The sequence below is a fragment of the Pseudophryne corroboree genome, chromosome 1 (genome assembly GCF_028390025.1).
Source record: "Pseudophryne corroboree isolate aPseCor3 chromosome 1, aPseCor3.hap2, whole genome shotgun sequence".
Taxonomy (NCBI): Eukaryota; Metazoa; Chordata; class Amphibia; order Anura; family Myobatrachidae; genus Pseudophryne; species Pseudophryne corroboree.
The window spans coordinates 831,582,460-831,726,638 of NC_086444.1; the positions used below are offsets into that span (position 1 = coordinate 831,582,460).

Below are 144,179 nucleotides of genomic sequence, written 5' to 3' on the forward strand. Positions count from 1 at the left end.
GTCAGAGAGAGTGCAATGTTTTGCACCAACTGGTTCCTTGACCTCGCAGTTATCAGGAGACTGTCCCAGTGCGGGATAATTGTGACTCCTTACTAGCGACGGAGAACCACCATTACCGCCATCACCTTGGTGAAAATCCTTAGAGCCTTGGACAGACCAAACGGCAACATCTGAAATTGGTAATGACAACCCTGAATTGCAAACCTTAGGTAAGCCTAATGATCCATCTTGGATTTGAATTTCTTTAAGTAGAAATTGAGGGATTTCAGATTTAGGATTGGTCTGACCGAGCCATCTGGCTTCAGGACCACGAAGAGGCTTGAATAAAAGCCTTCTCCCTGTTGTGACAGGGGAAACCAGGCCAATGACCTGATCCTGATACAACCCTTGTATTGCGTTGCATTCTACCTCCCCGTCCGGAGAAGAATCGGTAATTTGAAAAATTGGTGAGGAGAAAACGTCTGGAAACTCCAGTATGAACCCCTAGCCCGTAAGGGTATTCCCAATGAAGTCATTCCCACATTTATTCTGGCCAGGAAAGGGGTAACATCCAAGCATTACCATCGTATTTGGAGGAAATATGTATCTTGGTGTGAATCCAAGAAGTCTCCTGTGGTGGAGTTTCAATAAGGACGTTTTCTCCTATTTCTACAGGCGGGTGTGGATGCTGGCTTGAGATTAGGGTCTATCAAAGTCCAAATTTCAGCTTTGTCCATTTTCTTTCAGAAACAGTTGGCTTCCTTTCCTGAGGTCCAGACGTTCGTGAAGGGGGTTCTGCACATCCAACCTCCTTTTGTGCCTCCTGCGGCGCCATGGGATCTTAATGTGGTGTTGCAGTTCCTTAAATCGGACTGGTTTGAACCTCTGCATGAGGTGGAGTTGAAGTTTCTCACTTGGAAAGTGGTCATGCTGTTGGCTTTGGCTTCAGGCAGATGAGTGTCTGAATTAGGGGCTCTGTCACACAAGAGTCCTTATTTGATTTTTCATGTAGAGCTGAACTGCGGACGCGTCAGCATTTTCTTCCAAAGGTTGTGTCTTCTTTCCATATCAACCAACCTGTGGTGTTTGCAAGAAATGGCTCGGAAAAGGAAAACAGAATCTTTGTTTGTCCTCTATGACCCCAACAAGAATGGGGTCCTGCTTATAAGACTATTGCGTGCTGGATCAGATGTACCATTCAGCACGCTTATTCCATGGCAAGATTGCTGTTACAGAGTTCGGTAAAGGCCCACTCTACAAGGAAAGTAGGTTCTTCCTGGGCGGCTGCCCGCAGTGTCTCGGCATTGCAGATTTGCCGAGCAACTACTTGGTCAGGGACAAACACGTTTGCTAAGTTTTAAAAGTTTGACACCCTGGCTGCTGACGACCTTCAGTTTGGTCAGTCAGTTCTGCAGGAACATTAGCACTTTTCCTCCTGTACTGGGAGCTTTGGTACATCCCCATGGTACTAAAATAGACCACAGCATCCTCTAGGACGTAACAGAATGGGCGCCCAGCATCCACTACGGACTACGAGAAATAGAATTATCGGTAAGTAAATTTTTATTTTCTCTAACGTCCTAAGTGGATGCTGGGGACTCCGTAAGGACCATGGGGATTATACCAAAGCTCCCAAACGGGCGGGAGAGTGCGGATGACTCTGCAGCACCAAATGAGAGAACTCCAGGTCCTCCTCAGCCAGGGTATCAAATTTGTAGAATTTTACAAACGTATTTGCTCCTGACCAAGTAGCTGCTCGGCAAAGTTGTAAAGCCGAGACCCCTCGGGCAGCCGCCCAAGATGAGCCCACCTTCCTTGTGGAATGGGCTTTTACAGATTTTGGCTGTGGCAGGCCTGTCACAGAATGTGCAAGCTGAATTGTACTACAAATCCAACGAGCAATAGTCTGCTTAGAAGCAGGAGCACCCAGCTTGTTGGGTGCATACAGAATAAACAACGAGTCAGATTTTCTGACTCCAGCCGTCCTGGAAACCTATATTTCCAAGGCTCTGACAACGTCTAGCAACTTGGAGTCCTCCAAGTCCCTAGTAGCCGCAGGCACCACAATAGGTTGATTCAGGTGAAACGCTGAAAACCACCTTAGGGAGAAACTGAGGACAAGTCCTCAATTCCGCCCTGTCCGAATGGAAAATCAGATGAGGGCTTTTACAGGATAAAGCCGCCAATTCTGACACGCACCTGGCCCAGGCCAGGGCCAACAGCATGACCACTTTCCATGTGAGATATTTTAACTCCACATATTTAAGTGGTTCAAACCAATGTGACTTTTGGAACCCAAAAACTACATTTAGATCCCAAGGTGCCACTGGAGGCACAAAAGGAGGCTGTATATACAGTACCCCTTTCACAAACGTCTGAACTTCAGGGACTGAAGCTAGTTCTTTTTGGAAGAAAATTGACAGGGCCGAAATTTGAACCTTAATGGACCCCCATTTCAGGCCCATAGACACTCCTGTTTGCAGGAAATGTAGGAATCGACCTAGTTGAAAATTCCTCCGTCGGGGCCTTACTGGCCTCGCACCACGCAACATATTTTCGCCAAATGCGGTGATAATGTTTTGCGGTTATATCTTTCCTGGCTTTGATCAGGATAGGGATGACTTCATCCGGAATGCCTTTTTCCTTCAGGATCCGGCGTTCAACCGCCCTGCCGTTAAACGCAGCCGCGGTAAGTCTTGGAACAAACAGGGTCCTTGCTGGAGCAGGTCCCTTCTTAGAGGTAGAGGCCACGGATCCTCCGTGAGCATCTCTTGAAGTTCCGGTTACCAAGTCCTTCTTGGCCAATCCGGAGCCACGAATATAGTGCTTACTCCTCTCCATCTTATAATTCTCAGTACCTTGGTTATGAGAGGCAGAGGAGGGAACACATACACTGACTGGTACACCCACTGTGTTACCAGAGCGTCTATAGCTATTGCCTGAGGGTCCCTTGACCTGGCGCAATACTTGTCGAGTTTTATAAACATGTGGAAGACTTCTGGGTGAAGTCCCCACTCTCCCGGGTGGAGGTCGTGTCTGCTGAGGAAGTCTGCTTCCCAGTTGTCCACTCCCGGAATGAATACTGCTGACAGTGCTATCACATGATTTTCCGCCCAGCGAAGAATCCTTGCAGCTTCTGCCATTGCCCTTTTGCTTCTTGTGTCACCCTGTCTGTTTACGTGGGTGACTGCCGTGATGTTGTCCGAATGGATCAACTCCGGGTGACCTTGAAGCAGAGGTCTTGCTGAGCTTAGAGCATTGTAAATGGCCCTTAGCTTCAGGATATTTATGTGAAGTGATGTCTCCAGGCTTGACCATAAGCTCTGGAAATTCCTTCCCTGTGTGACTGCTCCCCAGCCTCGCAGGCTGGCATCCGTGGTCACCAGGACCCAGTCCTGAATGTGCGGTCCTCTAGAAGATGAGCACTCTGCAACCACCACAGGAGAGACACCCTTGTGCTTGGTGACAGGGTTATCCGCTGATGCATCTGAAGATGCGACCCAGACCATTTGTCCAGCAGGTCCCACTGGAAAGTTCTTGCGTGGAATCTGCCGCATGGGATTGCTTCATAGGAAGCCACCATTTTTCCGAGAACCATCTCATTGATGTACTGAGACTTGGCTCGGTTATAGGAGGTTCCCGACTAGCTCGGATAACTCCCTGACTTTCTCCTCCGGGAGAAACACCTTTTTCTGAACTGTGTCCAGGATCATCCCTAAGAACAGAAGACGAGTCGTCGGAATCAGCTGCGATTTTGGAATATTGAGAATCCAATCGTGCTGCCGCAACACTACCTGAGATAGTGCTACACCGACCTCCAACTGTTCCCTGGATCTTACCCTTATCAGGGAATCGTCCAAGTAAGGGATAACTAAAATTCCCTTCCTTCGAAGGAGTATCATCATTTCGGCCATTACCTTGGTAAAGACCCGGGGTGCCGTTGACCATCCATACGGCAGCGTCTGAAACTGATAGTGACAGTTCTGTACCATAAACCTGAGGTACCCTTGGTGAGAAGGGTAAATTGGGACATGAAGGTAAGCATCCTTGATGTCCCGAGACATCATGTAGTCCTCTTCTTCCAGGTTCGCAATCACTGCTCTGAGTGACTCAATCTTGAATTTGAACCTCTGTATGTAAGTGTTCAAAGATTTTAGATTTAGAATCGGTCTCACCGAGCCGTCCGGCTTCGGTACCACAACAGTGTGGAATAATACCCCGTTCCCTGTTGCAGGAGGGGTACCTTGATTATCACCTGCTGGGAATACAGCTTGTGAATGGCTTCCAAAACGGTCTCCCTGTCAGAAGGAGACATCGGTAAAGCCGACTTTAGGAAACGGCGAGGGGGAGACGTCTCGAATTCCAATTTGTACCCCTGAGATATCACCTGAAGGATCCAGGGGTCTACTTGCGAGTGAGCCCACTGCGCGCTGAAATTCATTGAGACGGGCCCCCACCGTGCCTGATTCTGCTTGTAAAGCCCCAGCGTCATACTGAGGGCTTGGCAGAGGCGGGAGAGGGTTTCTGTTCCTGGGAACTGGCTGATTTCTGCAGCCTTTTTCCTCTCCCTCTGTCACGGGGCAGAAATGAGGAACCTTTTGCCCGCTTGCCCACGAAAAGACTGCGCCTGATAATACGGCGTCTTCTCATGTTGAGAGGCGACCTGGGGTACAAACGTGGATTTCCCAGCTGTTGCCGTGGCCACCAGGTCTGAAAGACCGACCCCAAATAACTCCTCCCCTTAATAAGGCAATACTTCCAAATGCCGTTTGGAATCCGCATCACCTGACCACTGTCGTGTCCATAACCCTCTACTGGTAGAAATGGACAACGCACTTAGACTTGATGCCAGTTGGCAAATATTCCGCTGTGCATCACGCATATATAGAAATGCATCTTTTAAATGCTCTATAGGCAATAATATACTGTCCCTATCTAGGGTATCAATATTTTCAGTCAGGGAATCCGACCACGCCAACCCAGCACTGCACATCCAGGCTGAGGCGATTGCTGGTCGCAGTATAACACCAGTATGTGTGTAAATACCTTTTAGGATGCCCTCCTGCTTTCTATCAGCAGGATCCTTAAGGGCGGCCATCTCAGGAGAGGGTAGAGCCCTTGTTCTTACAAGCGTGTGAGCGCTTTATCCACCCTAGGGGGTGTTTCCCAACGCACCCTAACCTCTGGCGGGAAAGGATATAATGCCAATAACATTTTTGAAATTATCAGTTGTTATCGGGGGAAAACCACGCATCATCACACACCTCATTTAATTTCTCAGATTCAGGAAAACTACAGGTAGTTTTTCCTCACCGAACATAATACCCCTTTTTGGTGGTACTCGTATTATCAGAAATGTGTAAAACATTTTTCATTGCCTCAATCATGTAACGTGTGGCCCTACTGGAAGTCACATTTGTCTCTTCACCGTCGACACTGGAGTCAGTATCCGTGTCGGCGTCTATATCTGCCATCTGAGGTAACGGCGCTTTAGAGCCCCTGACGGCCTATGAGACGTCTGGACAGGCACAAGCTGAGTAGCCGGCTGTCTCATGTCAACCACTGTCTTTTATACAGAGCTGACACTGTTACGTAATTCCTTCCAACAGTTCATCCACTCAGGTGTCGACCCCCTAGGGGGTGACATCACTATTACAGGCAATCTACTCCGTCTCCACATCATTTTTCTCCTCATACATGTCGACACAAACGTACCGACATACAGCACACACACAGGGAATGCTCTGATAGAGGACAGGACCCCACTAGCCCTTTGGGGAGACAGAGGGAGAGTTTGCCAGCACACACCAGAGCGCTATATATATACAGGGATAACCTTATATAAGTGTTTTTCCGCTTATAGCTGCTGTATCTTTAATACTGCGCGTAATTAGTGCCCCCCCTCTCTTTTTTAACCCTTTCTGTAGTGTAGTGACTGCAGGGGAGAGCCAGGGAGCTTCCCTCCAACGGAGCTGTGAGGGAAAATGGCGCCAGTGTGCTGAGGAGATAGGCTCCGCCCCCTTATCGGCGGCCTTATCTCCCGTTTTTCTATGTATTCTGGCAGGGGTTAAATTCATCCATATAGCCCAGGAGCTATATGTGATGCATTTTTTGCCATCCAAGGTGTTTTTATTGCGTCTCAGGGCGCCCCCCCCCCAGCGCCCTGCACCCTCAGTGACCGGAGTGTGAAGTGTGCTGAGAGCAATGGCGCACAGCTGCAGTGCTGTGCGCTACCTTGTTGAAGACAGGACATCTTCTGCCGCCGATTTTCCGGACCTCTTCTGTCTTCTGGCTCTGTAAGGGGGCCGGCGGCGCGGCTCTGGGACCCATCCATGGCTGGGCCTGTGATCGTCCCTCTGGAGCTAATGTCCAGTAGCCTAAGAAGCCCAATCCACTCTGCACGCAGGTGAGTTCGCTTCTTCTCCCCTTAGTCCCTCGATGCAGTGAGCCTGTTGCCAGCAGGTCTCACTGAAAATAAAAAACCTAAAACTAAACTTTTCACTAAGCAGCTCAGGAGAGCCACCTAGTGTGCACCCTTCTCGTTCGGGCACAAAAATCTGAGGCTTGGAGGAGGGTCATAGGGGGAGGAGCCAGTGCACACCAGGTAGTTCTAAAGCTTTACTTTTGTGCCCAGTCTCCTGCGGAGCCGCTATTCCCCATGGTCCTTACGGAGTCCCCAGCATCCACTTAGGACGTTAGAGAAAATAGGATTTTAATAACCTACCGTAAATCCTTTTCTCGTAGTCTGTAGAGGATGCTGGGCGCCCGCCAAATGCTCATTTTTCCTGCAAATTACGTTTTATCTTTTTACACAGGTTCTCATGTGTTAAGATGTTTTACAGCAGTTGTTACGATTATGCATGCACGTTAGCATGGGTTATGTTAAAGGCCATGTTAGGCGACATGTTTTTTGGTATGGTGTGAATCTCGCCACTAGTTACTGTTAATTCTTCTCTCAAAGTTGTCCGTCTCCTCGGGCACAGCTCCTATACTGAGGTCTGGAGGAGGGGCATAGAGGGAGGAGCCAGTTCACACTGTTGAAAACTCTTAAAGTGCCGAAGGCTCCTGCGGAACCTTTTATACCCCATGGTACTAAAATGGACCCAAGCATACTCTACGGACTACGAGAAAAGGATTTACCGGTAGGTTATTAAAATCCTTTTTTAATCAATCATTCTCTCACATACAGTAGATCTAGAACACTTTCCATTAAGAAATAAAACACTTAATTGATTTACAGTAGGGCCCAGCAAATCTCAGTTCTGGTGTACCAAGTTTGTAAGAGGCTTCTTCTCTACTACTACCAGTGTCTTTACTAGAAGTTAGATTTAACCAAAGAACAAAAAGGTAAAACAGGTCACCAGGCTCTGTGAAAATATAAAAAAGAAACCTATTTCGTTAATATATTCATCTAGTTCAGCTGCGTCACCTGGGAGGTTCTGTGACTCACTAATCAATGGGATTAAAATAGAAATGGTGTTGCGCTCCACTGGATAAATTATTATTCATAGGAAATATTATATACAATAGAACACAAATCATTTATTGATAACATCACAAGGTATTATCCAAATTACACACATTAAAACATAAATGGTATTTTACGCAAAATAAAAAAAGTCAGTGTTGAATAAAAATGCTCCTGTTATTCCTGCACTTAAACAGTTGACCCTTCTGTGATTTCCAAGTGTATTTACCACGTCAGTGGTTTGCCCAGAAATCTTCCGGGAATACTACCGACTGATTTCCCGGGAATCAGCATACTCCATTATAAAGTTTAGCCGGCCCCCCGGACTCCTATGGGCCAGGGCACAGGCTTAGCTGTAAATGGCTTATGCCGATTCCCGGGCGCTGCAAGGCGGCCGGGACGGGAATCAGCACTGGGGCGGGCGATCGCCTCGCCCTGCCCCATCATCCGCCTCCACCTGCACCTTCTTCCCACTATAATTTAACCCCCCCCCCCCAGGTGTGTTTTTAAATTGAAAACCCGCCACTGAAGGGGTTAAACAGATTTGTTTGGAAGAATAATTATGTTCGGGTTGAATGAGAGGCAGTCCTCTTTGTGCAAAGTTCTTAATGGATGCTAGTCAAAGGACTTAAAGGTTAGCATTGATAAAGACCCTAAGTACAGGGTTGAAACGCGTTGGCTCTTGTTGGAACAGTGCCCCTGGAGTTCTATCTGAGAGATGTGGAGGAATTGACGATTGCCAGGAAGCTATCCCAGACTGCCTACCCGGGAGGATCGTACTGGTGATATATTAAAGAACTTATATTGAGAACTGTTTTCCACCGGTTCTCAAAGCTTTCTGGTAATTTCATAGCCCGTCCATATTTTCTCCGGCACTCGGGACGCTTCTGTTTGAAGTTTTATTGCTATTTGCACAAAGTGTATGTTTCACATGTGATATGCCATCACTTGAGACGTTTTTGCTGTAAAGTCCTATTGCTTTTTGCACAAATTGTATGTTATTATGTGTAATTAAAAATACTGTACCACACATGCTATACCATCTGTTTTCTCCCCATAAGTTGAATACACGGGAGTAGAAGAAACTTTTGGAAGGACCCATTTCACACATATGAGAGGGACGTGATAATAAGTATTCTTTGTATCTTTCCCTTCCTTTGGTTGTTGACCTATGTGGCGCTCTGTGTGACTTATACCATTTATCAAAATTTCTTAGCATTGAGAAGTGTAATAGTCTTACCCGACGTGCAGATAATTCACAGTCATGATATGACCAAGAGGATCAGGGAAGCTGGCTGGTGTCCTAGAGTGTGAGCACTAGGAGTGGATCGTTAACCCTCACTGCGGAGGACTTGAGGTGGAAATGTCCAATGTTTAGCGGCTCACTGGTTCCCTATAGTGCCTCTCTCTTCCCCGCTGTCTCCGGTGTTTGTGGAGAGATCTCAACCGGATGTGATACGGGAGATATCTGTCATCCACGCTGATGTTAAAACTGGTTACTATGTGGGTTGGCGGGCTATATAATTAACGCTGCTCCGGCGCTGTATCTAGAAATAGGTTGTCTCACATCCACCCTCCTATCACATGTAAGGCTGCTGTATAAAATGCATAGTGTCGCTGATCCGGCACTATGTATATCAGCGGGCTGTTTGATTACCACTGGTCCGGCAGGGACTGCAGGAGTATGCAGGTTAGCAGCGGAGCAATACAGAGTTGTCCTAATGCGTTTCAATACCGGCTGGTATTTTCGTCAGAGGATGTTTACTAGAAGCTCTGGTATCTTACATGCACCCTTAAAATCCAAAGCAGAGAAATTCTTAGCATAGGCAACACAATACTACATAATAAAAAGACAAATATGGCTCAGCAACAAACGACAACACACGTGTCCGTATGAAAAATATTTATTATATATTTCCAATAAGACCTCCATACTATTAAAAATCAGTGTTTATGTAAAGCAGTCTTAACACAGAATTTATCTTTCAATATAAGATCAGTTGGGTGTTATTCTTTCACATTTCATTTTCACCATTAAATCAATGTGCTAATGGAAGAAGCTCTAATGAAGCAAATGTACAGTCCTGTTATGAAAGTATTGCTTCACTCTATTGCTGTTACTGTCAGTGCTCATTTGTAAAAAAAAAAAAGATGGTTAGAAAAGAGGTTGCCGATGGAATTCTTGATGCATTAATCGGTGTAACATGTAATAGTGGATAAAAGAAAACAATTGTGAAGCAACAATGTTGCAGTTTCTACAGTAACAGTAGCACTTTATTGTTGACTGTGGACCTGAAGATCAAAATCTCGGATCTCGCGGATTCCACATTATACCTGAATATTTTTATTACACTTTCCCAACTAATGTCTCTGAAAGAGAGCTGGTGGCTTCTGATGTCAGCTGAACATTCCCCCACGTATATGAATGCTGTCACTCAGGCCTTGTTCAATCAGTTTGATGTCTTCTAGGTCATCCTTGATTATACTGATCAAATGGCTCAGGCCCTCTTGCTGTTGCTTGAAGTGCTACAATAGAGAAAAACATAAGGATTCAAGTATATACCCACAAATGACTAATATACGCTACTATACTTAATTCATGAGACCTAAAAAAATTTTTACAAAAATAAAAAAATCTTCATGTCCTGCAGTAACACTCTGAATTCACAAAAGAAAAAAAAAACATAGTTAAGTAAAATAAAAGATTGTTTAAAAAATCCTATTCTTGTGGAGTCAACCATTGCATAGAATACTGAATTCAGTTAACATATATAGAGGTCTATTTAGTAACATTATTTTAGTATCACCTGAATGTATTAAAGGGCATTTGGAGCAGTTTTCATGAAAAACTGCTCCAAACCCTTTAATTCACTTTTTTTTAGTAACCCACATCGCATTCCTCATACTTATAATGGGAAATGTGATGTGGCCAAATAAAAAAAAAAAAGAAAAGTGATCACAGTGTAAAAACAAAACAAAAAAACACCACACTCGCCTGTCCAAGGAGCCATGGTCCACTGCTCCGTTGAACGCTGCTGGGCGCCGGGCCCCCCATATGCTGCGCTGTGACCCTGGTGCAGTAAAGTGACGCTGCAAAACGGCAGTGCACTTTACAGCACTGGAGGTCACAGCGCAGGAGAAGGACCCGGCAGCCTCCTGAAGCAGCGCAGACCGGCTCCCTGGACAGGCGAGTATATTGAACTTCTGGGGGAGGGTCCGCTGTGCGCGGGGGGTAGTCGTGACGTGGGGGGAGGGTCAACCAGGCTGCAGCGGTAGCGGTGAAATTGGCGGGGGCAGTCCATGCGCAGCAGGGCATCAGGGTATTTTTTACGAAAAATACCCGATGATGCTGCGAAGAGGCATCGCAGGAACAGAGCTTGACCGCAAGCTCTGTTCCGCATGCGATAATTGATACATCCCTGCGATGTAAATCAATTATCACAGTGCGAGTTGGGGCGATTTTATCACCTGTCATCCGCATCCAGGATGCGGATGGTGATAAATAGGCCCCATAGTGATTACACACAGAGCTATAGTTTGATACTGAAACAGATCATGCAAGTTATTGCTCTGTCATGCTGGACAACCAATCGCAGGCAACTTTGGATGACACAACTGTGCATGCTGCAGAGTCTAGAGCAGGCAACTACGTCCAATGCAACTGTGCATGCTGCATCGCCAAAAAAAGGCAACTATGGGTAACACTGTACATACTTCAGAGCCAGCAAATGCAGGCGATCCAAATGCATGCTGCCCAGCCAAAAAAAGGCACCTACGGGCGACGTAACTGGATATGTTGCAGAGCAAAGAGTAATATCTATGGGCCTAATTCAGACCTTATCGTTGCAGCAAGTTTGTTAGCAGATGGGCAAAACCATGCACACTGCAGGGGGGGCAGATATAACGTGCAGAGAGTTAGATTTGGGTAGGGCGTGTTAAAACTGAAATCTAAATTGCAGTGTAAAAATAAAGCAGCTAGTATTTACCCTGCACAGAAACAATATAACCCACCCAAATCTAACTCTCTCTGCTATCTGCCCCCCCCCTGCAGTGCACATGATTTTGCCTATCCGCTAACAAATTTGCTGCTACGATCAGGTCTGAATTACCCCCTATGTGCAATGCAACTGTGCATGCTGCAGAACTAGCAACTAAGGGCGACGCAACTGCATGCTACAAAGAAGTCAACTAAGGGCAATGCAACTGCATGCTGCAGATCAGGCAACTTTGGGTGACAACTGTGCATGCTGCAGAGCCAGCGACTCAGCTATGTATACTGCAGAGCTAGCAACTGTGGGCGACGCAACTGTACATGCTGCATATCCAAAAACAGGCAACTATGTGCAATGCAACTGTGCATGCTGTAGAGTCGAGAGCAGGCAAAGAGTTGTATGGAACTTTGTTGTAACCCCACTTGTGGTTGAGGGGGCATAATGGGGCATTTGCATGTTCAAAATTTTTCAGCGATGGAGTGACAACAGAACTGCAATTTATAAGGGCTGTGTGTAGAGAAAGGTTAATCTATTTTTAGATGCAGCTCTTTCACCATGGTGTAAGTGCACACAGGTGATGGAGGCTGTGAAACTATTGTAAACACATGGATAGGGAGTGGTGTAGTCACACAGTTGCACACAACTCAACATATGGGCAACTATCCTTTTTCCTCTGTGCAATGCGAATAAGAATACAGTCAACTTGCGTTAAACTCTGCAGCTACCACTAAATGTGCAGTTGTTAAATGCTATAATTTCATTCAAGATTAGACCGTCAATAATCCAACATTAAAAAAAAAGTTACAGCTCTACACAATGCTCACAGATCGTTACCTGCTTGATTTCTCTCAAGAGATCTCCGTCTACATAATACTTTTCTTCTGATCTCACTGCTCCAAAGTGATTTTGCATTCTGATCTGTGACATCAGCTCATTAAGTCTACCCTGTAAAACAAAATATAACAGGAGGTCCAAGTTCAGTACATTACATTACACACAAATAGATAAACACACGCTTTGGTAGAAAATGCCTGTGTATTTTTATAAGTCAATGGCAATAACCCTATTTTAAAATCTAATTTCCTTTTGCTTTTTATACAGTTTCAGTAAATTAAATTGCTACACAAGGAGACCAGATTTGTGTGACCGTATTAAGGAGCAGGTCTTGAGTCTGGCAAGGTAAAGTGATTTCACATCTATAGAACTCCAGTAGCCCCTACAGAAGAATACTAACCTCAGTGACTACATTAAATGGAATAATGGTTTTGTTGATGTGTAAGTAGCATGCAGATCTAAGATCCACCACTGTTAAGTATTACTGACACATACTGGCAATACACATTGAGCACAATAAGAATACATTTCGTGATGGTACGCCAGCCACGCAATGACTAGAATCACCTTGAACTGGGTGGGTGCATTAAGTTCACACTGGATAGTATCCAGCTGTACACGTAAATGTTCCTCTTCTGCTTGTATAGCAAATCCACTCTTCCGCTGTATTTCTTGCTTTATCAAAACCTGTTTAAAATAATGAACTATTAATGATGTTCCATATCAGTGCTGTTTGCAAACTCCCCAAATCTTATTTCTCAAATTAAAAATGTGCCCCTGAATACAATTGGTTACATTTTCTAGCATTACAATTTAAGCTAATACTTTCTATCAGAAGTTAACCTAAAACCCATCACAGGCACAGGATATTTTATCCAGAAACTCATTAACACACACGTTGTGTCAATGTGGTAATATCATCATATATAGACATGATACCAAATGTCACTATGAGGAGAAAACTGCTACCATGATATCTAAAAAGACAGTCTGGGTAAAGTGGTTTCAAAAGTAATATTGTTTATTATACACTTGGAGTTTAAAATTGCGGGGGGGAAAAAAACACCTTTTTTTTTTTAGAATAGTGTTCTAGACAAAAATCTAATACAGGTTGCATATGCAAAATGCTTACGACCAGAAGTATTTCAAATGTTTCCATGTTTTAGAATACCATAATGGAATATCTCATGAATGGGACCAAAGACTACACACAGAATGCATTTCAAATTTTATATATATCTTAAGGTGGGTACACACTGATAGCTATATCTGCAGATCAATGGATCTGCAGATATATCTATAGGCGGATAGGGCAGTGTGGTGTGCATGCACACTTCCGGGCTGTCGTGACTCGCATCACAAACTGAGCGGGCAGTTACATGTGGCTGCCCAGTTGAGCAGTCAATCACCTCCAGATGGTGCAGCTTGTGTACGGAATGGTCGACTCACTGCCGGCCGTACACACAGCCTGATGATCTGTAGATATATTGGTCATCGGCTGTGCTGCAGAGCAGACGCGATATGTATGTGAACGACGGCATTCACAGACAAATCGCCTGTACACACTGGACGATGGACCCGCAATATATCGGCCAGTGTGTAACCAGCATTATACACATTGGAGTCTATTCAATTGATGTCGGATCCTTTCCGAGGGAAAGGATCCAACATTTCAGTATTCAATTTGCAGCCAAATCGACAGATTTTGGCTGTTCCTGACAATGCACATTGTCGAAAAGAAAGCTAAAACGTGTCGGATTTGGCCGCGAATTCAACAAAACATGTTAATCCGCCAATCTACGTGTTTTCCGACAAGTCAGAATTTCTGACTTGTCGGATAAACTGCAATTTGATTAAATAGGTCGAATCTGGATTCAACCTCAAATTGTCGGAAACTGCAGTTTTTCTGCCAAGATAGGAATTCCGACTTGAACTGAATAGACCCCATTGCCTGAAGGTCATTTTATACAATATTTTAAAAAATAGTGCGCATGAAACATGTTGTGTACATACACAAAATTCAATTATGTTTCATATACACCTTATAAACACAGCCTGAAGGCCATTTCATACAATGGGCAGGAGCGTGGTACATTCCGCCACTTATTGCATTGATACTAATCGCTATGTACTAACTTATGCAATTAGTATCGCAAAGGACAGCTCTCCCGATAAGAGCTGTCCTTTGCGATGCGCTACGGCTGCTTGACTTCCGGGTCTATCACTTTAGTACACCCCACCCAATATATTTTAATTATTTTGTGTATGAAACAAAATTTGTGTACAGTGAACCATCAGAAAGCTAAGGTGTCGCTACCTCACTCACACTCAAAAACTTCTGTATTTCAGAATTATGGATATGGGAGATGCAACCTGTATTTAACGTGTAAATGCCTCTCATGTGAATTTCTCAAAACATCAAATACAACCCTTCTATTAACTAATTTACAAAAAAAAATAAGGGAAGTTAACATACTTAATGTAATCCTTTAGTGTTTCCTAATATCCTGCAAAGTTACTAGAAATGTCTTGCTAGGTGAAAAAAAAGTGAAATATTTGCCTAAAATGAAAACTTTGCTGCTACATTTTCAAGACTTAGGGGGATATTCAATTATCCGTAAATTCACGGCAATTTTGCGCCCGAAAATTTTTCGCGACAATCAGCCGAAAATTGCCGCGAAAACGCTCCGTTTTTCAACCTATTCAATTCCGACCGGGTTTCACGTGAAAATTCTTGCAGTGAAAAGTGCAGGTGAAAATGGGGAAATCAGCCTGTACCCCAAAAAATGCTAAACTAACATAGGAAAACAGAAGAGAAGTGTGTTAGAGATCACATTAGAGCGTTTTTGGGGACTTAAATTGTGTGAAATGGCTGTTATATGCATTTTTTTAAAAATGCAAAAAAATTATAGAAAGCAATTTTTTTTTGAGCAAAATAAATGCGCTCATTAAATTTTGGGTACATGAAAATGGGTATAAGTATATATTTGGGTCATTTTAGGGTACTTTAAAAAAAAAAGTGGAAACAGACCGATTACTCCCATCTGCAAGCCTAAAAAACACCTGCCCCACTCATAAAGCACCCCAATATACCTGTCCCATACCTTGAACCCCAATTTCCATGACTTTTTACTTTTTCACCCCAAAAATGACATGTCAATATTGGCCAATTAAAAATAATGAAAAACTTCAACGTGCCTAATTAGTCATTAAGGGGGGTGTCCCAGGAGTTCTGTACCATATCCAAACATTTTTACCTTAAAATAGTGACTTTTCCCAACTTTTCACCTGTTTCAGAGAAGGTGAAGTGAAATTAGTGAAAAAATAGGATTTTGGTACTTACCAGGTAAATCCTTTTCTTTGAATCCATAGGGGGCACTGGAGTACTCTTGGGATATGGACGGCGTAGCAGAAACAAAGGCACTGAATATTTAAATTTAGAACTCTCCACCCCTCCATATCCCAGAGTACCTCAGTGTACGACCTCAGTGTTTTTTCTGTGCTCAAAGCACTAACATCGGCTTGTGGGAGTTCCCACACTTTGTGGAAGATTTTATTAATTTTTCATTTTTACTTTTTATTTTTTAATTATTTTTTTCAATAGCACATCCCTTCCCAGTTTCAAGAAAAACATGGGTCCGGGATAGTGCCGCTGCACGGACAGCGCATGGCGTGTCGGTCCTCACAAAGAGCACCCTCACAGCCACAGGCAGCCCACTGCTCCTGCAACAGCTGGACGGAGCTTATACATAGAAGCCCCGTCGCAGCCATGACTAAGATGACTTGAAAGCTGGACGGAGCTTACACATAGAAGCCCCGTCGCAGCCATGACTGGATAGCTGGACGGAGCTTACACCTAAGAAGCCCCGTCGCAGCCAGGATCGGAAAATACAGAGCAAGGTAGGCTGGGGAACGGGGCGGGCAGCGCAGGCTGCCGCCCCGCTAGGTGGGTCAGTTTTGATGCCGCGTCCGCCGCTCATAGTCCGCCCGCCACAGCGCCCAGCCGCTACGTCTGAGAGTCGCTCCATACGGCAGCGCTACGTCCGCCTGTCCCAGCCGCTCCGTCCGGCCGCCCAGCACCATCCACCCGCAGACGCTCACTCAGTTCCCAGCGCTAACAGGGTGACAACCGGGCCGCCGCTCCGTCCGGCCGCCCAGCACCATCCACCCGCAGAGTTGCCAGCGCTAAGAGGCTACAAGAAGGCCTCCCTGCAAGTCTTCCCGGGCTTCCCGCGGAGACACAGCGTTACAGGGGGGAAGGGGGGCGGTGGAATCTGGCGGATCACAGCGGCAAGGGTATGTAAAATACCTATATGAAGCAGCCACAGTTTATGTATATGCAGCTATATATATAGGACAGGTATTCATTATCACTGTAAATAATGCAGACATGTATTGTAACCTGTCCTGTGATAGGCTATTGAGCCTATATTAATGTTTGTGATTATCACTGTATAATAGGCTATTGAGCCTATATTGTCTGTGATTATCACTGTATAATAGGCTATTGAGCCTATATTAATGCTGTATAATAGGCTATTGAGCCTATATTAATGTCTGTAATTATCATAGGCTATTGAGCCTATATATATATTTATTCATAGAGCATGTGTTGTACCCTGCCTGTGATTATCACTGTATAATAGGCTATATTAACACTGAAACAATTGTAACCTCAGTGTTTTTACTGAGCGAACTACTATAGAGAGGTTGACAATGGAGAATTCCTATAACATAACGGACAACAACAAAGTTGACCCATAACGTTACTGTCAACTAAACAGTTGACACCATAACCGATAGACCTTTATAATTTGAACCAATCGGTGAAAATGTGTTACCATAAGCTCCTCTGAGCTTAATACAAACCAGGTAAAATGTGTTACCCTAAGATCCTCTGAGCTTAAAACAACCCAGGTAAAACTGCTCTGGGTGGGCGTCCAGTGCCCCCTATGGATTCAAAGAAAAGGATTTACCTGGTAAGTACCAAAATCCTATTTTCTTTTTCATCCACTAGGGGTCACTGGAGTACTCTTGGGACGTACCAAAGCTTCCCTCGTGGGCGGGAGAGCTGTTTGACACTTGTAACAGTAGGCAGCCAAAGCTAGATGCTGATGCCGCAACCGTTTAATAACGTGTAAACGCGCACAAACGTGTGCACTGAAGGCTATGTAGCCGCGTCGTAGACGCTCCACGACCAGCTGGTCCTGACATTCCCACAGAACCTGTGGAATGAGCTATTACTGACGAAGGCGACTGTAACTTAGCCTTAAAGTAAGCCTGACTTGTAGTCATTTTTATCCAACTGGATAATGTCTGCTGAGAAACTGGCTAACCCCAGTTGGCCGCATCATAGAGAACAAACAACGTATCCGTATTACGTACTGTAGACGTTCGGGACATATAGACGCGTAATGCGTGTACCACATTGAGAATTCTAGAATCTGCTGTCAACACAGGAACCACTATTGGTTTATTGATGTGAAGAATAAGAAATCGGAATTCGTCCGAAGTTCTGCTTTGTCATGAGAAAACTCAAATACTGTGGCTTGGAATACAAGGCACCCAAATATGAAAACAAAACCCTTGCCGAAGCTAAGGCTAGAAGAAAACGTTTTCCGAGTGAGAAACTTAATCCCCATTTGTTGTAAGGGTTCAAAATATGAAAACTGTAAGAAATCTGAACCCAGCCTCAAGTCGCATGGCGCTGTAGGTGGGATAAATGGAGGCTGCATTTGATGACACCTTGTAGAAAAGGTGTACACCGACGCAATAGAGTCAAACGTCTTTGAAAATAACTTGACCACACAGATACCTGCACCCTCAGTGCAGATAAACGCAGTTCTCCATCCCACCCCGTCTGTAAAATAACAGAATACGGGTAACTTGAAAGATGATGTCGGAAACTTCCGAGCTTCACACCCACCTATATAGGCACACCAAATTTTGTAATAATGAGCTGCCGTAAGCGGCTTCCTAGCTCGTAACATGGTTGGTATAACCGATACTGTAATGCCCTATTTCTTTTCTTAAGAGGGCGGTCTGAACCCCCACCCCGTCAACCGCAGCCGCGGTACATAGGTAAATAGGGGTAAAAGAACGGTCCCTGTTGTAACAGGTTGGACGTATTATGAGCGGGCCAAGATCGTGTGCAAGTATTCCTTGGAGATTCGAGAAGCAAGCTCTCCGAAACCCATGAGATATCACTAGTATGACTGTGACGAACGGTCTTATGATCCGTTTTAGCAACGGAGAGAGCAGCGGAAAATGGTGGAGCCAGATACACGAGGCTGTATGACCACACGAATGTGAGAACCTCCACCGCCACTGCCCTTGTGATCTGTTGTTCTGTACACATACTGAGCGTTTGTAATTGTGGCGAGATGCCCTCATGTATACCTGAGGGTAACCCCACCTGTGGATTCACATATGAAACACCTCTGGATTTAATGCCCAGTTTTCAGGATATAAATCCCGACGGGTGAGATCATCTGTCTAACAGATGTCCACTCGCGGAATGAACCCCGTCGACAACATCACATAATGGTGTTCTGGGCAATTGAGGATTCGAGCTACCTGCCGCATTGCCATGCGGCTTCTTGGTCCTCCCTGGTTGTTGTGTATGCAACTCCCGTTGCGTTGTCTGACTGCACTTGGTCGGACTGAAAGCGAAGCATGTAGTGCATTGTAAATTGCACGGAGTTCCAGGACATTTATCGACAGCAATCTGTCGTGATCCGTTTTAGAACCCCTGTCGCTGATCTTTTTTAACTACAACTCCTGAACCTCTGAGACTCTCGTCCAGAGTATATACACCCTCGCCCCTCTGTGGGAAACGCGAGTGAAGCCCGGCGAACTAAAGCGCTTTGAAAACACATCATTATTCCTAACAGGCGAATACACCAATGTACCGCTAGTGTGCGTGGCTTTTGCACTAATTACTAGATGGTATATTTGTTCTTGCTGGTGTAGTAGGTAAATGTCTTTGATTTACCGTATTTATAATCTTACCTAGGAATTGACGTCGTTCAGACGGAATTAGATGCGATTGTTTTTGAACTTGACCTGCCACCGTAGTATACATTAGTAGCGCAAGTAAGAGGAACTCTGTTGAGACAGAGTTCTTATGAGCAGATCGTCTAAGTATGGAACGATTGTCACTGGCAGGGCTCTGAGATGAGCTATCCTCACCAACATCACTTTGGTAAATACCCGAGGCGTTGACAAGAAGCCAAATGGTAGAACCTGAAATGGTTAATGGTTGTGGCGTTTTGCAAACGCTAGAACCTGTGATGCGGTGACCAAACCGGAATGGGTAAATACGTATTGTGAAGATCAAGTGCAATTATGCAATTTTGTGGCTCCAAATATGCAAATACTAACCGCAGAAAATCCATTTTCAAACTGCAGTAAGTGACTTGCTGATTGAGACTGCGACGGAGCTGTCTGGTTTTGTTACCCCAAACAGAGGGGAATAAGTAACCCTGACTCTGTTGGTGTACTATGCCTGGAAATAAAAACAGCTGAAACCAGCAGAGACTAAATGGCAACCTGCCAAAACGTTCGACAGAGGCAGTCTTGTCCTTTAATCTGTAAATAGCGGAGACATCCATAAATTGATGCCACTGGCTTGTTGACTGTAGCGTCCTGTCGTTACAAGGCGTGACTGTTTTTGTACCACCGCCTTGAAAAGACTGAAGTCTAAAGGGATTAAACGCCGGCACAAGTATTTCCGTTTTGATACTGGATGCGGTAATGGCTGAATATCAAATTTAGGACCAAACAAGCTCTGGCCTTGTCGTGCTGAAACTAGCGACGATGAAAAGTGAGAATCGAAGTAACCGGCGTTAGCAGAAGCTTTACAGATATACTCTGCAGCTTCTCATTAACAGTGATCGTCATTGTTTCCATACATAGAGTCTAGTGACCCAAATGTATCTTGGGTCTTTATAATGTTTGACATAGACGAATTCACCAATGGCGGATCGCGTCATTTAGATGTGGAAACGATTAAATAGTGGTTAGAGTCTACTCAGTCTCTAAAAATGGAGACATTGACTCACTGGGTTTTAGCAATGCATGGTTGTCAAAAACCCCGCACTATCTGAGTGCTGGTCTAATGTACCCTTCTCACTCGTAGTTATCGCTGTGAGATTTGACATAGAATCGTGCATTAAATTATAAGACCAGTTAAATAAACACCCTGGTACCCAAAGGGAAATTGGCCCTTTGGAAAGACTGTCCTTCGTTAGAGCTGGCGGAGTAACTTCCGAGACTCCGATGTTACCGCTCCTGTCGAGCGGAGTTTAATTTGAATTGCCAATGCTTAACATAGGATCTTTAAAATTATTTTTAGTCTGCGCTGGAGCCTTACTCCCTATGCAGACAGACACGCACTTGCACGACTTAGTGAAGTTATTATGTGTCATATATATATATTTATTGCTGAAAAGCATATCTTTATGCTGAAAAGCAGTTCACATGGGCAGCCTATGTGAAACCCGAACCAAATTCCCACTAACACCCCTGCGCCTCTGGTGGCTTAGAGATGTAGGGCAGGAATGTTCCGGAATTACAAACTGTAAAACAACAGGAAGCATGGTTAAAATGGCCCCTTTGCCATGCTGACCCTGATAATCACAGAGCAAGTTACAATTGTTTCAGTGTTAATATAGCCTATTATACAGTGATAATCACAGGCAGGGTACAACACATGCTCTATGAATAAATATATATATAGGCTCAATAGCCTATGATAATTACAGACATTAATATAGGCTCAATAGCCTATTATACAGCATTAATATAGGCTCAATAGCCTATTATACAGTGATAATCACAGACAATATAGGCTCAATAGCCTATTATACAGTGATAATCACAAACATTAATATAGGCTCAATAGCCTATCACAGGACAGGTTACAATACATGTCTGCATTATTTACAGTGATAATGAATACCTGTCCTATATATATAGCTGCATATACATAAACTGTGGCTGCTTCATATAGGTATTTTACATACCCTTGCCGCTGTGATCCGCCAGATTCCACCGCCCCCCTTCCCCCCTGTAACGCTGTGTCTCCGCGGGAAGCCCGGGAAGACTTGCAGGGAGGCCTTCTTGTAGCCTCTTAGCGCTGGCAACTCTGCGGGTGGATGGTGCTGGGCGGCCGGACGGAGCGGCGGCCCGGTTGTCACCCTGTTAGCGCTGGGAACTGAGTGAGCGTCTGCGGGTGGATGGTGCTGGGCGGCCGGACGGAGCGGCTGGGACGGGCGGACGTAGCGCTGCCGTATGGAGCGACTCTCAGACGTAGCGGCTGGGCGCTGTGGCGGGCGGACTATGAGCGGCGGACGCGGCATCAAAACTGACCCACCTAGCGGGGCGGCAGCCTGCGCTGCCCGCCCCGTTCCCCAGCCTACCTTGCTCTGTATTTTCCGATCCTGGCTGCGACGGGGCTTCTTAGGTGTAAGCTCCGTCCAGCTGTCCAGTCATGGCTGCGACGGGGCTTCTATGTGTAAGCTCCGTCCAGCTTTCAAGTCATCTTAGTCATGGCTGCGACGGGGCTTCTATGTATAAGCTCCGTCCAGCTGTTGCAGGAGCAGTGGGCTGCCTGTGGCTGTGAGGGTGCTCTTTGTGAGGACCGACACGCCATGCGCTGTCCGTGCAGCGGCACTATCCCGGACCCATGTTTTTCTTGAAACTGGGAAGGGATGTGCTATTGAAAAAAATAATTAAAAAATAAAAAGTAAAAATGAAAAATTAATAAAATCTTCCACAAAGTGTGGGAACTCCCACAAGCCGATGTTAGTGCTTTGAGCACAGAAAAAACACTGAGGTCGTACACTGAGGTACTCTGGGATATGGAGGGGTGGAGAGTTCTAAATTTAAATATTCAGTGCCTTTGTTTCTGCTACGCCGTCCATATCCCAAGAGTACTCCAGTGACCCCTAGTGGATGAAAAAGAAAATTATCACCGATAAGTTTTCACGGAAAATTGAATAGGCTGTAATTGCGTTTCACGTGAAGTCCGTTTTTTCACGTGAAAAGTCCGTTATCACTGCTAATTGAATATACCCCTAAAGGTGCATACACATGGAGAGATTTTGTCTATGAGATTTTGACTGAGCGTTTTCCCTTGAACTGGCAGTAGGTGATTTTGTCTAACTTTACCAGCGATTTTGGCCAACTCATTTAAGCAAGGTGATGCTTTCCCCCCCCCCCCCCCCCCCAGCGACCTAGCCAAAATTGACTTGCCTGCAGTCTATTTTTAGCAGCGATACCGACCTGGCGGGGACGCGCACCGCTATCGCTGGATGTGTACACACAGAGCGATATGCACTAACTTTCCGAGTGATTTTGACTATATAGTCAAAATCGCTCAGCTATATCACTCCGTGTGTATGGACCTTTACAAATAATAGTGGCTGCACAAAACACACAAATTTCATCTGAATGCACCACAGATTAAAGCATGCTTAAAACATAAAATAAAAAAACCACAAAAAACTTTTACCTGTAGAACTTTGTGGGAAAGCTCCATTAATTTGCGTTTGTACTGCGCAATTTTAGCCATTGTTGTAGCCTGATTTTTTTGCAATTCACTTATGTCATCAGATATAATCTAGAAGAAGAGCACAGCAATGAAATAACATACAGACATTTTCAATTATCCCTCAAGTACTGATGAGAACTGCAAAATTATATCTTACATCTAGTCTGGACTGGTGCTGTTTTGTCATCTGATCCTGAACTTTAAGTCTTCTGAGCAGTTCTTTGAAGCCAACCATTGCAACAGGAATCAATCTGAAAAACAAAATGGCAGGTTAGGTTTAAAATTTCAGTGAATAAAATTTGCACGCATTTTGTTGGCGCGCTTGTTTTCCGCAAACACTGAAAACAAAAGCATTATACACCACTAGAAACTGCTTCCATAAAGATGGGTCACCATTTTACACTGCTCAACAGCTATATACTTATTTACAACCTGTACTCTGTGTGTGCCAGATTAAGGAAGGTAAGTCAAGTTCTCACGGTAAAAAATTCCTGTTTTACCGCAATTTTTCCCCCCGGGGTAATTGTTTTATTCGTGCCCATTTTTGCATAAAAACACACAGGATCCAGGATAAGTTCTCAGGGGATGCAGTCATGTGACCGGCGTTCGGGATCCTGGTGGTCACCATGCCGATGCGGGAATCCAGAGTGCTCAAAAAGCAGGCCGACAGAGTCTATTCCCACTCGTGGGTGTCCACTGCACTCAGAGTGGGAATAGAAACTGTGGAGCATGCTGTCTGGACCACGCTGGAGCGACTAGAAGTAGCATTCCCCCTTCTTGTTTGAACTTCTGTAGGACCTTGGGCAGGAGTGACACCGGAGGGAATACCCCCTATATAAAATATTGATCTCCAATTATGGATACTGATGGGGACATATAAAATCATATATATAAAGGACTATTATGTACAATAATTATACTTTTACTATTTTTCATGAATGAATCTTATTTAGCAGCATATTATTAATACTTCCTATGTGTGTGTTTCCAAATATTCATCAATACGATACTTAATTGTGGTATACAACATTATGCTAGGAGATAGGCGTGTACTATGCCTCTATGACATTTAGACGTTAGAAAGATTTATGTTTGTGTGTGAGGTGTAGTAGGCATTTAAAAATAAGACCATCACAGTGAAATTGATACAAATACTATCCCTCTCATAAGCAGCTACAGTATTGCAATAGCGGTAGCAATATTTGATGCAACCACAGAACTAAGTGATACACACTTTTTTCATTGGAAGAATTAACAACGCACACATCTACAGTGGTTCAGCTTTTTAATATCACATTAAGTCTGCACAATTAAAACATTTTTTATTATTTTTTCATTATCGTTATTATTTTTTCGCTTGCACATATTTCGTAAGCTTTAATATAAACCAATAAAAGTTATATTTTAATCAATTTTTGGTCCTCTCCCCTAAGGGGCGTCGACTTTTAGGATATATTAGTGTATTTGCCTTGAGTGTGCCCTAATACGGAATACTTTTTTCTCTCTAGTTTGTTTATACCGGATGGAATACGTAGGGCAGCCGAAAGGTCCACGGAACTGCCAATGCATCCACTAACGCTGCCTGAGGATCTCTGGTCCGAGATCCAAAGACCGGAACCCTGTAATTATGTCAAGACGCCATGAGGTCTACGTCCAGTATGCCCCACCTGTCCACTAAGTGTTGAAAGACTTCAGGATGAAGACTCCACTCTCCGGCGTGCACGTTCTGGCGACTGAGGAAGTCTGCTTCCTAGTTTAGGACGCCCAGAATGAACACTGCTGATATGGCTGGCAGATGGAAGTGTCAAAAATCCTTTGTTGGGGGGAACGCCATTATTGTAATGCGGCTTCGAGTCCCGCCTCAATGTTTTATGTATGCCACCGTGGTGGCGTTGTCTGACCGTACTTGAACATGCCTGTTCTGAACCAGAGGCAGAGCAAGAGATAGTGCGTTGAACACTGCCCTCAGCTCCATAATGTTTATCGGGAGGAGTGATTCCTCCTTGGTCCAACGACCCTGAAAAGAGAGTGTGTTGCTCTAATACCGCTCCCCATCTCCTCAGACTGGCTTCCGTTTCAGCAGGACCCAGTCGGGGATCCAGAAAGGACGGCCCCTGCTCAACTGCTGGTCCTGGAGCCACCAGGTCAGCGACAGAGGAACCTCCGTAGTCAAAGAGATCATTTGAGATCTGATCCAATGAGTTAGGCCATCCCACTTGGAAAGGATTAACCATTGTAGTGAGCAGGAATGAAATTGAGCATACTCTACCATGTCGAATGCAGACACCATCAGGCCAAGTACTTGCATCACCAAGTGTATCGACACTCTGGGGAGATGAGGGCAGCATCTTAACCTGTCCTGAAGCTTCAGGACTTTGTCTGGAAACAGAAACAGTCTCTGATTGTGTGTGTCCAATAGTGCCCCCAGGTGCACCATGCTCTGAGCTGGGAACAGTGAGGACTTTTTCCAATTGATTGGCCACCCATGGGCTTGCAGGAAGGTCACCGTCAGTTGCAGATGACTGAGGACTTTGGGAATTCCCCAGAATCAGCAGGTCATCTAGGTACGGCAGGAATCTGACTCCCTGGCGACGGAGATGGGGCGTCATCACGGCCATGACCTTGGTGAAGATCCGAGGAGCCGTAGCCAGTCCAAATGGCAGAGCCTGGAATTGGTAGTGAAAGTTGCCAATAGCAAACCGCAGGAACTGCTGATGCGATATGGCAATAGGTATATGCAGATATGCATCCTGTATATCCAGGGATACCATATAGTCTCAGAGTTCCATAGCCAACACAATCGAGAGCAGCGATTGGACATGCCGGAAGGACCCATTGGGTTTCGGGTCCAGAAACAGGGTCAAGTAGTAACCTCTGCCTCTCTGGGACTGAGGTACCGGCACAACCACAACAACTCCTGTACTCAGGAGTTTACTCACAACCGTTTGTAGAGCTTGCGCCTTTAACGGATCCGAAGGGAGAGCCGTAGTGCAGAGCTAGGAGGACTTCTCTTGAAGGAGACAGCGTACCCGTGAGAGACAACTTCCAGTACCCTTGCATCTGAAGTGGTCTTTAACCAGACCTGGGCGTACTGTAGAAGTCAGCCTCCCACCTTGGGGTCCCCCAGGGGTAGGCCTGCCCTGTCATGCAACATGCTTGTCATGTTTTGAAGCAGGCTGACGGCTGCCCAGGATTGTTTCGCCTTGGGCTTTGTGGTTTTGGGAGCATAAGATAATCTCGGGTATGATTGACCTTTTACTTTCCCTTGAGGCCGAAAGGAACGAAAAATGGTACCTTTTGCCGTCTGTGCCGAAGGATTAGCAGTTGGAAGAAAAGCAATCTTAGAGGCTGCTAATTCAGACAATTTTATTTAGGTCTTCCCCAAACAAAATGTCCCCAGTAAAGGGGAGTACCTCCAAGGTCTTTTTGGAGTCCAGGTTAACTTTTCATGACCTTAACCACAGTATGCGGCGAGCCAGGACAGGCGTGGTCGACGCCTTGGCTGCCAATGCTCCTGCCTCAGAGGATGCCTCCTGAATGTAATATGCGGCGGTGGTAATGCGAGACAGGTATTTTCTGGCATTACCAGAAATATCCTCAGACAGCTCTCCCTCTAACGCCTAAACCAATGCCTCAATACCTTTTGCAGCCCAAGAGGCAGCTATAGTGGGGGTCTATGAATAGCTCCTGTAAGGGAGCAAATAGATTTCGGGCGTCCCTCCACACATTTACCTGTTGGTTCTTTCAGTGAAGTGACAGTGGTAATGGGCAGTGTGTGCGACACCACGAAGCAGGTGACGTGAGAATCCTCCGGGGGTGGAGTCCCCCATTTGTTATACAGCTCTGCAGGGAGAGGATAGCGAGCCAAGGCCCGTTTAGGCAGCGGAAATTTCTTCCCTGGATTAGACAAGGGAACCAGTCTGATGTCCGGTAAATGATTAGAATGGGGTAATACGTTTAAACAACAAAAGGTGATTAAACCTGTATCAGTTTTCTTTGCCACAGTAGTGGAATCTTCATAAGTGATTTGTAGGATATACTTAACAGCAACCACTAAAGCAGGGACATCAATTTACAAGGGCGAATCCTCATCAGTAACTCAGGATTCAGCGTCCGACAGGACTGTATGCTCCCCTTCCTCTTCAAATGAAACATCAGAGAGGTTTGTGGAATGTGACTAGGAAGCAGCCCGCTTAGAAGACCCAGGGACACGGAGTGACCTGTGGTAGATTTCTGTCTAACCAGAGACTGATTCAGTTGCTGCAGTTGGTTAGACAAATTTTCTGCCCAAGGCGGATTAACCATAGGGACAATTTGTGGTGGTAGTGGCACCGGTGGTCCCATAGGGGGCACTAGGCGTTCCACCACAGTACCCAGCAGGGTGGTGAACGCAGCCCAGGGTGGCTCCTGAGTAGATGCAGAATACACAGACCATCATACAACACTTCCCTCTCTGGTAAATCCTTGGAGCATGCTTTGTATGATGCAGCAGCTTCCACTGATTTACTGCTCTGTTAGACATTATGAGATAAATGCAACAGTGCTATTATAGAATGATGAAGCCAGACAAAAAACAATACCTGTGGATAGAACTTGGTATTATGTGACTGTAACAGTAGAATATATGTATTTGATAAGAACTGTGCAATACTATATATATATATATATATATATATATATATACATATATACACACACACACATATACACTCAGTTGTGCTCACAAGTTTACATACCCTAGTAGAATTTGTGATTTTCTGGCCATTTGTCAGAGAATATGAATGATAACTCACAAACTTTTCTTTCACTCATGGTTAGTGGTTGGGTGAAGCCATTTATTGTCAAACAACTGTGTTTACTCTTTTTAAATCATAATGACAACAGAAACTACCCAAATACCATGATCAAAAGTTTACATACCCCAGTTCTAAATACCGTGTATTGCCCCCTTTAACATCAATGACAGCTTGAAGTCTTTTGTGGTAGTTGTGGATGAGGCTCTTTATTTTCTCAGATGGTAAAGCTGCCCATTCTTCTTGGCAAAAAGACTCCAGTTCCTGAAAATTCTTGGGCTGTCTTGCATGAACTGCACGTTTGAGATCTCCACAGAGTGGCTCAATGATATTGAGGTCAGGAGACTGAGATGGCCACTCCAGAACCTTCACTTTATTCTGCTGTAGCCAATGACAGGTCGACTTGGCCTTGTGTTTTGGATCATTGTCATGTTGGAACGTCCAAGTACGTCCCATGCGCAGCTTCCGAGCTGATGAGTGCAAATTTACCTCCAGTATTTTCTGATAACATGCTGCATTCATCTTGCAATCAATTTTGACCAAGTTTCCAGTGCCTTTGTAGCTCACACATCCCCAAAACATCAGCGATCCACCTCCGTGTTTCACAGTAGGAATGGTGTACCTTTCAGCATAGGTCTTGTTGACTCCTCTCCAAATGTAATGTTTATGGTTGTGGCCAAAAAGTTCAATTTTGGTCTCATCACTCTAAATGACTTTGTTCTAGAAGTTTTGAGGTTTGTCTCTGTGCTGTTTGGAGTATTGTAAGTGGGATGCTTTGCGGCATTTGCGTAGTAACGGCTTTCTTCTGGCGACTCGACCATGCAGCCCATTTTTCTTCAAATGCCTCCTTATTGTGCATCTTGAAATAACCACACCCCTTTTTTCAGAGAGTCCTGTATTTTAGCTGAAGTTATTTGTAGATTTTTCTTTGCATCCCGAACAATTTTCCTGGCAGTTGTGGTTGAAATTTTTGTTGGTCTACCTGACCGTGATTTGGTTTCAATAGAATCCCTCATTTTCCACTTCTTAATTCGAGTTTGAACACTGCTGATTGGCATTCTCAATTGCTTGGATATCTTTTTATATCCCTTTCCTGTTTTATACAGTTCAATTACATTTTCCCGCAGATCCTTTGACAATTCTATTGCTTTCCCCATGACTCAGAATCCAGACACGTCAGTGCAGCACTGGATGAAAGATGCAAGGGTCTTTCAGGAGTCCAGAAACTCACTGACCTTTTATACACACACGCTGATTACAAGCAAACAGATCACAGGTGAGGATGGTTACCTTTAGTAGCCATTCAAACCCGTTTGTGTCAACTTGTGTGCATGTTATCAGGCCAAAATCTCCAGGGTATGTAAACTTTTGATCAGGGTCATTTGGGTAGTTTCTGTTGTCATTAGGATTTAAAAAGAGTAAACACATTTGTTTGACAATAAATGGCTTCACCCAACCACTAACCATGAGTGAAAGAAAAGTTTGTGAGTTATCATTCATATTCTCTGACAAATGGCCAGAAAGAGAATTTTGGTACTTACCGATAAATCCATTTCTCTGAATCCTCTAGGGGACACTGGAGCATTCTTAGACAATAGGGGTGTGAAGCTTGCAACCGGAGGTGTGGCACAATGTAAAATTAGCATTGTCTGCACAGCCGGCTCCTCCCCCTTCACATCCCTCCTCCCTCAGTTTGAAAAATTTGACTGAGAGAATAGGACATGACAATAGCACAAGGCGAGGAACCAAACCGTACAACCCATCAAACAGCATCCAATAAACTCGTACTCGTGTGTACGAACTGTTTGAACAAGAAATTTGAACACAGCAGGTTGACAGCACAGAGGTGGGCGTCCAGTGTCCCCTAGAGGATTCAGAGAAATGGATTTATCGGTAAGTACCAAAATCCTCTTTTCTCTTTCATCCACTAGGGGACACTGGAGCATTCTTAGACATTAGGGGACGTCCCAAAGTTATCCCCCAGGGTGGGAGTGCTGTCGGTGACCTGCAAAACTAAACGTCCGAACTTAGTCGTCAGACGCGAAGGCGTCAAACTTAGAAAAGTTCGCGAACGTGTGGGCTGAAGACCACGTCGTCGCTGTGCAAAGTTGAGTAGTGGAAACACCTCTGGCAGCCGCCCAGGAGGCACCCACTGATCCGGTGGTATGAGCACCCTTCTGAACCGGAACCTGCTTGCCACAGGAATCATAAGCTTGTCGAATGGTAAGTCTAATCCATCTAGACAAAGAGTGCCTAGATGTTGGCCAACCCTAAAAGGTCCGACTATCCGAAGGACGACGCAATTCATACGTATACCCGTGAAACTCGGACAACAGCCAAGGACACGTCCCCATCTGCGAGACCCTGGAAAGACGGGACCCCAATTGGCTGGGTTACATGAAACCCCAAAACAACCTTAGGAAAGAAATCTGCTCCTGTACGGAGTTCTGCCCTATCCTCATGAAAAATTAAAAAGGGACTCTTACACGATAAGGCTCCCAACTCAGAAGTCCGCCTGGCCGAAGCCAAGGCAAGCAATAATGTGACCGTACAAGAGAGATAGTTCAGGTCTGTTCTTGCGAACGCTCAGAAGTTGGTGATCTCAGAAATTCCAACACCAAATGTAAGTCCCATGGTGCAGTAGGACGGTGAAAAGGGGGTGGTATCCTCAGAACCCCCTGTAAAAAGGAGTGAACCTCTGGCAAGGATGCCAACCGCTGTTGAAAAAGGATGGAGAGAGCAGATATTTGAACCCTCAGAGAGCCCAGCCTCAGTCTTACATCCAGACCGGCCTGAAAGAAGAGTAAAAGACCGTAGTAGTTGAAGTTCGTCGAATTCCACCCACGTTCCTGACACCAGTCTCTGTACCTCTTCCGAAACCTGAAATAGTGCATGACTGTGTCCGGCTCCCTAGCGGTAATCATCGTAGGAATGGACGTTCTTGGTATCCCTCTGTTCCTTAAGAGCCGGGTTTCAATAGCTACGCTGTTAAACTCAGCCTGTTCAGGTCTGGGTAGTGGAACAGTCTCTGAGATAGCAGTTCTTCTCTCTCCGAGGTAACCGCCCATAAACTTCTGCTAGTAACCCTCGCAGGTCTGAGTACCAACTCCTGCAGGTCCAATCTGGTACGATTAGAATCGTCCACACTCGACCTCGTTTCAACCATTTCAGAAACCTGGGTATGAGGGTGAAAAAAAAAAAAAAAAAGGAAAAATGTAAACCCTCCTGTAACACCAAGGAAGTGTCAATGCGTCCACTCCTGCTGCTAGATCTATTGTCCTGGACACATATCTGGGCAGGGGACGGCTTAACAGAGACGCTATTAGGTCGACTTGAGGTAGACCCCATCTCCTCCCCACCATGTCGAAAATCCGCGGATGTAGGCACCAGTCTCCCGGATGCATGTCCTGGCGACTGAGATAATCAGCTTCCCAGTTCTCCACACCTGGAATGAACACTGCCGAGAGGATGATGTTTCGCTTTTCTGCCCACAACAAGATCTTTGAGGCTACCTCTAATGCCATATTTCTCTTTTGAACCCCCTCGACGGTTTATGTAAGCCGTCGTCCTGACATTGTTCGACTGTATCCTTAGTGTTGACCCATGACTAGGTCTTTGGCTATGAAAAGTGCATTGTAAACTGCGCTCAGTTTGAACCTGTTTATGGGTAAGGTCGCTCTCCTGTGACCTCCATCTTCTATGTCCATGGATACCATGAACTCTCCCTGCAATAGCCGACTGGATTTACTCCATCCTGATTCTGCAAACCGTGAGGAATTTGTTCCTCTAGGACAGCACCCCAACCTCTGAGACTGGCGTCCGTGTCAGGTTCCTTTAAACCCAAATGCTGACTCTCCTGCCTGCTTTGAGATGTTTGTGTAACAACCACCAGACCAAGGAGGTTTGCGGTGGAAGTCGGATTCGTATAGTTAGAAACCAGTGCGAACCTGCTCTGAGCAATGATGGCTATCTGGAATTGCCGGGAATGAAGTCTGCCATATTGGAAAGCGTCGAATGACGCCACTATCTTCCCGAGAAGTTACCTATAGAGGTGTAGAGAAACCGTCTGTGCCCTTAGAACCGGAGCCACTAACCTCAGTGGGTCCTGGATCTTGTTCACTGGTAGGAATACTCTCAATTGTACAGTGTCCCAGATGAGACCTAGGGATATAATCCCTTGAGTTGGCATGAGGTTTGCTTGTTTGGAAGGTCAGAAACCTCCCATGTTGAATGAAAGATTGATGAGATCTCTGAGCATCCTGTATGAGCTGTTCCTGAGATGATGGCCTGGATTAGCAAATAGTCCAGATAAGGTATGATCGTGACCCCTGTCTCAATCTTGTCACCATGATTGGAATGATGTTTGTAAAAATTCTCAGGGCTCTAGAGAGATCGAATGGCAGGGCCCTGAACTGGTAATGAACAGTCACCCGTGCAACTCTTAAGTAAGCTTGATGGGAGGACTAAATCGGGATATGAAGGTATTTTGTACTATCAAAAGCTTTGAATAAAGCCCATTCCTCTTTAAGGATCCGGGTCTGGTGACAAAAACCCCTTTGCATGCAGGAGTCCTTGAATTTGCCGTTTGTAATACTCTTGCTCGCAACGGGCACCTAGGACCTCGCGCTGTAAGAAACGTACCGCGCGGACGTCTTTGAAACAGTATCCTGTAACCCTGGGCAATAACTCGTTTACCTAGACGTCTGGTGAGGTCTTTTTATTTTATTTTTATTTTATGGCCCAGGCGTTCCGAAAACCTTCCAACTCTGCGTCCACCAAGGGGAACCTCAGGTGAGCTGGGAGACCGCCATGCCAAGGGTTTGTCAACAGGTTCGTCCTGCGTTCTGTGTCGACTGTGAATGACCTCTACCTCTCGAGTAAGAAGTAGGTAGAAAATTAAATTTCACTGCAGTTGTCTGCGAAATCCACTTGTCTAACTCAGAACCAATTGTAATAGTCTATTCTTGGTATCGGAGTCCACTCGCCCTCTTCTGAGCCATAAAACTCCTCTAGCCGAAATGTCAGAAACCGAGATGCGGGATGCTATCCTTAGAAACCTGGCACATATCAGGCGCTGATTCTCAAATATGCTCCGCTACTGAGAATCTTCCTCCTGGCTACGTTCTTACACCCAAGCCCTGCGACAATGTGCTGCTACAAAAAATAAGATTTTACTCACCGGTAAATCTATTTCTCGTAGTCATGTAGTGAGTGCTGGGATCTCCGTAAGGACCATGGGGAATAGACGGGCTCCGCAGGAGACTGGGCACTCTATAAGAAAGATTTGGTACTATCTGGTGTGCACTGGCTCCTCCCTCTATGCCCCTCCTCCAGACCTCAGTTAGGATACTGTGCCCGGAAGAGCTGACACAATAAGGAAGGATTTTGAATCCCGGGTAAGACTCATACCAGCCACACCAATCACACCGTATAACTCGTGATACTATACCCAGTTAACAGTATGAAATATAACTGAGCCTCTCAACAGATGGCTCAACAAAAACCCTTTAGTTAGGCAATAACTATATACAAGTATTGCAGACAATCCGCACTTGGGATGGGCGCCCAGCATCCACTACGGACTACGAGAAATAGATTTACCGGTGAGTAAAATCTTATTTTCTCTGACGTCCTAGTGGATGCTGGGAACTCCGTAAGGACCATGGGGATTATACCAAAGCTCCCAAACGTGCGGGAGAGTGCGGATGACTCTGCAGCACCGAATGAGAGAACTCAAGGTCCTCCTCAGCCAGGGTATCAAATTTGTAGAATTTTGCAAACGTGTTTGCCCCTGACCAAGTAGCAGCTCGGCAAAGTTGTAAAGCCGAGACCCCTCGGGCAGCCGCCCAAGATGAGCCCACCTTCCTTGTGGAATGGGCTTTTACTGATTTAGGATGCGGCAATCCAGCCGCAGAATGCGCCAGCTGAATTGTGCTACAAATCCAGCGAGCAATAGTCTGCTTAGAAGCAGGAGCACCTATTTTGTTGGGTGCATACAGGATAAAAAGCGAGTCAGTTTTCCTGACTCCCGCCGTCCTGGAAACATAAATTTTCAAGGCCCTGACTACGTCCAGTAACTTGGAATCTTCCAAGTCCCTAGTAGCCGCAGGCACTACAATAGGTTGGTTCAATTGAAAAGCTGATACCACCTTAGGGAGAAACTGGGGCTGAGTCCTCAATTCTGCCCTATCCATATGGAAAATCAGATAAGGGCTTTTACATGACAAAGCCGCCAATTCTGACACCCGCCTGGCCGAAGCCAAGGCCAATAACATGACCACTTTCAACGTGAGATATTTCAAATCCACAGTTTTAAGTGGCTCAAACCAATGTGATTTCAGGAAACTCAACACCACATTGAGATCCCAAGGTGCCACAGGAGGCACAAAAGGGGGCTGAATATGAAGCACTCCCTTTACAAAAGTCTGAACTTCAGGCAGTGAAGCCAGTTCTTTCTGGAAGAAAATCGACAGAGCCGAAATCTGGACCTTAATGGAACCCAATTTTAGGCCCATAGTCACTCCCGACTGTAGGAAGTGCAGAAAACGACCCAGCTGAAATTCCTCTGTAGGGGCCTTCCTGGCCTCACACCACGCAACATATTTCCGCCAAATACGGTGAAAATGGTTTGCGGTCACTTCTTTCCTGGCTTTTATCAGCGTAGGAATGACTTCCTCCGGAATGCCCTTTCCTTTAGGATCCGGAATTCAACCGCCATGCCGTCAAACGCAGCCGCGGTAAGTCTTGGAACAGACAGGGCCCCTGCTGTAGCAGATCCTGTCTGAGCGGTAGAGGCCATGGGTCCTCTGATATAATTTCTTGAAGTTCTGGGTACCAAGCTCTTCTTGGCCAATCCGGAACCACGAGTATCGTTCTTACTCCTCGCCTTCTTATTATTCTCAGTACCTTTGGTATGAGAGGCAGAGGAGGGAACACATAAACCGACTGGTACACCCACGGTGTCACTAGAGCGTCCACAGCTATCGCCTGAGGGTCCCTTGACCTGGCGCAATATCTCTTTAGCTTTTTGTTGAGGCGGGACGCCATCATGTCCACCTGTGGCCTTTCCCAACGGTTTACCAACAGTTGGAAGACTTCTGGATGAAGTCCCCACTCTCCCGGGTGTAGGTCGTGTCTGCTGAGGAAGTCTGCTTCCCAGTTGTCCACTCCCGGAATGAACACTGCTGACAGTGCTAGTACGTGATTTTCCGCCCATCGGAGAATCCTTGTGGCTTCTGCCATCGCCATCCTGCTTCTTGTGCCGCCCTGTCGGTTTACATGGGCGACTGCCGTGATGTTGTCTGATTGGATCAGTACCGGCTGGTTTTGAAGCAGGGGCCTTGCCTGACTTAGGGCATTGTAAATGGCCCTCAGTTCCAGAATATTTATGTGTAGGGACGACTACTGACTTGACCAAAGTCCCTGGAAATTTCTTCCCTGTGTGACTGCCCCCCAGCCTCGAAGGCTGGCATCCGTGGTCACCAGGACCCAGTCCTGTATGCCGAATCTGCGGCCCTCTAGAAGATGAGCACTCTGCAGCCACCACAGTAGAGACACCCTGGTCCTTGGAGACAGGGTTATCAGACGATGCATCTGAAGATGCGATCCCGACCACTTGTCCAAGAGGTCCCACTGGAAGGTCCTTGCATGGAACCTGCCGAATGGAATTGCTTCGTATGAAGCCACCATTTTTCCCAGGACTCGTGTGCAGTGATGCACCGATACCCGTTATGGTTTCAGGAGGTCTCTGACTAGAGATGACAGCTCCTCGGCTTTCTCCTGCGGGAGAAACACTTTTTTCTGTTCCGTGTCCAGAATCATCCCCAGGAACAGTAGGCGTGTGGAAGGAACCAGCTGTGACTTCGGAATGTTTAGAATCCAGCCATGCTGTTGTAGCACTTCCCGAGATAGTGCTACTCCGACCAGCAACTGCTCCTTGGACCTCGCCTTTATTAGGAGATCGTCCAAGTACGGGATAATTAAAACTCCCTTTTTTCGAAGGAGTATCATCATTTCTGCCATTACCTTGGTAAACACCCTCGGTGCCGTGGACAGTCCAAACGGCAGTGTCTGGAATTGGTAATGGCAATCCTGTACCACAAATCTGAGGTACTCCTGGTGAGGAAGGTAAATGGGGACATGCAGGTAAGCATCCTTGATGTCCAGGGATACCATGTAATCCCCCTCGTCCAGGCTTGCAATAACCGCCCTGAGCGATTCCATCTTGAACTTGAATCTTTTTATGTATGTGTTCAAGGATTTCAAATTTAAAATGGGTCTCACCGAACCGTCCGGTTTCGGTACCACAAACAGTGTGGAATAGTAACCCCGTCCTTGTTGAAGTAGGGGTACCTTGACTATCACCTGCTGGGAATACAGCTTGTGAATTGCCTCTAGCACAGCCTCCCTGCCCGAGGGAGTTGTCGGTAAGGCCGATTTGAGGAAACGGCGGGGGGGAGACGCCTCGAATTCCAGCTTGTACCCCTGAGATACTACTTGAAGGATCCAGGGATCCACCCGTGAGCGAACCCACTGATCGCTGAAATTTTTGAGGCGGCCCCCCACCGTACCTGGCTCCGCCTGTGGAGCCCCACCGTCATGCGGCGGATTTGGAAGAAGCGGGGGAGGACTTTTGTTCCTGGGAACCTGCTGTATGTTGCAGCTTTTTTCCCCTTCCTCTGCCTCTAGACAGAAAGGACCCGCCTTTTCCTCGCCTGTTTTTCTGGGGTCGAAAGGACTGTACCTGATAATACGGCGCTTTCTTAGGCTGTGAGGGAACATGGGGCAAAAATGCTGACTTCCCAGCTGTTGCTGTGGAAACAAGGTCTGAGAGACCATCCCCGAATAACTCCTCACCCTTATAAGGCAAAACTTCCATGTGCCTTTTTGAATCTGCATCCCCTGTCCACTGCCGAGTCCATAAGCCTCTCCTAGCAGAAATGGACAATGCACTTATTCTTGATGCCAGCCGGCAGATCTCCCTCTGTGCATCTCTCATGTATAAGACTGAGTCTTTTATATGCTCTACGGTTAGCAATATTGTGTCCCTGTCTAGGGTGTCAATATTTTCCGACAGGGAATCTGACCAAGCAGCAGCAGCACTGCACATCCACGCTGAAGCAATAGCTGGTCTCAGTATAACACCAGTGTGTGTATATATAGACTTCAGGATAGCCTCCTGCTTTCTATCAGCAGGTTCCTTTAGGGCGGCCGTATCCGGAGACGGTAGTGCCACCTTTTTTGACAAACGTGTGAGCGCTTTATCCACCCTAGGGGGAGTTTCCCAACGTGACCTATCCTCTGGCGAGAAAGGGAACGCCATTAGTAATTTTTTTGAAATCACCAATTTTTTATCGGGGAAAGCCCACGCTTCTTCACACACTTCATTTAATTCTTCAGATGGGGGAAAACTATTGGTAGTTTTTTCCTCCCCAAACATAATACCCTTTTTTGAGGTACCTGGGTTTATATCAGAAATGTGTAATACCTCTTTCATTGCCTCAATCATGCAACGAATGGCCCTAGTGGACATTAAATTTGACTCATCGTCGTCGACACTGGTATCAGTATCCGTGTCGACATCTGTGTCTGCCATCTGAGGTAGTGGGCGCTTCAGAGCCCCTGATGGCCTTTGAGTTGTCTGGGCAGGCACGAGCTGAGAAGCCGGCTGTCCCGCGTTTGGCATGTCGTCAAATTTTTTATGTAAGGAGTCGACACTTGCACGTAATTCCTTCCATAAGTCCATCCACTCCGGTGTCTGCCCCGCAGGGGGTGACATCACATTTATAGGCATCTGCTCTGCCTCCACATAAGCCTCCTCATCAAACATGTCGACACAGCCGTACCGACACACCGCACACACAGGGAATGCTCTTAAAGGAGACAGGACCCCACAAAAGCCCTTCGGGGAGACAGAGAGAGAGTATGCCAGCACACACCAGAGCGCTATATAATGCAGGGACTAACTGAATTATGTCCCCTCATAGCTGCTATAAGTTATACTGCGCCTAAATTTAGTGCCCCCCCTCTCTGTTTTACCCTTTCTGTAGTGTAGACTGCAGGGGAGAGCGAGGGAGCTTCCTTCCAGCGGAACTGTGAGGGAGAAATGGCGCCAGTGTGCTGAGGGAGATGGCTCCGCCCCTTTTTCGGCTGACTTTTCTCCCGCTTTTTTTATGGATTCTGGCAGGGGTAATTACCACATATATAGCCTCTGGGGCTATGTATTGTGGTTATTTTGCCAGCCAAGGTGTTTTTATTGCTGCTCAGGGCGCCCCCCCCCCAGCGCCCTGCACCCTCAGTGACCGGAGTGTGAAGTGTGTATGAGGAGCAATGGCGCACAGCTGCAGTGCTGTGCGCTACCTTAGTGAAGACTGAAGTCTTCTGCCGCCGATTTTCCGGACCATCTTCATGCTTCTGGCTCTGTAAGGGGGACGGCGGCGCGGCTCCGGTAACGAACACCAAGGACGGGTCCTGCGGTCGATCCCTCTGGAGCTAATGGTGTCCAGTAGCCTAAGAAGCCCAAGCTAGCTGCAAGCAGGTAGGTTCGCTTCTTCTCCCCTTAGTCCCTCGTTGCAGTGAGCCTGTTGCCAGCAGGTCTCACTGTAAAATAAAAAACCTAACATATACTTTCTTTCTAGGAGCTCAGGAGAGCCCCTAGTGTGCATCCAGCTCGGCCGGGCACAGAAATCTAACTGAGGTCTGGAGGAGGGGCATAGAGGGAGGAGCCAGTGCACACCAGATAGTACCAAATCTTTCTTATAGAGTGCCCAGTCTCCTGCGGAGCCCGTCTATTCCCCATGGTCCTTACAGAGTTCCCAGCATCCACTAGGACGTCAGAGAAATTGATCTTAATGCAGCGTCAACCTTGTGACATGACCTATCCTTTTAGGCGGTCACGCTAGGCATAGGGAACATTGTCTGCTCCAATATGGGTGGCATGAAATCGTTGCTCAGGTTGTCTGAGTCTGGAGAGTTTCAGGAAGAGACATCTTCTGATACGAAAAAATGGAAACCTCACTGGTTCCTTAACTCCATACCTCGTGAAGCTTAGGATCACCATAACCGCTTCTCTAAGGGAATCCAAACTCCTGATCTAAGGCAGATTCAAGTATCTCGCCTTTTTATCTATAAGACGACCCTCTGCCTCCTTCGAGTAAGATGGGAAGGATTCTATTATGCTCACATTACTTAATGCTTGCGCAGGAGGGATTAATTTTAATCAGAAATTCCTCCACGGTCTTTGAGAATCCCTCAGCCCCTCTGACATTTCCCTTGAAATATTTGTCAGGGCTTGCTCCCATGACCCTGGCGGAGCCTTGCTCCCGAGTTGAGCGTCCCTAACAGGAGACGCATAGTCGAGGGTCGTCCAAACTAGCGCTCATCTTATTATGCATACAATAAGTTCTTGGTAAGTGCTTTTTAGTTGAAAACGCACCCCATAGAGCGTCTTACAGTGCTTTCCCCCTTTACAATGGGAACAGAAAGACTAACGGGTGATGGGATTAAAGGTACACTGGATCTATCTAGCTGGATATTTCATTTTATATTACATTTAAAAATTAAATAAAAATAATAAATAAAATATGAACAATAAGAATATCACCAGCTTCGTTGTAACCCTCGCCCACCGAAACTGTATTTCAGTTCCGAGGTCGGGGTTGTGATCCAGTCGTTCCCTTCATTTCGTCGGGATCTTTTGAGTAGAAGTCCCTTGAAAATATATAGCATAAAAATGTCTGTTAGGCTACATTGAAAATCCATTGCAGCAGAGTCCTAATATACAAATGTCCAGTAGAGGGAGCTCTATTATAAAAAACCCTTCCTCTGCTCTGACTGGCCAGGAAGGGGGGGTAATACAGAGTCCTTTTGGAGCCTCTAATAGTTTTAAAAAAGGTCACCATTTACATTGAATATATATATATAAAAATCTCTAAGGACCCTAGCGTTTTAATGCAGTGTCTTACTCCCCTTGTTACTCTGCTCCCTTTATGGCTGCCCCAGCACTGACTTACTTGCAAGAGGTCTCCAGGCTACTTCTGACACTTGCTATACATCCCCCCCTTGCCGTCTCCCCCAGCCCTCCGCTGGCGGCGGGAGGGGACGAGAGACCGTTTGAGCGGGCGGCGGGAGGGGACGAGAGGCGGGAGGGGATGCACTTTCCAAGCGTCACGGTCTGTGTGTAAGTGGCGGTGGTATGTGGATACCGCCGCTGATAGCCGCACTGTGTTCCCTCATCCCTCCGTCTGTAGAGGGGGGGGGGGGGGGCAGGCGGGGGAGCTGGCATGATGTAAGTTTGTGGCCGCTACCATAAGAAGACGTGGAGCGGCGGGGGAGCTGCGCTGTTAGCTGCCAGGGATTAGGTCATAGGAAGCCAGGAGGCAGCAGCGTATGTGAAGCCGATGCCGCTCGTTCCCGCCCGACATATTTTCCAGCCCTCCGCGCCATGCTTGTACTAGTGCCGATGGCGGGAGGAAGCGTGTGTGGGCTATTAGCGCGGACCCCGTGTAGGTGAAGCTGCGGCTACTAGCCTCGCCAGATACTCTGTCAGTGTGCCGGTTCCCCCAGCCCTCTGGAAGGAGGGGGGCGGCGGGGGAAGCTGCGCTGCTAAGTTTAGGGCTTAGAGCCAGAAGTTAGCAGCCTTGTGTGCGGGAGAAAGTTTGTTAAACTGTCTCCTAGATCCCTAAATAAGCTAAGATAATTTTATCTGTAACTAGGGCCCTTTTTACAACCAGTACTCACTGCTGACTCTGTGCTCCGGATTTTCAGAGGAGAGATGCAGATCCCCTTTAGTAGGGATCATTGTCTCTCTAGTCTTAAGACTTTTGTCCCCCTTCACATTAGGTTGACGCAGCCTTAGTAATTTATTTCTTTGTAATGGAGCAGGAGCTCCTTCTGTGCCTGTTACCTCCGTGGCACAATTTTTCAAACTGAGGGAGGAGGGATGTGAAGGGGGAGGAGCCGGCTGTGCAGACAATGCTAATTTTACATTGTGCCACACCTCCGGTTGCAAGCTTCACACCCCTAATGTCTAAGAATGCTCCAGTGTCCCCTAGTGGATGAAAGAGAAATCACAAATTCTGCTAGGGTATGTAAACTTAGGAGCACAACTGTATATGTAATATATATATATATATATATATATATATATATATCTCTCTCTACATAACAGCACGGTCAGTGACCGGTGGATATATCAGAATACTCGTACAATATATTCTGTAAAAGGTACACTCAACTAACGCTGTCTGTATCAAGACATGTAGGATACTTAAGTATTTGTAAAGTCTCAGCGCTGTGTACAGGCACCTTTACAAGGGAGACCTTGCCCTGCAATCCCAGAGACCAGCAGCAGCTATGCTCAGAAGATGGCGATCAGCGTCTCAGTCAGGGAGCGAGGGAGAGTGTGAGGCAGCTACAGGGTGGGAAAAACTGCGAGGAAATGGCGCCCTGAGCTGGGGCTACAGGTCAAGCGCCGCCTCCCCTATGCTGGACTTCCACCCCAGGTACTAGTGAGCCTTATTAAACAGGGCTGTGCTCTACTACCCTGGTGGTCTAGTGGGGTCCCTGCCCAGTGACAGTGTCCACTCCAGTGCCGCAACTCGTCTCCCTAGATCGCAGTCGGAATGCAATTTAATGGCAGTTCCCGCCTGGGGGACCTCTTACCTCTTTCCTGTAGAAGCCACGCAAACCAGGAAAGCAGTCTGCGAATCTGTGCCTAAGCCATGACTTCTCGGCAGCAAGTACCCGGAACCAGGCTGCGGGAGTATGCAACGCTGCTTGGGAGGTGATGGAGCTGCAGTTCTGAATGTCACACTGTAATACAGCGCTGACAGCCCTGCCAGAGACAGGAAATCTTCTGTAGAAAAGCTTTTCAGGGCTGTCCAGTGCAGCCCTCCTGCTAGGTGACCTGCTGCTGCAGGCACCAACTCGAAACTGATCTCTCAGTGCCTGGAGGCAGTGGGTTATAGAGGAGGCCTCTACGCATCCTGGGACAGCTAAAGCTTTAGCCTGTTGGTGCCTCTGGATCAAGATCCACTCTACACCCCAAAGTTTTCCCTGTGGAACCCAAAGTAACCTGCTGCAGAAATGTAGTGGCATAGAACAAGGTTGTAAAATCAATTTTTCCCTTTTTCTATATTGCATTTGTAGATTAAAAAATAAATAAATAAATAAAATAGAAAATCACAGAGAAAGCCTAACAGTCTGCAATATTAAAGCTACTACACTAAGTACAAACCCACCTCTCTGGATCAGGGTTGTCTACTTTTGCTTGCTCCCATATAATTGGATCCACACCTTAAAATAAAAAGATATTATTATTTGTTGTGGAAGGACAACTGCAGTATACTTTTTGTATTTGTTCATTAAAAACACCAGCGTGTCATTCTGTATTTGTTAATTCTGATAATTATGAAAAACAGATGTCGTGGTCAATTAGAACGCACAGTTGAAGCAGCATTTATTCCTTTAATTTGTGGTATTGTAATGGCACATTAACCAATCATTTTCCATATGCACTTGTCTTAGGCAAATAATGGCATGCATTTATAATATTTTTCATCTTTTAGATTTCAGTCAAGCTCAGTGTATACGGTACTGTCAGCAGTCATATATCTTAATTTTTATTTTTATTTTTAAATAAGGATTGTTTATTGAGTATTAGTTAAAGACAAACAATAAAACACTTAGAGAAAAAGAAAAGAACATACAATGCATGAGAAACAACAGTTACAAGGCACAGAGGGGAAATGCATATAGCAAGTAAAAACAAATAGTGAAACCATGAAGGAGTTCTATATTAACAGTATTAGCAATATTAAAGTAAAAGGGCCATATTAGGGGACCAGTGGTGGACAGGGATTCGAGGAGGAAGCGCCTGTAGCCACAACAGAGTTATATGGGGAATCCAACCAAGGAGTCCAGGTGCACTCAGAACTTAGCGGAATATTGAGACTGATAAATGTATATAAATTTCTTGTGGGCAAGAGTGTTATTTACCAGAATAACCCAGTCACAAAAGGCAGGACCTCGAGGGGCCATCCAAGCCCTTGCGATTCACACCTTCGCCAGAGCTGGCGTATCAAGCACATATAGTTTGAGAAATTTATCAAGCTGATGGTCATTTAGGGTACCCAAAAGATTCATAAGTGATAGAGACACACCTGTAAAGGGAACAGCCAGGGTAACTTTTCCCCAGAAATCAGTGGGCAGGATCAAAGGAGATGCTAAAAAGTACTCTCCACTGCTGAGCATTTGGGACTACCTTGGGGCATATCTAGTGCCAAACCCCAATCAGCATCACTTAGACAGCTTGTATCCCACTGATACCGGAGCATAGTCAGCGTTTCAGAGTGAAGGTTATCCATTAGAAAAAGAGTATAGGAAAGAACTCAGTCGCTTAGGGCCCAGTGTACATAAATATTTCTTTATAAGAGACTCCAACAAAGCAGGTGCGCCTTCAGGAAACTAAGCTTGCAGGGCATGCCATAGCTGCAAGGTGACCTGTAAGGGAGGATAGCCCAGATCAGCTAGGCAACCAATAATGAAATTAAATCCTCAGAGTCATCCTGTACCTGCTCCCGGAGATGTGCCAACTGTGACGCAAAACAGTATATAAATTTAAAATTAGATAAAGCTAAATCACCAGAAGTGATGGGTCTTGTAAGAGTATGTAGTTGAATGCGAAGACAATAGTCCATCCAGATAATAGAGATGACACAACCATCAACTTGACAGAATATACATAGAGGACAGAAAACTAGTGAGTTTTGAAGTAGACATTAAGCAAGCTTAGGTTGTATAACCATTTTAATAAGGTTCACCTTACCAGTTAAAGTTAGTGGAAGCCAGCACCAGGCATGCAATCTAGACTTTAGATATTACAGTTGTGGGGAGATATTCAAAGTAATAAAGTCAGACAGTTTATTGGAGACCCAAATTTCCAAGTATTTGAAAGCAGTAACCCTCTGGAGAGGTATAAAGGGAGAAGAGGCCGAGGGGCAGTCCGCTCGCAGAGGAAGGATATGGGACTTACTCCAATTAACGGAAAAGCCAGACAAAGGGATAAATTAATCATTACCTGTGAAATAGAAAGTACTGAGGACATAGAGGTACATTTACTAAAATGCGGGTTTATAGAAGTGGAGATGTTGCCCATAGCAACCAATCATTCTACTTATTTAACTAGTACCTTCTAGAAGATATTAGCTAGAATCTGATTGGTTGCTATTGGCATCATCTCCACTACTTTAAACCCGCACTCTCGTAAACATAACCCTGAAAGTCAGCAAGAAAAAATAAGATTTTACTTACCGATAAATCTATTTCTCGTAGTCCGTAGTGGATGCTGGGGACTCCGTCAGGACCATGGGGATTAGCGGCTCCGCAGGAGACAGGGCACAAAAATAAAGCTTTAGGATCAGGTGGTGTGCACTGGCTCCTCCCCCTATGACCCTCCTCCAAGCCTCAGTTAGGATACTGTGCCCGGACGAGCGTACACAATAAGGAAGGATTTTGAATCCCGGGTAAGACTCATACCAGCCACACCAAATCACACCGTACAACTTGTGATCTGAACCCAGTTAACAGTATGACAAACGTAGGAGCCTCTGAACAGACGGCTCACAACAATAACAACCCGATTTTTTTGTAACAATAACTATGTACAAGTATTGCAGACAATCCGCACTTGGGATGGGCGCCCAGCATCCACTACGGACTACGAGAAATAGATTTATCGGTAAGTAAAATCTTATTTTCTCTGACGTCCTAGTGGATGCTGGGGACTCCGTCAGGACCATGGGGATTATACCAAAGCTCCCAAACGGGCGGGAGAGTGCGGATGACTCTGCAGCACCGAATGAGAGAACTCCAGGTCCTCTTTTAGCCAGGGTATCAAATTTGTAGAATTTTACAAACGTGTTCTCCCCCGACCACGTAGCTGCTCGGCAGAGTTGTAATGCCGAGACCCCTCGGGCAGCCGCCCAGGATGAGCCCACCTTCCTTGTGGAATGGGCCTTGACAGATTTAGGCTGTGGCAGGCCTGCCACAGAATGTGCAAGTTGAATTGTGCTACAAATCCAACGAGCAATCGTCTGCTTAGAAGCAGGAGCACCCAGCTTGTTGGGTGCATACAGTATAAACAGCGAGTCAGATTTTCTGACTCCAGCCGTCCTTGAAATATATATTTTCAATGCCCTGACAACGTCCAGCAACTTGGAATCCTCCAAATCGCTAGTAGCCGCAGGCACCACAATAGGCTGGTTCAGGTGAAACGCTGACACCACCTTAGGCAGAAACTGAGGACGCGTCCGCAGTTCTGCCCTGTCCGAATGGAAAATCAGATATGGGCTTTTATACGATAAAGCCGCCAATTCTGACACTCTCCTGGCTGAAGCCAGGGCCAGTAGCATGGTTACTTTCCATGTAAGATATTTCAAATCCACCGATTTGAGTGGCTCAAACCAATGGGATTTGAGAAAATCCAAAACTACATTAAGGTCCCACGGAGCCACTGGGGGCACAACCGGGGGCTGTATATGTAGTACTCCTTTTACAAAAGTCTGGACTTCAGGAACTGAAGCCAATTCTTTCTGGAAGAAAATCGACAGGGCCGAAATTTGAACCTTAATGGACCCCAATTTGAGGCCCATAGACAATCCTGTTTGCAGGAAATGTAGGAATCGACCCAATTGAAATTCCTAAGTGGGGGCCTTCCTGGCCTCACACCACGCAACATATTTTCTCCAAATGCGGTGATAATGTTGTGCAGTCACCTCCTTCCTGGCTTTTACCAGTGTAGGAATGACCTCTTCCGGAATGCCTTTTTCCCTTAGAATTCGGCGTTCAACCGCCATGCCGTCAAACGCAGCCGCGGTAAGTCTTGGAATAGACACGGTCCCTGCTGAAGCAGGTCCCGTCTTAGAGGTAGAGGCCACGGATCTTCCGTGAGCATCTCCTGAAGTTCCGGGTACCAAGTTCTTCTTGGCCAATCCGGAGCCACGAGTATCGTTCTTACTCCCCTTTGCCGTATAATTCTCAGTACTTTTGATATGAGAGGCAGAGGAGGAAACACATACACTGACTGGAACACCCACGGTGTTACCAGAGCGTCCACAGCTATTGCCTGAGGGTCTCTTGACCTGGCGCAATACCTGTCCAGTTTTTTGTTGAGGCGAGACGCCATCATATCCACCTTTGGTTTTTCCCAACGGTTCACAATCATGTGGAAGACTTCTGGATGAAGTCCCCACTCTCCCGGGTGTAGATCGTGTCTGCTGAGGAAGTCTGCTTCCCAGTTGTCCACTCCCGGAATGAACACTGCTGACAGAGCTATCACATGATCTTCCGCCCAGCGAAGAATCCTTGCAGCTTCTGCCATTGCTCTCCTGCTTCTTGTGCCGCCCTGTCTGTTTACGTGGGCGACTGCCGTGATGTTGTCCGACTGGATCAACACCGGCTGACCCTGAAGCAGGGGTTTTGCCAGGCTTAGAGCATTGTAAATCGCTCTTAGCTCCAGTATATTTATGTGAAGAGACATCTCCAGGCTTGACCATACTCCCTGGAAGTTTCTTCCCTGTGTGACCGCTCCCCAGCCTCTCAGACTGGCATCCGTGGTCACCAGGACCCAGTCCTGTATGCCGAATCTGCGGCCCTCTAACAGATGGGCACTCTGCAACCACCACAGAAGAGACACCCTTGTCCGTGGCGATAAGGTTATCCGCTGATGCATCTGCAGATGCGATCCGGACCATTTGTCCAGCAGATCCCACTGAAAAGTTCGTGCGTGGAATCTGCCGAATGGAATCGCTTCGTAAGAAGCCACCATCTTTCCCAGGACTCTTGTGCATTGATGCACAGACACTTTCTCTGGTTTTAGGAGGTTCCTGACAAGTTCGGATAACTCCCTGGCTTTCTCCTCCGGAAGAAACACCTTTTTCTGAACCGTGTCCAGAATCATTCCCAGGAACAGCAGACGTGTCGTCGGGGTCAATTGAGATTTTGGAAAATTCAGAATCCACCCGTGCTGTTGCAGCACTACTTGGGTTAGTGCTACTACGTCCCCCAGCTGTTCCCTGGACCTTGCCCTTATCAGGAGATCGTCCAAGTAAGGGATAATTAATACGCCTTTTCTTCGCAGAAGAAACATCATTTCGGCCATTACCTTGGTAAAGACCCGAGGTGCCGTGGACAATCCAAACGGCAGCGTCTGAAACTGATAATGACAGTTTTGCACCACGAACCTGAGGTACCCTTGATGTGAAGGGCAAATTGGGACATGCAGGTAAGCATCCTTGATGTCCAGGGACACCATAAAGTCCCCTTCTTCCAGATTCGCTATCACTGCTCTGAGTGACTCCATCTTGAACTTGAATTTTTGTATGTACAGGTTCAAAGATTTCAGATTTAGAATAGGTCTTACCGAGCCGTCCGGCTTCGGTACCACAAATAGTGTGGAATAATACCCCTTTCCCTGTTGTAGGAGGGGTACCTTGACTATCACCTGCTGAGAATACAGCTTGTGAATGGCTTCCAATACCGTCGCCCTGTCTGAGGGAGACGTTGGCAGAGCAGACTTTAGGAACCGGCGAGGGGGAGACTTCTCGAATTCCAACCTGTAACCCTGAGATACTATCTGCAGGATCCAGGGGTCCACTTGTGAGTGAGCCCACTGTGCGCTGAAATTCTTGAGTCGACCCCCCACCGCCCCTGAGTCCGCTTGTAAAGCCCCAACGTCATGCTGTTCCTATAGGAACGAAAGGACTGCGGCTGAAAAGACGGTGTCTTTTTCTGTTGGGAGGGGACCTGAGGTAAAAAGGTGGATTTCCCGGCTGTTGCCGTGGCCACCAAATCCGATAGACCGACCCCAAATAATTCCTCCCCCTTATACGGCAATACTTCCATATGCCGTTTGGAATCCGCATCACCTGACCATTGTCGCGTCCATAAACTTCTTCTGGCAGATATGGACATCGCACTTACTCTCGATGCCAGAGTGCAAATATCCCTCTGAGCATCTCGCATATAAAGAAAAGCATCCTTTAATTGCTCTAAAGTCAATAAAATACTGTCCCTATCTAGGGTATCAATATTTTCAGTCAGGGAATCCGACCAAACCACCCCAGCACTGCACATCCATGCAGAGGCGATGGCTGGTCGCAGTATAACACCAGTATGAGTGTATATACTTTTCAGGGTAGTTTCCAGCCTCCTATCCGCTGGATCCTTGAGGGCGGCCGTTTCAGGAGACGGTAACGCCACTTGTTTTGATAAGCGTGTGAGCGCCTTATCCACCCTAGGGGGTGTTTCCCAGCGCGCCCTAACCTCTGGCGGGAAAGGATATAATGCCAATAACTTCTTTGAAATTAGCAGTTTTCTATCGGGGTTAACCCACGCTTCATCACACACTTCATTCAATTCGTCTGATTCAGGAAAAACTACAGGTAGTTTTTTCAGACCCCACATAATACCCCTTTTTGTGGTACATGCAGTATCAGAGATATGCAAAGCCTCCTTCATTGCCGTGATCATATAACGTGTGGCCCTACTGGAAAATACGTTTGTTTCTTCACCGTCGACACTAGATTCGGTGTCCGTGTCTGGGTCTGTGTCGACCGACTGAGGTAAAGGGCGTTTTACAGCCCCTGACGGTGTCTGAGACGCCTGTACAGGTACTAACTGGTTTGCCGGCCGTCTCATGTCGTCAACTGATTTTTGTAATGTGCTGACATTATCACGTAATTCCATAAACAAAGCCATCCATTCCGGTGTCGACTCCCTAGGGGGTGACATCACCATTACCGGCAATTGCTCCGCCTCCACACCAACATCGTCCTCATACATGTCGACACACACGTACCGACACACAGCAGACACAGGGAATGCTCTTATCGAAGACAGGACCCCACTAGCCCTTTGGGGAGACAGAGGGAGAGTTTGCCAGCACACACCCAAGCGCTATAAATATATAGGAACAACCCTATAGAAGTGTTGTCTCCCTTATAGCAGCTTAATATATAAAAAAACGCCAAAAAAGTGCCCCCCCCCCCTCTCTGTTTTACCCTGTTTCTGTAGTGCAGTGCAGGGGAGAGTCCTGGGAGCCTTCCTCGCAGCGGAGCGGAGCAGGAAAATGGCGCTGTGTGCTGAGGAGATAGGCCCCGCCCCCTATTTCGGCGGGCTCTTCTCCGGTGTTTGTGAGACCTGGCAGGGGTTAAATACATCCATATAGCCCCAGGTGCTATATGTGATGTATTTTTTAGCCAGAACAAGGTATTCTCATTGCTGCCCAGGGCGCCCCCCGCAGCGCCCTGCACCCTCCGTGACCGCTGGTGTGAAGTGTGTGACAACAATGGCGCACAGCTGCAGTGCTGTGCGCTACCTCATGAAGACTGAAAAGTCTTCTGCCGCCGGTTTCTGGACCTCTTCACTTTTCGGCATCTGCAAGGGGGTCGGCGGCGCGGCTCCGGGACCGGACTCCATGGCTGGGCCTGTGTTCGATCCCTCTGGAGCTAATGGTGTCCAGTAGCCTAAGAAGCCAATCCATCCTGCACGCAGGTGAGTTCACTTCTTCTCCCCTAAGTCCCTCGTTGCAGTGAGCCTGTTGCCAGCAGGACTCACTGTAAAATAAAAAACCTAAAAACTTTTTCTAAGCAGCTCTTTAGGAGAGCCACCTAGATTGCACCCTGCTCGGACGGGCACAAAAACCTAACTGAGGCTTGGAGGAGGGTCATAGGGGGAGGAGCCAGTGCACACCACCTGATCCTAAAGCTTTATTTTTGTGCCCTGTCTCCTGCGGAGCCGCTAATCCCCATGGTCCTGACGGAGTCCCCAGCATCCACTAGGACGTCAGAGAAATAAGATTTTACTTACCGGTAAATCTATTTCTCGTAGTCCGTAGTGGATGCTGGGGACTCCGTAAGGACCATGGGGAATAGACGGGCTCTGCAGGAGACATGGGCACTTTAAGAAAGAATTTAGATTCTGGTGTGCTCTGGCTCCTCCCTCTACGTCCCTCCTCCAGACCTCAGTTAGAGAAACTGTGCCCGGAAGAGCTGACAGTACAAGGAAAGGATTTTGGGAATCCAGGGTAAGACTCATACCAGCCACACCAATCACACCGTATAACTTGTGATAACTTTACCCAGTTAACAGTATGAACAATCACAGAGCATCAGATAAACTCTGATGCAACTATAACATAACCCTTATTTAAGCAATAACTATCTACAAGCATTGCAGAAGAAGTCCGCACTTGGGACGGGCGCCCAGCATCCACTACGGACTACGAGAAATAGATTTACCGGTAAGTAAAATCTTATTTTCTCTAACGTCCTAGAGGATGCTGGGGACTCCGTAAGGACCATGGGGATTATACCAAAGCTCCCAAACGGGCGGGAGAGTGCGGATGACTCTGCAGCACCGAATGAGCAAACACAAGGTCCTCCTCAGCCGGGGTATCAAACTTGTAGAACTTTGCAAAGGTGTTTGAACCTGACCAAGCAGCCGCTCGGCAAAGCTGTAATGCCGAGACCCGTCGGTCAGCCACCCAAGAAGAGCCCACCTTCCTTGTGGAATGGGCCTTAACTGATTTAGGCAGCGGCAACCCAGCCGCAGAATGACCCTGCTGAATCGTGTTACAGATCCAGCGAGCAATAGTTTGCTTTGAAGCAGGCGCCCCAAGCTTGTTGGAAGCATACAGGATAAACAAAGATTCTGTTTTCCTGACCTTAGCCGTTCTGGCTACATAAACCTTCAAAGCCCCAACTACATCCAGTGACTCGGAATCCTCCAAGTCAGTAGTAGCCACAGGCACCACAATAGGTTGGTTTATATGAAAGGATGAAACCACTTTCGGCAGAAATTGTGGGCGGGTCCGCAATTCTGCTCTATCTGCATGGAAAACCAGATAAGGGCTTTTATGTGACAAAACCGCCAATTCTGACACACGCCTAGCCGAAGCCAAGGCTAATAGCATGACCACCTTCCACGTGAGATATTTTACTTCCACCGTTTTGAGTAGTTCAAACCAGTGTGATTTCAGGAAACTCAACACCACGTTAAGATCCCAAGGTGCCACTGGAGGCACAAAAGGAGGCTGAATATGCAGCACTCCCTTTACAAACGTCTGAACTTCAGGCAGAGAAGCCAGTTCTTTTTGAAAGAAAATGGATAAGGCCGAAATCTGAACCTTAATGGAACCCAATTTAAGGCCCAAAGTCACTTCCGACTGTAGGAAGTGAAGGAAAAGGCCCAGCTGGAATTCCTCCGTAGGGGCATTCCTGGCCTCACACCAAGCCACATACGGTGATAATGTTGAGCCGTGTCACATCCTTCCTAGCCTCTATCAGCGTAGGAATGACCTCATCCGGAATGCCTTTTTTTGCTAGGATCCGGCGTTCAACCGCCATGCCGTCAAACGCAGCTGCGGTAAGTCTTGGAACAGGCAGGGCCCCTGTTGCACAAGTCCTGTCCTAGAGGCAGAGGCCACGGGTTCTCTGTGAGCATTTCTTGCAGATCTGGATACCAAGTCCTTCTTGGCCAATCCGGAACAAAGAGTATTGTTCTCACTCCTCTTTTCCTTATGATTTTCAGCACCTTGGGTATGAGAGGAAGAGGAGGAAATACATAGACCGACGGGAACACCCACGGTGTCACCAGTGCGTCCACAGCTATCGCCTGAGGGTCTCTTGACCTGGCGCAATATCTCTGCAGCTTTTTGTTGAGGCGGGATGCCATCATGTCCACCTGTGGCAGTTCCCACCGACTTGCAATCTGCATGAAGACTTCTTGAAGTCCCCACTCTCCCGGGTGGAGGTCGTGCCTGCTGAGGAAGTCTGCTTCCCAGTTGTCCACTCCCGGAATGAACACTGCTGACAGTGCGCTTACGTGATTCTCCGCCCAGCGAAGAATTCTGGTGGCTTCTACCATCGCCACCCTGCTCCTTGTGCCGCCTTGGCGGTTTACATGAGCCACTGCGGTGATATTGTCTGACTGAATCAGAACCGGTTGGTCGCGATGCAGGGACTCCGCTTGATGTAGGGCGTTGTATATGGCCCTTAGTTCCAGGATGTTGATGTGAAGGCAAGTCTCCTGACTTGACCAGAGCCCTTGGAAATTTCTTCCCTGTGTGACTGCCCCCCACCCTCGGAGGCTTGCATCCGTGGTCACCAGGACCCAGTCCTGAATGCCGAATCTGCGACCTTCGAGAAGGTGAGCACTCTGCAGCCACCACAGGAGAGACACCCTGGCCCTGGGGGATAGGGTGATTAACTGATGCATCTGAAGATGTGATCCAGACCACTTGTCCAGTAAGTCCCATTGGAAGGTCCTCGCATGGAACCTGCCGAAGGGAATGGCCTCGTATGATGCCACCATCCTTCCCAGGACTCGAGTGCAGTGATGCACTGACACCTGTTTTGGTTTTAATAGATTCCTGACCAGTGTCATGAGCTCCTGAGCTCTCTCTATCGGGAGATAAACCCTTTTCTGGTCTGTGTCTAGGATCATGCCTAGGACAGGCAGATGAGCTGTAGGAACCAACTGCGACTTTGGAATATATATAATCCAGCCGTGTTGCCGTTACACTTCCAGAGAAAGTGATACGCTGTTCAGCAACTGCTCTCTTGATCTCGCTTTTATGAGGAGATCGTCCAAGTACGTGATAATAGTGACACCTTGCTTCCGCAGGAGCACCATCATTTCCGCCATTACCTTGGTGAATATTCTCGGGGCTGTGGAGAGACCAAACGGCACATCTGAAATTGGTAATGACAATCCCGTACCGCAATTCTGAGGTACGCCTAATGAGGTGGATAAATGGGGACATGAAGGTATGCATCCTTTATGTCCAGAGTCACCATAAAATCTCCCCCTTTCAGGCTTGCAATGACCGCTCTTAGCGATTCCATCTTGAACTTGAACCTTTTCAGGTATATGTTCAGGGATTTTAAATTCAATATGGGTCTGACCGAACCGTCTGGTTTCGGGACTACAACATGGTCGAATAATAACCCCCTCCTTGTTGAAGGAGGGGAACCTTGACCACCACCTGTTGAAGATACAATTTGTGAATTGCAGTTAACACTGTTTCCCTCTCGTGGGGGGAAGCCGGCATGGCCGTCGGTGAGGGGGCATCTTCTCAAAGTCCAGCTTGTATCCCTGAGACACAATATCTATTGCCCAGGGATCTAACAGAGAGTGAACCCACTTGTGGCTGAACTTACGAAGATGTGCCCCCACCGGGCCTAGCTCCGCCTGTGGAGCCCCAGCGACATGCGGTGGATTTTGTAGAGGCCGGGGAGGACTTCTGTTCCTGGGAACTAGCTGTGTTGTGCAGCTTCTTTCCTCTGCCCCCGCCTCTGGCAAGAAAGGACGCACCTCGGACTTTCTTGTTTCTTTGTTCGAAAGGCTGCATTTGATAATGTCGTGCTTTCCTAGGCTGTGCAGGAATATAAGGCAAAATATCAGAATTACCAGCTATAGCTGTGGAGACCAGGTCCGAGAACCCTTCTCCACACAATCCTCAGCCTTCCATATGCCTCTTAAGTCGGCATCATCTGTCCATTGCATATTCTACAGGACACGTCAAGCAGAAATCGACATAGCTTTGACTCTAGGACCCAGTATACTCATGTCTCTTTGGGCATGTTACATACATATATATATATATATATATATATATATATATATCTCTTAAGACAGCATCTTTAATATATATATATATATATATATATATATACACACACTAGGGTCTCAATCTCTGCTGATAAGGTACCTGTTCACGCTGCCACAGCGCTATAAACCCATGCCGACACAATCGCCGGTCTGAGTAGTGTACCAGAATGTGCACGCTATCTGCAGGATCCCTGAGAATAGCTGTTACGTCAGGGCTACCTTTTGGGCAAACGTGACACCCTAGGGGAAGATTCCCATCATATCCTGGCCCTAGTGGGGAAAGGATACTGCCTGAGAATTCTTTGTGGGAAACTGCAGTCTCTTGTCTGGAGATTCCCGCTCTTTTCATCATGAGAGTAGGGAAATTTACCTCAGCTTTCTTCCCCTTAAACATGTGTACCCTTGTGTCAGGGACAGATGAGTCATCAGTGATATGCAAATAATCTTTTATTACAATAATCATATATTGAATACTTTTCTGCCATTTTGGCTGTAACTCTGCATTATCGTAGTCGACACTGGAGTCAAACTCCGTGTCGATATCAGTGTCTATTATTTTGGATAGTGAGCATTGAGAGACTCTGAAGGTCTCTGCGACATAGGGACAGACATGGCTAGATTTCCTGTCTGTTCTCTAATCTTTTGTGCAATAAATTCACCTTAGCACTTAATTACACATATCCAAACAGGTGTCGGCGTTGTCGATGGAGACACCCTCTCACACACATATTTGCTCCATCTCCTCCTTAGGGGAGCCTTTTACCTCAGACATGTCGACACACACGTACCGACACACCACACACTCAGGGAATGCTCATCTGAAGACAATTCCCCCATAAGACCCTTTGGCGAGACAGAGAGAGAGTATGCCAGCACACACCCCAGCGCTATTAACCCAGGAATAACACAGTAACTTAATGTTAACCCAGTAGCTGCTGTTTATATTGATTTTTGCGCCCAATTATGTGCCCCCCCCCCCTCTCTCTTTTTACCCTTTCTACCGTGTAACTGCAGGGGAGAGACTGGGGAGCTTCCTCTCAGCGGTGCTGTGGAGAAAAAACATGGCGCTGGTGAGTGCTGAGGAAGAAGCCCCGCCCCCTCGACGGCGGGCTTCTGTCCCGCTTTCATGTACAATTTTGGCGGGGGCTCATACATATATACAGTGCCCACCTGTATATTATGCAAACTTTTGCCAAAGAGGTCTCCAATTGCTGCCCAGGGCGCCGCCCCCCCCCCCCCCCCCCCCCTGCGCCCTGCACCCTTACAGTGACCGGAGTATATGGGTGTAGTGTGGGAGCAATGGCGCACAGCTGTAGTGTGGGAGCAATGGCGCACAGCTGCAGTGCTGTGCGCTACCTCATATGAAGACAGGAGTCTTCTGCCGCCGATTTCGAAGTCTTCTTGCTTCTTTCACCCGGCTTCTGTCTTCCGGCTCTGCGAGGGGGACGGCGGCGCAGCTCCGGGATCAGACGACAAAGGGTGAGATCCTGTGTACGATCCCTCTGGAGCTAATGGTGTCCAGTAGCCTAAGAAGCAGGACCTATCTTCAGAGAGTAGGGCTGCTTCTCTCCCCTCAGTCCCACGATGCAGGGAGTCTGTTGCCAGCAGAGCTCCCTGAAAATAAAAAACCTAACAAAATACTTTCTTATAGCAAGCTCAGGAGAGCTCACTAAGTAGCACCCAGCTCGTCCGGGCACAGATTCAAACTGAGGTCTGGAGGAGGGACATAGAGGGAGGAGCCAGAGCACACCAGAATCTAAATTCTTTCTTAAAGTGCCCATGTCTCCTGCGGAGCCCGTCTATTCCCCATGGTCCTTACGGAGTCCCCAGCATCCACTAGGACGTTAGAGAAAAAGAAGGAGGTCGTCAGCTTAGATAGGAGTCCTCACTACCACCCAGAAAAAGCCCTTTAATGGATGAGCGCAAAGTTTACACATCAATGGCTCTATCACCAAGGCGAAGATAAAGGGCAACAAAGGACAGCCCTGTCTCCTACCCCTGGACAGAGTGAAAGGAGCCGAGAAAAAAACATTTACACTGACTGGACCAATGCTTCCAAGAGGAAGGGCTACACAACTGAATCAAATGCTTTGCCAGCATCAAGAGAAACAACAAATCGCCGTGGACTCATCCCCATTGGAAGCCTGAAGATGGGAGAACAAGCAATTCAGAGGTTAACCGCAGTGGTTTTCCCCGGCATGAAACCCATCTGATCTGTGTGGACAATCGAAATTATGACCTGACCCAAGCTTAGAGCAAGGACTTAGCTAGTATTTTCACATCTGTGGAGAGCAAGGAGATGGGACGATAAGAGTCAGAGAGTAAAGGATCCTTAGCAGGGTCGAACACAACTATAATTAGCGTCTCGCACATAGAGCTGGGCAGAGCAGCCAATTCTTACAAATTATTAAAAGGTTCCATAAGTCTGGGTATAAAGAACCTAGTATGTTTGAGATACAACTGGATGGGCACCCCATCAGAACGCGGAGCCTTATTCCTTGGAAAGGAACAGAAGACCAGATCAACTTCCTCAGCAGTGATAGGAGCACGCAAAAGGATTGAGCTTCAGCAGATAGGGAGGGTAAATGCATATCATTGAAATAAGCAGTCAAGGCCTCCTGATTATACTGCACTCCAGAGGTCTATAACAATTTACAGTACCGGAGAAAGACATCAGCAACCTCAGGTACAGAGGTTTGAATGTTTCTCCATCCAGATCTTGGACAACAAGAAACACAGCAGTAGCACTTGCAGCTCACGCTAAAAAGGCCAAATAGCTACTGCGCCGATCAGTAGAAAAATACATAGAGTGACCATCAAAAAGTAGCTTACGCCTTGCTTTTTCCATCAGCAACTTTTTCCAGTCGTGTTGAGTCACAAGCCCAGCAACTCTAAAGGAGTCTAGTCCATCCAAAAAAACAAGCCCTCTCTAGCTCTCTACAGGAATCATCCAATTCCGGTCACCAAGAAAAGGCCTTAAAGCTCAACTGTTCGGCTAATAAGAGTGCCCCAAATAAATGCCTTAAAACTATCCCATACTACCGTCGGGGTGGTCGTAGGGGCATTAGTATCAAAGTAACACTCCCAGCTTACTTCCAATTCTGAAACCGCCCCCATTTGTGTCAGTCAAAATAGGTTCAGTTTCCACAGGGGTTGGCCCTGTTGAATGGCAAAATCCACCCACAGAGATAGCGGAGAGATGCCTCTGGAATAGTAATTGTCAGAATACTAGGCGCAGGACTGCGCGAGACCAGGACCAGGCCGATACGAGAGAAAGGGTGGGTATGAGAAAAGCAGGAAAACTACTTCAAACACATATGCCACAGTCTACACAAATCAACCAAGCCCAGCTCCCCCACCAGGACATCACTGCTGTATGGAGGTGGTTCATAAGCAGCCAAAAGCATAACCAGAAAGGCATTAATCTTACCCTGGATGAACACATATCAACCCTAAGGGTCCGTTTATACCTCTAACAAGCAAAGCAAACTGACTTACGGATAAGGACAAACACACCCTGAGAGGCCGACGTACAAGTTAAATAAAAGGCCTAACCAACCCAAGGTTTCTTAAGGGATAGACCTTTCCCCCCACCAGGTGTGTCTCAACCAAACAAATAATATCAGACTTGTATTCTTTAAGATGTCTAATCACTAGAGAGTGCTTTACTTTATCATTTAAGCCCCAAACATTCCAGGTAAAACAATTAAACAGTATTAGCACAGCGTAAAGTAGTTATAAGCGCACACAACACCAAGACCCACCACTGGATCCCAATCAAAGGCCAAAACATTGACACAAATGGCCCTGGCAATTCACTATCACCAGTAGTATAATAGGAGAACATGAACTTGCAAGAGTACATATCCTCAGGAAACAAACAACTCCACTGCATCCCCCCCAACTGAGGCATAACAAATATCCTTGAACAATAACCCTAACTACTATAAACTGAAACAAAGACTAGAAGGAGCTACAGTAAAATGGTCTTAAGGCAAGGAGCTCCCCAGCCAATAACCGTAGCAATGTGTACATAAGAAATAATGTCAGTAACTTACAACTACCCCTAGTGCAGCTTTGCTTAAGGACAGTGGTGAAAAATATTGAAACCACCCTGAAAACCATCTTAACTGCAGCAGATTTTTCATTCCAGCCTATCCTGGCTTTAGCCTGGGTGAACAAGATGGAGCGCTGGGTAGCTCATTTTTAGGAGAAACTGAGATATGATAGATTCAGTTCTTAACGGCTTCTCTTGGTTGAGCATATTAGGGATGCTTCTGTCTACATAGTAGACTTTGCCATGAATGCTGGTATTGTGGGTGCCCATATTTTGGCCTCAGTAGCTGCAGTACACTCTGGCTGCGTTCCTAGACTGATTCTAATAGGACTCCCAATTTGACCCAGAAAATATATTTTTTTTAATCAGTTTTCTAGTACAAATTTAATATATGATATTTTTAAGGATTTGTACTAAAAAAAAAACCTGATGACAAATAAAATAAGATTTTACTTACCGATAAATCTATTTCTCGGAGTCCGTAGTGGATGCTGGGGTTCCTGAAAGGACCATGGGGAATAGCGGCTCCGCAGGAGACAGGGCACAAAAAGTAAAGCTTTTTCCGATCAGGTGGTGTGCACTGGCTCCTCCCCCTATGACCCTCCTCCAGACTCCAGTTAGGTACTGTGCCCGGACGAGCGTACACAATAAGGGAGGATTTTGAATCCCGGGTAAGACTCATACCAGCCACACCAATCACACCGTACAACTTGTGATCTAAACCCAGTTAACAGTATGATAACAGCGGAGCCTCTGAAAGATGGCTTCCTTCAACAATAACCCGAATTAGTTAACAATAACTATGTACAATTTATGCAGATAATCCGCACTTGGGATGGGCGCCCAGCATCCACTACGGACTCCGAGAAATAGATTTATCGGTAAGTAAAATCTTATTTTCTCTATCGTCCTAGTGGATGCTGGGGTTCCTGAAAGGACCATGGGGATTATACCAAAGCTCCCAAACGGGCGGGAGAGTGCGGATGACTCTGCAGCACCGAATGAGAGAACTCCAGGTCCTCCTTAGCCAGAGTATCAAATTTGTAAAATTTTACAAACGTGTTCTCCCCTGACCACGTAGCTGCTCGGCAAAGTTGTAATGCCGAGACCCCTCGGGCAGCCGCCCAAGATGAGCCCACCTTCCTTGTGGAGTGGGCCTTTACAGATTTAGGCTGTGGCAGGCCTGCCACAGAATGTGCAAGTTGGATTGTGCTACAGATCCAACGAGCAATCGTCTGCTTAGACGCAGGAGCACCCATCTTGTTGGGTGCATACAATATAAACAACGAGTCGGATTTTCTGACTCCAGCTGTCCTTGTAATATATATTTTTAATGCTCTGACAACGTCCAGTAACTTGGAGTCCTCCAAGTCACTTGTAGCCGCAGGCACTACAATAGGCTGGTTCAGATGAAATGCTGACACCACCTTAGGGAGAAAATGCGGACGAGTCCGCAGTTCTGCCCTGTCCGAATGGAAAATCAGATATGGGCTTTTGTAAGATAAAGCTGCCAATTCTGACACTCTCCTGGCAGAAGCCAGGGCTAGAAGCATGGTCACTTTCCATGTGAGATATTTCAAATCCACCTTTTTTAGTGGTTCAAACCAATGAGATTTTAGGAAGTCCAAAACCACATTGAGATCCCACGGTGCCACTGGAGGCACCACAGGAGGCTGTATATGCAGCACTCCCTTAACAAGGTCTGGACTTCAGGGACTGAAGCCAATTCTTTTTGAAAGAAAATCGACAGGGCCGAAATTTGAACCTTAATAGATCCCAATTTGAGACCCATTGACAATCCTGATTGCAGGAAATGTAGGAATCGACCCAGTTGAAATTCCTCCGTCGGAGCACTCCGATCTTCGCACCACGCAACATATTTTCTCCAATTCGGTGATAATGTTGCACGGTTACTTCCTTCCTTGCTTTAATCAAAGTAGGAATGACTTCTTCCGGCATGCCTTTTTCCTTTAGGATCCGGCGTTCAACCGCCATGCCGTCAAACGCAGCCGCGGTAAGTCTTGAAACAGACAGGGACCCTGCTGAAGCAAGTCCCTCCTTAGAGGTAGAGGCCACGGATCTTCCGTGATCATCTCTTGAAGTTCCGGGTACCAAGTCCTTCTTGGCCAATCCGGAACCACTAGTATCGTTCTTACGCCTCTTTGCCGTATAATTCTCAATACTTTTGGTATGAGAGGCAGAGGAGGAAACACATACACCGACTGGTACACCCAAGGCGTTACCAGCGCGTCCACAGCTATTGCCTGCGGATCTCTTGACCTGGCGCAATACCTGTCCAGTTTTTTGTTGAGGCGAGACGCCATCATGTCCACCATTGGTCTTTCCCAACGGGTTACCAGCATGTGGAAGACTTCTGGATGAAGTCCCCACTCTCCCGGGTGAAGATCGTGTCTGCTGAGGAAGTCTGCTTCCCAGTTGTCCACTCCCGGGATGAACACTGCTGACAGTGCTATCACATGATTCTCTGCCCAGCGAAGAATCCTTGCAGCTTCTGCCATTGCACTCCTGCTTCTTGTGCCGCCCTGTCTGTTCACATGGGCGACTGCCGTGATGTTGTCCGACTGGATCAACACCGGTTTTCCCTGAAGCAGAGGTTCTGCCTGGCTTAGAGCATTGTATATTGCTCTTAGTTCCAGAATGTTTATGTGAAGAGACGTTTCCAGGCTCGTCCATACTCCCTGGAAGTTTCTTCCTTGTGTGACTGCTCCCCAGCCTCTCAGGCTGGCGTCCGTGGTCACCAGGATCCAATCCTGTATGCCGAATCTGCGGCCCTCCAATAGATGAGCACTCTGCAACCACCACAGAAGAGACACCCTTGTCCTTGGAGACAGGGTTATCCGCAGGTGCATCTGAAGATGCGACCCTGACCATTTGTCCAACAGATCCCTTTGGAAAATTCTTGCGTGGAATCTGCCGAATGGAATTGCTTCGTAAGAAGCCACCATTTTTCCCAGGACTCTTGTGCATTGATGTACAGACACCTTTCCTGGTTTTAGGAGGTTCCTGACAAGCTCGGATAACTCCTTGGCTTTTTCCTCCGGGAGAAAAACCTTTTTCTGAACCGTGTCCAGAATCATCCCTAGGAACAGCAGACGAGTTGTCGGCATTAACTGGGATTTTGGAATATTCAGAATCCACCCGTGCTGTTTTAGCACTTCTTGAGACAGTGCTAATCCCATCTCTAGCTGTTCTCTGGACCTCGCCCTTATTAGGAGATCGTCCAAGTATGGGATAATTAATACGCCTTTTCTTCGAAGAAGAATCATCATCTCGGCCATTACCTTTGTAAAGATCCGAGGTGCCGTGGACAATCCGAACGGCAGCGTCTGAAACTGATAGTGACAGTTTTGTACAACGAACCTGAGGTACCCCTGGTGTGAGGGGTAAATTGGAACGTGGAGATACGCATCCTTGATGTCCAAGGATACCATAAAGTCCCCCTCTTCCAGGTTCGCTATCACTGCTCTGAGTGACTCCATTTTGAACTTGAACTTCTTTATGTACAGGTTCAAGGACTTCAGATTTAGAATAGGCCTTACCGAGCCATCCGGCTTCGGTACCACAAAAAGAGTGGAATAATACCCCTTCCCTTGTTGCAGAAGAGGTACCTTGACTATCACCTGCTGAGAGTACAGCTTGTGAATGGCTTCCAACACCGTCTCCCTTTCGGAGGGGGACGTTGGTAAAGCAGACTTCAGGAAACGGCGAGGTGGATCTGTCTCTAATTCCAACCTGTATCCCTGAGATATTATCTGCAGGATCCAGGGATCTACTTGCGAGTGAGCCCACTGCGCGCTGTAATTTTTGAGACGACCCCCCACCGTCCCCGAGTCCGCTTGAGAAGCCCCAGCGTCATGCTGAGGCTTTTGTAGAAGCCGGGGAGGGCTTCTGATCCTGGGAAGGAGCTGCGTGTTGCTGTCTCTTCCCTCGACCTTTGCCTCGTGGCAGATATGAATAGCCCTTTGCTCTCTTATTTTTAAAGGAACGAAAGGGCTGCGGTTGAAAAGTCGGTGCCTTTTTCTGTTGGGGAGTGACTTGAGGTAGAAAGGTGGATTTCCCGGCTGTAGCCGTGGCCACCAAATCTGATAGACCGACTCCAAATAACTCCTCCCCCTTATACGGCAAAACTTCCATATGCCGTTTTGAATCCGCATCGCCTGTCCACTGTCGCGTCCATAAAGCTCTTCTGGCCGAAATGGACATAGCACTTACCCGTGATGCCAGTGTGCATATATCCCTCTGTGCATCACGCATATAAAGAAATGCATCCTTTATTTGTTCTAGCGACAGTAAAATATTGTCCCTGTCCAGGGTATCAATATTTTCAATCAGGGACTCTGACCAAACTACCCCCGCACTGCCCATCCAGGCAGTCGCTACAGCTGGTCGTAGTATAACACCTGCATGTGTGTATATACTTTTTTGGATATTTTCCATCCTCCTATCTGATGGATCTTTAAGTGCGGCCGTCTCAGGAGAGGGTAACGCCACTTGTTTAGATAAGCGTGTTAGCGCCTTGTCCACCCTAGGAGGTGTTTCCCAGCGCTCCCTAACCTCTGGCGGGAAAGGGTATAATGCCAATAATTTCTTTGAAATTATCAGCTTTTTATCAGGGGCAACCCACGCTTCATTACACACGTCATTTAGTTCTTCTGATTCAGGAAAAACTATAGGTAGTTTTTTCATACCCCACATAATACCCTGTTTAGTGGTACCTGTAGTATCAGCTAAATGTAACGCCTCCTTCATTGCCAAAATCATATAACGTGTGGCCCTACTGGAAAATACGGTTGATTCGTCACCGTCACCACTGGAGTCATCGCCTGTGTCTGGGTCTGTGTCGACCGACTGAGGCAAAGGGCGTTTCACAGCCCCTGACGGTGTTTGAGTCGCCTGGACAGGCACTAATTGATTGTCCGGCCGTCTCATGTCGTCAAACGACTGCTTTAGCGTGTTGACACTATCCCGTAGTTCCATAAATAAAGGCATCCATTCTGGTGTCGACTCCCTAGGGGGTGACATCCTCATATTTGGCAATTGCTCCGCCTCCACACCAATATCGTCCTCATACATGTCGACACACACGTACCGACACACAGCAGACACACAGGGAATGCTCCTAATGAAGACAGGACCCACTAGCCCTTTGGGGAGACAGAGGGAGAGTTTGCCAGCACACACCAAAAGCGCTATATATATATCAGGGATAGCCTTATAATAAGTGCTCCCTTATAGCTGCTTTGTTATATCAAAATATCGCCATAAATGTGCCCCCCCCTCTCTGTTTTACCCTGTTTCTGTAGTGCAGTGCAGGGGAGAGACTTGGGAGCCGTCCTGACCAGCGGAGCTGTGAGAGGAAATGGCGCCGTGTGCTGAGGAGATAGGCCCCGCCCCTTTTCCGGCGGGCTCGTCTCCCGCTATTTAGAAAAATTAGGCAGGGGTTAAATATCTCCATATAGCCTCTAGGGCTATATGTGAGGTATTTTTAGCCTTTATAGGTACTCATTTGCCTCCCAGGGCGCCCCCCTCCCAGCGCCCTGCACCCTCAGTGACTGCCGTGTGAAGTGTGCTGAGAGGAAAATGGCGCACAGCTGCAGTGCTGTGCGCTACCTTTAGAAGACTGCAGGAGTCTTCAGCCGCCGATTCTGGACCTCTTCTGACTTCAGCATCTGCAAGGGGGCCGGCGGCGCGGCTCCGGTGACCATCCAGGCTGTACCTGTGATCGTCCCTCTGGAGCTTGATGTCCAGTAGCCAAGAAGCCAATCCATCCTGCACGCAGGTGAGTTGACTCCTTCTCCCCTCAGTCCCTCGCTGCAGTGATCCTGTTGCCAGCAGGAATCACTGTAAAATAAAAAACCTAGCTAAACTTTTTCTAAGCAGCTCTTTAGGAGAGCCACCTAGATTGCACCCTTCTCGGCCGGGCACAAAAATCTAACTGGAGTCTGGAGGAGGGTCATAGGGGGAGGAGCCAGTGCACACCACCTGATCGGAAAAAGCTTTACTTTTTGTGCCCTGTCTCCTGCGGAGCCGCTATTCCCCATGGTCCTTTCAGGAACCCCAGCATCCACTAGGACGATAGAGAAACATATCTATGTATGTGTCTTTTTGATGATCATCTGTGTCTTCATACAATCCCTATGGGCTACGAAAGTACGACTGTTTAAATAAAGAGAAGTTTGACTGATTGTACATATTACACTATCTATTTTACACCAGACAAACATAATAGAAAAGAATAAAATCAAAACCGCTTATCTGAATTAAGAAAACCCCTCAAAAAAACAACAACTCAGGACCAAGTCCAACCTGGTTATAAAAAGGTGTCAAATACTACACAATTCCAACCCGTTTTGTCCTCTCCAGATTTCATCAGGGGCGTTGGACTTGAGCACACAATTAGTAACCATTGTTTTACCAAAGTACTACAGAGTGGAAATGAGAGACAAACAGACACACACTTTACCTGCAGGTGGGTTCTGCAGCAGCTGTTTAATCTGGGCTGGGGACAGTTCTGTTCGGGCCATGGTTAATGTGACTCCTATTTGCTGTAGATTAGACTTGACATTCGCTTGCTCGAAGTAGTTGTATAATGAAGTGGCTGGAACCCTCCGGGAGGTTCCATTTGGGGAGCGTTCCACAACATAGATGACAACCTCCGTACTAGAAAGGAAAAAAAGTCCTCTATAGCTATCACACAGCACTGAAAGGTATTTACATATTATTCAATCATCATTGTAGTGAATGGAGGACTCTATAATGAAAAGTGTGCATCTTTTATGAAACCAACACATCTTATAATGCAGATTAAATAATACTTTAAAGGGATAGTTTCATCCTGAGACATACGTGTTGGGGGTACCATTTTGTACATCTCGTGTATATTATAAATAAGGGGGATACACAATGATTTCGCAGCCAAGCTGAATCTCTAACAACTACTGAAGATCTTTATTCATGGACATCAGCAGAAACATTAAAAAAAAAAATAAGAATTTACTTACCGATAATTCTATTTCTCGTAGTCTGTAGTGGATGCTGGGGACTCCGTCAGGACCATGGGGTTTAGCGGCTCCGCAGGAGACAGGGCACAATAATAAAAGCTTTAGGATCAGGTGGTGTGCACTGGCTCCTCCCCCTATGACCCTCCTCCAAGCCTCAGTTAGGATACTGTGCCCGGACGAGCGTGCATAATAAGGAAGGATATTGAATCCCGGGTAAGACTCATACCAGCCACACCAATCACACCGTACAACCTGTGATCTGAACCCAGTTATCAGTATGATAACAACGAAGGAGCCTCTGAAAAGATGGCTCACAACAAGAATAACCCGATTTTTGTAACAATAACTATGTATAAGTATTGCAGACAATCCGCACTTGGGATGGGCGCCCAGCATCCACTACGGACTACGAGAAATAGAATTATCGGTAAGTAAATTCTTATTTTCTCTAACGTCCTAAGTGGATGCTGGGGACTCCGTCAGGACCATGGGGATTATACCAAAGCTCCCAAACGGGCGGGAGAGTGCGGATGACTCTGCAGCACCGAATGAGAGAACTCCAGGTCCTCCTCAGTCAGGGTGTGCCCCTGACCAAGTAGCAGCTCGGCAAAGTTGTAAAGCCGAGACCCCTCGGGCAGCCGCCCAAGATGAGCCCACTTCCTTGTGGAATGGGCTTTTACTGATTTTGGCTGTGGCAAGCCTGCCACAGAATGTGCAAGCTGAATTGTACTACAAATCCAGCGAGCAATCGTCTGCTTAGAAGCAGGAACACCCATCTTGTTGGGTGCATACAGGCTAAACAGCGAGTCAGATTTTCTGACTCCAGTCGTCCTGGAAACATATATTTTCAGGGCCCTGACAACGTCAAGTAACTTGGAGTCCTCCAAGTCCCTAGTAGCCGCAGGTACCACAATAGGTTGGTTCATGTGAAAAACAGAAAACACCTTAAGGAGAAATTGAGGACGAGTCCTCAATTCTGCCCTGTCAGAATGAAAAATTAAGTAAGGGCTTTTATATGATAAAGCCGTCCATTCTGACACACGCCTGGCTGAAGCCAGGGCTAATAGAATCTTCACCTTCCATGTGAAATATTTTAATTCCACAGTGGTGAGTGGATCAAACCAATGTGACTTTAGGAAACTCAAAACAACATTGAGATCCCAAGGTGCCACTGGGGGCACAAAAGGAGGCTGTATATGCAGTACCCCTTTTACAAACGTCTGAACTTCAGGCACTGAAGCCAGTTCTTTCTGGTAGAAATTTGACAGGGTCGAAAATTTGAACCTTAATGGACCCTAATTTTAGGCCCATAGACAGTCCTGTTTTCAGGAAATGTAGGAAACGACCCAGTTGGAATTCCTCTGTAGGGACCTTCTTGGCCTCACACCACGCAACATATTTTCGCCAAATGCGGTGAAAATGTTTTGCGGTTACATCCTTCCTGGCTTCGACCAGGGTAGGGATGACTTCATCTGGAATGCCCTTTCAGGATCCGGCGTTCAACTGCCATGCCGTCAAACGCAGCCGCGGTAAGTCTTGGAACAGACAAGGCCCCTGCTGGAGCAGGTCCTTTCTTAAAGGTAGAGGCCACGGTTCTTCCGTGAGCATCTCTTGAAGTTCCGGGTACCAAGTCCTTCTTGACCCATCCGGAACCACGAGTATCGTTCTTACTCATCTCCTTCTTATGATTCTCAGTACTTTTGGTATGAGATGCATAGGAGGGAACACATACCCTGACTGGTACACCCACAGTGTTACCAGAGCGTCCACCGCTATTGCCTGAGGGTCCCTTGACCTGGCGCAATATTTGTCTAGTTTTTTGTTCAGGCGGGACGCCATCATGTCCACCTTTGGTTTTTCCCAACGGTTTACAATCATGTGGAAGACTTCCTGCTGAAGTCCCCACTCTCCCGGGTGGAGGTTATGCCTGCTGAGGAAGTTTGCTTCCCAGTTTTCCACTCCCGGAATTAACACTGCTGAGAGTGTTATCACATGATTTTTCGCCCAGCGAAGAATCCTTGCAGTTTCTGCCATTTCCCTCCTGCTTCATGTGCCGCCCTGTCTGTTTACGTGGGCGACTGCCGTGATGTTGTCCCACTGGATCAATACCGGCTGACCTTGAAGCAGAGGTCTTGCTAAGCTTAGAGCCTTGTAAATTGCCCTTAGCTCCAGTATATTTATGTGGAGAGAAGTCTCCAGACTTGATCACACTCCCTGGAAATTTTTTCCTTGTGTGACTGCTCCCCAGCCACTCAGGCTGGCATCCGTGGTCACCAGGACCCAGTCCTGAATGTCGAATCTGCGGCCCTTTCATAGATGAGCACTCTGCAGCCACCGCAGAAGAAAACACCCTTGTCCTTGGAGACAGGGTTATCCGCTGATGCATCTGAAGATGCGATCCGGACCATTTTCCCAGCAGATTCCACTGAAAGGTTCTTGCGTGAAATCTACCGAATGGGATCGCTTTGTAAGAAACCACCATTTTTCACAGGACCCTTGTGCAATGATGCACTGATACTTTTCCTGGTTTTAGGAGGTTCCTGACTAGCTCGGATAACTCCCTGGTCTTCTTCTCCGGGAGAAAACATCCTTTTCTGGACTGTGTCCAGAATCATTCCTAGGAACATTAGACGTGTCGTCGGAAAAAGCTGCGATTTTGGAATATTTAGAATCCACTCGTGCTGTCGTAGAACTACTTGAGATAGTGCTACTCCGACCGCCAACTGTTCTCTGGACCTTGCCCTTATCAGGAAAGCGTCCATATTTCTTTTAGGAAGAATCATCATTTCGGCCATTACCATGGTAAAGACCCGGGGTGCCGTGGACAATCCAAACGGCAGCGTCTGAACTGATAGTGACAGTTCTGTACCACGAACCTGAGATACCCTTGGTGAGAAGGGCAAAATTTGGACATGTAGGTAAGCGTCCCTGATATCCAGTGACACCATATCGTCCTGGTTCGCTATCACTGCTCTGAGTGACTCCATCTTGATTTGAACCCTTGTATGTAATTGTTCAAATCTTTTAGATCTCACCGAGCCGTTTGGCTTCAGTACCACAATATAGTGTGGAATAATACCCCTTCCCTTGTTGTAGGAGGGGTACTTTGATTATCACCTGCTGGGAATACAGCCTGTGAATTTTTTTCCAATACTGCCTCCCTGTCGGAGGGAGACGTTGGTAAAGCAGACTTCAGGAACTTGTGAGGGGAAGACGTCTTGAATTTCCAATGTACACCTGGGATACTACGTGTAGGATCAAGGAGTCCACTTGCGAGTGAGCCCACTGCGTGCTGAAACTCTTGAGATGACCCCCCACCGCACCTGAGTCCGCTTGTATGGCCCCAGCGTCATGCTGCGGACTTGGCAGAAGCTGTGGAGGACTTCTGTTCCTGGGAATGGGCTGCCTGCTGCAGTCTTCTTCCCTTTCCTCTAACCCTGGGCAGATATGACTGGCCTTTTGCCCTCCTGCCTTTATGGGTACGAAAGGACTGAGACTGAAAAGACTGTGTCCTTTTCTGCTGAGATGTGACTTGGGGTAACAAAAGTGGATTTTCCAGCTGTTGCCATGGCCACCAGGTCCGATGGACCGCCCCTTTATACGGCAATACTTCCATGTGCCGTCTGGAATCTGCATCACCTGACCACTGTCGTGTCTATAAACATCATCTGGCAGATATGGACATCACATCTACTCTTGATGCCAGAATGCAAATATCCCTCTGCGCATCTCGCATATATAGAAATGCATCCTTAAAATGCTCTATAGTCAATAAAATATTGTTCCTGTCAAGGGTATCAATATTTTCAGTCAGGAAATCCGACCAAGCCCCCCCAGCGCTGCACATCCAGGCTGAGGCGATTGCTGGTCGTAGTATAACACCAGTATGTGTGTATATACTTTTTAGGATATTTTTCAGCTTCCTATCAGCTGGCTCTTTGAGGGCGGCCGTATCTGGAGACGGTAACGCCACTTGTTTTTATAAGCGTGTGAGCGCCTTATCCACCCTAAGGTGTGTTTCCCAACTCGCCCTCACTTCTGGCGGGAAAAGGTATACCTCCAATAATTTTCTATCGGAGGAAACCCACGTATCATCACACACTTTAATTTATCTGATTCAGGAAAAACTACAAGTAGATTATTCCCACCCTACATAATACCCTTATTTGTGGTACTTGTAGTATCAGAAATATGTAACACCTCCTTCATTGCCCTTAACATGTAACGTGTGGCCCTAAAGGAAAATACGTTTGTTTCTTCACCGTCGACACTGAAGTCAGTGTCCGTGTCGGTGTCGACCAACTGAGGTAAATGGGCGTTTTTACAAGCCCCTGACGGTGTCTGAGACGCCTGGACAGGTACTAATTTGTTTGCCGGCCGTCTCATGTCGTCAACCGACCTTGCATCGTGTTGACATTATCACGTAATTCCTAAATAAGCCATCCATTCCGGTGTCGACTCCCTAGAGAGTGACATCACCAATACAGGCAATTTGCTCCGCCTCCTCACCAACATCGTCCTCCTACATGTCGACACACACGTACCGACACACAGCACACACACAGGGAATGCTCTGATAGAGGACAGGACCCCACTAGCCCTTTGGGGAGACAGAGGGAGAGTTTGCCAGCACACACCAAAAACGCTATAATTATACAGGGACAACCCCTTATACAAGTGTTTTCCCTTATAGCATTTTCACATATGTAATCATATCGCCAAATAAGTGCCCCCCCTCTCTGTTTTAACCCTGTTTCTGTAGTGCAGTGCAGGGGAGAGCCTGGGAGCCTTCCTCACAGCAGAGCTGAGCAGGAAAATGGCGCCGTGTGCTGAGGAGAATAGGCCCCACCCCCTAAAACGGCGGGCTCTTCTCCCGGAGTTTGTGAGATCTGGCAGGGGTTAAATACATCCATATAGCCTCAAGGGCTATATGTGATGTATTTTAGCCATAAAAAAGGTATAATACATTGCTGCCCAGGGCGCCCCCCCCAGCGCCCTGCACCCTCAGTGACCGCTGGTATGAAGTGTGCTGACAACAATGGCGCACAGCTGCAGTGCTGTGCGCTACCTTATGAAGACTGAAAGTCTTCTGCCGCCTGTTTCTGGACCTCTGGACCTCTTCAACTTCGGCATCTGCAAGGGGGGTCGGCGGCACGGCTCCGGGACGAACCCCAGGGTGAGACCTGTGTTCCGACTCCCTCTGGAGCTAATGGTGTCCAGTAGCCTAAGAAGCAAATCCATCCTGCACGCAGGTGAGTTTACTTCTCTCTTCTAAGTCCCTCGTAGCAGTGAGCCTGTTGCCAGCAGGACTCACTGAAAATAAAAAACCTAACTTAAACTTTTATTCTAAGCAGCTCAGGAGAGCCACCTAGATTGCACCCTTCTCGGCCGGGCACAAAGATCTAACTGAGGCTTGGAGGAGGGTCATAGGGGGAGGAGCCAGTGCACACCACCTGATCCTAAAGCTTTTATTATTGTGCCCCGTCTCCTGCGGAGCCGCTAAACCCCATGGTCCTGACGGAGTCCCCAGCATCCACTTAGGACGTTAGAGAAATAATGTTTTTAGGTGCTTTGAATACACAGCTCATGCACGCTGACCAGTTATTAATAACAAGTGTGGTATCATGTAATATAACAAATCTCAAAGTACAGACTGGAATGTGCAGCGATAGGCATGTAATTTGTAGGTCTCTATGGAGTTATGCTATACCTACAAGTTCAATTTTATTTTATGAATATTTTGTTTTCTTTTTTACTTTCTGGTACTCTGTGCTATGTTGCCAACCTTATCTGGTCACTGCTCATAATTACCACACTATCTGATTACTGTACTTACTAGTCATCGGGCATTGTCTTGACTCCCTCCACATTTACAGTGAGTGTCTGGTGTCCTCCGAGGACTTTGTGGAGAGATTCCACTAGCTGCTGCTGCTGAGCCCGGATGTCAGATTCCTTTTTGTTAAATACAAGCTCCACAAGACCATCTTCATCCTTGTTGTTAGGTATGCAACTGAAACCAACAGCCTAATAGAGTAGTAGTAATAAAAATGAATGGGAAAAAAAAAAATTATTTTATATATATATATATATATATATATATATATATATATATATATATATATATATATATATATATATATATATATATATATATATATATATATATAATGGAGAAACGGCGGCACTCAAGCAGGCTTAATCGTTGTGAGGATAAAATTTCCTTTAATCACCTACATGTTGTTTCGGGGAAAATCACCCCGTCCTCAGGGCTCAGACAACAATAAAAACATGTGTATATAACACTTAAATACACCACAGACAAAACGACAATAATACAAAGATTGTACTCACCTGTCCTCACGGCGCTGCCGCCCATCCGCACATGCTGCACGCTTCCGTGTCGCTGAGTGGTGACATCACGGTGCGCCGCGGGACAGGGAGATCGTCATAGCAACAAACAGTAAACAGTTACAGGCATCCATAACGCCTGTATAAAAAAACATAATACATTAAAGAGACAACACATTTAAAATACATATAAATCACCGCCAATGGAGAGGTCCCAGCAACACATAATCCAAGTATTTTAACTACCTCAGTAAAGACATATTGAATGCTTCTATTGTTAATCATACAAAGTACAATTAGCAATTTAGAAAATAATAAATACAGGTGACCGACCCCACATAAAAGTATATAATAATAATATTTGGCCCTAAAGTAGACATTGGATGGCCAGATTCTCATTAAGGCCACCGGGCGATAATGTACCCAACTTGAAGATCCAACGGGACTCCTTCTGCAAGAGTAATCTATCCCTATTGCCACCCCTCAAAGAAATAGGGGTATGATCAATAAGGATAGCCCGAATGCTAGCCACCCCATGCTTAGCTGTCAAACAGTGACGTGCAAAGGGCTGGTCACTCGTGCCCTTCTCAAACGCTTTTTTGATGGCACTCCTGTGAAGTGCCATCCGTTCCCTAAATTGTCGTATGGTTTTGCCTATATAGGCTAGACCACATGGGCATGTAAGTAAATAAATTACATGGGTGGTAGTACACGTTAGGCGATATCTAATAGGGATCTTCTGGCCCGTTTGAGGGTGATTGAAAGTAGTGCCAGTTTGTAGGGTGTTACATGTGGCACATCCAAGGCACCTATAGCACCCCATCTTAGGTCTAAGAAAATGGGATTGGTTACATTTAGCCATATTAGTCACATCCAGGCGAACAATATGGTCCCCTATATTGCTGCCCCTGGTATGACTAGGAAGTAGTCTAGTGTTGGATAGACTACTCAGGGCAGTATCTGTTTGTATAATGGGCCATAATTGTTTGGCCTTGCTTACTATTCTTTTAGAGCTTGTGGTGAACCTGCTCACCCATGGTAATCTATCGGCCTCTGGATTCAGATCAGCTCTGGGGTTCAATAGTTGTTGTCTAGGGATACGGAGGACTGCCTCCTTAGATTTCTCAAGATCCCTGATCGGATACCCCCTTTGTGCAAATCTCATTAACATTGCATTAAGGGCCATATCAGTTTCCTGAGGGTCCGATGTGATACGCCGTACCCGCAGAAATTGCGAGTACGGCAACCCTTTCTTAAGTGCCAATGGATGAAAACTTTGATGATTCAAAAACGTATTCCTGTCGGTGTTTTTAACAAAAAGGGAGGTACTGAGCTGACCAGAACTAAGAGTAATAGAAACATCTAGGTAATTGATTTGCTTCTCATCGATCACATATGTGAATTTTACTACATGCTCTGAGGCATTATGCTGGTCCCACAATCTAGTGAGCTCCTCCCTCGACCCACCCCAACAGATCAGAAGGTCATCAATATAACGCCTGTAATAAACAATATTGGGCTTGACAGAAGGGTTCAGGTAAAACATAGTATTTTCCAGCTGGTACATAAAGGCATTAGCGTACGATGGAGCCACAGCGGACCCCATCGCACAGCCAGAAGACTGTAGAAAAAACTCCCCGTTGAAGACAAAATAATTCCTTGTCAGGACCAAATTCAATAAGTGTAGAAAGAAGGGCACATCTGGACCCTGGTATAGAGCATTACCTTCAATAAGCAATCTAACAGCCTCCACACCTGCATCATGTGGGATGCAGGTGTAGAGGCTGGTCACATCAGCACTACACAAAAGAGTATTAGTGGGTATCGACTCCACCTGCTGTAATTGCAGCAGAAGAGACGATGTGTCCTTTAAAAAGGAAGGCAGAGCCTGGACACAGGGATTAAGGAAGGCATCCAGATAGACCGCTATAGGCTGATATAACGAGCCTCTTGCTGACACAATAGGTCGACCCGGAGGATTCTCCAAGGTCTTGTGTACCTTAGGCAAGGTATAGAATAGCGGTACTATCGGGAAGTCCACCGTAAGGGCCGTGCGAATATCTTCTGATATTATGCCCAAATCATTGGATTCCTTTAGATAGGTATCCAGCTCTTTCTTAAAGTCCTTGGTAGGATCTTTATTGAGACGGGAATAAACAGATAAGTCCCCTAATTGACGCTCGCACTCAGCAATATAAGTCCCAATGTCTTGAACGACTATTGACCCACCTTTATCCGCCTTACGAATTACAATGTCATTTCTGGTAGACAAATTCTTTAACGTGGAACGTTCTTCAGGGGTAAGGTTTGGATATACTTGCTTATTCATAGCCTGTTCACCTTCTTGTTCCACCATACGGATAAATGTCCTGATGGACGGGTTCTGGCTGGGGGGGTCAAATTGGGACTTGGGGGCTATTTTAGAAAGCTGTCGCGGTATTGTTACGGAGGCTACCTCCTGTGGTGTCTGACGTGGGATTCTGTTATTGAAGTATTCCTTACGCTTCAACGTTCTATTAAGCCGATAAACATCCGCCTTCCATTCCAGCGGGTCTAGGATCGTTGTGGGGACAAAGGAAAGTCCTTTAGCCAAAAGGCCATACTCTTGGTCGGAGAGAGGGGTTGATGAGAGGTTGAAGACAAGCTCTTTTAATGACGTGGCGGTCTTAGCTCGTACGATCCTTTGATTTTGTTTGGACCTCCTCGTCCTCTGCCGCGACCGCTTGTAGGGTTGCGATTGGAGCGCCCTTGGGACCCCTTCTGGGTTTGTCCTAAAGGGACCACTCTCTCAGTAGAAGTTGATGGTGCTGAGGTCATATCTGAATCGCTCGCCGAGGATGACATACCAGGTTGTTCCCTGCGTCGCCAATTTTGCTGTCGGCGTCTGGAGGAGGTTTGTTGCTGATTAGACCTGGAACTACCCAGCCAGGGATAAACTTGCCTTTGCGAATAGTCTCTTTGGACTTTTGCAAGCTTATCTTTCTTAAACCGTATAAGGTCTTGACGATATTTTTCCATCTGGGTATTCAGCTTGTTCAACCAGTCTGTCTGTGTATCCGCACAAATAGTGGTTTTATGTTGTGACTCAAACGACTGGATCTGCTCTTTAACCAGATTTAGCTCCCGGGTAGACTCCTCCACCACCAGTAAAATAAGGTCCATCGAGCACTTATTTAAAATTGCCACCCACCGGCGACAGAAAAGTGCATTATAACGACCTATAGTCGGCGAATTGGATATCCTAAAGCCACGGGGAATTAGATTACTCCGGTAATAATCGGATAGTGTAATACCATGGTACATGAAGTCACACTCCCTTTGCTTTAGTTTACTCCATTGTCGGTATAATTCCTCATTTGTGTTAGGCACCGTCTCATCAACCAGCCTCCTTACAACGAGGATGGCATTAGCCTCTGCATCAGAGAAACTTAGACGTTCACGTGCATCCTGATGTACTAAATCAAGAGTAGCATCCATGTCAGGGTTAATCTCCATAATGTCACACACAGCTTAATGGCGTTGGAGATTATTAACGTAAATCAGGGATTGCAAGCACAACACTCCACCAGCGGTGATTAAATTCTAAAAGGCTGTCAATGAGTACAGTCAAAGCAAATGTCAATGTCCTGGGAAGGTTTTATAAAGTACCGGGTGCCAAGTGGTCCCTTTAGGACAAACCCAGAAGGGGTCCCAAGGGCGCTCCAATCGCAACCCTACAAGCGGTCGCGGCAGAGGACGAGGAGGTCCAAACAAAATCAAAGGATCGTACGAGCTAAGACCGCCACGTCATTAAAAGAGCTTGTCTTCAACCTCTCATCAACCCCTCTCTCCGACCAAGAGTATGGCCTTTTGGCTAAAGGACTTTCCTTTGTCCCCACAACGATCCTAGACCCGCTGGAATGGAAGGCGGATGTTTATCGGCTTAATAGAACGTTGAAGCGTAAGGAATACTTCAATAACAGAATCCCACGTCAGACACCACAGGAGGTAGCCTCCGTAACAATACCGCGACAGCTTTCTAAAATAGCCCCCAAGTCCCAATTTGACCCCCCCAGCCAGAACCCGTCCATCAGGACATTTATCCGTATGGTGGAACAAGAAGGTGAACAGGCTATGAATAAGCAAGTATATCCAAACCTTACCCCTGAAGAACGTTCCACGTTAAAGAATTTGTCTACCAGAAATGACATTGTAATTCGTAAGGCGGATAAAGGTGGGTCAATAGTCGTTCAAGACATTGGGACTTATATTGCTGAGTGCGAGCGTCAATTAGGGGACTTATCTGTTTATTCCCGTCTCAATAAAGATCCTACCAAGGACTTTAAGAAAGAGCTGGATACCTATCTAAAGGAATCCAATGATTTGGGCATAATATCAGAAGATATTCGCACGGCCCTTACGGTGGACTTCCCGATAGTACCGCTATTCTATACCTTGCCTAAGGTACACAAGACCTTGGAGAATCCTCCGGGTCGACCTATTGTGTCAGCAAGAGGCTCGTTATATCAGCCTATAGCGGTCTATCTGGATGCCTTCCTTAATCCCTGTGTCCAGGCTCTGCCTTCCTTTTTAAAGGACACATCGTCTCTTCTGCTGCAATTACAGCAGGTGGAGTCGATACCCACTAATACTCTTTTGTGTAGTGCTGATGTGACCAGCCTCTACACCTGCATCCCACATGATGCAGGTGTGGAGGCTGTTAGATTGCTTATTGAAGGTAATGCTCTATACCAGGGTCCAGATGTGCCCTTCTTTCTACACTTATTGAATTTGGTCCTGACAAGGAATTATTTTGTCTTCAACGGGGAGTTTTTTCTACAGTCTTCTGGCTGTGCGATGGGGTCCGCTGTGGCTCCATCGTACGCTAATGCCTTTATGTACCAGCTGGAAAATACTATGTTTTACCTGAACCCTTCTGTCAAGCCCAATATTGTTTATTACAGGCGTTATATTGATGACCTTCTGATCTGTTGGGGTGGGTCGAGGGAGGAGCTCACTAGATTGTGGGACCAGCATAATGCCTCAGAGCATGTAGTAAAATTCACATATGTGATCGATGAGAAGCAAATCAATTACCTAGATGTTTCTATTACTCTTAGTTCTGGTCAGCTCAGTACCTCCCTTTTTGTTAAAAACACCGACAGGAATACGTTTTTGAATCATCAAAGTTTTCATCCATTGGCACTTAAGAAAGGGTTGCCGTACTCGCAATTTCTGCGGGTACGGCGTATCACATCGGACCCTCAGGAAACTGATATGGCCCTTAATGCAATGTTAATGAGATTTGCACAAAGGGGGTATCCGATCAGGGATCTTGAGAAATCTAAGGAGGCAGTCCTCCGTATCCCTAGACAACAACTATTGAACCCCAGAGCTGATCTGAATCCAGAGGCCGATAGATTACCATGGGTGAGCAGGTTCACCACAAGCTCTAAAAGAATAGTAAGCAAGGCCAAACAATTATGGCCCATTATACAAACAGATACTGCCCTGAGTAGTCTATCCAACACTAGACTACTTCCTAGTCATACCAGGGGCAGCAATATAGGGGACCATATTGTTCGCCTGGATGTGACTAATATGGCTAAATGTAACCAATCCCATTTTCTTAGACCTAAGATGGGGTGCTATAGGTGCCTTGGATGTGCCACATGTAACACCCTACAAACTGGCACTACTTTCAATCACCCTCAAACGGGCCAGAAGATCCCTATTAGATATCGCCTAACGTGTACTACCACCCATGTAATTTATTTACTTACATGCCCATGTGGTCTAGCCTATATAGGCAAAACCATACGACAATTTAGGGAACGGATGGCACTTCACAGGAGTGCCATCAAAAAAGCGTTTGAGAAGGGCACGAGTGACCAGCCCTTTGCACGTCACTGTTTGACAGCTAAGCATGGGGTGGCTAGCATTCGGGCTATCCTTATTGATCATACCCCTATTTCTTTGAGGGGTGGCAATAGGGATAGATTACTCTTGCAGAAGGAGTCCCGTTGGATCTTCAAGTTGGGTACATTATCGCCCGGTGGCCTTAATGAGAATCTGGGCATCCAATGTCTACTTTAGGGCCAAATATTATTATTATTATATACTTTTATGTGGGGTCGGTCACCTGTATTTATTATTTTCTAAATTGCTAATTGTACTTTGTATGATTAACAATAGAAGCATTCAATATGTCTTTACTGAGGTAGTTAAAATACTTGGATTATGTGTTGCTGGGACCTCTCCATTGGCGGTGATTTATATGTATTTTAAATGTGTTGTCTCTTTAATGTATTATGTTTTTTTATACAGGCGTTATGGATGCCTGTAACTGTTTACTGTTTGTTGCTATGACGATCTCCCTGTCCCGCGGCGCACCATGACGTCACCACTCAGCGACACGGAAGCGTGCAGCATGTGCGGATGGGCGGCAGCGCCGTGAGGACAGGTGAGTACAATCTTTGTATTATTGTCGTTTTGTCTGTGGTGTATTTAAGTGTTATATACACATGTTTTTATTGTTGTCTGAGCCCTGAGGACGGGGTGATTTTCCCCGAAACATGTAGGTGATTAAAGGAAATTTTATCCTCACAACGATTAAGCCTGCTTGAGTGCCGCCGTTTCTCCATTATCTACGTTTGTCACATTGCTGACTTGGAGGGCACCGCAGCAAAGGAATCTGTTTTACCTCTGGGAGTGCCGGTATGACTTTTGATTATATATATATATATATATATATATATATATATATATATATATATATATATACATATACACATACACACACACATATATATACAGCATACAAAGCCCGGCACTCCTCCGATGAATGATGCGCCCCGGTGCCTTCAGTAAGAGTGATGGACAACTTGAAAAAAAGACTGCGGCACTCAGGGTCTTGTGGCTGAATAATGTGTATTAAAAATTCACAGCATAAGGCATCAACGTTTCGGGGTGTCTAACCCCTTTGTCAAGATGTCACATCTTGACAAAGGGGTTAGACACCCTGAAACGTTGATGCCTTATGCTGTGAATTTTTAATACACATTATTCAGCCACAAGACCCTGAGTGCCGCAGTCTTTTTTTCAAGATATAGATATATATATAGATATATATATATATATATATATATATATATATATATATATATATATATATAGATATATATATTCAGCATGTTCATCACTACTCAGAAACTTTCAATTATTTGACAGCAGTTTTGTAAACCAGTCACTTGTGAAAATTAATAGAATTAACTATGCACAATACAAAAAACTAGACTGAGTCACATTCAGAAAAGCTGCCCAAAGTTCTTCTCCATATTGGGCCTAATTCAGTAAGGATAGCATATTCTGCTAATCAGCAGAATTTGCTATCCTTTTGCACGCATGCTGGGGGCCGCCCAGAATGCTGACCGGTGCCTCCCCCCCTGCTACAAGCAGAAATTGCGATCGCCTCGCAATTTCTGCTTGTCAGCAGAAACAAAGGTCGACTCCTGCTGGCGCAGCTTAGCTGCGGCCGCGGGAGTCCCGGCGCCATCTTACCTGTTGCGGCAGCTGCGTGTGACGTCACGCGACAGCGCCCCCGTTCGGCGTGCACAACCCACCGTTCGTGTTGCCCTGCCCCCGCAACGCTCCATTTCCTCCCTGAAAACGGAGCGTTGCCGCCCCCCTCATGCCCCGAGACCACCTCTGCCTGATTGACAGGCAGAGGCGACCGCATTTTCTGCAGCCCCTTGCAGAAAATGCGGACGCATGTGCAGTAGGGCCCGCTGCGCATGCGGCCACAGCACCCCCGCAATAATTCCGGGCGGATCGTGATTTGCAATCAAACCTGAATTAGCCCCATTATAAATAGTTGATAACACAGCTTAAACATTGGAAAAAAATTTTTTTTTTTTTTTTTTTACCTTAAACCTACAAAAAGGGTTCTCCTGTGTGAACTCTACAGGAGCAATGTTATTACTGAAATATCCTTTTCCTGTTCCCCAAAATGCTTGAAGTTGGTTCCATTTTGCCAGGATGGCGTCTCTCTCATCCCCCAGCAATGTTGGTGCAGAGAGTGCACTTGCTGTGTTAATCAGTTGGTTTGACTGGTTAGTGTTTTGCACAGCTTGGCTGAACAGGCCACCGCCGAGGACTAAAAAAAAAATAAGAAATTAAAAAAATTAAAACTTAAAAATACAGATACTGTAAGAGCTACAGATACAACTTTCTTTATGAAGCCAAAGTTAAATGCTGCATAATACTGGTGGTGTTAGCAAGGCTTTCCTTATAAAAAGGTCTAACACAGGGGTCAATATAATCAGCTGCAGGAATGAAGTTCAGGGCTAAAAGAAGCGAGGCATTGCACACACATACTCATGAGGGTGAGGCACTTCTCAGCTAACTGAATCGGCCACATTATGTTAAAGTGGGTAATACATTTGAATTCATTTTTACATTATGGAAGCAAGGGTGGCTTTATACGAAATAAATGGGGAGTATTGCATAGGCATCATGTGAACGTATAAAGCTATGTAACTCAGGGGCTGATTCAGACATGATCGGTGCTGTGTGTGTTCGCACAGCAGCGATCAGGTCTGAAGTGCGCATGCGCCGGCGCATGTCAGACAGCCAACGGCTGCTATTTACCCTGCAATCGCCTCTGCCTGATTGACAGGCAGAAGCGGTTGCTGGGCGGGAGGGGGGAGTGCCGGCTGCGCTTGGCCACCATTTAGGGGGCACGATCCGGTCAACGCCGGCACGTCCGGACCGTTGGGGGGAGGGGGCGCAGCGGCTGCGTGATGTCACATGCAGCTGCTGCGACCTGAGCAGCAAGGAGTAGCTCCCTGCTGTGCTGGTAGAGAGCTACTCTTCCAACACAAAAGCATTGTCGCTGTGTGATGCTTTTGTACTGGTGTGACGGGGCAGGGACTGACGTGGGGCGGACTAGCCCTATGCTGAATGTCCCCCTGCATGTCAGGGAAGCTGATCATAGATGTGCTAAATTTAGCACATCTACGATCAGGTCTAAATCTCCCCCTATATACTAACCATTCTGTGGCTGTTGAGTGTTGAAACCTGTGAAGCCCAGACCGGTGGATAGCCCAGTATTTAAACCTGTGTTTGCTGCTGCTGCGCCAAATGTAGTTCCAAACCCAAATCCTTTGTTCTGAGTGCTACCAAAAAGACCTAAAAGGTGCGTCAATTAAATAGAAAATTGTCATTATTTGCTTTTCAAGATAAACAATTAAGGGCTGTAAAATAAAATAAAAACAGGATGAGTCTCCCATATCCAAAAGAGCCAAAATATTCAGAAATCCAAATTGTGACACATTAGTGACACCTTAGGTTTCTGATAGTTCAATGTACAAAGTTCGTTTCATGAACAAAATTACAAATATTGTATAAAATGACCTTCAGGCTGTGTGTATAAGGTGTATATGAAACATATATGCATTCTGTGCTTAGACTTGTGTCCCAACCCAATATATCTCAGTATGGTAGGTATATAAATATTCCAAAATAAGGAAAAATCCGATATCAAAATACTTATAGTTTTAAGCATTTTCGGATTTGGGAGACTCTGGTGTATAGATATTTTTATTTCTTAGGAAAAGTTGACAAATCGAATTAAACGTAATATGTAAGAAGTTATGTAGCTCACAATATGTAACAAAGAATTTCTGAATATACAACCAAATGTAACAACCGTGCTCCTTATTATACAAAGGGGGACATGTACTAGGCAGTGATAAAAGTGTAGAAGTGAGCCAGTGGAGAAGCTGCCCATCGCAACCAATCAGCACTGATGTAACAGTTAAAATTGGCATACTATAGAAGTATACAGAGCAGCTGATTGGAGAAGCTGGCCATGGCAACCACTTTTATCACTGCTTAGTACATGTCCCCCTAAACTCTGGAATACAACGCATAACAGTTGCGTTGCTCGAACTGGAAATATTGTAACAAAAATAGAACGAATGCCCCTTTAACGCTGCGATTTACAGTATTTTCTGCCTGCTTACCAGTTGTGCCAGTATTAGTTGGAGCAGAGAAGTTAAAACCTGAGCCAGCAGCAGTTGTGGTCGTTGCGGCTCCAAAGCCTCCAAACCCACCTAATGGAAAGATGGTAAAAAGTTCACAGTAACACAAAAGCACAAGAGATAGAGCCGCTATATAAAAGCAGATATTTGAACAGTTACTTTTTGCATTCAAAATGATGAAACAATGAAAACAAATTTTAATGGGAAAACAAAAACAAAGAACGTGGCATAATGTAAAACATTATGCTAAGAGACAATATATTTGAGAGAGTCATAAACATAATGCACCAAATAGAAAACAAAACCACTACAAATTTAGAAACTACATATAGTTCGATATTGTTTTATCATTCAACTGAACACAATGATCTGCCAGGCATCGCAAGTAATTGTATGCGGTCAACATCCCGCTGGACGGGATCCCGGCGGTCGAAATACAGACGCCGGAATCCCGACCGCCACAATCCCGACATATTCTCCCTCCGTGGGTGTCCACGACACCCATAGAGGGAGAATATAATGGTGTGCCGAGCGTAGCGAGGCACCGTGCCCGCAGCGTGGCGAGCCCGCAAGGGGCTGCGTTCCACTCGCCACCCCTGTCGGGATTGTGTGGTCGGGATTCCGGCGTCGGTATTTCGATTGCCGGGATCCCGTCCAGCGGGATTACGTACTGATCCCTTGTATGCGGTAGGGCCAACGTTGCAATGTTTATATAAAAGGTGCAATGGAAAACTTGTGATGCTGATAAGATGTGCCATTCTTCAAAGACACATTGCCTGCATCATGCCGAATTGAATCCCCCCATAGATTCATAATGAAGAGGAGGAAAAAGTAAGCTTCCAACTGTGTAACAATGTCAGATTCCTTTGTGTTGTTGCAAGAATTATCACTATTAATCAAATTTACATTCTTTATCAAAGTTCCGAAACATTCAGGAGTCCAAATAAGTCTCACAGCTTCAACTATGCTGTGGGAAATCACCAGGCACAATATGAGGGGGGTACAGAAATAATAGTGTTCATTCTAGCACCCTGCACTTTTCAAAATCCATGCAGTTCCTCTTTCCTGCCTGGGGTGTCGCCTTCTGCTGTGTTGCTTCTCAGCACACTCTGATCTGTTACTCAGTGCTGTGATACAGACATGTGTGTGCTGAGAAGCACCAGAGCAGAGAGCGACACCCCAGGCAGGAAAGAGGAACTGCACAGGATTTGAAAGGTGCAGGGTGCTAGAATGAACACTAAATAACAAATACGGAAATAAGCATTTACTTTCTGGCAGGAAGAGAAACACAAGGTCGATGATCTGATTTTATCTACATAAAATGAAACACTGTAGAGGTTTACTACATACTTAAATAAAAAGTAGGTTACCCAGACTGCCAACCACTTACGATCTGGCATTCCCCTCTTCCATCTATCCACGCTTCAAGCCATCCATAGATACCACAGCAAATAAGTATTCTCACCACTTCACATCCACTGCACCATTCTGGAATTCCCTACCCCACTTCTCTTCCTCCAGGTACCAATTCAAATTGCTTATCCTTACCTACAATACAGTCAGCACTACCAACCCGTTATTTCAGATCACACAAAATCTGAAATCTACCTCTGACCTATTTATCTGTTTCCATCCTACTTCCACTTGTACTATCCATTCTTGTGCACCCTCCCAACAGTCCCACTCACAACGCCACTCAGACACACTGATTCCTCTTATTTCAGCTCTGCCTTCTCCCAATTATACTGTAAGCGTTCTAATGAGCAGGGCCCTCCCTACCCTTTTTCCCCATGCTTGCTTTGTTTTCTCTCTTGTATTTTTTTTTATAGATGCCCTGTTGCCCATCTTGTCTGGCAACTTAAATAAAAATATTTATAAGCTGATAAAATAAAAAATAAAAATGTAAGACATATATTAACTTAGAACAGATGTAAAACCTGAAAATATAATTTATTCATCCACTATTAAAGCACTCACAAGAGCAATTTTGTTATGCATCATTTCGATAATATCCATCAATAACCGCTGAATTGCTTATGACGCGAGTAATTTGACAGACCAATTTACAAAACCAGCTATGCACTAATACTCTCATTTGATCAATAAAGTGATTATCCAATGTTCAATTAGTCACCAATGAGACACGAAAACCTCTAATAAAAGCAATGTGCTAAATATTAATCACATAACAAAAGAGTGTTTATTATGCTAGCATTGTATGCTTTCTGTCTAGGCATCGAATTCATTCTGCACAGGAAATGCAACTCCAAGCAAATGCGACTATAACCCATTGTTGCAAGCAATCTGTAAGACTCATGCCAAGCACTGCAGGGGTTCAATTTGGGGGATTTACCTACAAGTCCCCACCACTCCTTAAACTTGCTCAGATTTGGGAGGGGCGGAGGAATGTACATCATCATTAAGCCCTCCCTCAGCAAACAGTGGAGAGAGAGCATTAAAAGTCCCCAACATCTTGGCATCCACAGACTCTCTTTCTAACATTGTGCTCCTTAGTATATATTGTATGGTAGTGACCAGACAAAAACACCAAAGTTTTTCTTGGAAGTAAGAAAAACAAACATACATTTATCGGGTACTAAAGAGTCAAAAAATAATGCTGCCAGTTAGGTAGCATTGGGGTAGATGTATTAACCTGGAGAAGGCATAAGGAAGTGATAAACCAGTGATAAAGCATGGTTTAAGTGCAAGGTGATAATGCACCAGCCAATCAGCTCCTAACTGTTCATTTACATATGGGAGCTGATTGGCTGGTGCGTGTATCACCTTACATTTATCACTGGTTTATCACTTCCTTATGCCTTATCCAGGTTAATACATCTGCCCCATTGTTAGGTAAGGTACATTTGCAAGTACATTTGCTTTTAGATCACGTTAAAAAAAAAAAAAAACTTTAGGTGAATTGTCTTTGCAGTATGAGGAGAAATAAGTTATTTAATTCTATTTTCTCAAAATTCAAAGTTTTCTAGAAACCAAGATATAAGAAGTGTGGGCAGTATATAAATAATTAAGGATACGGACGGAATGTGACCAGCTCAAAAACAGGTCAAAATCTCAGCAGCAAAGGGGTTAAATACTTTAATATGCTCTTTTTTGTTGTGCAAGTCATCACTGCCTGGGAAAAAGACCCATTAAACCTACCATCTAAAAAAATAGTGCAAGAGTGACACTGGCTAACCAATATCTAATTAGTAGTTGTAATCACAGAAAAGCAAAAGCTCAAGTGAACAACTCTAGTGTTCACTCTAGGCTGTTTTAGCAGGGCGCCGCGCCCTGCCCGTTTTTTAGCAGGCAAAACCCGCCCTGCCCCTTTTGCGGCGCCCTGCTAGAACAGACGCCCGCTTCCAGCCCTCCCGGCGTGTATAGATGCCGTGCACATGCGCGCGGCATCCATTCACGCATTGGGAGAGAGCTGGGGGAGGCCCAGCACCGACGGAGGTGCTGGGCACGCCCCCAACAGTGACGTCGCCAGCCACAGACGCTCTCTATGGTAGTAACTCTAGAACAGTAAAGGGCCCTACACATTTAAAGATCCGCCGCCGAGCTGCCCGACGGCAGATACGGCTGTCGGGCGACCCAGCGGCGGCGGCAGTGACAGGGGGAGTGTAGTTTCTTCACTCCCCCCGTCACTCGGCTCCATTGAAGTGCAGGCAAATATGGACGAGATCGTCCATATTGGCCTGCATGTACAGCCGACGGGGCACCAGCAATGAACGAGCGCGGGGCCGCGCATCGTTCATCACTGGTGACTCCACACTCAAAGATATGAACGTTATTTCGTTCAATAATGAACGAGATCGTTCATATCTTTGAGGAATTTCGGCCAGTGTGTAGGGCCTATTATGTCAGTGGTTCTCATCTCAAACAGTGTGTCGTGGTACACTGGGGTGCCTCAGATTGGTGATCCAGGACCAATTCAAATTATTTATGGACAATGTAATAGGCAAAACCAATGCTAGTAGCTGTCGATCATAACATATGTGGACAAACAGAAGCAAATCCTGTCCTTCACCACACAACTGAACCTAAGGAGGATATATAAACACAATTTACTTAATATAATAATACAGGTTGAGTATCCCATATCTAAATATTCCGAAATACGGAATATTCCGAAATACGGACTTTTTTGAGTGATAGTGAGATAGTGAAACCTTTGTTTTTTGATGGCTCAATGTACACAAACTTTGTTTAATACACAGTTATTAAAAATATTGTATTAAATGACCTTCAGGCTGTGTGTATAAGGTGTATATAAAACGTAAATGAATTGTGTGAATGTACACACACTTTGTTTAATGCACAAAGTTACAAAAAATGTTGACTAAAATGATCTTCAGGCTGTGTGTATAAGGTGTATATGTAACATAAATGCATTCTGTGCTTAGATTTAGGTCCCATCACCATGATCTCTCATTATAGTATACAATTATTCCAAAATACGGAAAAATCCCATATCCAAAATACCTCTGGTCCCAAGCATTTTGGATAAGGGATACTCAACCTGTATTTCTTTCTAAATTTCTTAATAAGAAACTTTTGCCCTAGGGATGCTGTGAAAAAAAATTATTATACTCTACTGTGCCGTGATTAAAAAAAAGTCTCGGAACCATTGAGTTATGTAATGGCAAAAACTGACTTTATTGCAGAAAACATGCAAGTTCATAGTAAAATCTTAGATTAGATTTTGACTGTAGATAAGAACCACTTCGTCCATCTAGTCTGCCCATACACACACACACAAACTAGGGTTACATTTTTGATTTGGAGCCAATTAACCTACCAGTATATTTTTGGATTGTTGGAGGAAACTGGAGTAACCAGAGGGAACTCATACAAGTACATGGAGAACGTATAAACCTCACACAGTTAAGGCCATGGTGGGAATTAAATGCACCACCTCAGTGCTGTGAGACAGTAATGCTAACCATTACACCATCTGTACATAATTAAAATGGTGTAAAGCAATGATACAAGATATGAGAAACCAGAATGATTCCTAAATACAATAACATAATTAGTAGAGATATGTCGACTGACTGAATGAATGTATATATATTTACCAAGTACTGTAAAGGGGGGCGCACAGGAAGAGATCCGTGCTTAAATTCTAAGCAATCTGAATAGATTGCTTAGAAATTAAGCACGGATCTCTCCGCGCGTAGGGTGCCGGCGACAGCTATGCGCGCTATCGCCGGCTCTAGATTTGGCATGCAAATCTAGTGAGATCGCTCATTTCACCAGTCCCCTCATCGCTCAGCACACATCACGCTGTGTGCTAGATCGTCAGCACACATCTCCCCAGTGTGTACAGGGCTTAAGTACATAGCACATTACATTATATCAGATAGGAGAACTGCATGAATATGCAGGTTGAACCAAACAAATCATAAAGTATAGCGGGAACAAGAAGGGTCTGAAAGCAAGGCAGTTTATCCAGCAATTACAAATAAAATACATAGGGATCATTTCAGTAATTACAAAGAAAATACATAGGGATCATTTATATAAAATGAATACCTTTACTATTTCAAACAAATAACAAAATTAATCCATTGAAAGTAACAATCTGGTTGATGTAGGTTGTAAACTCTAATGAGCAGGCAGGGCCCCTCTCCACTATTTATCTTAATAGTAATTCTGTAACTTGAGCACTGTAATTATGTACATAGTAAGCTAATGTCCCATCTATACTACTCTGTACTCATTCTGTGTTACCCCTACACAGCATGCTCTGGAACCCTTGTGGCACCACATGACCAAAAAGAACTTTCAGGCAGAACAAAGCATTAATATTAAATCCACACAGAAATATAAATCACTGCAGTGCAATTTACATTTTTCAAGGCCAGGCTCCAAACACGGGAATTAAGTAACAATGCAGAACACTGGCCATATTTCACAGAAGAAAACAAAACATATAATAACAGTCACTGTTAACAAATTAAGATGGATGCTGGTCAACACAACAGAGAATTATTATTTTTTTCCTCACCACAGTTGGGTCACAAGGACGACATACCTCACTAACTGAACAAAACTTGGATGGTAACGGATTGGTGGAATGTGTGTGATATAAATTTGCAGTGGTCCAAGGATAGTGGCAACACTTAATAACAGAGAAAAAATGGAATATAAACGCATTCCACTGCTAAGAGATTCAAAAAGAAAGGAATTATTTGCTAATATACATATGTATTTTTATTCCATTGCAGATCAAGTAAAAGTATTTGAAATGGCCCAATTCAAGGGGGAAGGAAAACTTGTGTGGAATACACGCAGTACATAATCTGCAGAATAGGAAATGTGAGGGCTTCCGGGTGCTGATAAACAGATACAAAGGAAAACTTGCAATCAATTAGAAGAAAAACTACTATAAATATAATTTCAAATATGGTACAGCTGGCCATTATCCCATACTCCCTTTTTAGACACATTTGCAAAGCACTCAGAGATTGCATTCCTTGTGTGTGATTAAAGTCTACTTTTAAGACTTCAGACTTATCAGTTGCTTCCTGCCAAATCTTGGATCACTGCATCGATTAGATTCATGACAAACATCACATACATTCGGTTTTCTCTACCTGCACTTGCCAGGGTGTTACCAAAATTGAAGGGAGGCGCTGGAGCAGAGGAAACACTGAAGTTCCCAATGTTAAAGTTTAAAGCTGGGTTGGCAGCTAGTCCGAACCCACCAAAGTTAAACCCAGTGGCGTTGGAGGTCGCTGACTCCAGCCCTCCAAATCCTGACGAGAGGAAAGCATGAAGAAAAGGTGGCAGGAATTAAAAACTAGTTTAGAAGAGGAAAAAGTAAATAGATAATACAGATATCTAGCTTGAATGAAAGGCACCCATTTGTTTTATGCAAAAATCCAGAGTGAAATAAATCAAAGTTCCCTACACAAAAACAGTCTTACTACATTTATGCAGCTGGAATGTGTGTATATGCGAATGATCTTATTTCATGTTACGTTAATATACTTGGAAAAAAATAAAAAATAAATAGAAATAAATTCAAGGCCATTTTAAAAGGAAATTATGACACTAAATTAAGAAGCAATCAAGAAATCTCTGGCCTCAATATAAAATTTCACACAGGTAATCTGAATAATCCAAAAAATAAGATTTTACTTACCGATAAATCTATTTCTCGGAGTCCGTAGTGGATGCTGGGGTTCCTGAAAGGACCATGGGGAATAGCGGCTCCGCAGGAGACAGGGCACAAAAAGTAAAGCTTTTTCCGATCAGGTGGTGTGCACTGGCTCCTCCCCCTATGACCCTCCTCCAGACTCCAGTTAGGTACTGTGCCCGGACGAGCGTACACAATAAGGGAGGATTTTGAATCCCGGGTAAGACTCATACCAGCCACACCAATCACACCGTACAACTTGTGATCTAAACCCAGTTAACAGTATGATAACAGCGGAGCCTCTGGAAGATGGCTTCCTTCAACAATAACCCGAATTAGTTAACAATAACTATGTACAATTTATGCAGATAATCCGCACTTGGGATGGGCGCCCAGCATCCACTACGGACTCCGAGAAATAGATTTATCGGTAAGTAAAATCTTATTTTCTCTATCGTCCTAGTGGATGCTGGGGTTCCTGAAAGGACCATGGGGATTATACCAAAGCTCCCAAACGGGCGGGAGAGTGCGGATGACTCTGCAGCACCGAATGAGAGAACTCCAGGTCCTCCTTAGCCAGAGTATCAAATTTGTAAAATTTTACAAACGTGTTCTCCCCTGACCACGTAGCTGCTCGGCAAAGTTGTAATGCCGAGACCCCTCGGGCAGCCGCCCAAGATGAGCCCACCTTCCTTGTGGAGTGGGCCTTTACAGATTTAGGCTGTGGCAGGCCTGCCACAGAATGTGCAAATTGGATTGTGCTACAGATCCAACGAGCAATCGTCTGCTTAGACGCAGGAGCACCCATCTTGTTGGGTGCATACAATATAAACAACGAGTCAGATTTTCTGACTCCAGCTGTTCTTGCAATATATATTTTTAATGCTCTGACAACGTCCAGTAACTTGGAGTCCTCCAAGTCACTTGTAGCCGCAGGCACTACAATAGGCTGGTTCAGATGAAATGCTGACACCACCTTAGGGAGAAAATGCGGACGAGTCCTCAGTTCTGCCCTGTCCGAATGGAAAATCAGATATGGCTTTTGTAAGATAAAGCTGCCAATTCTGACACTCTCCTGGCAGAAGCCAGGGCTAGAAGCATGGTCACTTTCCAAGTGAGATACTTCAAATCCACCTTATTTAGTGGTTCAAACCAATGAGATTTTAGAAAATCCAAAACTACATTGAGATCCCACGGTGCCACTGGAGGCACCACAGGGGGCTGTATATGCAGCACACCCTTAACAAAGGTCTGGACTTCAGGGACTGAAGCCAATTCTTTTTGAAAGAAAATCGACAGGGCCGAAATTTGAACCTTAATAGATCCCAATTTGAGACCCATAGACAATCCTGATTGCAGGAAATGTAGGAATCGACCCAGTTGAAATTCCTCCGTCGGAGCACTCCGATCTTCGCACCACGCAACATATTTTCGCCAAATTCGGTGATAATGTTGCACGGTTACTTCTTTCCTTGCTTTAATCAAAGTAGGAATGACTTCTTCCGGCATGCCTTTTTCCACTAGGATCCGGCGTTCAACCGCCATGCCGTCAAACGCAGCCGCGGTAAGTCTTGAAACAGACAGGGACCCTGCTGAAGCAAGTCCCTCCTTAGAGGTAGAGGCCACGGATCTTCCGTGATCATCTCTTGAAGTTCCGGGTACCAAGTCCTTCTTGGCCAATCCGGAACCACTAGTATCGTTCTTACGCCTCTTTGCCGTATAATTCTCAATACTTTTGGTATGAGAGGCAGAGGAGGAAACACATACACCGACTGGTACACCCAAGGCGTTACCAGCGCGTCCACAGCTATTGCCTGCGGATCTCTTGACCTGGCGCAATACCTGTCCAGTTTTTTGTTGAGGCGAGACGCCATCATGTCCACCATTGGTCTTTCCCAACGGGTTACCAGCATGTGGAAGACTTCTGGATGAAGTCCCCACTCTCCCGGGTGAAGATCGTGTCTGCTGAGGAAGTCTGCTTCCCAGTTGTCCACTCCCGGGATGAACACTGCTGACAGTGCTATCACATGATTCTCTGCCCAGCGAAGAATCCTTGCAGCTTCTGCCATTGCACTCCTGCTTCTTGTGCCGCCCTGTCTGTTCACATGGGCGACTGCCGTGATGTTGTCCGACTGGATCAACACCGGTTTTCCCTGAAGCAGAGGTTCTGCCTGGCTTAGAGCATTGTATATTGCTCTTAGTTCCAGAATGTTTATGTGAAGAGACGTTTCCAGGCTTGTCCATACTCCCTGGAAGTTTCTTCCTTGTGTGACTGCTCCCCAGCCTCTCAGGCTGGCGTCCGTGGTCACCAGGATCCAATCCTGTATGCCGAATCTGCGGCCCTCCAATAGATGAGGACTCTGCAACCACCACAGAAGAGACACCCTTGTCCTTGGAGACAGGGTTATCCGTAGGTGCATCTGAAGATGCGACCCTGACCATTTGTCCAACAGATCCCTTTGGAAAATTCTTGCGTGGAATCTGCCGAATGGAATTGCTTCGTAAGAAGCCACCATTTTTCCCAGGACTCTTGTGCATTGATGTACAGACACCTTTCCTGGTTTTAGGAGGTTCCTGACAAGCTCGGATAACTCCTTGGCTTTTTCCTCCGGGAGAAAAACCTTTTTCTGAACCGTGTCCAGAATCATCCCTAGGAACAGCAGACGAGTTGTCGGTATTAACTGGGATTTTGGAATATTCAGAATCCACCCGTGCTGTTTTAGCACTTCTTGAGACAGTGCTAATCCCATCTCTAGCTGTTCTCTGGACCTCGCCCTTATTAGGAGATCGTCCAAGTATGGGATAATTAATACGCCTTTTCTTCGAAGAAGAATCATCATCTCGGCCATTACCTTTGTAAAGATCCGAGGTGCCGTGGACAATCCGAACGGCAGCGTCTGAAACTGATAGTGACAGTTTTGTACAACGAACCTGAGGTACCCCTGGTGTGAGGGGTAAATTGGAACGTGGAGATACGCATCCTTGATGTCCAAGGATACCATAAAGTCCCCCTCTTCCAGGTTCGCTATCACTGCTCTGAGTGACTCCATTTTGAACTTGAACTTCTTTATGTACAGGTTCAAGGACTTCAGATTTAGAATAGGCCTTACCGAGCCATCCGGCTTCGGTACCACAAAAAGAGTGGAATAATACCCCTTCCCTTGTTGTAGAAGAGGTACCTTGACTATCACCTGCTGAGAGTACAGCTTGTGAATGGCTTCCAAAACCGTCTCCCTTTCGGAGGGGGACGTTGGTAACGCAGACTTCAGGAAACGACGAGGTGGATCTGTCTCTAATTCCAACCTGTACCCTTGAGATATTATCTGCAGGATCCAGGGATCTACCTGCGAGTGAGCCCACTGCGCGCTGTAATTTTTGAGACGACCGCCCACCGTCCCCGAGTCCGCTTGAGAAGCCCCAGCATCATGCTGAGGCTTTTGTAGAAGCCGGGGAGGGATTCTGTTCCTGGGAAGGAGCTGCGTGTTGCTGTCTCTTCCCTCTACCTTTGCCTCGTGGCAGATATGAATAGCCCTTTGCTCTCTTATTTTTAAAGGAACGAAAGGGCTGCGGTTGAAAAGTCGGTGCCTTTTTCTGTTGGGGAGTGACTTGAGGTAGAAAGGTGGATTTCCCGGCTGTAGCCGTGGCCACCAAATCTGATAGACCGACTCCAAATAACTCCTCCCCTTTATACGGCAAAACTTCCATATGCCGTTTTGAATCCGCATCGCCTGTCCACTGTCGCGTCCATAAAGCTCTTCTGGCCGAAATGGACATAGCACTTACCCGTGATGCCAGTGTGCAGATATCCCTCTGTGCATCACGCATATAAAGAAATGCATCCTTTATTTGTTCTAACGACAGTAAAATATTGTCCCTGTCCAGGGTATCAATATTTTCAATCAGGGACTCCGACCAAACTACCCCAGCACTGCCCATCCAGGCAGTCGCTACAGCTGGTCGTAGTATAACACCTGCATGTGTGTATATACTTTTCTGGATATTTTCCATCCTCCTATCTGATGGATCTTTAAGTGCGGCCGTCTCAGGAGAAGGTAACGCCACTTGTTTAGATAAGCGTGTTAGCGCCTTGTCCACCCTAGGAGGTGTTTCCCAGCGCTCCCTAACCTCTGGCGGGAAAGGGTATAATGCCAATAATTTCTTTGAAATTATCAGCTTTTTATCAGGGGCAACCCACGCTTCATTACACACGTCATTTAATTCTTCTGATTCAGGAAAAACTATAGGTAGTTTTTTCATACCCCACATAATACCCTGTTTAGTGGTACCTGTAGTATCAGCTAAATGTAACGCCTCCTTCATTGCCAAAATCATATAACGTGTGGCCCTACTGGAAAATACGGTTGATTCGTCACCGTCACCACTGGAGTCATCGCCTGTGTCTGGGTCTGTGTCGACCGACTGAGGCAAAGGGCGTTTCACAGCCCCTGACGGTGTTTGAGTCGCCTGGACAGGCACTAATTGATTGTCCGGCCGCCTCATGTCGTCAAACGACTGCTTTAGCGTGTTGACACTATCCCGTAGTTCCATAAATAAAGGCATCCATTCTGGTGTCGACTCCCTAGGGGGTGACATCCTCATATTTGGCAATTGCTCCGCCTCCACACCAATATCGTCCTCATACATGTCGACACACACGTACCGACACACAGCAGACACACAGGGAATGCTCCTAACGAAGACAGGACCCACTAGCCCTTTGGGGAGACAGAGGGAGTGTTTGCCAGCACACACCAAAAAGCGCTATATATATATCAGGGATAGCCTTATAATAAGTGCTCCCTTATAGCTGCTTTGTTATATCAAATATCGCCATAAATGTGCCCCCCCCTCTCTGTTTTACCCTGTTTCTGTAGTGCAGTGCAGGGGAGAGACTTGGGAGCCGTCCTGACCAGCGGAGCTGTGAGAGGAAATGGCGCCGTGTGCTGAGGAGATAGGCCCCGCCCCTTTTCTGGCGGGCTCGTCTCCCGCTATTTAGAAACATTAGGCAGGGGTTAAATATCTCCATATAGCCTCTAGGGCTATATGTGAGGTATTTTTAGCCATTATAGGTAATCATTTGCCTCCCAGGGCGCCCCCCTCCCAGCGCCCTGCACCCTCAGTGACTGCCGTGTGAAGTGTGCTGAGAGGAAAATGGCGCACAGCTGCAGTGCTGTGCGCTACCTTTTGAAGACTGCAGGAGTCTTCAGCCGCCGATTCTGGACCTCTTCTGATTTCAGCATCTGCAAGGGGGCCGGCGGCGTGGCTCCGGTGACCATCCAGGCTGTACCTGTGATCGTCCCTCTGGAGCTTGATGTCCAGTAGCCAAGAAGCCAATCCATCCTGCACGCAGGTGAGTTGACTCCTTCTCCCCTCAGTCCCTCGCTGCAGTGATCCTGTTGCCAGCAGGCATCACTGTAAAATAAAAAACCTAGCTAAACTTTTTCTAAGCAGCTCTTTAGGAGAGCCACCTAGATTGCACCCTTCTCGGCCGGGCACAAAAATCTAACTGGAGTCTGGAGGAGGGTCATAGGGGGAGGAGCCAGTGCACACCACCTGATCGGAAAAAGCTTTACTTTTTGTGCCCTGTCTCCTGCGGAGCCGCTATTCCCCATGGTCCTTTCAGGAACCCCAGCATCCACTAGGACGATAGAGAAAGTATGTTGAGTCAATTTAAGGGCTTGTACACAAAGGCGTTAAAACAGGTGTCAACAAAGCCAAATTAAACGTACTGACCCTACTGCTGCAAATAAAATAATGTAGATGAGCAGCCAGTATGCAGGTGCTTTCTGGCAAACACTTGCTGCACATCAATTTCAACGTTGCTTGCAGCGATCAGTGTCATCAGTCTTCAACAAAACACGGTGCAGCTCTATGGGGTATGTAAAGTACCGAGTGCACTATGCAGAGACTCATTAATGGGGTGAGATTCAATTGTTTACCCTCAAAGCTACCACTAAGGAGCGCAAAATTGAGCAATTCAATTGTTGCTCTGTTTAGATGCCCGTTAGCTGTGAGGGTTAATTTTTTTCTTGTAGCCTCCTGTGGTGCGAGTAAAAATGTGTGCACAGTCCGTGGTTTAGGCACCCAAACCCCCCTATTCGTGGCTAAACCCCTTCTACTTGGGCACGCATAAAGCAATGAGCACCCGATCAGAGCAACAATTAAATTGCTCTGATAGGCACCCGAAAACCATTTGAATCACCCCAAATATGTCTTAAAGCTTCCCTGAAGCGTGATCACATTACTTATTCATCAACTAGAGTTGTTTGTCAACGTCCATGTGTACGAAGCCTTAGTCTGTTTTTGCCAACATCTTACATAATAAACAGGGTGTGTGCACACAAACTTCATATAAAAGGAAAATAGGATTTGAATTACCTACCAGTAAATCCTTTTCTCGTAGTCCGTAGGGTATACTGAGAATCCATTTAGTACCATGGGGTATAGACGGGTCCACTATGAGCCATGGGCACTATAGAAGTTTGATTGTATGTGTGCTGGCTCCTCCCTCTATGCCCCTCCTACCATACAGTCCAAGAAATTGTGCCGAGGAGACGGACATACTTCGAGAGAAGGATATAGAAAAGGAAAGTGGTGAGAATTCAACCAGCAAAAGCAGAACGCCACGCTAACCAAACATGCAAACAGGGACAGCAACAGCTGAACCAAACAATATTACTAAACCAAGTAACAGCGCAGGAAGAACGAAGCACCGGGGCGGGCACCCAGTATCCCCTACGGACTACGAGAAAAGGATTTACCGGTAGGTAATTAAAATTCTATTTTCTCTTACATCCTAGGGGATACTGGGAATCCATTTAGTACCATAGTGAAGTACCAAAGCTCCCAAACCGGGTGGGTGAGGCTCCTGCAGAACTGATTGACCAAACTGAAGGTCCTCAGAGGCCAAAGTATCGAACTTGTAAAACTTAGCAAACGTGTTCAAACCCAACCAAGTAGCTGCTCGGCAGAGCTGTAAAGCCGAGACACCCTGGGCAGCTGCAAAAGAGGAACCCACAGACCTAGTAGAGTGGGCTTGAATAGATTTCGGAATTGGCAAACCTGCCGTGGAATAAGCATGCTGGATAGTAAGCCTGATCCAGCGCGCAATGGACTGCTTAGAAGCAGGACACACAATTTTATTGGGATCATAAAGAACGAACAGCGAGTCCGATTTTCTGTGACGAGCTGTTCTCTTCACATAGACCTTGAAAGCCCTGACGACATCCAAAAACTTTGAAGTAGTCAAGGAATCCGTAACAGCCGGAATCACAATAGGTTGGTTGATTGATGTGAAACGCAGACACCACCTTAGTAATAAATTGTTGATGAATCCTGAGTTCAGCTCTGTCCTCATGGAAAATTAAGTAGGGGCTCTTGTGAGGGAACGCCCCCAGCTGTGAGAGTCTTCCACGCAAGAGATACTTTACTTCTACTTCATGTAACAGTTTAAACCAATCCGATAGGAGGAACTGCAGCACAAAAATTGAGATCACACGGTGCTGTGGAAGGCACAAAGGGAGGCTGTATGTGCAGAACACCTTTCAAGAACGTCTGGACCTCAGGGAGAGAAGCCAATTGTTTCTGAAAGAAAACAAAGGCTGAAATCTGAACTTTTATGGAGCATAGGCGTAGGCCCACATCCACTCCCGACTGTAGAAAAAGCAGGAAACGTCCAAGATGAAAATCCACCGTAGAATATTGTCTGCTCTCACACCAAGAGACATATTTCTTCCAGATATGATGGTAATGTTTAGACGTTACCCCCAGAGGTTCCCAAACGCAGTCCTCAAGGCACCCCAACAGTCCAGGTTTTAGCTATATCCATGGCTCAGCACAGATGGTTAAATCAAATTGACTAGGGTGCTAATTAAGTCACCTGTGGCCAGGCATGGATACATTTAAAACCAGGACCGTTGGGGTGCCTTAGGACCAAGTTTGGGAACCTCTGCGATACCCCTTTCCTGGCCTGGATCATAGTCGGGATGACCTTGTCAGGAATCCCTTTCCTGGCTAGAATCAGCCGTTCAACTTCCATGCCGTTAAACATAGCCGAGGTAAGTCTTGATAGACGAACGGGCCCTGTTACAGAAGATCCTCTCGAAGAGGCAGAGGCCACGGATCTTCGATCAGCATCTTGAGGAGATCCGCATACCGGGCCCTTCGTGGCCAGTCCAGAGCAATGAGGATTGCTTGAACCTTTTCCCTTTTTAGAATTCTTGGGATCAGAGGAATGGGAGGAAACAAGTACACCAGCTGGTAGACCCACACAGTTGTCAGGGCGTCTACCGCCACTGCCTATGGGTCCCTCGACCTGGAACAATACAGCTTGAGCTTCTTGTTGAGTCGAGAGGCCATCATATCGATTTGTGGATACCCCCACCGACATGTCAACCACCGGAACACCTCCGGGTGAAGGCCCCATTCCCTCGGTTGCAGATCGTGTCTGCTGAGGAAGTCTGCTTCCCAGTTGCCTACTCCCGGAATGAAGATAGTCGACAATGCCACGGCGTGTTTTTCCACCCAGAGGAGAATTCTTCACACCTTTGACTTTGTGGCTCTGCTTTTCGTTCCGCTCTGTTTATGTACGTTATCGCGGTCACATTGTCCGACTGGACCTGAATTGCCTGATTATGAAGAAGAGATGAGGCCTGCAGAAGGGAATTGTCAATAGCCCTGAGTTCCAGGATATTTACTGGAAGGACAACTTCCTGACTTGACCATCTTCCTCGAAACTGCACCCCCTGGGTGACTCCTCCCCAACCTCTGAGGCTTGCATCCGTGGTTAGCAGAATCCAAATCGCGAAACCCAAACCTTCGACCCTCGACTAGGTGAGAAGTCTGTAGCCACCACAGGAGGGAGATCCTGGCTTTTGGCGACAGATGAATCCTCTGGTGCATGTGAAGATGAGATCCGGACCACTTGTCCAACAGATCCAGCTGGAAGAACCACGCATGAAACCTTCCGTACTGAATTACTTCATAAGAAGCCACCAATTTCCTAAATAGTCGTATACAGAGATGCACTGAGATTCGGTACGGCTTCAAGACGGCGCGAACCATCGACTGGATTTCCATCGCCTTTTCCAAGAGAAGGAATACTTTCTGAGACTGTGTCCAGAAACATTCCCAGGAACTGAAGCCTCTCTGTTGGTTCTAGGTGAGATTTTGGCAGGTTCAGAATCCACCCATGAGCCAGGAGTAGTCTGGTTGAGAGGGCAATGTTCTCCAACAACTGTTCCCTGGACATGCCTTTATCAGAAGATCGTCCAAGTACGGAACTATGTTCACTCCCTGTCTGCGGAGCAACATCATCATCTCTGCCATCATTTTAGTGAACACCCTCAGTGCCATGGAGAGACCAAATGGCAGGGCCTGAAACTGGTAGTGGCAGTCCTGCAGTGCAAACCGTAGATAAGCCTGATGAGGCGGCCAGATCTGAATGTGAAGGTATGCATCCTTGACAAATAGACGGTAAGAACTACCCCTCCTCTAGACCTGAGATTACTGCTCTCAACGACTCCATCTTGAATTTGAACACTCGTAAGTATGGGTTCAAAAACTTGAGGTTCAGAATCGGTCTTACCGAACCTTCTGGTTTTGGTACTACAAACAAGCTGGAATAGTAACCCTTGTTGTGTAGATGACGTGGAACTGGAATAATGACCTGGGTCTGTAACAGTTTTTGAATGGCGTCGCTCTTGTGAAACTGGTAAGCCTGATTTGAATAATCTGTGAGGTGGGAGCTCCTGGAACTCCAGTCTGTAGCCCTGGGATATAAGGTCTATGACCCAGGGATCCTGGCACGATCCTGTCCAGATGTGACTGAAGAATTTTAGCCGGGCTCCCACCCTCACGTCCTCCAGGCATTGCGGTCTACGGTCATGCGGAAGGTTTTGAGGAAGCAGAGCCTGAGCCCTGTTCCTGTGAACCAGCAGTCACTGGTTTGCGTGGTTTACCTCTAGCACCTCTGGCGGCAGTAGAAGAACCTCTGGCCTTGCCCCTAAACTTGGCAGTCCAAAAGGACTGTAGATTAGGTCCTGAGTAGGCCTTCCTTGCTGGCAGAGCTGCAGAAGGTAGGTATGTGGATTTACCCGCAGTAGCTCGGGAGATCCATTTGTTGAGTTCATCTCCAAATAAGGCCTCTCTTGTGAAAGGTAGGCCTTCCACTCCTTTCCTGGCGTCCACGTCAGCAGTCCACTGACATAGCCATAACCCTCTGCGTGCCGATACTGCCATAGCTGTAGTGAGTGCATTAAGCAAACCTATCTCTTTTATGGCTTCCACCATAAAGTTTGCAGAGTCTTGTATATATTGCAGGAGCAAAATAATTTCCTCTTGAGGCAAGGTGTCTAACGCCTCAATTAAATTACCTGACGATTTAGCAATGCTATAGTGGGTCTCTGGGCCACCCCGGCAGTAATATGCAAAGATTTGAATGTAGTCTCAATCTTGCGATCAGCCGCATCTTTTAGGGAGGCTGCACCAGGCCCTGGTAGTACAATTTTACGTGAGCGCCTGGAGACTGACGCATCCACTATCGGTGGATTTTCCGAATTTTTCCTATCCTCAGGAGGAAAAGGAAAAGATAACAACCGCCTGGGAATTTTACATTTCTTATCTGGATTAACCCACGGTTCTTCAAAAAGGGTATTTAGTTCCTTTGACACCGGAAAAGTGGCTGAGGATTTTTTCTTAATATTAAAGTAAGATTCCTCACTCTCCTCTGTCACCTTATCAGGGATATTTAGAACTTCTCTGATAGCATCTTCAAGAGCCTCTACACCCTGCGACAGAGTACCCTCCCCTACCTCTGTGTCCAACTCACCTTACTCCCTTTCTGACCCTTCATAATCAGAGTCAAAATGCAGTATATGGGCCAAGGTACGTTTCTGCCGACAAATGGTACAGACTGAGACGCTGGTCTGGGTACTGAATCCTTTTTCCTAAACTCATCCATAGACTGCCTTAAGTATTGCGTCTCTTTCTCATTACGAGATAATTTTGTAGAAGTGGTGGAAATCATTCCCCTAATGGAGTCCAGCCATGCTGGTTCTGCCCCACTAGTCTGGGAAGGGATACTACAGAGTACACACTAGTGAACCTCCTGGAGAAGTGGAACACCGTGCCTTACATGAAACACTCTTTGCCTGACATACTGCAGTAGTGACAGCACACACACACAGGAAATGGTTAAAAGCACAATAAGCTCACAAAGAGCCCTTCCAGAAAGACAGAGAGAGAGTATGGAACCAGCACACGGCGCCCTTATCGCTAATGCCAAGCTTAGCCGGGTCGCAGACTAAAGTACCTAGATTACACTAGTAAATAGCTTCCCCCCTGCTATGACCCCCTGGTACCGCTGAGGTAAACTGGAGGCTTTCCGGAGGAGCTGCGCATCCCTATCAGTCATCGTCTGTGTCAGCTGCAGTCGGGAAAATGGCGCTGGTGAGCTGCTGGATTCGCTCAGTGAAGACCCACCCCATAAATGGCGCACGGTCTTCCCGCTCTTCTTTATACTGGCTGATGTGTCTGAGAGCATAAAATGGAGACATTCCCCTTTTATGGCTGTAGTGCCAGTCTGGGTACTGTGTACACTACAGTGTACTTAGTCAGGAGACTCAGTCCGCCCCGTGTAGAAGCCGTGCGTCCAAGTACCCTCATACATCCATAATGGCCGGCGACCAGCTAACCGGGACGCTGGCTTAGTGCTCACCACTCTTCATTGTTGTGGCTCTGTTAGGGGTGGCGGCGTGCTGCGGGAATGTACGCTCGCCGTGGTGGGGTTTGCGAATAGTTCCATCAGGAGCTTGCGTCCTGTCAGCGGGGAACGGGACCATTAACCCTTAGTGGGTTTGGGCCGTTCCCCCTCTAAGTCCCACGAAGCAGACAGGCTGATGCCCTCCAGTCCATCCTGAAAATAAACTTTTAAAAATAAATACAGAAAACTCTTCAGGAGCTTCCAGAGACGTGACCGGCTCCTCCGAGCACATTTTCTTAACCGAGTCTGGTAGAAGGAGCATGGAGGGAGGAGCCAGCGCACACTATCAAACTTCTATAGTGCACATGGCTCCTAGTGGACCCGTCTATACACCATGGTACTAAATGGATTCTTATTACCCTTAGGATGTAAGAGAAATATATAGAATCCTGTGATTTACAAATCAAAATATATCGGCATAAATAAAACTCATCATGCCTAATTTGTTTTAAAACTATCTTACTATAATGTACCCTATTGCAGTTTCTAATAAGGACTGCAATTGCATTAAGATATGCAAACTTGTGGGTTCCGTCTGTTATTTCCTGAGAAACCATCTGACACAATGACATTGTTCTGATCCAATATGTCACCTGGTTGGTTATGTTCCTTCATAATAAATCGATTACAATGCCTTGTACAATCAAGTATAGTGTCCTGCTATCAATGTTTGTAAGGAAAGACCAGTCAAGAGCCATTGTGCTTAGAGATTCAGGTGATAGCAGACCAAACTAGAAGCTGAAAATGTGGTATTATTCCAACAAACCGTGAATAATTAAAAACAATAAAATTTATCAAATGTGCAATGGTGAAAGAATATTTAAGTGTAAATACTACACTTTGTAGTTGATCGTCTTTTAAGCTTTCTACGTTACGTTAACGGAAAGACATTTTGGCGCATTTTCTATATGGTGGCTAATTGTTAGGAAATGGGTCATAATGGAACAGTCCTGCACCCTCACTTTAATTAACGCAATCTGAATGTACCCTTTAAGTCACATGTAAACATAACTATGAAAAATATACACATTTACATGTTACACGTGCTTAAAACTAAATAGTTCTATTTACAAAAAAGAAAAACCCTGCAATTTACTTATGGCAAATAAACAGAAGGGAATTATGCAATCACTATGTATATGTACACAAGGTGCCTAATTTTTGCATCTTTGAATAGAGAACCTCTGTCCAGAGAGACATTTTTTTCTAGCATAAGTACTTAGAAGATTTAGTGATTACCGCCAAATCCTGTTGCTGTTGTGGTGGTAGCGGGGCCAAATCCAAAACCAGATGCAGTTGTTTTTGGAGTAAAATTTCCCAGGGAGAATCCTGATGTACCTATTGAAAGAAAAAAAAATTGAGATTGGGGAATAACAGCAACATAATCACTCAGTTGTAGACATACGCTAATCAATAAAACTCTAATAGAAAAGGACATCTATAAAATATGACATTAATAGTAGTTAAATGAGACTAAAATCTCAAAAATGGAGAAATATAACCTACGTACGTGTAGCAGGTTTTTGAAAGTGCTGAGATTTTGTTAAAATAGCCCTAAGATTTAATGCGGTGATGTTTAAGGCAAAAGCAGGTCGGTTTTGCCTTAGTAAAAGTTTGTTATAATGCCAACTAGCTCCAATCTAGTTTTTTTCCAAAAAAACTGCTGCATATTACATTTGGCCCGTGAACGGTTTCATTTGTCCTTCAATGAAGAAACCCGAGTGTGCATACACCATACGTACATCATTACACCACAGAGATGACACCAACAGAACGGACACAATCAGCACTATTTAACTGTTATCGTGGCCTGATATCCCCAACTAAAGTAACAGGAGATCGCAGGGGCGATATTCTATTGATGCTTATTATCGCAAACATCAGTGCCTCGTTTATCCATGTAAAGTGGCTAAACCCAACTAAGCTAATGGGCGCTATCGCAAAAAGTGCTTATACAAGTCACTTTTCACACATTTTTTCACTTATACGGTGGGATATAATGAAGTCCGTGATCGTTGGAAGTGAGGGATGCTGACCGATCTCTGACTTTTTTTTAAAGGGGCAAACACTTACAAGGCAAAACGATGCCTTGTAAGTGATTGCCCCTTTAAAAAAAATATTTGGGAGCTTCCCACATCCCTCACTTTCGTGATCTTCGACTCCCATTACATTCCGCCAACTGGATGCAAAGTGAAGGTGTGTATAAGCACTTTCACTGGTAATATCCACTTAAGGGCTTGGGATTTGTTTTTTTTTACAAACACACAATGTCAGTGAATAAGGAGACTGACTGTCCTTCCTACAGTGCTCTCCAAGACATCAGAACAGGCATTCCCAAACTCGGTCCTCAAGGCACTCTTATACCCCTTTTACACTGACAATTTTATCCCGGGATTTTGCACGTGAACGCGCATCATCCCGGGATTTTTGTCAGTGTGAAAGGGTACAGGGACAATTTCCCGGGACGAGCATCCCGTCCCGGGAAGATGTGCAGTGTGAACGGGTATACCGGGTCAAAGCGACCCGGCACCCATTCGCTGCATAGGAGGAGGCGGTGCCTGGAGAAGATTATCTCCAAGCACCGCCTCCGGTAGAGTCCGCGGTGACGTCACCGACTCGGCAATATGCCGGGTCGGGCCGCTAGTGTAAAAGGGTCATTCCCGGGAATGTGTCCCGGGAAATATACCTGGACACATTCCCGGGAATGACCTCGGCCTGCGAGTGTAAAAGGGGTAATTACAGTCCAGGTTTTTGTGATATCCATGACTGAGCACAGGTGGATTAATTAGTACCTGTTATTTTGATTTAACCATCTGTGCTGAAGCCTGGATATCACTAAAACCTGCGCTGTTAGTGTGCCTTGAGAACAGAGGTTGGAAAATGCCTGCATCAGAATGTCCCACAGAAATATAAGGCTAGGTACACACTTTAACAACTAAAATTCCGCCGTTATGTAACACTTACTAACTGGCCGTTTGATATATCGGGCTCATACAGCACAACAAATTTTGCCTGCCCAGCTGTGATGTCACGGTCAGCAGTTACTCCACCCTGGCATACTGTATCTGTGAGTCAGTGGGTCAGCCATACAGATGTACCAATATATCTGAAAGATAACCCAGCATTGGTTGTGCTGCAGGGCAAACGCAATACAGTATAGGTGCATACACACTTGCCGATAAAGTAAAGGACGCTCATTTTGCCCTTCCTGAGCGACGTCGTTTATCATATCGATTAGTGTGTACGCTGCCAAACATCGAGCGGCCCCACACATGCTGTAGACCGTGCATGCAACTCAATTTGGACTCTCGTCCAAAAGCTGCATGTACGGCTCTACTGTGTACCCACCTTATGCCTGTGAATGACGTTATTCATAGGCATACCGGCTGTACACATGGACAGAAGCACTATGCTATATGTCATTCATTAGCTGATTGTACAACGTATCACAAAGTGTGCACCTAGCATAATATCTGTGCCACAACCACAGGCAGGTGATGGGGGTGGATACCCGAAAGCGTCTGCAGCACAGTGAGGTGTCACAGATGTGATTGGCCTGGTCAGGCGGCTACCCTCATACACTGTCCATTCATACAGCACATCCTGGTGCATTATAGTAATACTATAATGCCCCAGGATGTGCTGTATGCATGGGCAGTGTACTACGTATAGTGTATTTGAGGAGTGCTCTACAAGGATGGCTGTATACTGCAATGTGTGTGATTGTGTATATAAACAGCCCTCGCCCTCCTCATATCCTCTCTCCCGCCCCCTTCCGCTACCCATCACCCCACATCTCACCCTGGCTAGTCGTAGCTCCAGTGGCGGACCCGAAGTTGAACGACATGTCACCGGTAAGCTGCACAGGCCCTGAGATCAGAAAGCCAGCAGCTGCAGCAGATAGCTACACACGCCGCGGCCGCGCACACAAACAGCAGCAGCAGCAGCACACAGTTCGGAAACCACGCATGCGCGCGTCAGGCGCGCTGACAGGTAAAACACGCGTCGTGCCCGCTAAACGTCCATTGAAGCTTTTCGCCATGTTGGATAAGGGCAAAAGAAGTTCACCTCTGTCACGATGGACGTGAAGGCTGTTGGGACAAAAAAAAACACAATTGCGCTAATTTCCCAGGTTGCGTTATCCACTGGTTGGAAATGAGATTCCTATTGGCTACACTTTGTTAGAGATGTGTTGCCTAGTGAGAGTTTTTGTGAAGAATGTCGTATAGCATTGAGGGTCATTCCGACCCGGCGCCATAGTGCGCATGCGGGACGGCCGAAGGCCGTAGCTGGATAGCGATCGCCTCTGCCTGATTGACAGGCAGAGGCGATCGATGGGAGGGGGCGAAACGGCGGCGTTTGGGTGGGGGGCGGGCTGCAGCGGCTGCGTGACGTCATACGCAGCCGCTGCGGGCTAGAGATGAGCGGGTTCGGTTCCTCGGAAACCGAACCCGCCCGAACGTCATGTTTTTTTACACGGGTCCGAGCGACTCGGATCTTCCCGCCTTGCTCGGCTAACCCGAGCGCGCCCGAACGTCATCATCACGCTGTCGGATTCTCGCGAGGCTCGGATTCTATCGCGAGACTCGGATTCTATATAAGGAGCCGCGCGTCACCGCCATTTTCACACGTGCATTGAGAGTCATAGGGAGAGGACGTGGCTGGCGTCCTCTCCGTTTAGAGAAGAGAGAGACACAGTATTTTCGGGGAGCATTATTAGGAGGAGTACTACTGTATACTACTATACTACTTGCTGAAGTGATATATAGATTAGATAGTGTGACTGTAAGTGTATTATCTGACTTGTGGAGGAGACTGACAGTGGGGAGCAGTTAGAGTCTGAGAGCAGGACTCAGGAGTACATATAACGTACAGTGCACACTTTTGCTGCCAGAGTCAGTGCCACACTGCCATTGTTGTGACCACACTGACCACCAGTATATTAATAATATATTTTGTGATTGTCTGCTTAGGCCTCGGAGTACTAGTTGCAAGTTGCAACGTGACCTGTCCTGAAGTGACCACCAGTTTAATAATCAATCACCACCAGTTTAATATATATATATATATATATATATATATATATAATTGTATATAATATATATATATATATATATATATATATAATATTGTATACCACCTACCCGTGGTTTTTTTTTTTTTTTCATTCTTCTTTATACATACTACTATAGTAGCTTACTGTAGCAGTTTGCGGTGCTGTGCTGACCTGACAGTGTCCAGCAGGTCCGTCATCAGTCATTACATAATAAATATATATAGTACCTGTCCGGCTGCAGTACTAGTGATATTATATTGATTTCATCTCATTATCAATAATTTATCATCCAGTCTAGACTCTATATTAGCAGCAGACACAGTACGTTAGTCCACGGCTGTAGCTACCTGTGTCGGCACTCGGCAGTCCATCCATAATTGTATACCACCTACCCGTGGTTTTTTTTTTTCTTTCTTCTTTGTACATACTACTATAGAGTATAGTAGCTTACTGTAGCAGTCTGCGGTGCTGCTGAGCTGACAGTGTCCAGCAGGTCCGTCATCAGTCATCATTACCTAATAAATATATTATCTACCTGTCCGGCTGCAGTACTAGTGATATTATATATACATACATATATATATTGATTTCATCTCATTATCAATCATCCAGTCTATATTAGCAGCAGACACAGTACGTTAGTCCACGGCTGTAGCTACCTCTGTGTCGGCACTCAGCAGTCCATCCATAATTGTATACCACCTACCCGTGTTTTTTTTTTTTTCGTTCTTCTTTGTACATACTACTATAGTATAGTAGCTTACTGTAGCAGTCTGCGGTGCTGCTGAGCTGACAGTGTCCAGCAGGTCCGTCATCAGTCATCATTACCTAATAAATATATTATCTACCTGTCCGGCTGCAGTACTAGTGATATTATATATACATACATATATATATTGATTTCATCTCATTATCAATCATCCAGTCTATATTAGCAGCAGACACAGTACGTTAGTCCACGGCTGTAGCTACCTCTGTGTCGGCACTCGGCAGTCCATCCATAATTGTATACCACCTACCCGTGGTTTTTTTTTTTTCTTTCTTCTTTGTACATACTACTATAGAGTATAGTAGCTTACTGTAGCAGTCTGCGGTGCTGCTGAGCTGACAGTGTCCAGCAGGTCCGTCATCAGTCATCATTACCTAATAAATATATTATCTACCTGTCCGGCTGCAGTACTAGTGATATTATATATACATACATATATATATTGATTTCATCTCATTATCAATCATCCAGTCTATATTAGCAGCAGACACAGTACGTTAGTCCACGGCTGTAGCTACCTCTGTGTCGGCACTCGGCAGTCCATCCATAATTGTATACCACCTACCCGTGGTTTTTTTTTTTCTTTCTTCTTTATACATACTACTATAGAGTATAGTAGCTTACTGTAGCAGTCTGCGGTGCTGCTGAGCTGACAGTGTCCAGCAGGTCCGTCATCAGTCATCATTACCTAATAAATATATTATCTACCTGTCCGGCTGCAGTACTAGTGATATTATATATACATACATATATATATTGATTTAATCTCATTATCAATCATCCAGTCTATATTAGCAGCAGACACAGTACGTTAGTCCACGGCTGTAGCTACCTCTGTGTCGGCACTCGGCAGTCCATCCATAAGTATACTAGTATCCATCCATCTCCATTGTTTACCTGAGGTGCCTTTTAGTTGTGCCTATTAAAATATGGAGAACAAAAATGTTGAGGTTCCAAAATTAGGGAAAGATCAAGATCCACTTCCACCTCGTGCTGAAGCTGCTGCCACTAGTCATGGCCGAGACGATGAAATGCCAGCAACGTCGTCTGCCAAGGCCGATGCCCAATGTCATAGTACAGAGCACGTCAAATCCAAAACACCAAATATCAGTAAAAAAAGGACTCCAAAACCTAAAATAAAATTGTCGGAGGAGAAGCGTAAACTTGCCAATATGCCATTTACCACACGGAGTGGCAAGGAACGGCTGAGGCCCTGGCCTATGTTCATGGCTAGTGGTTCAGCTTCACATGAGGATGGAAGCACTCAGCCTCTCGCTAGAAAACTGAAAAGACTCAAGCTGGCAAAAGCACCGCAAAGAACTGTGCGTTCTTCGAAATCCCAAATCCACAAGGAGAGTCCAATTGTGTCGGTTGCGATGCCTGACCTTCCCAACACTGGACGTGAAGAGCATGCGCCTTCCACCATTTGCACGCCCCCTGCAAGTGCTGGAAGGAGCACCCGCAGTCCAGTTCCTGATAGATTGAAGATGTCAGTGTTGAAGTACACCAGGATGAGGAGGATATGGGTGTTGCTGGCGCTGGGGAGGAAATTGACCAGGAGGATTCTGATGGTGAGGTGGTTTGTTTAAGTCAGGCACCCGGGGAGACACCTGTTGTCCGTGGGAGGAATATGGCCACTGACATGCCTGGTGAAAATACCCAAAAAATCAGCTCTTCGGCGTGGAAGTATTTCAACAGAAATGCGGACAACATTTGTCAAGCCGTGTGTTGCCTTTGTCAAGCTGTAATAAGTAGGGGTAAGGACGTTAACCACCTCGGAACATCCTCCCTTATACGTCACCTGCAGCGCATTCATAATAAGTCAGTGACAAGTTCAAAAACTTTGGGTGACAGCGGAAGCAGTCCACTGACCAGTAAATCCCTTCCTCTTGTAACCAAGCTCACGCAAACCACCCCACCAACTCCCTCAGTGTCAATTTCCTCCTTCCCCAGGAATGCCAATAGTCCTGCAGGCCATGTCACTGGCAATTCTGACGATTCCTCTCCTGCCTGGGATTCCTCCGATGCATCCTTGCGTGTAAAGCTTACTGCTGCTGGCGCTGCTGTTGTTGCTGCTGGGAGTCGAGGGTCATCCCAGAGGGGAAGTCGTAAGACCACTTTTACTACTTCCACCAAGCAATTGACTGTCCAACAGTCCTTTGCGAGGAAGATGAAATATCACAGCAGTCATCCTACTGCAAAGCGGATAACTGAGGCCTTGGCATCCTGGGTGGTGAGAAACGTGGTTCCGGTATCCATCATTACTGCAGAGCCAACTAGAGACTTGTTGGAGGTACTGTGTCCCCGGTACCAAATACCATCTAGGTTCCATTTCTCTAGGCAGGCAATACCGAAAATGTACACAGACCTCAGAAAAAGAGTCACCAGTGTCCTAAAAAATGCAGCTGTACCCAATGTCCACTTAACCACGGACATGTGGACAAGTGGAGCAGGGCAGGGTCAGGACTATATGACTGTGACAGCCCACTGGGTAGATGTATGGACTCCCGCCGCAAGAACAGCAGCGGCGGCACCAGTAGCAGCATCTCGCAAACGCCAACTCTTTCCTAGGCAGGCTACGCTTTGTATCACCGGTTTCCAGAATACGCACACAGCTGAAAACCTCTTACGGCAACTGAGGAAGATCATCGCGGAATGGCTTACCCAAATTGGACTCTCCTGTGGATTTGTGGCATCGGACAACGCCAGCAATATTGTGTGTGCATTAAATATGGGCAAATTCCAGCACGTCCCATGTTTTGCACATACCTTGAATTTGGTGGTGCAGAATTATTTAAAAAACGACAGGGGCGTGCAAGAGATGCTGTCGGTGGCCAGAAGAATTGCGGGACACTTTCGGCGTACAGGCACCACGTACAGAAGACTGGAGCACCACCAAAAACTACTGAACCTGCCCTGCCATCATCTGAAGCAAGAAGTGGTAACGAGGTGGAATTCAACCCTCTATATGCTTCAGAGGTTGGAGGAGCAGCAAAAGGCCATTCAAGCCTGTACAATTCAGCACGATATAGGAGGTGGAATGCACCTGTCTCAAGCGCAGTGGAGAATGATTTCAACGTTGTGCAAGGTTCTGATGCCCTTTGAACTTGCCACACGTGAAGTCAGTTCAGACACTGCCAGCCTGAGTCAGGTCATTCCCCTCCTCAGGCTTTTGCAGAAGAAGCTGGAGACATTGAAGGAGGAGCTAACACGGAGCGATTCCGCTAGGCATGTGGGACTTGTGGATGGAGCCCTTAATTCGCTTAACAAGGATTCACGGGTGGTCAATCTGTTGAAATCAGAGCACTACATTTTGGCCACCGTGCTCGATCCTAGATTTAAAGCCTACCTTGGATCTCTCTTTCCGGCAGACACAAGTCTGCTGGGGTTGAAAGACCTGCTGGTGAGAAAATTGTCAAGTCAAGCGGAACGCGACCTGTCAACATCTCCTCCTTCACATTCTCCCGCAACTGGGGGTGCGAGGAAAAGGCTCAGAATTCCGAGCCCACCCGCTGGCGGTGATGCAGGGCAGTCTGGAGCGACTGCTGATGCTGACATCTGGTCCGGACTGAAGGACCTGACAACGATTACGGACATGTCGTCTACTGTCACTGCATATGATTCTCTCCCCATTGAAAGAATGGTGGAGGATTATATGAGTGACCGCATCCAAGTAGGCACGTCACACAGTCCGTACTTATACTGGCAGGAAAAAGAGGCAATTTGGAGGCCCTTGCACAAACTGGCTTTATTCTACCTAAGTTGCCCTCCCACAAGTGTGTACTCCGAAAGAGTGTTTAGTGCCGCCGCTCACCTTGTCAGCAATCGGCGTACGAGGTTACATCCAGAAAATGTGGAGAAGATGATGTTCATTAAAATGAATTATAATCAATTCCTCCGTGGAGACATTGACCAGCAGCAATTGCCTCCACAAAGTACACAGGGAGCTGAGATGGTGGATTCCAGTGGGGACGAATTGATAATCTGTGAGGAGGGGGATGTACACGGTGATATATCGGAGGATGATGATGAGGTGGACATCTTGCCTCTGTAGAGCCAGTTTGTGCAAGGAGAGATTAATTGCTTCTTTTTTGGTGGGGGTCCAAACCAACCCGTCATTTCAGTCACAGTCGTGTGGCAGACCCTGTCACTGAAATGATGGGTTGGTTAAAGTGTGCATGTCCTGTTTATACAACATAAGGGTGGGTGGGAGGGCCCAAGGACAATTCCATCTTGCACCTCTTTTTTCTTTAATTTTTCTTTGCGTCATGTGCTGTTTGGGGAGGGTTTTTTGGAAGGGACATCCTGCGTGACACTGCAGTGCCACTCCTAGATGGGCCCGGTGTTTGTGTCGGCCACTAGGGTCGCTTATCTTACTCACACAGCTACCTCATTGCGCCTCTTTTTTTCTTTGCGTCATGTGCTGTTTGGGGAGGGTTTTTTGGAAGGGACATCATGCGTGACACTGCAGTGCCACTCCTAGATGGGCCCGGTGTTTGTGTCGGCCACTAGGGTCGCTTATCTTACTCACACAGCTACCTCATTGCGCCTCTTTTTTTCTTTGCGTCATGTGCTGTTTGGGGAGGGTTTTTTGGAAGGGACATCCTGCGTGACACTGCAGTGCCACTCCTAGATGGGCCCGGTGTTTGTGTCGGCCACTAGGGTCGCTTATCTTACTCACACAGCTACCTCATTGCGCCTCTTTTTTTCTTTGCGTCATGTGCTGTTTGGGGAGGGTTTTTTGGAAGGGACATCCTGCGTGACACTGCAGTGCCACTCCTAGATGGGCCCGGTGTTTGTGTCGGCCACTAGGGTCGCTTATCTTACTCACACAGCTACCTCATAGCGCCTCTTTTTTTCTTTGCGTCATGTGCTGTTTGGGGAGGGTTTTTTGGAAGGGACATCCTGCGTGACACTGCAGTGACACTCCTAGATGGGCCCGGTGTTTGTGTCGGCCACTAGGGTCGCTTAGCTTAGTCATCCAGCGACCTAGGTGCAAATTTTAGGACTAAAAATAATATTGTGAGGTGTGAGGTATTCAGAATAGACTGAAAATGAGTGTAAATTATGGTTTTTGAGGTTAATAATACTTTGGGATCAAAATGACCCCCAAATTCTATGATTTAAGCTGTTTTTTAGTGTTTTTTGAAAAAAACACCCGAATCCAAAACACACCCGAATCCGACAAAAAAAATTCGGTGAGGTTTTGCCAAAACGCGGTCGAACCCAAAACACGGCCGCGGAACCGAACCCAAAACCAAAACACAAAACCCGAAAAATTTCCGGCGCTCATCTCTACTGCGGGCCAGGGAGCGAGGAGTAGCTCCCGGCCAGCACGCTAAAGCTGCGCTGGCCGGGAGTTACTCCTGAAGTGCAAAGGTGGCGATGCCTTTGCACTTCTGCAAGGGGGGCCGGACTGACATGCGGGGCGGACTAGCCCCATGCTGGGCGTCCCCCCGCATGTCAGGAAAGATGATCATAGCTGTGCAAAATTTTGACCCCCATTGTCCATACTCAAACTTGCCTACCTGACCCTCTCCATGAGGGAGAAAATACTCTGTTCCTGCACTTTCCTGGTAATGTATGATTGCCATCACCTGTGGTGAAACACCTTTCTTATCAATTACCTAGCTCACCACAGGTGATGGCAATCATACATTACCAGGAAAGTCCAGGAACAGAGCATTTTCTCCCTCATGGAGAGGGTCAGGTAGGCAAGTATGTCCATACTGTGTCACACCTCCCACTGTTGGTGCTTTATGTAATAGCGCCTATGTTTCTGACAGATTGAGGGGAGAGAGTGTCCCGCATTGCTAAGGACAAGAATGGGAAGAAGACTTTATGGGCGAGTGTTACCCTGTAGCGAGGACGCACATTAATTACACAGGTTCTGTGGCTGGTGAAATCATCTGAAATGCAGATTTAAGTTTGCCAGCCACAGAAGCTCATACCCTGCAACTGTACCATTTTGGCAGATACAGTACCTTTTTATGGTCTGTACCTGCCAACAAGGGCTCTCATGATTGGACTCCAGTCTGACACCAGAACGTGCATAACTGCAAATAATATTGTATTGATCAATGTCTGCAAATGCCCTGTGTGTGGTTATGTATAAACCCTGTGTGAAAAGGTCATAGGAGACTTCGGCCTGACGTGCCACTGCTCCCATGCTGATCTTAAATGGAGAGGTGTCATGATCCAGGCTATTTCAAGTAGGAATAGGCCTGTTAATAAGTAGTGTGATATCAATATAGATGATACCAGGATATCCAAGTGACGTATCAATAGATGTGATGCCAATGCATTTGGGTTATATCAAAATGGGCATGATTGAAATTTGTATTATTCCAATTAATGTATCAATGTACCACATACTTGCCTACTCTCCCGGAATGTCCGGGAGGCTCTCAAAAATCGGGTGACCCTCCCGGCCTCTCGGAAGAGCAGGCAAGTCTCCCGATTTCAGGGGTCCCCTCTGCCCGGCCGCCCACTTAGCGAGTAAAGTGGGCGGTCCGGGCAGGCGATGACGTGATTCTTGTTGAACCGCATCATCATAGCCACGCCCCCTGCTGTATAATACCGGTAATAGCGGCATTACACAGCGGGGGGGCATGGCTTACATTATGCGATCCCGCTGCCACGCCCCTATCCCACCTCCACCACGCCCCATCCCGCCTCTGGCCCGCCCCCCTCTGCACGTTACCTCACTGCCCGCCCCCCTGCTGAGCCGACCTGGTTGCTCTCTCCCGGAGAGAGCAGCCTAAAAGTCGGCAAGTATGATGTACCAGTGTGTGATAACTGTCTTTGCATGTTAAATGGTAGAAGCTTGATTGATCTGCTGGCATATCATTGGGCAGAAAAGAGGGGGGGGGGGCACTTGTAAGGCGCAGTGGGTGTATTATATGCACATAATTATATAAAAGCGCTATTTATCTGGGAATTGGTTTTCCAGTGTCAGTTGGTGCTGGGTGTGTGCTGGCATACTCTCTCTCTGTCTCTCCAAAGGGCCTTATTGGGGATCTGTCTCCATATAAATGTCCCTGTGTGTGTGGAGGTGTCGGTACGAGTGTGTCGGCATGTCTGAAGCGGAAGGCTCTTCTAAGGAGGAGGTCGAGCAGATGATCGGGGTGTCTCCGTCGGCAACGCCGACACCTGATTGGTTGGACATGTGGAATGTTTTAAATGCAAATGTGACATTATTACATAAAAGGATGGACAAAGCAGAGTCCAGGGAAAAAGCAGGGAGTCAATCCATGGCTTTGACTGTGTCACAGGGCCCTTCAGGGTCTCAAAAACGTCCCCTATCCCAAATAGCAGACACTGATACCGATACGGATTCTGACTCCAGTGTCGACTACGATGATGCAAGGTTACACCCAAGGGTGGCAAAAAGTATTCATTATATGATTATTGCAATAAAAGATGTTTTGCATATCACAGATGACCCCTCTGTCCCTGACATGAGGGTACACATGTTTAAGGAAAAGAAACCTGAGGTGCCATTTCCCCCATCTCATGAGCTGAACGCATTATTTGAAAAATCTTGGGAAACTCCAGACAAAAAACTGCAGATTCCCAAAAGAATTCTTATGGCGTATCCTTTCCCGGCACAGGACAGGGTACGGTGGGAATCCTCGCCTAGGGTAGACAAGGCTTTGACGCGCTTATCCAAGAAGGTGGCGCTACCGTCTCCAGACACGGCAGCACTCAAGGATCCTGCTGATCGCAGACAGGAAACGACTTTCCACTGCTACCGCGGATAAATCTACTTTTTTGCCTTATGTTCCCCCACAGCAAAAGAAAACGTCACAGTATCAGATGCAGTCCGTTGTTCGGTTGCATAAGTCCAGAAGAGGTCGGGGCTCTTCCTTCCTCGCCAGAGGTAAGGGTAAAAGGAAAAGATTGCCTGCTACGGCCAGTTCCCAGGAACAGAAGTCCTCCCCGGCTTCTACTAAATCCACCGCATGACGCTGGGGCTCCACTGAGAGAGTCCGCTCCGGTGGGGGAACGTCTTCGACTCTTCAGCCACGTCTGGGTTCAGTCGGACGTGGATCCTTGGGCAATGGAAATTGTATCCCAAGGCTACAAGCTGGAATTCGAAGACGTGCCTCCCCGCCGATTCTTCAAATCGGCTTTACCAACGTCTCCCCCAGAGAGGGAGATAGTTTTAGCTGCAATTCAAAAGCTGTGTCTACAGCAAGTGATTATCAAGGTTCCCTTAATACAACAGGGAAAAGGGTACTATTCAACCCTATTTGTGGTCCCGAAACCGGATGGCTCGGTCAGACCAATTCTAAACTTAAAATCCCTGATCCTGTACTTATAAAGGTTCAAGTTCAAGATGGAATCGCTCAGGGCAGTGATCTCCAGCCTGGAAGGGGGAGATTTTATGGTGTCACTAGACATAAAGGATGCATACCTTCATGTCCCCATTTATCCTCCTCATCAGGCGTACCTGAGATTCGCTGTACAGGACTGTCATTACCAATTTCAGACGTTGCTGTTTGGGCTTTCCACGGCCCCGAGGGTTTTCACCAAGGTAATGGCCGAAATTATGGTACTCCTGCGCAGTCAAGGAGTCACCATTATCCCGTACTTGGACGATCTCCTGATAAAAGCGAGATCAAAGGAACAGTTGCAGAAAAGCGTGTCGCTCTCCCTGAGAGTGCTGCAGCAACATGGCTGGATCCTAAATCTACCAAAGTCACAGTTGGTTCCAACAACTCGGCTGTCTTTCTTAGGCATGATTCTGGACACAGAACAAAAGAGGGTTTTTCTCCTGATGGAAAAAGCCCAGGAACTCCAGGACATGGTCAGAGACCTGTTAAAACCAAAAAGAGTGTCAGTCCATCAATGCACTCGAGTACTGGGTAAAATGGTGGCGACCTACGAGGCCATCCTTCATGCGAGGACTTTTCAGTGGGACCTTCTGGACAAGTGGTCCGGGTCTCACCTTTAAATACATCAGAAAATAACCCTGTCCCCCAGGGCCAGGGTGTCTCTCCTGTGGTGGCTGCAGAGTGCTCACCTTCTAGAAGGTCGCAGGTTCGGCATTCAGGACTGGGTTCTGGTGACCACGGACGCGAGCCTACGAGGATGGGGAGCAGTCACACAAGGAAGGAATTTTCAGGGACAGTGGTCAAGCCAGGAGGCTTGTCTACACATCAACATACTGAATTAAGGGCCATATACAATGGCCTACGACAAGCGGAGAATCTTCTTTGCGACCTATCGGTTCTGATTCAATCAGACAACGTCACAGCCGTGGCTCATGTAAACCGCCAAGGCGGGACAAGGAGCAGAGTGGCAATGGCGGAAGCCACCAGGATTCTGCGCTGGGCAGAAAATCACGTAAGTACTCTGTCAGCTGTATTCCTTTCCGGGAGTGGACAACTGGGAAGCAGACTTCCTCAGCAGACACGATCTCCATCCAGGAGAGTGGGGACTTCATCAAGAAGTTTTTGCAGAGATAACAAGTCATTGGGGACTTCCTCAAATAGACATGATGGCATCACGCCTCAACAAGAAGCTTCGGAGGTATTGTGCCAGGTTAAGGGACCCTCAGGCAGTAGCAGTGGACGCCCTGGTGACACCATGGGTGTTTCAGTCAGTCTATGTGTTCCCTCCTCTTCCTCTCATCTCAAAAATATTGAGAATCATAAGACGAAAAAGAGTACAGACAATACTCATTGTTCCAGATTGGCCTCAAAGGGCCTGGTATTCAGATCTTCAGGAGATGCTCACAGTAGATCTGTGGCCTCTTCCTCTCAGGGAGGACCTGTTGCAGCAGGGACCCTGCGTGTTCCAAGACTTACCGCGGTTACGTTTGACGGCATGGCGGTTGAACACCGAATCCTAGTGGGGAAGGGTATTCCGGAAGAAGTCATCCCTACTCTGATAAAGGCTAGGAAGGAAGTGACGGCGAAACATTATCACCGTATCTGGAGGAAGTATGCATCTTGGTGTGAAGCCAAGAATGCTCCTACGGAAGATTTCCACTTGGGCCGTTTTCTCCACTTTCTACAGACAGGAGTGGATATGGGCCTAAAGCTAGGCTCCATTAAGGTACAGATTTCGGCCCTATCTATATTCTTCCAGAAGGTATTGGCTTCTCCCCCAGAAGTCCAAACTTTTCTAAAGGGAGTGCTACACATCCAGCCTTCTTTTGTGCCCCCAATGGCACCATGGGACCTTAACGTGGTGTTACAGTTCCTAAAATCTCACTGGTTTGAACCTCTTCAAACAGTTGAATTAAAGTTTCTCACTTGGAAAGTGGTCATGTTGTTAGCCTTGGCATCTGCAAGGCGGGTGTCCGAATTGGCGGCCTTATCTCTTAAGAGCCCCTATCTCATTTTCCATGAGGATAGAGCAGAGTTGAGGACTCGTCCTTAATATTTGCCTAAGGAGTTGTCATCGTTTCATATGAACCAACCTATTGTGGTACCTGTGGCTACGGGAGACTTGGAGGATTCCAAATCCCTTGATGTAGTCAGGACCTTAAAAATGTACGTAGCCAGGACGGCTCAGGTTAGGAAAACAGAGGCACTGTTTGTCCTGTATGCAGCCAACAAGGTTGGCACTCCTGCTTCTAAGCAGACTATTGCTCGCTGGATCTGTAACACGATTCAGCAGGCTCATTCTACGGCTGGATTGCCGTTACCAAATTCAGTAAAGGCCCATTCCACTAGGAAGGTGGGCTCTTCTTGGGCGGCTGCCCGAGGCTTCTAGGCCTTACAGCTTTGCCGAGCAGCTACTTGGTTGGGTTCAAACACTTTCGCAAAATTCTACAAGTTTGATACCCTGGCTGAGGAGGACCTCATGTTTGCTCAATCGGTGCTGCAGAGTCATCCGCACTCTCCCGCCCGGTTTGGAGCTTTGGTATAATCCCCATGGTCCTTACGGAGTCCCCAGCATCCTCTAGGATGTAAGAGAAAATAAGATTTTAAACCTACCGGTAAATCTTTTTCTCCTAGTCCGTAGAGGATGCTGGGCGCCCGTCCCAGTGCGGACATATTTCTGCATGACTTGTATATAGTTATTGCTTACATAAGGGTTATGTTACAGTTAAGATCAGTCGTTGGCTGATACTGTTTGTTCATACTGTTAACTGGTTGTGTATATTCCAGGTTATACGGTGTGGATGGTGTGGGCTAGTATGAATCTTGCCCTTGGAGTAACAAAAATCCTTTCCTCGTACTGTCCGTCTCCTTTGGGCACAGTTTCTCTAACTGAGGTCTGGAGGAGGGGCATAGAGGGAGGAGCCAGTGCACACCCATTCTAAAGTTGTTTATAGTGCCCATGTCTCCTGCGGAGCCCGTCTATACCCCATGGTCCTTACGGAGTCCCCAGCATCCTCTACGGACTAGGAGAAAAAAAATTACCGGTAGGTTTAAAATCTTATTTATTCTGTAACATAAGCTTTGAACTGTTTTACTTGAATTAAATAATCAATTTTAGATCTGGTTTCTGTTGTGTATCCAACCCAACTCTCTGAATGAGACGTTAACCAAAATATTAATAATTCTAGGTGCAGGCATCGTGACAAGGGCTATGTGCCGATTTTTTGTCCTAATTCAGAGTTGATCGCAGCAGCAAATTTCTTAGCAGTTGGGCAAAACCATGTGCACTGCAGGGGGGGGGGGGGGGCAGATATAACAAGCAGAGAGCAGTGGCGTAACTACTGCCCCCGCAGCCCTCGCGGTGGCTTGGGGGCGAGGGGCTGCGGGGGCGCCGCCACTGATTTAGAGCAGATTGACATGCGGACGAACGTCCGCATGTCAATCTGTTGTCACTAGCCCCCCGCTGTGAAGTAGGGACACGGAGGGCACAGCGTGCGCCTCTCCCGTGTCCCTCTGAGTCTCCGGCGTGTCGGGGGGCGTGTCCTATGAAAAGGGGGCGTGGCTTCGCGGAGGACCCGCGATCGCGGGCCACGCCCCCGTTTCGTCATTGAGGGGGCATGCCCAGCGCTCTGTGAGCTGCTGGCATGCCCTCTCTCCCACTGTCTGCGCTGAATAGACGCTGTGCACATGCGCACAGCGTCTATTCACTACTGCTCTGCTATGCAGAGCAGTGACTGTAGGAGCCTCCCAACTGCCCCCCCCCATCGCGGGACACTGCGGGAGGTATGCATATATGGCACTGGGGGGGCATATATGGAACAGGGGGGGGCACTGAGGGGGCATATATGGCACTGGGGTGGCACTGAGGGGCATATATGGCACTGAGGGGGCATATATGGCACTGGGGGCACTGAGGGGGCATATATGGCACTGGGGGGGCACATAGGGGTCATATATGGCACTGAGGGGGCATATATGGCACTGCGGGGGGCACTGAGGGGGCATATATGGCACTGAGGGGGCATATATGGCACTGGGGGGCACTGAGGGCATATATGGCACTGGGGGGCACTGAGGGGGCATAGATGGCACTGGGGGGCACTGATGGGGCATATATGGCACTGGGGAGGCACTGAGGGGGCATATATGGCACTGAGGGGGCATATATGGCACTGGTGGGGCACTGAGGGGGCATATATGGCACTGGGGGGCACTGAGGGGGCATATATGGCACTGGGGGGTACTGAGGGGGCATATATGGCACTGGGGGGCACTGAGGGGGCATATATGGCACTGGGGAGGCACTGAGGGGGCATATATGGCATTGGGGGGGGCACTGAGGGGGCATATATGGCACTGTATGTGTACCTGGCACATGGGGGGCTATATTTGGCACTGGGGACACGTGAGCACCTGGCATTGTGGGGGAATATCTGGCACTGGGGGCATATGTGGCACTGGGGGGAGAGGCTATATTTGGCACTGGGGGCATGTGAGTACCTGGCACCGTGGGGGAATATCTGGCACTGAGGACATATGTGGCACTGGGAGCACAGCCCTAGCAACAAGCACTACCCCCTAGCAATGAGCATGACACCCAGTGCATGAAACCCCTGGCAACGAGCATGACACCGAGTGCATGAAACACCTGGCAACGAGCATGACACCCTGAGCATGAAAACCCCTGGCACCGTGCATGAAACCAAGAGCATGAAACCCCTGGCAACGAGCAGGTAATTTAAAAGTATTTAGAAGCCTTAATGTAGGACTTAATGTGTAATGGGCATTACGGTGTGTGGCATAATGTATCACGGACATTGCGGTGTGTGTCAGAATGTGTCACAGGCATTACGGTGTGTGGCAAACTATATCACGGGCATTGTGGTATGTGGTATAATGTCTCGGGCATTGCAGTGTGGCATAGGGTATAACGGGCATTGCGGTATGTGTCACAGGCATTACGGTGTATGGTATACTAGATCACGGGCATTGTGGTATGTGGTATAATGTCTCAGGGTCATTGCAGTGTGTGGCATAATGTATAATGGGCATTGCGGTGTGTGGCATAATGTGTCAGGCATTACGGTGTCTGTATACTATATCACGGGCATTGTGGTATGTGGTATAATGTCTCAGGGTCATTGCAGTGTGGCATAATGTATAACGGGCATTGCGGTGTGTGTCATAATGTATCACGGACATTGCGGTGTGTGGTATACTATATCATGGGCATTGTGGTATGTGGTATAATGTCTCAGGTTCATTGCAGTGTGTGTCATAATGTATCACGGACATTGCGGTGTGTGTCATAATGTATCACGGACATTGCGGTGTGTGGTATACTATATCATGGGCATTGTGGTATGTGCTATAATGTATCAGGGGCATTACAGTGTGTAGCATAATGTATAACGGGCATTGCGATTCCTGTCATAATGTGTCACAGACATTACGGTGTGTGGCATAATGTGTCGGGGGCATTACGGTGTGTGCATATTGTGTCATGTGCATTATTGTGTGTGGCATAATGTCTGAGGGCCTTTGCAGTATGTGGCATAATGTATACTGGGCATTACTATAAGGAGGAAAAATGACAAATAATGGAAGGGGCATGAATCAGGATTATTTTTCTTTCCTGTGGTGGCTAACGTCTGGGCGTGCAGGTTGCAAAACTGGGGTATAAGGTAGTCTATTCCGGCAATGCCACGCCTCTTTATGCGAAGCCGCGCCCATTTAAACAAAACCACGCCCCTTTTTGGCGCCGCGCGCCTTCGGCGCGCACATGTTTGTCCCTTTCCTAGTGCCAATTATGGGGGGGGGGGCGCCGAAGAATTTTTTGGCTTGGGGGAGAAAAATTTCTAGTTACGCCACTGGCAGAGAGAGTTAGATTTGGTTGGGGTGTGTTCAAACTGAAATCTAAATTGAAGTGTAAAGATAAAGCAGCCACTATTTACCCTGCACAGAAACAAAATAACCCATCCAAATCTAACTCTCTCTGCAAATGTTATGTCTGCTCCACCTGCAGTGCACATGGGCCCTCATTCCGAGTTGATCGCTAGCTGCCGTTGTTCGCAGCGCAGCGATCAGGCTAAAAATCGGCACTTCTGCGCATGCGTATGGTGCGCAGTGCGCACGCGCGGCATACTTTCACAAAAGCTGATGCAGTTTTACACAAGCTCGAGCGACGCTTTTCAGTCGCACTGCTGGCCGCAGAGTGATTGACAGGAAGTGGGTGTTTCTGGGTGGTAACTGACCGTTTTTTGGGGAGTGTGAGAAAAAACGCATGTGTGCCAGATAAAAACACAGGAGTGGCTGGAAAACGTAGGTGTGGCTGGGCGAACGCAGGTCGTGTTTGTGACGTCAAAACAGGAACTAAATAGTCTGAAGTGATCGCAAGGTAGGAGTAGGTCTGGAGCTACTCTGAAACTGCACAATCTTTTTTTGTAGCATCGCTGCGATCCTTTCGTTCGCACTTCTGCTAAGCTAAGATACACTCCCAGAGTGCGAAGGCTTAGCGTTTGCACTGCTGCTAAAAGCAGCTAGCGAGCGATCAACTCGGAATGAGGGCCCTGGTTTTGCCCAACTGCTAGCAAATTTGCTGCTGCGATCAACTCTAAATTACCCCCATTAACTCTCCAAATTTCCATTGAAAGTATAGGAAAGGTACTAATTTGTACCGGTTTTTATATGTAAAATGTTGGAGGGTATGTAACCTGTGAATAGATGTTTCCCTTATTAAAGAGATAGTGTATCATCCCTGTGAGTGAGGCAGTACTGTATGTAAAGGTTTCTCTTTTATTGTGAGCTATGAGGATCTCTCACCGCACCTGGGTCACTAATGGGGATCGGTATGGTAACCCGCCATACGGGATACCGAAGGTCAGTATACTGACATTGGCATCCTGAGCGGTGGAATGGCTAACGTTACCATGTCGCAGCACTTGAGTTGACCCTGAATGTCATCAATGGGAGAAAGATGGTAAACATATTTCTCTAACGTCCTAGTGGATACTGGGATTACCTCAGTGTGTTGGGACAACTGTGACTGTGGTGTCCGTACTCACCAAAAGATAAAAGTTTATAAATTATTTATAGAGGCTTCCACACTCTGCACAAGGCTTCAGATGCCTATTTATTTCTGAAATTATCACACTGATTTTTATTTTTTTTATGTTTCTAGTTACAGAAGTATACCAAAAAGATTATGTTGAGTACCAGTAGAAAACAAAACACAACTGGTTTAATAATATATTTTATAATACATTGCACCTGGGCATAAAAGACTGCCAATGGTTACACTTTTGTTATATGCTAAAAGAAAACATAACCATAACACATACTGCATCACAGGACATGCTACCAGTTATGCTACAAGTCACAGGAGAGCTACCAGTCATGATATTTGTGGTACACTTTTAAAGAATCCACTAAGGGGCTCATTTATCAAACAGTATTTGTGGCTATGTCCCCGAAAACACCTGTTTTTGAGGGATTAGCTGCAAATACTATGTATCCCCCCAATGTATGAAGGAGGGATCGCTGCAGAAATCGTTGATACCTGCTGCAGCAGCATGGAACACCCTGTAGAAACCTATGTGGGATGCGGCTGCGGGTAGCAATGGAGCGATCCCTCCATTGCCGTCCGCAGCCACACCCTCCATAGGTTTCTATGGGGGATGCAATGCTGCCCGATGTATCAATATCGGGAATGCTTGGCATTCTCGGTATTGACACTCGCAGCTACCGCAATCTCCTGATGGGCCACACATTGCGGCATGTAGTTCCGGCAGGTTTCCCGGTTTCCCCAGGAACTCTCTGCCAAAAATGGCCGCTGTGCACGCGCAGAGACCCAGAGACCCCGCTTGGCACATCGGAGGGAAAGCCTTGTTCCTGCATGCTGTGCGTATATACAACCGCCCACGCACTCGTGGGTGTATGGACAAGTGTATATACCCTCCGGCGCCAGTACCTACCAGAAAGATGGAGATTGAATAATGGTGCGATCTGCTGCTCCTAATTATAAGGATAATTACATTCCTTATATTAAACAAAAAAAACACTAAAGGGCCCTACACACTGGCCGACCCGCTGCCGAGCTGCCCGACGGCGGATACGGCCGACGAGCGACCCGGCGGCGGGGGGGCAGTGACGGGGGGAGTGAAGTTTCTTCACTGCCCCCGTCACCCGGCTGCATTGAAGTGCAGGCAAATATGGCTGAGATTGTCCATATTGGCCTGCATGCACAGCCGACGGGGGACCAGCGATGAACGAGCGCGGGGCCGCACATCGTTCATCGCTGGAGCCTCCACACTGAAAGATATGAACGAGTTCTCGTTCATTTATGAACGAGATCGTTCATATCTTTCTAACAAATCGGCCAGTGTGTAGGGCCTATAACTGCAGGGATATAACCCCCTGTAGATAAAAAGGAGCGCTGTCCGCACCAATTAAAGGAGACAATTAAAAATGTTCACAATAAAAAAAAAAATTTATTGACATGCAATGCTGCAGCATGAATAGCACTTAATCAATACATGATATATATATATTTATAAACCATAATGCAAACAATCCACATATGACTATTAAAATTATCTGGAACTCACTATGGTTCAGAGGCTTGGACCTTGATATTACTAAATCTAGCAATGTCCACTGATTTAATTATGAACTAAACACTAAATGTGTTCATGTGTCCTTAATTCGTTAGTGTTCCAAATGAACATGGTGCACACATTTGTTGAATTAAAATGGGTAATTACCATACATTGTTATCCTTTGCGTCACCTCCAAAATTAAATTTGTTGAGACAATCCCGGTCTTAGGCTCCCTCTGCTGGTGCTCATCCGTTTATTGCAGAATATCTGGAGTAGGTATCAACGGGGACTGTCCACAGTGCTCTACTGGTAGCTAGCCGTAATTGCAGGTACACTGATTGTTACGCATAACCACAGGCTGGTAATCGCGTCAATGAACAGGAGATGATCGTCACTGGTTGTAGTCACTTCGAATTGGAACACTAACGAATAAAGGACACATGAACACATTGGGGTATATTTACTAAGCTCCCGATTTTGACCGAGATGCCGTTTTTTCATCAAAGTGTCATCTCGGTCAATCTCGGTCATTTACTAAACACTAATCACGGCAGTGATGAGGGCATTCGTAATTTTTTGCTAGTTCAGGTAAAAAATTACGAATGAATACACCATCGGTCAAATTACGCCTGTTTAGATACGAATCTCGGTCATTTACTAAGCAAAAAAAACACAAAACACTGCCGTGAAAAATTACAATTCGCAAAAAAGTCCTAAAAAAAAACAGACCTGCTTTTTTTATTCGTGATTTGAGATGCATGCAGGGATCCATGAGATCCGTGCATGTATATCAATGGGAAGGGGTGGGAAAGTGTTTTTTGTTGTTAAAAAAAATTGCGTGGGGTCCCCCCTCCTAAGCATAACCAGCCTCGGGCTCTTTGAGCCGATCCTGGTTGCAGAAATATGGGGAAAAAAATGACAGGGGTTCCCCCATATTTAAGCAACCAGCATCGGGCTCTGCGCCTGGTCCTGGTCCCAAAAATACGGGGGACAAAAAGAGTAGGGGTCCCCCGTATTTTTAAAACCAGCACCGGGCTCCACTAGCTGGACAGATAATGCCACAGCCGGGGGTCACTTTTATACTGCGCCCTGCGGCCGTGGCATCAAAAATCCAACTAGTCACCCCTGGCCGGGGTACCCTGGGGGAGTGAGGACCCCTTCAATCAAGGGGTCCCCCCCCCCAGCCACCCAAGGGCCAGGGGTGAAGCCCGAGGCTGTCCCCCCCCATCCAATGGGCTGCGGATGGGAGGGCTGATAGCCTTTGTTGAAAAATAAAAGATATTGTTTTTAGTAGCAGTACTACAAGTCCCAGCAAGCCTCCCCCGCATGCTGGTACTTGGAGAACCACAAGTACCAGCATGCGGCGGAAAAACTGGCCCGCTGGTACCTGTAGTACTACCACTAAAAAAATACCCAAAAAAACACAAGACACACACACCGTGAAAGTATAATTTTATTACATACATACACACATACATACATACTTACCTTATGTTCCCACGCAGGTCGGTCCTCTTCTCCAGTAGAATCCAAGGGGTACCTGTTGAAGAAATTCTACTCACCAGATCCAGTGGTCCAGGCTCCTCGGCAAATCCAGGGATAATCCACGTACTTGAATAAAACAAAAAAACGGTTGCCCGACCACGAACTGAAAGGTGACCCATGTTTGCACATGGGTCACCTTTCCACGAATGCCAGAAACCCACTTTGCCTTCTGGCTAAGTGGGTTTCTTCAGCCAATCAGGGAGTGCCACGTTGTAGCACTCTCCTGATCAGCTGTGTGCTGCTGTCCTCACTGACAGGCAGCACGCGGCAGTGTTACAATGTAGCGCCTATGCGCTACATTGTAACCAATGATGGGAACTTTCTGCTCAGCGGTGACGTCACTTTAGGTCAACCGCAGGGCAGAAAGTTCCCATCATTGGTTACAATGTAGCGCATAGGCGCTACATTGTAACACTGCCGTGTGCTGCCTGTCAGTGAAGACAGGAGCACACAGCTGATCAGGAGAGTGCTACAACGTGGCACTCCCTGATTGGCTGAAGAAACCCACTTAGCCAGAAGGCAAAGTGGGTTTCTGGCATTCGTGGAAAGGTGACCCATGTGCAAACATGGGTCACCTTTCAGTTCGTGGTCGGGCAACCGTTATTTTGTTTTATTCAAGTACGTGGATTATCCCTGGATTTGCCGAGGAGCCTGGACCACTGGATCTGGTGAGTAGAATTTTTTCAACAGGTACCCCTTGGATTCTACTGGACAAGAGGACCGACCTGCGTGGGAAGTTAAGGTAAGTATGTATGTATGTGTGTATGTATTTAATAAAATTATACTTTCACGGTGTGTGTGTCTTGTGTTTTTTTGGGTATTTTTTTAGTAATAGTACTACAGGTACCAGCGGGCCAGTTTTTCGGCCGCATGCTGGTACTTGTGGTTCTCCAAGTACCAGCATGCGGGGGAGGCTTGCTGGGACTTGTAGTACTGCTACTAAAAACAATATCTTTTATTTTACAACAAAGGCTATCAGCCCTCCCATCCGCAGCCCATTGGATGGGGGGGGACAGCCTCGGGCTTCACCCCTGGCCCTTGGGTGGCTGGGGGGGGGGGGGAACCCTTGATTGAGGGGGTCCCCACTCCCCCAGGGTACCCCGGCCAGGGGTGACTAGTTGGATTTTTGATGCCACGGCCGCAGGGCGCAGTATAAAAGTGACCCCCGGCTGTGGCATTATCTGTCCAGCTAGTGGAGCCCGGTGCTGGTTTTAAAAATACGGGGGACCCCTACTCTTTTTGTCCCCCGTATTTTTGGGACCAGGACCAGGCGCAGAGCCCGATGCTGGTTGCTTAAATATGGGGGAACCCCTGTCATTTTTTTCCCCATATTTCTGCAACCAGGATCGGCTCAAAGAGCCCGAGGCTGGTTATGCTTAGGAGGGGGGACCCCACGCATTTTTTTAAAAAAAATTACATTGTTTACTTTAAAAAAAAAAAAAAACCCAGCACGGATCACACAAATCCGGCCGAGATTGATTGTAAAAAAAAACGGCAGTGTTTTGATAATCACTGCCGTTATATTAGGTAAAAAAAACACGAATGACATCGGAAGCAAAGAAAAACACGAATACGACAGCTTAGTAAATTAGTCGTAATCCATTCAAAAAGTTGCAGTTTTACACTGCCGATGTCATTCGTGATTGAACTTTGACCTATTTTCGGAAATTACGAATCTTAGTAAATATACCCCATTGAGTGTTTGAAAAGCTATTCCTAGCCAGTTCATAATTAAATCAGTGGACATTGCTAGATTTAGTAATATCAAGGTCCAAGCCTCTGAACCATAGTGAGTTCCAGATAATTTTAATAGTCATATGTGGATTGTTTGCATTATGGTTTATAAATATATATATCATGTATTGATTAAGTGCTATTCATGCTGCAGCATTGCATGTCAATAAATTATTTCATTTCTCTAACGTCCTAGTGGATGCTGGGGACTCCGTAAGGACCATGGGGAATAGACGGACTCCGCAGGAGACATGGGCACTTTAAGAAAGAATTTAGATTCTGGTGTGCTCTGGCTCCTCACTATGTCCCTCCTCCAGACCTCAGTTTGAATCTGTGCCCGGACGAGCTGGGTGCTGTTCAGTGAGCTCTCCTGAGTTTGCTGTAAGAAAGTATTTTGTTAGGTTTTTTTTATTTTCAGGGAGCTCTGCTGGCAACAGACTCCCTGCATCGTGGGACTGAGGGGAGAGAAGCAGCCCTACTCTCTGCAGATAGGTCCTGCTTCTTAGGCTACTGGACACCATTAGCTCCAGAGGGATCGTACACAGGATCTCACCCTCGTCGTCCGATCCCGGAGCCGCGCCGCCATCCCCCTCGCAGAGCCGGAAGACAGAAGCCGGGTGAAAGAAGCAAGAAGACTTTGAAATCAGCGGCAGAAGACTCCAGCACTGCAGCTGTGCGCCATTGCTCCCACACTACACCCACATACTCCGGTCACTGTAAGGGTGCAGTGCGCAGGGGGGGGCGCCCTGGGCAGCAATTAGAGACCTCTTTGGCAAAAGTTTGCATATATACAGTTGGGCACTGTATATATGTATGAGCCCCCGCCAAAAATTGTACATTAAAGCGGGACAGAAGCCCGCCGTCGAGGGGGCGGGGCTTCTTCCTCAGCACTCACCAGCGCCTTGTTTTTTCTCCACAGCACCGCTGAGAGGAAGCTCCCCAGCCTCTCCCCTGCAGTTACACGGTAGAAGAGGGTAAAAAGAGAGGGGGGGCACATAATTAGGCGCAAAAATCAATATAAACAGCAGCTACTGGGTTAACATTAAGTTACTGTGTTATTCCTGGGTTAATAGCGCTGCGGTGTGTGCTGGCATACTCTCTCTCTGTCTCTCCAAAGGGCCTTATGGGGGAATTGTCTTCAGATGAGCATTCCCTGAGTGTGTGGTGTGTCGGTACATGTGTGTCGACATGTCTGAGGTAAAAGGCTCCCATAAGAAGGAGATGGAGCAAATGTGTGTGTGAGGGTGTCTCCGTCGACAACGCCGACACCTGTTTGGATATGTGAATTTAAGTGCTAAGGTGAATTTATTGCACAAAAGATTAGAGAACAGACGGGGAATCTACCCATGTCTGTCCCTATGTCGCAGAGACCTTCAGAGTCTCTCAATGATCACTATCCAAAATAATAGACACTGATATCGACACGGAGTCTGACTCCAGTGTCGACTACGATAATGCAAAGTTACAGCCAAAATGGCAGAAAAGTATTCAATATATGATTATTGTAATAAAAGATGATTTGCATATCACTGATGACTCATCTGTCCCTGACACAAGGGTACACATGTTTAAGGGGAAGAAAGCTGAGGTAAATTTCCCTCCTCTCATGATGAAAAAGAGCGGGAATCTCCAGACAAGAGACTGCAGTTTCCCACAAAGATTTCTCAGGGAGTATCCTTTCACTACAAGGGCAAGGATACGATGGGAATCTTCCCCTAGGGTGTCACGTTTGCCCAAAAGGTAGCCCTGACTTAACAGCTATCCTCAGGGATCCTGCAGATAGCATGCACATTCTGGTACACTACTCAGACCGGCGATTGTGTCGGCATGGGTTTATAGCGCTGTAGCAGCGTGGACAGGTACCTTATCAGCAGAGATTGAGACCCTAGTATGTATATATATATATATATATATATATATATATATATATATGTATATATAGAGATATATATATTAAAGTTGCTGTCTTAAGAGATATATATATAAAACATGCCCAAAGAGACATTAGTCTACTGGGTTCTAGAGTCAACGCTATGTCGATTTCTGCTCGACGTGTCCTGTAGAATATGCAATGGACAGATGATGCCGACTTAAGAGGCATATGGAAGGCTGAGGATTGTGTGGAGAAGGGATCTCGGACTTGGTCTCCACAGTTATAGCTGGTAATTCTGATATTTTGCCTTATATTCCTGCACAGCCTAGGAAAGCACGACATTATCAAATGCAGCCTTTCGAACACAAAGAAACAAGAAAGTCCGAGGTGCGTTCTTTCTTGCCAGAGGCAGGGGCAGAGGAAAGAAGCTGCACAACACAGCTAGTTCCCAGGAACAGAAGTCCTCCCCGGCCTCTACAAAATCCACCGCATGTCGCTGGGGCTCCACAGGCGGAGCTAGGCCCGGTGGGGGCACGTCTTCGTAAGTTCAGCCACAAGTGGGTTCACTCCCTGTTGGATCCCTGGGCAATAGATATTGTGTCTCAGGGATACAAGCTGGACTTTGAGGAGATGCCCCCTCACCGACGGCCCTGCCGGCTTCCCCCCACGAGAGGGAAATAGTGTTAACTGCAATTCACATATTGTATCTTCAACAGGTGGTGGTCAAGGTTCCCCTCCTTCAACAAGGAGGGGGTTATTATTCGACCATGTTGTAGTCCCGAAACCGGACGGTTCGGTCAGACCCATATTGAATTTAAAATCCCTGAACATATACCTGAAAAGGTTCAAGTTCAAGATAGAATCGCTAAGAGCGGTCATCGCAAGCCTGAAAGGGGGAGATTTTATGGTGTCTCTGGACATAAAGGATGCATACCTTCATGTCCCCATTTATCCACCTCATCAGGCGTACCTCAGAATTGCGGTACAGGATTGTTATTACCAATTTCAGACGTTGCCGTTTGGTCTCTCCACGGCCCCGAGAATATTCACCAAGGTAATGGCGGAAATGATGGTGCTCCTGCGGAAGCAAGGTGTCACAATTATCCCGTACTTGGACGATCTCCTCATAGAAGCGAGATCAAGAGAGCAGTTGCTGAACAGCGTATTACTTTCTCTGGAAGTGTAACGGCAACACGGCTGGATTCTATAAGTCGCAGTTGGTTCCTACAGCTCATCTGCCTCTCCTAGGCATGATCCTAGGCACAGACCAGAAAAGGGTTTATCTTCCGATAGAGAGAGATCAAGAGCTCATGACACTGGTCAGGAATCTATTAAAACCAAAACAGGTGTCAGTGCATCAATGCACTCGAGTCCTGGGAAGGATGGTGGCATCATACGAGGCCATTCCCTTCGGCAGGTTCCATGCGAGGACCTTCCAATGGGACTTACTGGACAAGTGGTCCGGATCACATCTTCAGATGCATCGGTTAATCACCCTGTCCCCCAGGGCCAGGGTGTCACTCCTGTGGTGGCTGCAGAGTTCTCACCTTCTAGAGGGACGCAGATTCGGCATTCAGGACTGGGTCCTGGTGACCACGGACGCTAGCCTCCGAGGGTGGGGAGCAGTCACACAGGGAAGAAATTTCCAAGGTCTGTGGTCAAGTCAAGAGACTTGCCTTCACATCAACATCCTGGAACTAAGGGCCGTATACAGCGCCCTACGTCAAGCGGAGCACTTGCTTCGCGACCAACCGGTTCTGATTCAGTCAGACAACATCACCGCAGTGGCTCATGTGAACCGCCAGGGCGGCACAAGGAGCAGAGTGGCGATGGAAGAAGCCACCAGAATTCTTCGCTGGGCGGAGAATCACGTAAGCGCTCTGTCAGCAGTGTTCATCCCGGGAGTGGACAACTGGGAAGCAGACTTCCTCAGCAGACACGACCTCCACCCGGGAGAGTGGGGACTTCATCAGGAAGTCTTCACACAAATCACATATCGGTGGGAACTGCCACAGGTGGACATGATGGCATCCCGCCTCAACAAAAAAATACAGAGGTATTGCGCCAGGTCTAGAGACCCTCAAGCAATAGCGATAGACGCCCTGGTGACACCGTGGGTGTTCCAGTCGGTCTATGTATTTCCTCCTCTTCCTCTCATACCAAGGTGCTGAGGCTAATAAGAAAAAGAGGAGTGAGAACAATCCTCATTGTTCCAGATTGGCCACGAAGGACCTGGTATCCAGATCTGCAAGAAATGCTCACAGATGACCCGTGGCCTCTTCCTCTAAGACAGGACCTGTTGCAACAGGGGCCCTGTCTGTTCCAAGACTTACCGCGGCTGCGTTTGACGGCATGGCGGTTGAACGCCGGATCCTAGCAGAAAAGGGCATTCCGGACGAGGTCATTCCTACGCTGCTAAAGGCTAGGAAGGACGTGACAGCTAAACATTATCACCGTATATGGCGAAAATATGTTTCTTGGTGTGAGGCCAGGAATGCTCCTACAGAGGAATTCCAGCTGGGCCGTTTCCTCCACTTCCTACAGTCGGGAGTGAATTTGGGCCTGAAATTGGGCTCCATTAAGGTCCAGATTTCGGCCCTATCCATTTTCTTTCAAAAAGAGTTGGCTTCTCTACCAGAAGTTCAGACATTTGTAAAGGGAGTGCTGCATATTCAGCCTCCTTTTGTGCCTCCAGTGGCACCTTGGGATCTTAACGTGGTGTTAAGTTTCCTGAAATCACACTGGTTTGAACCACGGTGGAGTTAAAATATCTCACGTGGAAGGTGGTCATGCTATTAGCCTTGGCTTCGGCTAGGCGTGTGTCAGAATTAGCGGCTTTGTCACATAAAAGCCCCTATCTGGTTTTCCATAGGGATAGAGCAGAATTGCGGACCCGTCCACAATTTCTGCCAAAAGTGGTGTCATCTTTTCATATGAACCAACCTATTGTGGTGCCTGTGGCTACTCGTGACTTGGAGGATTCCGAGTTACTGGATGTGGTCAGGGCTTTGAAGGTTTATATAGCCAGAACGGCTAGAGTCAGGAAAGCGGAGTCGCTGTTTATCCTGTATGCATCCAACAAGCTGGGTGCTTCTGCTTCAAAGCAAACTATGGCTCGCTGGATCTGTAACACGATTCAGCAAGCTCATTCTGCGGCTGGATTGCCGCTGCCAAAATCAGTTAAAGCCCATTCCACTAGGAACGTGGGCTCTTCTTGGGCGGCTGCCCGAGGGGTCTCGGCATTACAACTATGCCGAGCTGATACTTGGTCAGATTCAAACACTTTTGCAGAGTTCTACAAGTTTGATACCCTGGCTGATGAGGACCTATTGTTGCTCAATCGGTGCTGCAGAGTCATCCACACTCTCCCGCCCGTTTTGGGAGCTTTGGTATAATCCCCATGGTCCTTACGGAGTCCCCAGCATCTACTAGGACGTTAGAGAACATAAGATTTTACTTACCGGTAAATCTATTTCTCGTAGTCCGTAGTGGATGCTGGGCGCCCGTCCCAAGTGCGGACTTCTTCTGCAATACTTGTGTTAGGTGCCGCGGTCCGCGGCACCGCTCGGTCTGCTTCCGAGCGACGTTCACGGCCGCCGCACCTCCCTCCCTGCCCGCCCGGCGCCTAGCTATGCCAGGACGCCTTGCATGCTGTAGCTGCCGGGTCCCTGGCAACGCTAGGACGCCGGGCGTCCACAGCCGCTGGGTCCATAGCAACGGGGACGCTATTGGCGGACCGCGTTCCCCGTTGCCAGATAAGAATGATTAGTTGCTCGTGCAGCAGGGCAGCTGCACGGCAACTAGTAATTAGGGTCTGGGGGCTGGTCTTGCTGGCCCTCCTGTCATTGGCCAGCAGGTGTCATGACTGAGGTTTTTGTGAACCCGGTGTAGTGAAGTCTGTGCGGGCGACTGGAGGATTATGTGAATACTACCACTGACCTGGTTTGGAAATGCTGTGGACTCTGGGTTTCCTCCGGTGACTGGGAAGAGGAACCGCAGCAGAGATGGCCGAATCTAGGTTCTCCTCATGCAGGATTAGGTCGGCAGACAGGAGGCATGCTGAAGGTCTCCTGAAAGACAGAACTGGAAAGGCACTGATGAATCAGTGAAGAATACCAGGTATAATTGTGCTAAAGGGCACGGGGTGCTTGGAGACACTGAGGTGCTTGCGGACACTGAGGTGCTTGCGGACACTGAGGTGCTTGGAGGCACTGAGGTGCGTGGAGGCACTGAGGTGCGTGGAGGCACTGGGGTGCGTGGAGGCACTGGGGTGCGTGGAGGCACTGGGGTGCGTGGAGGCACTGGGGTGCGTAGGGGTGCTGAGGCACGGAGGTGCTGGAAGCACGGAGATGCTGTGGCACGGAGATGCTGAGGCACGGAGATGCTGAGGTGCTGGAAGCACGGAGGTACTGAGGCACGGAGGTACTGAGGCACGGAGGTACTGAGGCACGGGGGTGCTGGAAGCACGGAGGTACTGAGGCACGGAGATGCTGGAAGCACGGAGGTGCTGAGGCACGGAGGTACTGAGGCACGAAGATGCTGGAAGCACGGAGGTGCTGAGGCACGGAGGTACTGAGGCACGAAGATGCTGGAAGCACGGAGGTGCTGAGGCACGGAGGTACTGAGGCACGGAGGTACCGAGGCACAGAGATGCTGGAAGCACGGAGGTGCTGAGGCACGGAGATGCTGGAAGCACGGAGATGCTGTGGCACGGAGGTACTGATGCACGGAGGTGCTGTGGCACGGAGGTGCTGTGGCACGGAGGTGCTGTGGCACGGAGGTACTGAGGCACGAGGTACTGAGCCCTGGAGATCCCAACTACAACAGCAGTAAAACTGAAACACGACAGCTGTGGTTTTCAGGGGAGAACACTGAATTCAGTACTGTGCCTTTAAGACGAAACATTGCAGCTGTACCTTTACATTGAGACTCAGGGAAATGGTGAAATCAAATGGCAACACACAAGTAAACCAAACGGTAACAAGGGAGCAGAGTTTCCACAGGAACTTAGGTACAAAGGTTACCTTTAGGGAGCTCAGCTTAAGACCCACACAAGGCTGTATGTGACATAAGGAACAGGCCCAGATTACAACTCAGCCTCCTGATTTATACTTCCTGGTCCTTGATGATTGGTGGGCAGGATTAGGTGATGTCACTGTCATGTGACTACTCTAGCCAAGGCTGTGATGTAGAATGAGGCCTAGCAGGCCAAGAGAACACTGAAGCCTGGACTTCTGCAAAACACAGGATGCTTGCTTTTAGATTACTGAATTCAGCCTCACACAGGAGATCACCACAGGTGGAGCTGATTACCTATTACCTCTCAGGCAGAGAACTCAGGAAAACTGACAAGCTGTTTAACTCCGTGAGTGAAAAGACACAGGATCCAGGACAGATGGCAGGGGTAAGTCACCAAATATAAAACCTACAGTCAGGATTGTGACAGTATCCCCCTCTTCAAGGGTGGACTCCGGACACCCATCTTGAATCTTAGAGGAACTTGAGAAATTCATACAGAAGAATTTAGGACCTTCGTTGATGCAGATTCCAAAGGTTTAGGACTAAATTCTTTAACTACAGCGTTACTGAAAGTCTGTAAGTCATGGAACACAGGATCATTACTCTCAAAGAGCATGTTGGCCCACTCCAAAGCTCTTCCTCTGAATGCCAGGAACAGATATCGAGTAACGTTGGAAAGAGTTACTGCACCTGAAGGATCAGACTCCATCCGAGAGAGAAATTGTTCAACCAGAGCGGCATATTGCAATAAATCTCCATCAAAGTAAATAGGTGGAAAACCATCAGACGAAAGCTTAGAGGATGAAACTGAAGAAAGCTTTGGCTGGACGAGTAGGACTGGATTGGATCCAAGGATACTTGAATTGGCTGGAGCCAAAGGAGACGGACCAGGCTGGTCCTGGAGTATTGCTGGACCGGCTGGAACCGGAACGGACTGGCCAAGCTGGGCCTGGAGTATTGCTGGACCGGCTGGAACCGGGACGGACTGACCAGGCGGAGCCTGGAGTATAGCTGGACCGGCTGGAACCGGGACGGACTGACCAGGCTGGGCCTGGAGTATTGCTGGACCGGCTGGAACCGGGACGGACTGACCAGGCAGGGCCTGGAGTATTGCTGGACCGGCTGGAACCGGGACGGGCTGAGCCCTTTCTTCACAGGGCTGGGCTGAGGCAAGAGCCCCCACTTCACGGGGCTGGGCTGAGGCAAGAGCCCCCTCTTCACGGGGCTGGGCTGAGGCAAGAGCCCCCTCTTCACGGGGCTGGGCTGAGGCAAGAGCCCCCTCTTCACGGGGCTGGGCTGAGGCAAGAGCCCCCTCTTCACGGGGCTGGGCTGAGGCAAGAGCCCCCTCTTCACGGAGCTGGGCAGCACTCTGTAGAATCTCTGGCTGGGCAGCACTCTGTAGAATCTCTGGCTGGGCAGCACTTTGTAGAATCTCTGGCTGGGCAGCACTCTGTAGAATCTCTGGCTGGGCAGCACTCTGTAGAATCTCTGGCTGGGCAGCACTCTGTAGAATCTCTGGCTGGGCAGCACTCTGTAGAATCTCTGGCTGGGCAGCACTCTGTAGAATCTCTGGCTGGGCAGCACTCTGAAGACTCTCTGGGGCTGGACGCTCTGAAGACGCCCCTCCTGGGGCTGGACGCTCTGAAGACGCCCCTCCTGGGGCTGGACGCTCTGAAGACGCCCCTCCTGGGGCTGGACGCTCTGAAGACGCCCCTCCTGGGGCTGGACGCTCTGAAGACGCCCCTCCTGGGTCTGTGGACACGGACTCCTCTGTGACTGTAAATGGCTTGAACATTCTTCTCTGGACACCCAACTTGGGATAAGGTCTTTTAACCACCGGACCCCAGTCATAAATTTGAGTCTCTCTCAGAAGAGTAGCCTTCTTGATACCCCCGTCAGCAGCAGAAGAATCGGATACTGTGGATGACTTGTAGACATGAGCACTATGATACTGAGATTTGTCACTATTACCTGGCTTGCGAAGAATGCAGTCTTTAACAAAATGACCAGAATTTCCACAGTAAAGACAGAGATGTAGCTCCTTACGCCGCTGACGTTCAGCTTCAGAGAGCTTGGGCCGTGGATAGCTCTGATGAAAAACTTTCCCTTGCGCAGAGGAAGAGACTCTATTAACTGGATGGGACAAAACAGGATCAACAACGTTGGTAGTATTCCTGAGGAGATCAGGCATCACAGAGAGAATACTAGACAAAAGTTCTTGTAACTGTAGTAACATCTGGTAGAAAATCTGCAGTTGGTCAGGAGTCTTAGAGCAGAAGGTCATAGAATCTCTGGAGGACGAATTCCGCTGCAGACACTGTGCCAATCGATGCTGAGTCGACTCCAGACCTTCCAAGCGTCCTGCAATATTGCTTAGGAGGTCATGCGTCAGACTAACACTTTCGGCCGGGTCCATGTGGCCTGTTCCTACTGTCATGACTGAGGTTTTTGTGAACCCGGTGTAGTGAAGTCTGTGCGGGCGACTGGAGGATTATGTGAATACTACCACTGACCTGGTTTGGAAATGCTGTGGACTCTGGGTTTCCTCCGGTGACTGGGAAGAGGAACCGCAGCAGAGATGGCCGAATCTAGGTTCTCCTCATGCAGGATTAGGTCGGCAGACAGGAGGCATGCTGAAGGTCTCCTGAAAGACAGAACTGGAAAGGCACTGATGAATCAGTGAAGAATACCAGGTATAATTGTGCTAAAGGGCACGGTGTGCTTGGAGACACTGAGGTGCTTGCGGACACTGAGGTGCTTGCGGACACTGAGGTGCTTGCGGACACTGAGGTGCTTGCGGACACTGAGGTGCTTGGAGGCACTGAGGTGCGTGGAGGCACTGAGGTGCGTGGAGGCACTGGGGTGCGTGGAGGCACTGGGGTGCGTGGAGGCACTGGGGTGCGTGGAGGCACTGGGGTGCGTAGGGGTGCTGAGGCACGGAGGTGCTGGAAGCACGGAGATGCTGTGGCACGGAGATGCTGAGGCACGGAGATGCTGAGGTGCTGGAAGCACGGAGGTACTGAGGCACGGAGGTACTGAGGCACGGAGGTACTGAGGCACGGGGGTGCTGGAAGCACGGAGGTACTGAGGCACGAAGATGCTGGAAGCACGGAGGTGCTGAGGCACGGAGGTACTGAGGCACGAAGATGCTGGAAGCACGGAGGTGCTGAGGCACGGAGGTACTGAGGCACGAAGATGCTGGAAGCACGGAGGTGCTGAGGCACGGAGGTACTGAGGCACGGAGGTACCGAGGCACGGAGATGCTGGAAGCACGGAGGTGCTGAGGCACGGAGATGCTGGAAGCACGGAGATGCTGTGGCACGGAGGTACTGAGGCACGGAGGTGCTGTGGCACGGAGGTGCTGTGGCACGGAGGTACTGAGGCACGAGGTACTGAGCCCTGGAGATCCCAACTACAACAGCAGTAAAACTGAAACACGACAGCTGTGGTTTTCAGGGGAGAACACGGAATTCAGTACTGTGCCTTTAAGACGAAACATTGCAGCTGTACCTTTACATTGAGACTCAGGGAAATGGTGAAATCAAATGGCAACACACAAGTAAACCAAACGGTAACAAGGGAGCAGAGTTTCCACAGGAACTTAGGTACAAAGGTTACCTTTAGGGAGCTCAGCTTAAGACCCACACAAGGCTGTATGTGACATAAGGAACAGGCCCAGATTACAACTCAGCCTCCTGATTTATACTTCCTGGTCCTTGATGATTGGTGGGCAGGATTAGGTGATGTCACTGTCATGTGACTACTCTAGCCAAGGCTGTGATGTAGAATGAGGCCTAGCAGGCCAAGAGAACACTGAAGCCTGGACTTCTGCAAAACACAGGATGCTTGCTTTTAGATTACTGAATTCAGCCTCACACAGGAGATCACCACAGGTGGAGCTGATTACCTATTACCTCTCAGGCAGAGAACTCAGGAAAACTGACAAGCTGTTTAACTCCGTGAGTGAAAAGACACAGGATCCAGGACAGATGGCAGGGGTAAGTCACCAAATATAAAACCTACAGTCAGGATTGTGACAGCAGGGTCTTTTTATGGGAGCCAGCACACTGCAGCCTCGCCGGTGATAGCTTCCTGTATGCTGTTCCTGCCTTGCAACGTCTGTTCCTGGTCAGCTGTATCTGGTCGATCTTGCTCCCTGTGCTCCTGAGTCCTGGAGTTCTGAAGCCGGTCCTGGGAATCCTTCCTGTCCAAGTGAACCTGTTGCAGTCATCTGGGGGTTCTCGCTTGTTGGGATACTCTCCCGGTTTCGTGAGTAGCGGCTTCTGCCGCGTGTTGCGGCCTAGGCCGCTTAGTCCTTGTGTTAATTCTGTATTGGTGGTTTTTGCGGAGGTTTCCGCTTTTCACTGTCCTCCCCGGTACGCGGCGGTGCCGCGTGGGGGTGTGGACAGTGGTATCTTTTGTTGTTCATTTCCTTTGGCGGCGTGCCGCACATATATTTAATTTTAGGGTAGTTAGTAGCCCCTAGCTTTCTGTTTGCTTTAGTTAGAGGTCTCCTTGTTATTTTCCTGTCTCGGTTCACGCCTTGTCTCACTCTAAGACCTGGGGGCATCGGAGTTGGGCAGACCTAATCCGCCCTTCAAACGCGGCTGCCGTGGGCCCAAGAAACCATAGTCACTCAGGCGTGAACTGACCACACGGGTAAAACAATGGAGGTAGGGTGCTAGGGGCTATTCCCGTACCATCCCTTATTTCAGCGTCACGTCCTGGTGCTCTGGACTCTCTACACAACATCTCTCTAGTTCTGAGCATCAGGAACGTAACATTATCACCGGCCCAAAAACAAACAAAAAAAATATATATATAAAGAGTTATTTGTTTTTGATGGGCCTTGAAATTCGGCCTCATGAATCCGGCAGTATTAGGACCGAATCCCAGCCAGCTTTTGGCCAACCAGATTCAGGAACTAACTCAGATGGTTCAGGATCTTACTCTTCGGGTGAGATCGCAGGAAGATCTTTTGCGAGCCTCCCCGAGTATGATTCCAGAACCAAAGATGCACCTTCCTGACCGTTTTTCAGGTAACCAAAAGGTGTTTTTTTTATTTCAAGGAAGCTTGTAAGCTTTATTTTCGTTTAAGGCCCCGATCCTCTGGTACTGAGTCTCAACGAATCGGGATTGTGATGTCTTTACTACAAGGCGATCCGCAAACCTGGGCTTTTGGGCTAAAAGCCGATGATGTTGCCTTGCTATCTGTAGATGCCTTTTTTAAGTCTCTAGGCCTTTTGTACGATGACCCTGATAGAGAAGCGTCGGCTGAGAGCCACCTGCGTGCACTTCAGCAAGGGAAAAATCCAGCAGAGGCGTGTTGTACTGAGTTTCGCCGTTGGTCGAACGACTGTGGCTGGAATGACCCGGCCCTGCGCAGTCAGTTTCGCCTCGGTTTGTCTGAAGTTATTAAAGACTGTCTCCTGCAGTACCCCGCTCCAGAGACTTTAGACAAACTCATGGAGCTTGCTATTAAAATTGATCGCCGTCTCCCGGAGCGGAGGGCTGAAAGAGGAGCTAGTTTCAGGCCTAGTCCATGTGTGTATACTTTCCCTGAGGACGTCGAGGAGCCCATGCAAATGGGTCTCTCCCGGCTGTCCCCAGAGGAAAGAACCAGAAGGCTAAATTCTGGTATTTGCTTGTATTGTGGTGGCAAAGGACATATCGCGCATAATTGCCCGAATAAGCAGGGAAACGCTCTGACCAAGTGAATTGTGAGGGGGTTCACTTGGGTCTGCAATTGATCTCCTCTACTGATTCTTTATTAGTTCCTGTAAAAATTTCCTTTGGTAGTCTCAGTTCGTTGGTGTCGGCCTTCGTCGACAGTGGAGCTGCGGGAAATTTCATGGATCTTGGTTGGGCTCAGGCTTTGGGCGTTCCACAGATACCTTTGGATAAACGTATCACCATGCACGGCTTGGATGGTGGTCCGCTTTCTAATGGGGTAATCACTCACCGCACACCTCCAGTACAACTGACAGTGGGGGCCCTACATTCGGAGAAAATCGAATTTTACCTTACCCATTGTCCGGCTGTCCCCGTAGTTTTGGATCATCCCTGGCTTGCCTTTCATAATCCCACCATAGATTGGCGGTCTGGGGAGATTTCCCGATGGGGTCCCTTTTGTGTTAAGGAATGTATTTCCCGTCCAGTCCGGGTTGCGGCAGTCACCCCAGAACTTATTCCTTTGGAATATCAGGACTTTGCCGATGTTTTCTCCAAGGGTAATGCGGATATTCTGCCTCCTCATCGGTCCTATGACTGCGCTATTGACTTAGTTCCCGGTGCCTCTTTGCCTAAAAGGAGACTATATGCCCTGTCTGGGCCGGAAACTACGGCAATGAATGATTATGTACAGGAGAGCCTAAAAAAAAGGCTTCATTAGGCCCTCGAAATCTCCATTGAGTGCAGGGTTCTTTTTTGTTGAGAAAAAAGATGGGTCGCTCAGACCATGTATTGATTATCGGGCTCTGAATAAAATTTCTGTTAAAAACACCTACCCCTTGCCACTGATTTCAGTACTATTTGATCAGCTCCGGACTGCCGTTATCTTTTCCAAGATCGATCTTAGAGGGGCTTACAATCTCATCCGAATAAAATCTGGGGATGAGTGGAAGACGGCTTTCAGCACACAGTCGGGACATTATGAATACCTGGTGATGCCGTTTGGGCTGTCTAATGCTCCTGCTGTATTTCAAGATCTCATTAACGACGTCCTTCGCGACTTTCTAGGAAAGTTCGTAGTCGTTTATTTAGACGACATTTTGATTTACTCTGAGTCTTTTGAACAACATATTACCCATGAGCGACTGGTCCTTCAGAAGTTACGGGAAAATCATTTGTACGCCAAACTGGAGAAATGTGATTTCCACATCACAGAAGTGTCCTTCCTGGGGTATATTATTTCTCCTAAGGGGTTTTTCATGGAACCAAAAAAACTCCAGGCCATCCTAAATTGGGCACAACCCACGAACTTAAAAGCAATTCAGCGCTTTTTAGGGTTTGCAAATTACTATAGGCGTTTTATTCATACCTTCTCAGATTTGGTTGCTCCTATTGTGGCATTGACTAAAAAAGGAGCGGACCCTTCCAATTGGTCGCCTGAAGCCAAGTCTGCCTTCCTGGCCTTAAAGCAGGCCTTTGTCTCAGCTCCAGTACTCAGACACCCTAACCCGGATCTCCCCTTTATTGTCGAGGTAGATGCCTCAGAGGTTGGAGTGGGGGCAATCCTTTCTCAGGAAGACTCGGAGTCTCAGGAATTACACCCATGTGCCTTCATGTCCAGAAAATTCTCCTCCGCAGAATCCAACTATGATGTTGGTAATCGAGAATTGTTGGCAGTTAAATGGGCTTTCGAGGAGTGGAGGCACTGGCTGGAAGGAGCAAGGCATACCATTACGGTGTTTACTGACCACAAGAACCTGCAGTATATTGAATCAGCTAAACGGCTTAATGCTCGACAGGCACGTTGGGCGCTGTTTTTTACTCGTTTCAGGTTTATTATCACCTTCAGGCCCGGTTCCAAGAATACAAAAGCCGATGCCCTGTCACGTTGTTTTCTTCCGGTTCACAATAACCACCCGGCTACTACCTCCATAGTCCCATCGTCTGTCATCCGGGCTGGCCTCACTCAGGATTTATTTACAAAGCTTCAGCAGCAGGCTCCCAAAGTCACTCCTGCAGATCGTCTCTTTGTCCCTGAATTTCTGAGAGGCACTGTTCTAGCTGAGTTTCATGATAATAAGGTTTCTGGTCATCCGGGTATCACTAAGACCTTGGAGTTAATCTATCGCTCAGTGTGGTGGCCTAATCTTTCTAAAGATGTAAGGGAATTTGTCCGTTCCTGTCAGGTTTGTGCTCAGTACAAGGTATCTCGATCGTTGCCGGTCGGGCAACTCATGCCTCTAGCCGTTCCTCTCAGGCCATGGTCACATATATCCATGGATTTCGTGGTGGACCTTCCTCTCTCAGCTGGATTTCGAGTCATTTGGGTGGTAGTAGACCGTTTTAGTAAGATGGCCCACTTCATTGCTCTCCCCCGATTACCCTCTGCTCAAGGGTTGGCAGTTTTGTTTCTTCGCCATGTGTTCAGGCTCCATGGTTTACCCAGGGATATTGTCTCTGATCGGGGACCGCAATTCATTGCCCGTTTCTGGAAACGTTTTTGTGCCTCATTAAATATGAAACTCTCTTTAACATCTGGGTACCATCCACAGTCTAACGGACAAACTGAACGTGTTAATCAGTCGTTAAGACAGTATTTACGGCTATATTCGGCCAAAACCTTGCCCTTAAGAAGGCTGCCTTCCGAGAAAAAACAATTTCTGATAGGTTCCGACGCCCATGCACTTTTAAGGTGGGAGATAAGGTGTGGTTGTCAACCCGCAACATCAAGCTCCGACAACCCTCGGCTAGATTGGGACCCAAATTTATTGGACCGTTCCTTATCGTTAAGAAGGTCAACCCAGTTGCTTTTCGGCTACGCTTGCCTAAATCACTCAAGATTGGCAATACTTTTCACTGTTCCCTTCTGAAGCAGTATTTTTCTTCCAGGAGATTTCCTCGGAAGACTTCCCAGGGTAGACCTCCGGTGGATGTTCAGGGGCAACAAGAGTTCTTGGTGGAGAAGGTTTTAGATTCCAAAGTTTCTAGGGGCCGGCTTTATTTTTTGGTTCACTGGAAAGGCTATGGCCCGGAAGAAAGGTCTTGGGTCCTGGATAACAATTTACATGCCCCTAAATTTAAGAGATTATTCTTTCAGGAATTTCCTCAGAAACCCGGCTTTAGGGGTTCTTTAACCCCTCCTCAAGGGGGGGGTACTGTTAGGTGCCGCGGTCCGCGGCGCCGCTCGGTCTGCTTCCGAGCGACGTTCACGGCCGCCGCACCTCCCTCCCTGCCCGCCCGGCACCTAGCAACGCCAGGACGCCGTGCGTGCTGTAGCCGCCGGGTCCCTGGCAATGCTAGGACGCCGGGCGTCCTCAGCCGCTGGGTCCATAGCAACGGGGACGCCATTGGCGGACCGCGTTCCCCGTTGCCAGATAAGAATGATTAGTTGCTCGTGCAGCAGGGCAGCTGCACGACAACTAGTAATTAGGGTCTGGGGGCTGGTCTTGCTGGCCCTCCTGTCATTGGCCAGCAGGGTCTTTTTATGGGAGCCAGCACACTGCAGCCTCGCCGGTGATAGCTTCCTGTATGCTGTTCCTGCCTTGCAACGTCTGTTCCTGGTCAGCTGTATCTGGTCGATCTTGCTCCCTGTGCTCCTGAGTCCTGGAGTTCTGAAGCCGGTCCTGGGAATCCTTCCTGTCGAAGTGAACCTGTTGCAGTCATCTGGGGGTTCTCGCTTGTTGGGATACTCTCCCGGTTTCGTGAGTAGCGGCTTCTGCCGCGTGTTGCGGCCTAGGCCGCTTAGTCCTTGTGTTAATTTTGTATTGGTGGTTTTTGCGGAGATTTCCGCTTTTCACTGTCCTCCCCGGTACGCGGCGGTGCCGTGTGGGGGTGTGGACAGTGGTATCTTTTGTTGTTCTTTTCCTTTGGCGGCGTGCCGCACATATATTTAGTTTTAGGGTAGTTAGTAGCCCCTAGCTTTCTGTTTGCTTTAGTTAGAGGTCCCCTTGTTATTTTCCTGTCTCGGTTCACGCCTTGTCTCACTCTAAGACCTGGGGGCATCGGAGTTGGGCAGACCTAATCCGCCCTTCAAACGCGGCTGCCGTGGGCCCAAGAAACCATAGTCACTCAGGCATGAACTGACCACACGGGTAAAACAATGGAGGTAGGGTGTTAGGGGCTATTCCCGTACCATCCCTTATTTCAGCGTCACGTCCTGGTGCTCTGGACTCTCTACACAACATCTCTCTAGTTCTGAGCATCAGGAACATAACAACTTGTATATAGTTATTGCTGCAATAAGGGCTATGTTATTGTTGCATCAGGGTTGAACTGATGCTCTGTTGTTGTTCATACTGTTGACTGGGTAAGTTTATCACAAGTTATACGGTGTGATTGGTGTGGCTGGTATGTATCTTGCCCTGGATTACCAAAATCCTTTCCTTGTACTGTCAGCTCTTCCGGGCACAGTTTCTCTAACTGAGGTCTGGAGGTGGGACATAGTGGGAGGAGCCAGAGCACACCAGAATCTAAATTCTTTCTTAAAGTGCCCATGTCTCCTGCGGAGCCCGTCTATTCCCCATGGTCCTTACGGAGTCCCCAGCATCCACTACGGACTACGAGAAATAGATTTACCGGTAAGTAAAATCTTATGTTTTTTATTGTGAACATTTTTAATTGTCTCCTTTAATTGGTGCGGACAGCGCTCCTTTTTATCTACAGGGGGTTATATCCCTGCAGTTAGTGTTTTTTTTGTTCCTGCATGTGCTGGATGATACATCCCACCAATAGAATCACATATTGCAATGTGATCCTGGGTGGTAACATCCCGCCCATATCACATGCAATATGCAATCTATGATAAATGCCCCCTTAATGCGGTGTCATACAGGTTAGTACAGAGTTGCCTACTCTCACAGAACGTTGGAAAACTCCCAAACACCCTAGAAAGTAGTAGGCTACATCCTGGATATGCTTCCAAGGCATAGACAGAAGCAATCTGAAATACTCAGAAGTGTTCACCATATTAAAGACTTTGGTACAGGAAATATCAAGCAGTCGCATGCTAATACCTGTCCAAGTCAATCAAACACTGCTGTTACTTACTGGCTATCATAAGTCTGAGGTGATTCAGTATGAAAAGCCGGTGGTCGGTATGCTGGCTGTCAGTATCCCGGCGTCGCCATCTCGATCACGGCATTGCCGCCAGGGGTGCGTTAGGTACCGTATCCTCCCTCCCTTACCCCCTAACCCTCACTCTCCGCAGCCTAACCCTAATTGTGCCTAACCCTAACCACTCCCGGTGGTGCCTAAACCTAACTCCCCCCCCTTTCCCGCAGCCTATACCTAACCATCCCCCCTTAGTGCCTAACCTTAACAGTCCCCCGGTGGTGTCAATTCCCTAACCCCCCCTTCCTTTCTGCAGCCTACCCTAACCTCCCCCACCCTGCAGCCTAACCCTAACCCCCTTGGCGTGTGCCTAAACCTAACCCCCCTCCCGCAGCCTAAAGCTAAGGTGTAGAAGAATAAGAAGTGAGTAATGACCAGATCATTCACTACCTTAGTCAGTGCTGTCTCTGTAGAGTGTTGGAAATTAAAGCCTCACTGATGTGGGTCCAATACATTGTGAGTTAAGAAAGTGTGATTTGGAGGGAGAGCTGACTCCAGGTGTCCTAAATGTTCTTCGGGGAAGGGCATGTTCTGGCATCTGCTTTGGACATGCCCTGTGGTAGCTACATTTTGGGAGGCTGTTATTAATATTATTGTGTCTACGGACATTCCACAAACTGCCCTTACCCCATTTGTATGTATATCGGGGGTAATTCCAAGTTGATCGCAGCAGGATTTTTATAGCAATTGGACAAAACCATGTGCACTGCAGGGGAGGCAGATATAACATGTGCAGAAAGAGTTAGATTTGGGTGGGTTATTTTATTTCTGTGCAGGGTAAATACTGGCTGCTTTATTTTTACACTGCAAATTAGATTG

The 144,179-nt window shown here is 47.0% G+C and overlaps 1 protein-coding gene across 2 annotated transcripts; it reads right to left on the bottom strand.

Annotated features, from left to right (window-relative positions):
- Window positions 1-9,335: 9,335 nt before the first annotated feature.
- NUP54 (nucleoporin 54) lies at window positions 9,336-103,641 on the bottom strand. Of its 2 annotated transcripts, XM_063919773.1 has the most exons (14): window positions 103,451-103,641; window positions 100,889-100,987; window positions 87,344-87,505; window positions 80,724-80,813; window positions 79,750-79,887; window positions 78,624-78,853; window positions 70,208-70,395; window positions 63,834-64,030; window positions 41,862-41,916; window positions 22,986-23,079; window positions 22,790-22,897; window positions 12,841-12,960; window positions 12,274-12,384; window positions 9,336-9,973 (listed from the first exon to the last, which is right to left on the bottom strand). In XM_063919773.1, exons 1-14 carry the CDS (start codon window positions 103,494-103,496, stop codon window positions 9,845-9,847), a joined length of 1,767 nt encoding a protein of 588 aa, XP_063775843.1. In that variant the 5' UTR covers window positions 103,497-103,641; the 3' UTR covers window positions 9,336-9,844. The 2 variants fall into 2 exon arrangements, with proteins under 2 accessions (XP_063775843.1, XP_063775845.1); XM_063919775.1 differs by lacking the exon at window positions 87,344-87,505 and having other exon boundaries at window positions 103,451-103,640.
- Between the last annotated feature and the right edge of the window lie 40,538 nt (window positions 103,642-144,179).

What these genes read in the sequence shown, in the direction of transcription:
- NUP54 (XM_063919773.1), bottom strand. Translation starts at nt 103,496, where the DNA reads ATGTCGTTCAACTTCGGGTCCGCCACTGGAGCTACGACTAGCCAGG. An exon ending in ACCCTTTTTGTAGGTTTAAG is followed by an intron (nt 70,396 to 78,623) that starts GTAAAAAAAAAA and finishes CTACTCTATTAG; the next exon opens with GCTGTTGGTTTCAGTTGCAT. An exon ending in GCTGCAGAACCCACCTGCAG is followed by an intron (nt 41,917 to 63,833) that starts GTAAAGTGTGTG and finishes TTTTATTTTAAG; the next exon opens with GTGTGGATCCAATTATATGG.